Source organism: Lipophrys pholis (assembly GCF_963383615.2).
Source record: "Lipophrys pholis genome assembly, chromosome: 21".
Lineage (NCBI taxonomy): Eukaryota > Metazoa > Chordata > Actinopteri > Blenniiformes > Blenniidae > Lipophrys > Lipophrys pholis.
This window is the reverse complement of record NC_137649.1, coordinates 2,091,141-2,221,916: the sequence shown is the minus strand read 5'-3', so window position 1 is coordinate 2,221,916 and position 130,776 is coordinate 2,091,141. Positions and strand designations below refer to the sequence as shown.

The 130,776-nt window shown below is 43.8% G+C and overlaps 1 protein-coding gene across 1 annotated transcript; it reads left to right on the top strand.

Moving 5' to 3' along the window:
* Positions 1 to 9,973: 9,973 nt before the first annotated feature.
* Positions 9,974 to 117,250, top strand: LOC308126691 (heparan sulfate glucosamine 3-O-sulfotransferase 5). Its single transcript, XM_080491248.1, has 4 exons — positions 9,974 to 10,370; positions 66,816 to 66,891; positions 113,063 to 113,204; positions 114,860 to 117,250. Exons 3-4 carry the CDS (start codon positions 113,098 to 113,100, stop codon positions 115,788 to 115,790), a joined length of 1,038 nt encoding a protein of 345 aa, XP_080347374.1. The 5' UTR covers positions 9,974 to 10,370; positions 66,816 to 66,891; positions 113,063 to 113,097; the 3' UTR covers positions 115,791 to 117,250.
* The last annotated feature ends 13,526 nt before the right edge of the window (positions 117,251 to 130,776 follow it).

Here is a 130,776-nt window from a genome sequence, read left to right as displayed (position 1 = left end):
AACCAGTAACAAGCTTGTATTTGTTTACTAGTATGTTAATAAACTGAGTCCTAATAAGTGCTCTCTGTTCACTGGCTGTTTAAAAATACAATCATGTCATAATTAATAAAATCACTGGGGGCTCTGAGAAAAGGAAAGATTGTAATGTGGTTTTTAAACGTGCTGTATTTAAATGAAGTTAACATTGGTTGAAATTGAATTATTATGAAGCGCCAACCTTAGAAATGTATCAGCAGCTGCACTGTGGCGTCCACAGACAATGGAGCTAAAAACCTTTGAAAAAAGGTTTATTTTTAAGGTTTCTACTCCTTTATACAGTTTCCTAATCTGTGCTTTCCCTGCTTTGTTGTGTAGTTTGTGTTTGGCAATATGTGGATTTCAGAGGCGTTTTCTGAAAAGTTGTTTCGCTCTGCATTGTTATAAAGAGCAGTTAAAAGTTAAGACAAATTTAACTTAGTTGAATCTGTGAAATTAACAATAGAATTCTAGATTTGAAGTCAGAATACAAGGAACAGGATTTTTCCCCCTGGAACATAAATAATTGAAGTAACATGAGCCAATCTTTTTAAATGTATCCACACAACTAAAAAAGGGAAGTCATTGTATTACTGCACTTTAAGATAAACCTACTATGGTCCTACTAAATGAGAAGACACAATAAGATCAAAATCCACTCCCACATTTCTTCATCTTTCTTTCAAAATAAAAGTAGCGTGTTGATAACTACAGATCACATGATACATGCCATTGTTATGTTGTACTTTAAGATAGAAGAAGCTTTGGTGAAGTTTGATGAATTTATGAAAATGATGACAGATGTTAAGTACTATCATAAAATATTTGACTGCGTGCTATTTGTGTATTCACTGAATACTAATAGAGTCATCCTTTGCAAATAAGACATTAAGCCGTTGGTCTTTGGTCGTATTTACCTCTAAATTCTTCAGTTAAATTTAAAACTTAAAGAACTTTAGCTGAGTTTTAAAGTTTAGTGTAAAAGTGTAACTGATCTCGTTTCACCAGTTACCCTCCAGAGAACCCAGCCTCCAGAGGACTTACTATACCAATACTGATAAGGAGGATGCATTATCGGAAAGATACTCCAGTAAATACGACACATCTCTTAAAAAAAACATAGAATCCTGAGGAAAACTGGGATAAAGAATCTGAGAGTTGAACAGAAGACACTGCAGGGACTCGAGGTGTTCCACCCGCTGGAAAGTCTGCTAGTAGTTCACTAATAGTCCCTGGTGCGTTCACACTGGCAGTGAATCGGACCTCAGTTCACTTGTCAGTGAACCGTGGGAGCGTTCACATTTCACTGTTTGATCTGGACCTGAGTTCGGATCAAAACTTGAAAACCTGGTCCCGGTTCTAATGCAAACAGTCTTTCCACCGGGTCAGAGGATGTGACGTAGAACGCAAAGCATTCTGGGTAGTACACAATGCAGAAAGAAAAGAAAAGTATGAAATATCTCGTGGACGGATGTTGAGTAGTGAGGAAGGAGTAGAGAGGAAGACTCATTGATATCTAGGCTGAAGACTATATATCGCGGTTGTTTGTGGCTATCCATTAGCCACAAGCTAATTAGCCTCGCCAGCACAGGCTAAAGCGGCGGGACTTCTGGTTTCAGACCGGACCAATCAATGAGCCGTGTTTCTTCTTTACTTCCTCTCTGGTCAGTGTTTGTTTTGTGCGACAGCGCCCCCAAACCAGCAGCTGGTGTAACTGCGGGACGTTTTCCAGGCGGTTTGATCTGCTGCTGCTTGAACGTCACCGAACCAAATGAAGCTGTCCAAAAGATTTATTTTTTCCAAATTTAAAAGTGAGTGTATCACTGAAACAGTTAATTAAGTCTAAAATGTTGATGATTTCTGTTGTAAAGGAGAGTGTGAGGTTCTGGAAGTTATACGCGTGAGCATCAATACTTCTGTATTTGCGGTTGTAATTCCAAACACAGTTTGACATGAGGACGATTTTGAAAATCATAAAGATGAACGAGTTGTGAAAAGGATCTCTTCCTGTGTGCATTTGACAGAGGAGAAGAACCAGAGGAAGGATCCGCAGGCTCAAACCTCCTGGAGGGCTGGACATCGGGCAGGGTGGAGAAAGGGCAGCACTCCGCCCATGATGGAGGTGAAGTCACTGTCATGTAACAGAGATCAATGGAGTGACGGGAGCCAGCAGAGACGCTCGGCGAGCTGACAGCTCCGCCATGAATATTTACAGCTTCGTCTTTTCTGTGTGTGTGTGTGTGTGTGTGTGTGTGTGTGTGTGTGTGTGTGTGTGTGTGTGTGTGTGTGTGTGTGTGTGTGTGTGTGTGTGTGTGTGTGTGAGACACAGAGAGAGGCCGACTCGCCCTTTGAGGCTGACACTGACAGGCTGTTGTGTTTGCTGGTGTCAATATGTGTGTCTAAACAGGAAACCACAACAATCCCTGTTGTTTTTTGAGGTTTTTTTGCCTTTATTTTTCTAATATTGACCATTCACTGACCAAAGTGACTAGTTTTCCTGATTGTGTTGAGGTTAAACACCAGTAGGACCCTGAGGTTGATTACTTGTTGGCCTTATTATAAGATATGATCTTTGCTATAAATCTCCTGAGGTCTTGAAATCTTTTCTGAATCTCCTCTGTTGCTCTTGTTCATCCCAAAGGTTTGAGTTTGTGATGCATCTGGTCGCATGTTGTGTTTATTTTCTTCTGTTTTGCCAAATAATTTATTTGCTGTCGCTCTCTGACACGTTTGATAACTTCCTGTTCCAGTTCTGTGGCATCACGTCCCATTTTAATTGCATCAAATACCTGGCAAGCCAAACAAGTACAGAAACAAATGTTACAAGATCTTTTCCTCAAAATACATATTATCATTTTTGTCCCCACAACTGTTGGGAATTGGATTTGTTGAGCTCCAAATTCTGCTTATTAATTCTAGTGAGGAGTTAAAGACTGATTCACACGATTGAATCCAACAGATGAATTCCTGCCAGTGAAACTGCTGCTGAAGCGAACGTTGCTATAATGAGACACACTGAACTGCAGCTTGTTGTATGAGGGACTGCTGGTGAGTGGGTACCTGGTACCAGTGAGACGCTGCAGCACATCTTCACAGGTCGAATGGCGTCCATGTTAACAGGTCGGCAAAGACAGAACCTCCACAATCTGAATGTCATGGCCAATAGGCTTCATTTAAAATGATAGAAAGTAACTTCAACCAGATGCTTTACTGATATGATAAGATTGATTTCCTCCGTCAGCTAAAAAGACAAACAAAAACATTTGTCACGAGACATTGAGAAAACAACCTTTTTCCTGTTGACCTGAACTCAACTGAACCGATAAAATGTCTGACGGTCTGGCGTTGTGATCTAAGCTGCTTGTGGTCGGAAGAAATGTCAAACTAATCAAAGGAATCTAAACTGTTCAAGGGGGAAATTAAAAACATGTTGTCACTTTAGTATTAATCAGGACGGTTACAAAAATATCATTAAAACTTTGTTGCTGCTTCCAGATGAAGCCTCGTGTGTTGCTGGAGATACTTTGGGTGAACACGCTGGATTCAACACATACACCGTCTCCAACACACATCAGTCAGAGGCAATTAGCAGACTCTCACAGTAAAGCGCTGGTGGTGCGCAATTAGAGCCAGAGGACCTCAGATTGGTTACAGTCGTCACACAAGTTGTTCCGTGGAGTACACAGCGAGCTGATTTCCCCCGGTGGAGAGGCCCTCCACTCAAATTGGAGCCCTCTGCAAATGATGAGGCTCACAGCTGGAGGACTGGAGGGCTGGAGGGCTGGAGGGCTGGAGGGCTGGAGGGCTGGAGGATTGGAGGGCTAGAGGGCTGGAGGGCTGGAGGGTGGGAAGGCTGGAGGGTGGGAAGGCTGGAAGGCTGGAGGGCTGGAGGGTGGGAAGGCTGGAGGGCTGGAGGGCTGGAGGGTGGGAAGGCTGGAAGGCTGGAGGGCTGGAGGGCTGGAGGGCTGGAGGGCTGGAGGATTGGAGGGCTGGAGGGCTGGAGGGCTGGAGGGTGGGAAGGCTGGAGGGTGGGAAGGCTGGAAGGCTGGAGGGCTGGAGGGTGGGAAGGCTGGAGGGCTGGAGGGCTGGAGGGTGGGAAGGCTGGAAGGCTGGAGGGCTGGAGGGCTGGAGGGTGGGAAGGCTGGACTTTTGACTAGAGATGCTCCATTAACCCATTTCACAATGATGAGGAGGCTCCTTCCTCCTTTTAAGTGATTCTTGGAGGGGGGGGGGGTTCAAGAGCCACTCACCCTGAGATCAAAGCAGCCACACACACACACACACACACACACGCACGCACACACAAACACACACACACACACACACTCCAACTGGATTATGGGGCCCTTCACAGGGCGATTACACTGCTCACTCAGGTAACATGCAGCGACCCTCCATGTGTAGTGGATTTCTTCATCTTGTTTTGAGAGGATTAGCCCAAACACACACACACTCTCACACACACACACACACACACACACACACACACACACACACACACACACACACACAAACACACACAGAGTGTTGTCCGTGTCAGTCGGTTCATTTCGTCTCAACCTTGACAAAGTGAGGCTTGGGGAAGTGAACGAGGGAGGTATGAGGGGAGAAGTGAAATATGGAAGAACACATATCAGCCTTAATGCGTTGATATATTGCGGAGCAGTATTTTGTAATGGCGTGTATTCATAGTGTCAATGGCTCTGTTAAAGTGACAGGAGTTATCAGGCTAAATTATGGCTCTAATCATGATCCCTGCCATCAGTAAAGCTTCACTCTCATATCACTAATGGCCAATATGGTAATTGTAGCACATTAAAGGCTCCACGTGACGTCTTTCTCAATATTTATGACAATGTTTTGGTTTATGTTTTTTTTTTGCACATTCTTGTCCAACTTAAGTCATTTCAATAATTGTGTTTGACACAGTCTGGCTTAATGCGATGCATCAGCGAGTGGCACAAACACACACTGTGTATCTATTAAAACGCTTAACTGCTTGTTTCTAGATGTGCCAGCAGCCGCTGTAAGCTCAGCGATCTCACATAAAAGCTGGATCAGGTGAATAATTTATGATTCTCATCCTTCTCTGTGAAAGCATAACAGTCTGATCTAAGAAGGGAGGGGAGATAAAAAAAAAATAAAAAAAAGTTCTATCACTGCAGTAAATTCTGAGCCAGACTTTAACTGTGCACTGGAGCAATGTGGATTGGGAGTTGTGTAACGCGTCTCTGCAGTGTAGCCGGATCATCCGCCCGGCGTTCCCCGGCTCGGGGAGAAGGCCAGCCAAGTCGTCTTCCACATGACAGCTTCAATCTGCAGCGGGACGGCTGAATAATTCAAAGTTCTAACCCAGGACCATCTGCCCAACTCAAAGCAGACGAGCACGAGCCTTTCCCTCAAACTGCTATTTGTCCAGATGAACCAGCAGGACGGTCCGTCACAGAGACGCTGAGCTGCTTACCGGTAAACCAACACAGGCTGAAGGGATGCAGGCAATCGGAGAGGAAGCTGGAATATTGTCGATGTGACACAATGTGTGTTTTCACATTAGCCGCAGGGTCAGACGTCGCTCAGCGTTCACTCCTGCTCAGGAGTTTTCACTCCATCAGAAACAAAGCAGCAGCTGGATTGTGGCTGTTTGACTTGAAACTGACCGTGCGACAGTGGCCCTGTGCTTTTACTCTGCAGCCTCACAACAGTCCATCAGTCACAGACCGTTGAAACACCCATATGGTGGAAAAGGTGCCGGCTGTCAACCACTGTGCACAAGGTGAGCACCTACAACGCACACAAAACACACGACTGTCAACACTCACACTCATACAGTCACTTCAGAGGCACAATCACCAAAGGCCCCGTTTACACGACAACAAAAATGAGCGTAACCGCGAAACGTTCTTCACGTTTGCAGTGTCCGTTTCTACGGCAGCGGTGCGCAGAGCCTCAGCAACCGTCACTCTTTCAAACGGCTTCCCAGGGTGGAACGTTTCTTTGACTCCCCTTGCAGAGACCGCCGGAGGCTACAGAGCGCCGTTACTGCACATGCACACCACCGCCAGGGTAAATATTTCTTCTGCTCATGCACGAGTAATAAACGTGACGGCCGCCGTAGTGGCGTGACTCCCAGTCCGTGTTCTAGTTTGATCATTGAGATTCTGCTCTGATAGCATCCAGTTCATCATCTGTCCATACTAATGTCCTTTTCTCTCCATCATGTTCACATTTATATTGCTTTGTTCTCAGCACAAATATATGTGTGGTTATATTATGAAAACAATCAACAGCGCCCCCTCGTGGCTTGTCCTACTAACTACATCATCATTAGTATGTCTGCTGCTGCAGTGGAAACGCAACGCTTTTCTTTAACGGTCAAGGTGTTGCCACTTGAAATGTTGTCATGTAAATGGGACTTAATATGCCTGTCTTCAGACAGTGGGAGAAAACCAGCGCTCAGGGAGAACCAGCAAAGAGAGCGAGAGGTGTATCAGTGAAACATGTTGCGTAAGAAAGTAAAGAAGCTCAGTGTCGCTCCTCCGTCACTCTAAACCTCCAGCAGCTTCTCTAGAAAACGCTCCTGAAGCAGTTCTCACTGTAGCTTTAGTAAATAGAAAAGTCTTGAGTTGAACCTTCAAAGTAGAGACTGTGTCTTTAACTGAACCTGGGAACTGTTTCCTCATGGGAGGAGCCTGAGAGCTGAAGGCTCCGCCTCCATTCTACTTTTAGATAACCTCCAGGGGGCAGCATTCTGAGAACCAAGTGTTCTGTGATGATTTGGGACTAATAGTTCTTTTAAATACGATGGAGCTGTTAAGAGCTTTATAGTCTAATATCAGGATTTTATTTATATTCTAATCTATTATTTATATTCTATTATAGATGTAACAGAAAGCCAACGAGAGAAACGACCTTAAAGCCATGTGACTAATGATACTTTGATCTTATTGAATTCAGTGTTTCTCAGTTTTTTTTAGTTTGTTTTAAGAGGGACTCAAATTTTTACCTCAGCGACCCCCGACTCCACCACACCCTGTATCATACAGCAAACGTTGAAGGAACCTCATAACACACTAAATGTGAAATGCAGTTTGTTTATACATTCTGTAACAATGAGTTTCTTTCGCTGGAGAACCTCAGAGAATTCTCCCTGATGGAAGCTGGATTGTTATAAATCAGGTTCTGTTGACTGGAGAAGACGTGGCTGACTTGTGATGACGGTGACAGCCGACATGAGAATAAGTCGTTGGACACTGTGAAGTTGGTGCTCGTGTTGGGATTCCTGTTAATAATGACAAACTGCTTTATACCTTCCATGTATTCAGATCAAAGTGTTTCTGCTGCTTTGCCTTTGAAAATCCCCTCCGGCTCCGCTCTACATTCAGGCTCATTCTCATCATTTCTTTCTCAGTGTCGAGATTTTGATAAATTTTTCTTGACTGTTTTCATTCATGACATTTTCACTTGAAATAAAAAAATGTCACTCTGAATTCCCAACATTTTCACTTCATCTGAAATGTTTGGTCAGTGTTTCACTGTAGTTCTTTACATTTTTTATATTTTATTGGTCATTTTCTTTACCTTATGTGCTAATGTCTTAATGATCTTTATGGAATGTCAACATGAATCTACAGGAATCATTAAATAGCTCATTGATTATTCAGTTATTTGACTCAGAAATTACAAAGACTACCTATTTGTTGGATTAGTCAAAATGGTGCATCTTTACACTGTGCACAAGGGAAAAGCAAATACACATAAACCTTTTATAAATATTCATATTTTAATATTTCGATCTGTTAGGAATGTCATTATTATTTGAACCAACTGGTGAGGAAGGCCAGCTCTGTCCTGGGCTGCCCCCCCTGGACCCTGTGGAGGTGGTGGGAGACAGGAGGATGTTGAAGAAGCTTTCATCCCTGATGGAGACCGTCTCCCACCCCCTACATGGTACCGTCACATCACTGGGCAGCTCCGTCAGTGACAGGCTTCTCCACCCGCGGTGTCTGAAGGAGAGACTCCGCCGGTCCTTCCTCCCTGCTGCAGTCAGACTCTTCAACCAAGCCTGCTCCCAGGAGACCACTGCACACCACCACCGGACAATATCACTCCACTCCAACTGGACAAGAAGTGGTGCTATAACTATAATAATCTATAAGAACGTATTTACTATGTAAAATACATCCACCCCATATTCTGTACATGTCCACACTTATAGGCACCGTGTGCATATTGTTTCTATTATATTGTATTTTTATCTGCTTTTTTAGTTCCTGCTATGTGTGCTTCTTTCTCTTTACTATTCTGTTGTACCACTGCAAATTTCTCCACATGCGAGATAAATAAAGGGATATCTTATCTTATTTCAAAATTAATCATTTTTGACTTGTCCTGTTATCATAGTGTTGCTCCTCACCTTCCCTGCTCTGAAAGGAGCTTTTTACCCTCAAAACTAATAAAAACATGAAGACGAGGTTCACGGCAGCGAGACATTCAAAGGTCAGTTCACATTGAAGACACAATCATGACATTTGAACATCCAAGGCCTGCCAGCACCAGGTGGGGTTTTCTGTGTGCAGGTTATATTTGTGTTAATGTTATCTATTTAGGTTAACCTCAGGAGCAAGTGACAATTGACCATTAACTAAGCCCCGCCCCAAAACACAAACACAAACGAACCAATAGCATTCAACTACCAACTGCCTGGAAAAGCCGACTTGGTTATTCACAGCATGGAGACCCATTAGAGCTGGCAACACTTTTGTAGATTTCTGGGCTCTTTAAGTCATTAAAGACACAAAAATGGTCAACGGATGTGCCTGGGGCCGTGAAACGGCGATACGAGGAGTCCTGAAAGGATAAAGATATTTATTTTATTTTAGCCCATTTCCCAAACAAAACATGAACAAATGTCTCATGTGGATGAAACTGTGAGGCAGAACACACAAGCTGAACGCCACCATAAACGAGGATTTGTTCCAAAGTAAGGCAACACCTTGCATAATCTTACTAATTGAGTTGTATAACATCAATCACAAGATGCGAGCAGGGAGGAGCTTCCTTCAGCCACCGAGCTGACCGGATCAGCGCTAAAGACCCGGGAGTCTCCTCGTCCACAGCCATGTAAAAGTTTACACATATGACTCCATCGCGTAATGCCTTGCTGAACGCTGCTGGTTTGCTTTCTGTACTGGTGGCTGCCATCAGAGCCAGCTGCTGAGGCCCGTCAGGCCTAGCAACAGTAACTAAGGGGGCGGGGCTTAGCTAGAGGCCAATTAACCTCACCACAGTCAATTGCTTCAAACCACATTAAAATAGGAGAGGACCACCACTTTGCTCATTTCACATAAATGATTGTGAGAAATTGACCCAAACTAAAGACAAATGAAGATTTATTAATAGTAATATAAAACATATGGCATATTGCATTATCATTTTTATTTGACCTGTTTTTAAAAAGTCACAACAGTTAGAAATGTTAAGCATGTCCATATTTTTACATACAGTCCATATACACACACTTTAGTCTGATTGAGTGTTTAATGTAAAATCTCTCAATATGGTTCGATACAAAGTGAAGCAACTTAATCAGTAATAAATCCAGATTATTTTGAGGCTTCACTGTTTCCATGAAAATATCTATCTATCTATCTATCTATCTATCTATCTATCTATCTATCTATCTATCTATCTATCTATCTATCTATCTATCTATCTATCTATCTATCTATCTATCATACACTTCTGGAAACTTTTTGTCAACCTGACACCGAACATCTTTGCGCATCCGCCCATTCTCTGTCTGTCTGTCTGTCTGTCTGTCTGTCTGTCTGTCTGTCTGTCTGTCTGTCTGTCTGTCTCTCTCTCTCTCTCTCTCTCTCTCTCTCTCTCTCTCTCTCTCTCTCTCTCTCTCTCTCTCTCCCTTCCTTCAGGAACACGCCCCAGCTCTCCCTGCTCCTCCAGTCAGCAGCAGTCCTCCAGCGGGCTCCACGGGGGGCAGAGGAACCAGGAGAACCAGGAGAACCAGGAGAACCAGGAGAACCAGGAGAACCAGGAGAACCAGGAGAACCAGGAGAACCAGGAGAACCAGGAGGCGGAGTGCGCTCGGAGGACTGTGGAACGGGTCGCTGCTGCGTGTTTGCCCCGCGCGGACGCAGCGCGAGGCGGGTTGGAATGTGACGCGCTCCGGTCGGTTCCTCTGCGCGGAGCGTTGCGCACCAGTCTGCTGGTTTGGGACGCGCACTGAGCGGAACCTCTGAGCCGTGGAGGAGATGCGGAGTGGCTGTCAAACATCCGCCGCGTCCCGCAGCCTGATCGTGGGAGAGTAGCCGCTGCGTCCCAGGGAGGAAGCCGGACAGGTAAAACTAAATCAGTCTCATCTCTGCAGACTTCCTTTCGCCTCCCACATTGTTGGAGTTGTGTGACCGTGTTTCACTCATGTGAATTCATTGTGAATTCAAGCAGATGCTCCACTCAAGATGCGCAATTTGTTCTCTTTTCAAGCTTGGATGAAACTCATCCTTATTTCTTTTTCCACACAAATGATTGTAAACGATCCTCCTCCATCAGGGTGACTTTATATTTATCTCTCCTTGAGCAGAGAGCAGCTTTCAATGGATGTTTTCAAAACTCCACATCAACTCTCTTATATAAACTCCTTCCTCGAAATAAAGCTCATTCTATAAGTTTCTTTTCTTTGAGCCAGTTCTTGATGGAGCTTCTTCTTCTTTTCTGTTTTTTAAACCTTACATTAGAACAGCCTACTTAAAAAGTCTAAAGGGGTTTAATAGAGAAATCATTTATATTTGGTTCTGTTTTTGTGAAACGCGTTGGCTGTTGGTTTATGAGGGTGAATGGATGGTATTCATTGTGTCATCTGCTCCCTCGGTGTTGGACTTCAGCATTCGTGTCCTTCCAAACCTCCTGCTCCTCCCAGGTGTCCCAGCCTGCCATCAGTCTCATCTTGGGCGATTTATTATTGTCTCGGGCGACAGGTGCTATTTCCAGTGCTGCTGCTTGTCATCATTACTCTGTATTAACTCTCTAATTGGGCTTTTGTTAGCAGTTAAGTGCTTAAAGCTTCGTGGCAGCCTGCGAGAATGAAGATGAAAAGGCACTGAGTGGAGTAATGAGCAGTTTCAGCTGATGGCTTTGGTTAAATACCGATAGGAGTGCAGTGCAGCCTTTTTACGCTGTGCAGCAGACTTTCTTTTACTTAGCAGTGTTCATCCTCACACTCCATCCCAGAGAGTCAATAGAGGCTCTGCAGCAATAACAATTTATATTTCATGCTTTGGTCAGAAATCCAAGAACAAGAAGCTGCTTGTCCTTACAGGAGACCTGATTTTGTAATAAAGACAATAGCAGCTGTACAGACAGACATTAATACAGACAAAATAAATGTTGGTAACAACAAAATGTCAAGATTGAAAACTGAATGTTAAGAGGACTGACTTCTGTAGCACATTCATGGACTTTATGCTCAAAGTGCAAAGTTATTATAATTTATTCCTTAAATTTTGTCTTGATGTTCAATGTTTATCATTATCCCTAATATTTCAACTCATTGACATTTAGTTTTTATTGTAACATATAGTTGTAATTAGTTATAATTACCTTCGCCAATGAAGTTGGGCAACCGACGAAGTGTACGGAGTGTGGCTCTAGCTTCACCTCCCCTCAGCGCTCAGCCTGGTTCTGCAGTTTCTTCCTCCGTCTTACAGTCGCTGATGCTTCCTCGTGTGGAACTGTTGGGTTTTTATCAGACAAAGTGCCTTGAAATGACCGTGTTGTATTTGTCCTGATACAAATGAAGTTGAATTGAGTCTAAATATAAATATACAACCAACTCAACCAGACTGTTAGGGGAAACATGATTTTTTCCCCAGTCAAGACAATGTTGGCAGACAATCAATGGCCTCTTTTTTTCTATTCTTTCTTACAAAGACAGTTTTGGATTCCCTAACGTCTGTTTTACCGTCGAAAATCTCAGCAGAAATAGAAAATTGCTTTTTATTCCGCATGTATTATTATTATTATTATTATTATTATTATTATTATTATTATTATTATTATTTGAATTTTGTCTCATGCTGATATTATTTGTTGGAGTTGATCTCGATCATAATCTCTAAATGATCTAAACCCTTTTGGCTCACCCATCCCACATCTCGGGTGTGAAGAGCATCGTATGGAGCCGCTACACGCCCACAGCTCCAAGAACAAAGCTTTCAGCACAATGAATGTGAATCTTTTTCTGTTATGGTCAGACGGCAGCTTGGGATTAAATGATTATAGGAAAACACAATCTTCAGTATGTTCATCATAACAATACCCAACAGCAAACCGCAATCAAACCAAATTACATGATCTGAGTTCTACATGGAGAAATATTCTATATATATATATATACACACATGTGTGAGGTTGAATTTGGTTCATATAAATCAGAGTAATACCTGTTAACAAACGAAGAAAAAGTAAGGAGCTCACCGTCCTGATGTCTGACTCTCTGAAAGTGGACTTTTGGTGGTTGACCAAATCTCAGAGAAACGGATTTGATTTCACTCTAGAAATGTGTGCTGAGTTAAAGTAATGTAATCATGCCACACATTTTCATCTCTTCAGATTAAGTAGTAGATTGAGTCCATGTTAATTATGTTATCTGAAGGACATGAAACATTTCAGAAAGTGAAACTCAATATGTTGATTGAATATGTTAATCAATATATTTCTGATCTGTAAATCAAACACTGCCTTAGTTAAAGTCAAACACTGTCTATGACCCAAAGTCACTGTAGAGAGTCTCAATACGTCAATCGGATGAGGTTGTGAACTTTAAAATACTATAGATGAACATGAATTATTAATTTGAATATTTGTTTCCTTTTGATTAAACAAACATAGTTTCAGTGGAAAATCAGAAATTCTCATTCAGATAATTTCTAAAACTATTGTTTATTTGAGCTGCTGTGGCGTTAGCAACTTAAAATGATTGAATAAGTAGAAGAAACCTTTAACTTGTTTTCTATTTATATTAGGGATGTCCCGATCCGATCGGTAGATATCGGATCGGGGCCGATATTAGTGATTTGTGAGTGATCGGGGATCGGCAAATCCAGCCGATCACCCCGCCGATCTAAAAAAAAAAAAACGCGGTCCACAACATCCCCTAATAACCAGAACTTCACCTAATAACCAGAACAATCAGGGACTAGAAGCTCCGGTAGAGCTGCAGAAGCTAGAAGCAGGCGGAGCGGGGTCATAGACCTATAAAACTAGATTTATATATAGTGGTTTATGTGTTTATGTGTAGAAGTCTACCTCTAAATTTCTATGTGGTCTGTCTTCTTCTGCTTTTGTGTTGTGTTTGGTGAGTCACAGCGCCCCTAAAGGCCTGGCATGTGTACTACATGGCCTGAAGCCTCGTGTTGAGCCGTGTTCATAGTGAGGTGTGGACGGAGGTTTGGGAGAAGGCCAGAGAGAAAAAAGATAATTTTTTCGTTGTGTGGATGTTCTTCAGTTTACAACAACAACTAAAGAGAAAGAAGAATTGTGATTCAATAAGTGAGTTTTACAATAATTTCTAGCTGAACAAAGCTTCTGCCAATAGTGCTTTTAGCTTCAGACATCTTAGTTGCTCCAAAAATAGACTATTGAGTATCTTTGCAATAGTAATGTGAGTATCGGATCGGGAAAGTATCGGTATCGGCCGATACTCAATTCTGAAAAATTGGATCGTTATCGGGGGCAAAAAAGTGTGATCGGGACGTCCCTAATTTGTATATTATTGCACTTTATCCTGGTGCAGTTCGATCTCTAAAACCTTCATATGACATGAAATCAGATTTTTTTGAAGCTTGAAAAACCGGATATGTGTGAGACCTCTGGTGGCTGCTTTGATTATTACAGGAGGAAGATTTGGAGGATGATGAGTAGGTGGGTCGATGGAGGGATCAAACAGAGGAGAACGATGAAGTCGGCATTCGAGAAAATAAAGTGACGTCAGGATTGGCGTTCTGTTAAAGCCAAGCCAGTATCTTCCTCTAGTTTTGGGCTTGAAGCTGGATTTTCTAAATGAATCCATCCAAACAACAAACACAATGAAACATGGACTTTTAGAACCATTAAACCGCTTGCTTTCATTTCAGTGAAATTCAAAGTCCACAGTCTTTTTGTTCTGGAAATAATTGAAAAATCATCAAACGGTTGATTATTGGTAAACAAGTTAATTTTGTAGTGGCCCTCGTGTGCACACCTCAAATAATCTCATGATTAATCTGGATAGGTGATATTCAAGATTTGATATTTAGATATTTAGAAACTTTCGGTGAACTGACTCCAGTCCACAATGGACAAAATATCTTTGTTCTCCTGGAGCTGATTGATCCCAAAATCTAATCCACTGGTCCTTGGATGATGACAAATCATCCCTGAAAATCTCATGTAATTCAGGTCAATAGTTTTCATGAAAAATTGGTACAATACATACAAACCAATAAATAAATAAATTCATACGACCAGATACCTAACCTTTGCCTAACTTTCATGGGTGAAGGTAATTATAACATCCTTTTCCCAAATTTAGTGGAAACTTTCTGGAATTTCACCAAACATTTCCCCCCTTTGGATCCTTGTTAGGATTGTAGTAGAAAGAATTCACTACCCAAAGAAAACCTGGAATTAAGCTGGAGATATTCTGACTGGGAGGTGTATACTGCTCCCTACTTAACAATTTTAATAATGCTATTGATCATATAATCGTTTCTATGTTTGAGGTGGTGTGTTGGTAAAGGGCTGGGGACCTCGAGGACCTCGAGGACCTCGAGGACCTCGAGGACCTCGAGGACCTCCATCATAAACCAGATAGAGTTCAGTTCAATTCATTTGGGCTCAGTGTTGTTTATCCAGCAATGTGAGCTCATTAAATTAAAACTGCTTTAACCGTTAAACTGTGTGTTTCCTAACGTCTTTCTGTCAGAACTAGGATGAACTATTCTGATCTACAGGAGCTCCATTGGGTCAATTTCCACATGTGTGATGAAACCTCGGCCGTCCATGATTCCACATGTTGCCTCTGCACTGCTTCTCCTTCTCTGGTTCTGATGGTTCTTCTTCCTTTCTGATGGATACTGACCCCTGAAGAGCAGGAACCCCTCACAACAGTCCGGATTCAGTCGTCTCACTATTCAGACTGTGTCAAATTCACTACAATCCTCAAGCTTACTCACTGTTGTACTTCGAACACATCAACTTTGTGGATAAAATGTTAAAATACAACGTAATGGCTGAGTCCTCCCACAAACAGTTGGCACGATAAGTGATCCTGATACAATTGATATCCATTCACCATCTATCTTGTATGTTAACTTGTCAGAAAGACTCTAAAATGTGGTGAAATTACAAACATTTTGAAAGCTTATTTGGAAAACATTACAAATGGATTCCAGTTTCTAAATGTTGTTTTTGTTTTTATCAAACTTGAGAAACAACTCAAAGCATATATCCGTGTTGGTCAGTCTGTGTTACACTCATTAGTAGTGTGTCATTGCTCACTGAGGATTTTTAAATGACCAACACTCATAACTGACCTTGAACGCCACATTCTGACAGACTTGGTGAACTCCACAGTGGGAATACTCCAGGTTTGAATGTGGTTTGCATGTTTGCCTCAGCCTTCGGTCAGCTGAGGTCAAATTCAGCTCCTTGTCAAGCAGGATAGCTTTGTGTGGATGGATTCATGGTCATCTCAGCTTGTCCCAGCGTTTGAGAGTCTCTAAAGACAACTCTGATTAAGAAGACCGTTCCTCATAGTTATAAATATTTTGTTTAAAATCCTATTTTTAACATTTTTGCACAAATGATCACCCCTATGACACTTTTTTTCATTCATGAATGTTTGTTTTAAATCATGTTTGTCATGAACAGTAAATTCAGGTCCCATATTATTTAAACTTCACTTTCTAATGGTTTTCTAACAGTAATATGTGTCCTGACACCCTGTGTACGAGGCCCTGGAAGTGAAGGGAGTCTCTTATCGCCTGTGTGCTCATACAGGCGGTTGAAGATTTTCCTTACATGACGTCACAAGGGGAAATAACCACTCCTTCTGGTAGTGGAGTTCTTTCTTACTGATATACTGAATAAACTCAGTATGATATGAACCCGTCAGTTACCCTTACAGTTAGCAGGAGCTAGCGTTAGCTCCTTGGTAGTACCTGTAACAACACGTACAACCAAACTAAATAACATATTCAGACTCAGAATATTTTTAGCTCAGTCATTATGATAAATCTACCTTTAGGGCATGGTACCGGACGGCTCCGGAAAGAGAGAGGACAGAGAGCGGATTGTAGAGAGACAGCCTGTTCTCAGCAGAGCTCACTAGAGGGACTTTTAGACTGCATGAAATTCAGACCCAGGCTGGATTTGGGGAAAGACACTTTGAAAACAATGTTGTTGGACGTCTGACAATTATGTGAAATTGTTGAAAAACTGTTTAATATGGGATCTTTAACAACCCGCAGTGTCAGGGCCCCTGTGAGTGTCTGTTTGAAAAGTACCTGTTTTGTCACTTGCTGTTTTGTTTTGGTCGTCACCTGTCTTGTCCGTGTTGCTGCACAATCGTCCGTCCCGTCAACTTTCCCTCTGTGTGTCTGAGTGTGGCAATGTGTTGCACCCATGTTTTCCTGTCGTTTCCTGTTACTGGGGTCTTGCTTGTGGTTTCAGGCCTTCTCCTTGGAAAACCCCTGGTGGATACCTCTGCCTCCCCAGGTTTCATGATAAACTGTCTTCTTACTGAACCTTTGGGCCGGCGTTTGTTCTCGGGTTCCATCGTTCTTGAGACAGTGTTGACCACCTGTCATTCACTCTGAGGTCTTTTAGTTTAGTGTCTTCCAAATGTTCTGAAGCACATTTTTGAGCAACGATCATTCATATTTAGGAAAGTCTCAGATCCCATCGTACCCTCAATTAAATCATGTATTAATGCTGATTAAAACAGAGTTTGTGCCAAAGAGCTGTCGCTTTCATCTCATGAATATGTGTACTACTAGCAGTGAGATTAGAAGCTTAGAAAATTCCACTTACCCAGTGGCAAGTCAGAAAAACAACATTATGCAACTCTTACAACTTTTAACAGAAGTAATTTTGGTTTTCTACAATATGTTGTGATACAGCAGGATGAGCGGTGATCTGCCTTCTTATTCCAGATTTCCAGTTATCAATTAAAAATACATAACGTGTTTGTGAGGATCAATGCACTGCCATAACATATTAGATTGACAAATTCAGGTGTGTCTTTCGGCTTTATTAGCTGCAGGCGAAGATACGACTTCTCAATCGATTGTCATTTGGAAGAATTCTGTAACCAAATGGTTCTCAAACATTTTTCTGTGAATTCTACCGAGACGGCATGTGAGGTTATAAATTCTCGGTCTGATCTCTGACTCACTGAAAGTGAAGCCAAACACTCTAAGCTATACTCACTTTCAGCAACATTTAAAATACTGAAATCTTTTCCAAGGTCTGAATCTACTAAATATCTAAAGAAAATACAAAATTTAAATAACCTGTGATACCTGACATTCAAAGTGTCCCAGACCTCGAGTTGCAAACCACTGCTGTAACAAGGTCAACAGACCCCAACGTTCACATGAAGTTCTAGAAAAAAGCATCCTGCCTTTGTGGTTCCCAGAAGACGCTGACAAACACCTGCAGGTTGTTCCTACTTCCAGATTCACCTCAACCTGAAGGCGACTCCTGCCCCCCCGCAGGGTGACTCCCTGCATCGTGGAGGTTGAGTGTGGATATCACTGACACAGCCATCGTCTTCCTGAAGGTCTCGTCTGAGCGACTGGAGGTCATGATGGCGTGTTGCTAGCAGCAGTCAGGACAGCATGTTGCCATATTCATCTTAATGACTCCGGTGGGCAGGGCGGCCGCGGACATTGAGGAAGGACCTGGAAAGCTTCTCCTGTGACCTTCTGAGAGTAACAAATGGAAGCGGCTGTTTCCCGGCAGCGGATCCAGCTGGGTCCAGCTCGGCTGCGGTGAAACTGTCTGAAAAGAAAGGAGAGCGGGAGTGTGTCTGATTTTCCCAGCAGCCACTTTGGTGCATCAGGCCAGCCTCTCTCCTCACACCACAAGATGCTCATCTTATTTCTCTCACGTCCGTCAGAACCGCTAATTGAATGCATCCCATATTCAGCCACGGAACCACCTACTGGACCAACTTGACCTTGGCCACTGGACTCCTGGCGCCTCGATGGCAGCGCGGCTCCGCGGCCTGCTGTGTCATCACTCCACCTCCATGATGGTCCACCTGCTACGTCCAATTTAGGAAGACATGTTTGGGTCGCCGCAACATGGATTAATTTCCAGCTTAGCAAGCAATTATAAGAGCCAGAAGCGGGGCGGTGGGGGTGCGGGGGGGGGTGGGGGGGCGTGTGGGTTGGGGGGGAGGTAACAGAGTGCAGGATTGAAATCTGAGGATGGTGCAGAAATTTGTCAGCCCTCGGCGCTGACACCCTTATCCAAGTCATCTTCCTGTGGATGGTGATGTATGACTAAGGTGACCGTAATCATTATTCACAGACTGGATGTCTCCTCTTTCCCCTGGCTTGCCTTCCTTCCTCCCGGCTCTGATCAAGTGTGCTCTATGATCCTGCGGTAATGATTTGTGGAGCTCTGTGTTTCTGTAGCATCTGAAGGACGACGTGTTGCCGTGCCTACCAAAACAATATCATAACACACATCCATTAGCTATATGACTTTCTTTCTCAGTCACTTCATGCGATTTCCACGCGTTCCCACAGCGGAGGCACAGTCCCAAACCTGGGATTCAGTCAATCAGGGGATTTCTTTCTCTTCATCTGACTCACAAATATTTCTTCAAGTTGTAGTTTCACATTTCTCCTTGTTAAAGTGGACAGTTATAGCATTATTACTTATATTCAGATTAATCTAATTGAGGGTCACAGATTGCAGGGTCTGATGAGTGGAAGCAGGGTCAACAGTGCATCACAGCACAGAGACAGAGAAACACAAACACATTCAATCCTACAGTCAGTTCAAATGAATGTTTTTAGATTGTGGAGGGAAACGAGAGTATCCACGACCTCCATCCACTCGACTGCTAACGACACCACAGAAACAAAAGAGTGATGATCAGATTGTAGATGCTGCAAACAAAACAACTGTGATAATCAATGAAACTTCTTCTGAGGGCTCAGGAACTCGGGGGATGGGCTGTGCCCAGGCCATGGGTCTCTGGAGCCTGAAACCTCTCCGGGAAATTTTTAATGTTTTTCATATGCAGATTATTTCAGCAATTTATTTACCAATATTTAGTAAAAATACTTGAATTATATTTTGTACAGAGAAATTACACACACACACACACACACACACACACACACACACACACACACACACACACACACACACACACACACACACACACACACACACACACACACACACACACCTGGATCTGAACTGGCTGTACCAGATGTTGTGAGGTGAGAGTGCTAACCACTACACCACTGTGCTGGAATCAAATCAAAGTCTCTCAAATTGAGTCCATCCATCCATCCATCCATCCATCCATCCATCCATCCATCCATCCATCCATCCATCCATCCATCCATTCACATTCACACTATGACCCCGGTTCTTTAGGCTCCGTTCACTCAGTCTTTGTTTTAATTTTTTCAGCAAATTCTTCATCATTTAGGTTTTGTAGTCAGTCCTGAACAGGTAGCACACGATCAGAGGTGTGTGTGTGTGTGTGTGTGTGTGTGTGTGTGTGTGTGTGTGTGTGTGTGTGGGTGTGTATGTGTGTGTGTGTGTGTGTGTGTGTGTGTGTGTGTGGGCGGGCGGGCGGGCGGGCGTGCGTGCGTGCAGGTGGGTGGGTGGGTGTGTGTGTGTGTGTGTGGACGTTGGAACAATGAGCTGTCAGGCGTCTCTGCAGAGGCTGCATTTTAAAGACTTGTGATTGAAGCTGCGCTGGTGTTTTGCATGAATCCATATTTATTACAGTTGCTGTGTTGGCTGTGTAATTGACTTCCCAACACATAAATACTGATGGCAGTTATGGCTTTTCTTCCCCTTCGATCCCTTCCTCTTGCTGGAGAAGGAACGGGTTCTTTTCACTCTCTCCACTGCTGCTCTGCCCTGTAGGCCTTCGTACCACGGCAGCCCTGCAATGAGCAGCGAGTTTGAAACTCCGAGCAAACAGAGTGTCTGGAAATTACACATTATCTCCCATCCAGCCATGAAGATTGTTTTTGGGCCCGAGTTACTGAGCAGATCGAGGGTGAGGGGTTGAAACTCTCATGGGGGTCAGTCATGCTGAAAATGTAGCACTCAGGGTTTCTCAAGGTCTTTGCTCAGTTAGTTCTTTTCAAACCAGCTGTGACTGGATAGAAGTGGAAACGATACCGGCAGAGTTTTCCTCCTGGAGTTCAAATTTTGGCAAAGACAAATTATATAACATGTATTTAATGCAGTTGACCTTAACACAACACAAACTGGTTCATTGTGTCTTGTTGCTGTTGTGTTGTGTTGTGTCTTGTTGCTGTTGTGTTGTGTTGTGTCTTGTTGCTGTTGTGTTGCGTCTTGTTGCTGTTGCTATTGTGTTGTGTCTTGTTGCTGTTGTGTTGTGGCTTGTTGCTGTTGTGTTGTGTCTTGTTGCTGTTGTGTTGTGGCTTGTTGCTGTTGTGTTGTGTCTTGTTGCTGTTGTGTTGTGTCTCGTTGCTGTTGTGTTGCGTCTTGTTGCTGTTGCTGTTGTGTTGTGTCTTGTTGCTGTTGTGTTGTGGCTTGTTGCTGTTGTGTTGTGTCTTGTTGCTGTTGTGTTGTGTCTCGTTGCTGTTGTGTTGCGTCTTGTTGCTGTTGCTGTTGTGTTGTGTCTTGTTGCTGTTGTGTTGTGGCTTGTTGCTGTTTTGTTGTGTCTTGTTGCTGTTGTGTTGCGTCTTGTTGCTGTTGCTGTTGTGTTGTGTTGTGGCTTTTTGCTGTTGTGTTTTGTCTTGTTGCTGTTGCTGTTGTGTCTTTTTGCTGTTGTGTTGTGGCTTGTTGCTGTTGTGTTGAGTCTTGTTGCTGTTGGCTTGTGGCGTTTTGCTGTTGTGTTGCGTCTTGTTGCTGTTGCTATTGTGTTGTGTCTTGTTGCTGTTGTGTTGTGGCTTGTTGCTGTTGTGTTGTGTCTTGTTGCTGTTGTGTTGTGTCTCGTTGCTGTTGTGTTGCGTCTTGTTGCTGTTGCTGTTGTGTTGTGTCTTGTTGCTGTTGTGTTGTGGCTTGTTGCTGTTTTGTTGTGTCTTGTTGCTGTTGTGTTGCGTCTTGTTGCTGTTGCTGTTGTGTTGTGTTGTGGCTTTTTGCTGTTGTGTTTTGTCTTGTTGCTGTTGCTGTTGTGTCTTTTTGCTGTTGTGTTGAGTCTTGTTGCTGTTGTGTTGAGTCTTGTTGCTGTTGGCTTGTGGCGTTTTGCTGTTGTGTTGTTTCTTGTGTTGTGTTGTGTTTTGTTGCTGTTGTGTCTCAGTGAAGCTTTATGATTAACAAACAAGTTGTTCAGGGTGAAAATGGGCTCATATTTGAGAAAACAGCATCTAGTGTTTCCATCAATACACTGTCGTGGTCGTCAGGATGTCGCTGAAGAATTACCAATGGCGATCTGTTCAATTTAAAATACTAGTACTGACTTTTGAAACATTGCATGTCCAAACACCTTTTTATGTTTCCAACCTCCTTCACCTGTTTGCCCCAAAGAGAGACTGAGATCTGAAGAACCAAAGCTGCTCACGGTTCCACAGACTAAACCCAGAACCCGAGGTGACTGTGGATTTGAAGCTCTTCCTCTTCAGCTGAGATGTGTTGACTCCTGTGGTTCTCATGAAGAACTTCAAAACATTGTTATTCAGGCGGGTCTTTGACTTGGAGCTGCTCAATTTTACTTTTTAGTAGAACTATGTATGTTTTTCTTGCTTCTATATTTTTTACTGACCTTATCTCTGATTTCTTTTTTCAATTTTTAGTGCGTTAAAGCACCTTGTGACTTGTGTGTGAGAGCTTCCTGCTGCAGTATTGAGAGAAAAGCTGAAGTCTATCGGCTCGGGCTGTCTGCAGACAGACACACTGAGAGGCGGCGGCGCCCCTTTTTATTTTTTTCCTCCATAACTTTCGCTCATGTTGCGTCATGGTTCAGTGCTTCTCCCTCAGCCTTCGTCCTGCTTCCGAAAAGCAGCCATAAAAGACTTTGCACTCAAGTTTTATTGGCATGCAGGAACATAACGGCAACACCAAAGGCAAAAATCCTTCCCAATCATGACCCAAGCACAGGCTGGTTCCAGCAGTGTGTTGGTGTCTGTAAACAAAATGAGAGTGAGGTCATCCAATTTTGCGGGCCGAGCTTTTCCTTGAGGAACGGCAAAGAAAGCTGACCAAATACAGCAGGTCTACGTTTTCCTCCTTTGCTTCCACTGGGAGCAATCATGACTTCAAATGTGGGATATTTACAGACGGCCTGAGAGGATTTGTCCGGGCAGAGCACCCGTATGTCTGAAGCTTGGACGTGGAGCTCATTGTCTCGCTGTCAGAGCCTTTTGTCTGCACATGAAGCCCCCGATCGGGGCGTGATGCTTAATCCTCTGCTGCTATCAATTAGAGCTATTTATTGGGAGGTGCTGTCAGAGTTACCATGGCAACCAGTGTAGTTGGCAGGGCATCGCATCCCCTGCAGGGCCGTGCATGGAGTGCTCGCAAGTATCACTACACAAATTTTTAAATATTCAAAATCTTGAGCGCCTGGGGACAGAAAGTGTGTGCATGAAATACTGGCAGACTGTGCTGCGTGGTGGACCCTCTGTCTCTGCTGCCGATCGACTTTTTTGTGCGAGTCGCGAAGGCTGATTGGAATGTTACGTGGAGCCTTTGACAAGTTTAAGGAAGTTGCAAAAGTGTCTCGCAGGCAGAAGTCGTAATTGACTGGAAGTGAGCCCAGAGTTGTCCGTCGTATACTTCTGAATTACCTGCTCACACTTTTACAAGCTGCTGCCGGATTCTGTCAAATGAAAATGTCTCAGTTAACAGCAGTGTATTATTCTTCTGTAACACACTTTATGACCAGCCGCGCACTGATTCTGAAAAATGTTCTGATTTAAAGGAAAACTTTTGCAAAGAAATGTCTGGAAATATTTACTGTCAAACTGTCGTTTAGAAAGCAGAGGCCATGTCCCGAGTACTTTAAAGAAGTAGTGAGGAAGCTTGGTGAGCTGGATTGACTTTTTGCAGGGTTGTTTCTGTATTTCACTTTTCATGTTGTGCTTTTAAAATGTACAGCCTTCGAGCTTCAGTCGGCTCAGAAAGAAAACGGACGTTTCTTGTTCCCTAGCAATATTTGACTGTTTTCAAAGAAATCTGGGTCCCGAGAACGAGCTGCTGCCTGAAACCAAACACCTTCTGAAACAGCTGTGTTGTGTTGTGTGTTGTGTATTGTGTTGTGTTGTGTTGTGTGTTGTGTATTGTGTTGTGTTGTGTGTTGTGTATTGTGTTGCGTTGTGTTGTGTGTTGTGTATTGTGTTGTGTTGTGTTGCATTGCGTTGTGTGTTGTGTTGTGTATTGTGTTGTGTTGTGTTGTGTATTGTGTTGTGTTGTGTTGTGTCATGTTGTGTTGTGTGAGGTTGTGTTGTGATGTGTTGTGTTCCGTTGCGTTGTGTTGTGTTGTGTATTGTGTTGTGTTGTGTTGTGTTGTGTTGTGTGTTCTGCCCTCCTCAGAGTGATATTCTGCCCCTCCTCAGCGTGATGTTCTACCCCTCCTCAGAGTGATGTTCTGCCCCTCGTCAGAGTGTTGTTCTGCCCCTCCTCAGCGTGATGTTCTACCCCTCCTCAGAGTGATGTTCTACCCCTCCTCAAAGTGATATTCTGCCCCTTCTCAGAGTGATGTTCTACCCCTCCTCAGAGTGATGTTCTGCCCCTCCTCAGAGTGATATTCTGCCCCTCCTCAGAGTGATGTTCTACCCCTCCTCAGCGTGATGTTCTACCCCTCTTCAGAGTGATGTTCTACCCCTCCTCAGAGTGATGTTCTGCCCCTCCTCAGTGGGATGTTCTACCCCTCTTCAGAGTGATGTTCTACCCCTCCTCCGCGTGATGTTCTACCCCTCCTCAGAGTGATATTCTGCCCCTCCTCAGAGTGATGTTCTACCCCTCCTCAGCGTGATGTTCTACCCCTCCTCGGAGTGATATTCTGCCCCTCCTCAGAGTGATGTTCTACCCCACCTCAGCGTGATGTTCTACCCCTCTTCAGAGTGATGTTCTGCCCCTCCTCGGAGTGATATTCTGCCCCTCCTCAGAGTGATGTTCTGCCCCTCCTCAGCGTGATGTTCTACCCCTCTTCAGAGTGATGTTCTACCCCTCCTCGGAGTGATATTCTGCCCCTCCTCAGAGTGATGTTCTACCCCACCTCAGCGTGATGTTCTACCCCTCTTCAGAGTGATGTTCTGCCCCTCCTTGGAGTGATATTCTGCCCCTCCTCAGAGTGATGTTCTGCCCCTCCTCAGCGTGATGTTCTACCCCTCTTCAGAGTGATGTTCTACCCCTCCTCAGAGTGATGTTCTGCCCCTCCTCAGCGGGATGTTCTACCCCTCTTCAGAGTGATGTTCTACCCCTCCTCCGCGTGATGTTCTACCCCTCTTCAGAGTGATGTTCTGCCCCTCCTCGGAGTGATATTCTGCCCCTCCTCAGCGTGATGTTCTACCCCTCCTCCGCGTGATGTTCTACCCCTCTTCAGAGTGATGTTCTGCCCCTCCTCGGAGTGATATTCTGCCCCTCCTCAGCGTGATGTTCTACCCCTCCTCCGCGTGATGTTCTGCCCCTCGTCAGAGTGTTGTTCTGCCCCTCCTCAGCGTGATGTTCTACCCCTCCTCAGAGTGATGTTCTACCCCTCCTCAAAGTGATATTCTGCCCCTTCTCAGAGTGATGTTCTGCCCCTCCTCAGAGTGATGTTCTGCCCCTCCTCAGAGTGATATTCTGCCCCTCCTCAGAGTGATGTTCTACCCCTCCTCAGAGTGATGTTCTGCCCCTCCTCAGAGTGATGTTCTACCCCTCCTCAGCGTGATGTTCTGCCCCTCCTCAGTGTGATGGAGGACGTAGTCCAGCCCGGTCTTGTGTTCAAGTATTCTTTTCACTTATGCCCGATCGATCGCCGTCGCCTGGTGTTAATGATGAGTCATACTATTAAAAGCGATGACCTGCGGCCATATTCCATTACCTTGTTTCTTGCGCCGGCGGACTCCTGTAATTAAGGTTCAAGTAGATGCAGCTGCAGTTGCAGGCGGGAGCCGACACACCAGAGTGAAAAGCCTGTGCAGCACACGGTGCGGAGGAGGAGCGGTGAGCCCTGTGTACAAGTCTGAAGGCTTTCCTGCTTTCTGACACCAGTCAGTTGAAACTGATGGTGAGATAAAATACTCACTCCAGCCTATCGAATTCACTTCATTTTAATTTTCTCAGTAATCATTCAGGCAGCCGGAGATCTAATGTGGCTTCTTGCTCGTTAATAAAGTCATGTGACCATGTTGACTAATGGGACTCTAAGCGTGTCAGAAGTGTCGGAGAAAGCAGAAGCACCGTCACAGAGGAGATAAGTGATCTTGTTTGACTTTTATCAGCTTCATGTCGGAGGTCAGTGGCTCCCTCTGGACGGACCCCCGGGGGGATCTTAGCAGCTCAGGCCGGAGGAGACGTGGACGGTCTCAGATGGCGCCTGAGTGACTTTCATTTAAGATGGGACTGAATTATTCAGGCGTCCAGAGCAAATCAAACAGTTCCATTAGGATGAGCCTCGTCTGGCTCTGATCACCGCCGCTGCTCTCCTGATTGAACCATACACATGTTTTATCTTTTGCTTAATTATGTCGATATTTCAGACTTTATGATGTTACAGCGGTGACAGTAAAACTACAAAGGCAGATGAAACATGGCCGCTGTCTGGAGACAAGCCCCTCTCATCAACGCCAACATAGTTTGACAAGACAGAAGACAAAACTAGAATCAATGATGTTTCCATTGCGTGTTAACATGTCAGACCAATGAGGGGGAGTCCTGCTGCAGTAGACAGTGTCGACAACCATCTAAGGAAAGGTACCAAAAACACAAAAATCTAGCAAAAACACTCTCAATATAAATCCAATCCAGTCAATGTCAGCCTTAACAAAATTACAAATGCTAATACTATGCTAATAATAACATGTTGATAGTTGATAAAGTTACACATTAATCAACCAACTGGAATAACGGGCTCAGGATATGAGTTTTACACTGAGTGAGAAGTTTTCTGAAGACAGGAACACTTTACTCTTGAGCATTGCTTGTGGCATCCCACAAGGGTCTGTACTGGGTCCCAGCCTGTTCAGCCTTCACACAAATGACATCTGTAACGTCTCTAACATTTTAAAATGGGTTTTATTTGCAGATGACCTCAGTATTTTTTCCTCTGGGGGATTTATAGGAACTTCTAAGAACAATAGCTGCAGAAATGTGTAAATTAAAGAATAAATTCTCACCGAATCTGAACAAAACCAAACTTATGCATCATGTTTGGGAATTGGTTATTTAAGTTCATGAATATGTGAGTGGTTGAAAAATTAATTTCAGGATGCAAACAGACTGACTGAAAGATTTATTAAGCTTATGCTTAATAAATGTGTTTACGTAGGTTGTCATTAGAAACGTCTGTAGAGCAGCGTTCTATCATTCTACACCTCCGTTCCTCCATGTTGAAGCTTTTGATTCAGACACGTCCAGAAATAAAGTGAAAGGAGCAGAAAGTCACTATGGAATGTTGGAATGGTGAAAAATAAGACCCAAGATCATTTACATTATTATTATTATTTTTCTCTCTGGCCCCTCCGGGGCTCTGGACTAAAACAGGATGACGGGAAAAAACACCAATAGAGCGACGAGGAGACTCAATGTTTTTTTAGGTCTTTGGTCTTCATCCCGGAAGAAACCGATGAATACAGTCCGTCTCCTCGTTCCTGTGTGATGCTACGTATCACGTTCTGGAGTGACGCCATGACGTGGCTCTCACTGGCTCTGCTAATGGTGGGAAAACAACCGGTTCTTTGGCGGTGGTCATTAAAGAACCGGCCCTGAACTAGAACCTGGTTCTTGTTGGTGGAAAAGTCCTAATCGAGATCCAAGAACAGTGAAACATGTTGCGTAAGAAAGTAAAGAAGCTCAGTGTCGGTCCTCCGTCACTCTAAACCTCCAGCAGCTTCTCTAGAAAACGCTCCTGAAGCAGCTCTCACTGTAGCTTTAGTAAATAGAAAAGTCTTGAGCCGAACCTTCAAAGTAGAGACTGTGTCTTTAACTGAACCTGGGAGCTGGTTCCTCATGGGAGGAGCCTGAGAGCTGAAGGCTCCGCCTCCATTCTAGGGAGGTCCGTTTACACGGCACCAGTGTTCTGATCCACTGTGTCCGTGAAGTTTTTAATCCGGCTTCCAAGGTGGAAAGATTCTTTCACGGTCGCAGTTCCCTCCTGCAAAGACTGATGGAGGCTACAGAGCCTGTCACTGCTCATCTCTCCTCCTCTCTTCCCTTCCTTCTGCTCATCCACTTGTAAACAAACATGGCCGACCCGTAGTGGTTTGACTCGCCAGTCATATTCTAGTTTTATGGTCCAGATCAGTAGCTTAATAGTTGAGACTCTCCCTGATAGCATCCGATGTGTCATCAGACCATGTGGATGTTGGTTTCCCTCCATTTTCTTCACGTTTATAGAGTTTTGTTCTCTGCACACACGTCTGTGTTGTTTCTTTGCAAAATCCATCAACAGCGCCCTCCTGTGGCCCGGCAGACTAACTACATCGTTGTCAGTGTGTCTGCTGCTGCAGTGGAAACACGCTCGGTTGTTTTAACTGATTATGTGTTGTCATGTGAAACGTTGTCGTGTAAACGGGGCCTAAGTGTTCTTCTGGGGTGATTTGGGACTAACAGTTCTTTAAGACATGATGGAGGCTGGTAGTTCAGAGATTTATAGGTTAAAAGAAGGATTTTAAATTCCACTCTAGATTTAACAGGAAGCCATTGGAGAGAAGCTCATAATGGAGTGATGTGATCTCTCCTGCTGGTTCCTGTCAGGACTCTCGCTGCAGCAGTTTGAATCAGTTGAAGGCTTTTTAAGCAGGGAGGCAGTCATGGCGCCTTTATTGCAGTCTGGGGTCAGTCCTCCGACTCTGTATTCAGGTCGGCTCTTTAATGCTCAAAGCAATTTAATAAAGGATATGTCAAAGGCCATAAAGGCTGTTGGGGAAAAAAAATGGAAATATTCTGCAGTCGATGTCGGATAATCCCATTAATATTTAATGGGTTCTATTGTGGCAGAACAGGAATGAAACACTTTCTCCTTTTTGTCAATTAGCTACATCATGCGTAGTCTTGAACCAGGCCCACCCGGAGACACAGGGCTGGTGTCGTGGATGAAAACCATAAAGAACAGTGTCAGAATGTGGATCCATATCTGTCTATGTTGAAGACAAATGCAACAAACTTCCTGAACACCTGAGGTCTGCTCAAACTGTCGACTTATTTAAATCAGGTCTGAAAACTTGGTTCAAACAGGATTCCCATGAATTTAAAGGTCCCATAGCATACTTTTTTTTTTTTTTTTTTTTTTAAATGTCACTTTGGTGTTAGAGATCCAACAACATTGTACTCAAAGTGTATTTGTCCAAATCCAGCCTTGGTCCTGAATTTCAGTCTAAAAGTCCCTCTAGTGAGCTCTGCTGAGAACAGGCTGTTTCTGCGTCTGTAACTTTAAATGCTAATGAGCTGTGTCTGTTTTCTGGTGGTGTTGGCAAGGCGAATCCACCACCAGAGGGATTGGGTTTTTCCCCGCATGACATCATGAAGGGAAAGTCTCTGGATGAGAACACGTTCACTAACAAGCAAGTGAAGGAGGCGACAGACTTTCTTCACTTCTAGAGCTTCATACACAGACTCTGGCAGTGGGGCTCGATTATTTTCTGGACATTTTAGATCATCAGAAGTGCAGAAAACTTCCATTTACTTTCCCTGAACATTTTGTTTATCCAGAAGACAATATAAAAATCCTTGGAACCCTGAAACATTTGAAACTATGAGCTATGCCAGTTTAAGCATTTCTTTTTATGAAACACAATTAATGTTCACAATTCCTACAAATGTATTTCATTGCATTTGTCTGATTTTATAAAAATGCATTTTGTTGCACTGAAGCCTGACCAACTGAGCGTCGTGTTTCCGTGACAACCTAGTGCAAATACATAGTTTCTGGTGGTGCTGTTTTTTTTTATGTACTGTGTTTGTGTTGTTGAGGTTTATTAGAACCAGGAACTGGAGATACCCACTAACTAGTATCCAGGAAAACCCTCCTCTTCTCTGCTCTCAGCCAATCACAGGTGAACTCACCTCTGTGTTTAACTGTTGCCGTGGTAACAATGACTGACAGCCACTACTATTAACTGTTGTTGTATCTGATGTCTTCACTGAACCTCGGATGACTGTTGATGAACAGTACTGCACTTTATCCTCTTACAACACCTTCTACTCTCCTGAAGAGGAGTTTCTTGTGACTACAGAAGCCTTTTGGGTCAAACTCGTGTCATACGTGAGCATTTGGTCTCTGATCTGCTCCAACCGGTGTGAATCCACCCTAATACTGAATCCACCCTGAAACTGGGCCTCAACGTGGTTAGAACAGACGCTTTCCGTTCAAAAGTGACAGGATCCTCAACAGGCCTGGTAGCGAGGTGCATGTCGTCGTTGATCCTTCAACATGCACCTCAAGACGTTTCTCAGTGGGCCCAGCTCATCCTCAGGTAGGCCCAGTCACTAGATTATTGTACTCACCCACAACAAGTCGACATCCTCAATGAAACAACACAAGCATCTTGTTAAAATTAGGTCTCCATCAAAGAGATCCTCCTCTGGTCTCTTCTTTTAATGAAACCCGGCTCGGCACAGACACTCTAGCAGCCCGTCCACTCAGCTACACCTACTGCTAGTTATGTAGAGTGAAAGGAAGAGGAGGTGGAGAAGCTGTGATTTAGAGAAAATGTTCTTTCCCATAGGAACTTACTGATCTTTTCTTAATTATTCATACAAATTACACCACCAATTTATTGGAGATTGTGGAGTTCATGTTGTTACCAGAATTACTTATGAATTGGCAATAGCTTGTCTCCTAATTGTAGTTGTTTTTTTTTTAATCTTTGCTATATCCTGATTTTAACTCCTTTCCTTTTAACACACTTCAAATGAAGAAATAAAAATGTGCTTTAATGAAACTGTTCATACATTAGGTTCCTGCTACAGTTCACACTCCACCCTCTGACCTCCAGATGCGTGGTGCGATGGCGGCCCGTTTGAAGCTCTGGGTTGTCCCACATCGAGCACACGACCCACACTTTGATCGTTTGTGAAGAATTGAAAACAACAATCACACTAATGGACCTGGCAGCATTCACTCTGGGCCTCCAGAAACTTTTTGTTTTTCCTGCTTCAGTCCCTCTAAAAAACACTTTTAAAATGAAAATTCCACCTCAAATACTTCAGCAAAACACCAATATCCTGTGATGGTACCAGTCCTGTGCAAATCTGCGTCTCAGTGATTAGGGGGTATTTTTGTTGTTTTGTTATTGTGCGCCTTTTTCTCTCGTTTTCCTGGTCGAATGATGGAGGCTGCGGTGGAAATGATTGACAACATTTTAGGGACAAATGCAGGAGTAGGTTGATAGACAACAGGCCTATGAACCAATCACTGAAACAACAAAATAAAACCAGGATAAAGAGATGGATGACATGTGAACCATCTCTAAAGAAACATCTTTAATCTTAATAAAAACATCCTGACGGCCTGTGATCCCGACAACACTGCTCAGGCTGTGAATGTTGGCTCAGGCTTGACATCATATCAGGGCTGTGATGTCAGTCAATTTGTGTAAAATAGAGACTTTTCTTATCCCATGTCATTGCACTGGAGGAAACACAGACTTGGGGGGGCAATTCGCAAATTACCAGAGATCTCCAGATGAGACCAATCCCGTGGGGTTAATATATATGGTGAATAAAAAACGTCAACATTGTAAGATTCAGTGAAAATCCTGCATATTTGACTTATTGTGTTCAAACTCTGAAGCAGACACTTTGTCACGACATTGTTCAGCCTTGTTTCTGTTCCTGCGGCTCAAATCTTCTCTTTTTCCTCTAAAACAGAAGCGACTTCAGCTGGATTCAACTTTTCTCAACAAGCTGTCACTTCCACCGTGACGCCATGAAACCTTGATAAAGACAAAAAGACAGAATATTATACAACGTGTTGCACTCCACAGCAGGGAAACAGGTGTGAAATGTTTGGGCGTCCCTTCAGGACGCGAGGCTTTCTGCTCACTCTCACGCGCATCAGGAGGCGTTTGTGACGGTGTCGAACGAGGCGGGAACAAAACGTCCTCTGGGATGTAACCTAGATGTTTTCATCTGCGCTGATCCGCCGCCGTTTCTCCGACTCGTCCTTTTCCTCTGTTGACCTTGTGGCGGGGACACAGACGAGGACGGGGTGTGCAGTATTTCAGTATTTTTGGCTGGAAAAGTGTAACGTTGGAACCTCGCAGGTGGGGAGAACATTCACCTGAGCACCTGGACGCTGCACCTCATGGGGAAGCTGCGGTTTTGTGCTCGACTGGGTGAAATCTCTAAGGCTGCAATTATAACGTGTTTCAGAAACACAAGCAGGCTGCGGCTCTCATTCCTCAGCTCGCTTCTGCTGAGTCTTCCCTTTTCACTTTCTTCTTACCTGCACAAAGTACAGCAAGGAGCCTTTGATCGGTTTTTGCTCTTTCAGCACACATATCGCACTGCATCACCTTAGTTTTAATTTGCAACTAAATATACCAAAGATATATGTGCAAACACAGGCTGAGTATATTAAGGTCATTACTCAGTGCCGCAATTTCAGTCTTTCCTAAAAAGCAATTAAAATCTTCTGAATCAATGTGCAAAACAACAATTAAAAACTGAAGAAATGCCTCTCAGAGAGCCTTCAAAACACTGGCTCATTTACACAGATCAGCCTATATAGGTAGTGTATATGTCTTCATATGACAAGATCCAATAAGTGGCATTTGAAATATCACCACAGTGCCGGCATGAGCAACGGGCGGCCCGCATGTGGCTCCGTCTTCATTCTTTGTGGCACACTTCACACACAATAATAAATTATTTCTGTCCATTGATAGTCATTTTATGTCCTGATTTATGTCCCGAGGATCAGTTAAAATGACTCTTATTGCACTCATTTTAAGGTGAAATTGCTCGTTGCAGGTAGTTTGGTTCAGTGAATCAGTTGCTATACTCATACAGTATATACTCACGGTGGATAAGAACGTCTGAGAGTCAGTACTCTACATTGTTGCTCAGTTGCTTGTATGAAATATCTGGACATTATTTCTTGAATAGGTACACAATGGACAGACATAGTGTAGCTGTACATAGTGTACCCCCCCCCCCCCCCCCCCCCCCCCCACACACACACACACTATTGGTGGTTTGATTCCTCATCTCCATGTGTCCATGTACAGGATATTTACAGAAACTAGGACTTTTCCTTGTAACACAGAGACGGAACGTGTTTGGAACTGGATTCGGTCTTCGAGATGTTTTGTAAACGAGCCTCAGATTCGTGTTGTTTGTCTTTTGTTTGTTTAAAAGTGACATTTATTCCAGTGTGAGCAGTGCAGTGATTGGAGAGGCTCTGCCTGATGATAGCAGGAGGCTGGAAACATTTCAAAACAACAGTTTGCTGAAGCGTCTGACCTCGAGGTTAACAAATGCTCTCACAGGTCATGATTGTCCTCCATCGAGCGGAGGACTCGTTGACATTTTCCATGATGAGGTGCCTCGGCAGCACAATGAAGATGAGGGGGGCGGGGGCCGATTGGAGCGGTGGGCAACAGGGCCATTCATTCTGAGGAGGCAGCGCGAGCTCACATCAGTACATCTGAAACGTAGATGAATGTCCCGACCTTCAGTGGTTATCTTTAGTCGAGACCACTGACCCAGCACATCTTCTTTCACGCCCTCTGCATGAATTCACCGAGCTCGGCTGAATATCTCAGCCCCTCCAACAGAACCTGCCCTAATTTCCCAAATGAAGTTTTAGTTGCAGTCACGGCAGAAGTTTCCTGCCCACCAGAAGTGACTCCATCCTGACACAAAGCAGAGTGATGAGTCAGCAAGAGTTTCAGATCAGAGCCTTGTCAGACAGGAAATTTAGTTTTTAACAAGAGTTCCACAGCATCTTTAAAAATAGTTCACCCCGTTGGTTCATTTCCTCCGTTCACTGACTTGATACATGGAAGTTGTGTTCATCTGATTTCCCTTCAAGAAGTTACATCCACTTGTCATTGTTTTTGGATTCTTAGAAGAAACCGGAGTAAAGTCATGCAGAGGTAGAAAGTGAAAACAGCAGACCGCAGTCACACGTTTTTATAATTTGATCAATGAACCGTCAGACAATATCCAGTCAGCATTCCTCCCATGTCTTCAAAATGAATGGTTTTAATGCACAAACAGAAAATACAATGTGATCAAATGTTGAGCTGAATATCGTGTTTTGTTTTGGTGAAACACGACGACCTCCAGCTTCACTGTCTTCTTCATGTCCACAATCTCCTTCAAAATATGAAAGGAAGCTGCTTCTGTCTCTTTTCCAAGACAAACTACATGTGAGCTTATGTTTAGGAGGACTTTTTTATTTCTGTTTTTTAAATCATAGCTTTCTTCATGCAGTCAGACACAATCGTTTGTTGCTGAACTTTTACTATCGACGATACGATCATTCAGGGGATTTTCAGTTTGATGCTTTTAACCATTTTGTCTGACTATAAATCAGAGTGAGGGTGTTTCTCTGTCCAAGGTTCTCTGAAGAGTTGATTCTAGGTTGCATTCGTCCCGTCACCCCGCCTCCTAGTGGCCATGATGTGTTTGTGGGAGGATCCAGGTTTGAATGGATCCGACTTCCTTCTAACTCCCTTCAGCTCAGTTGAGTTAGTCGAACCCGCCTCTGAACAAACCCCTCCAGCAGTGACTTCCACTCACGCTCTCCTTATTGTTTGTGAAAGTCCTGAGACGCTTTGCAATGAAACTACAATCCTGTTTGTTGATGTTTCTGTTTTCCTGATTTTCCTGAAACTGTGATTGTTCATGTTGGTACTCAGATTGTCTTTGCTGCAGCTTGCAGACTCTTGTTTGGCACCAGTAGCAGTTTTAACTCCACAGATTCAGCACACCTGAGGCTGGAACGTTATTCCAGCTTTTCTTGGCAGCGTCCCTCAGGTTTTGTTGGTGTGGATGAAAACAGCCGCTCTGGGTAACCGCGGATCCGATGGCAGATTGTGGATGAATGTTTGACGACTCCAGGACTGTCAGAGACTCGTCATGGAGCTGTGGTCCTCATTGGCACTAGTTTGGTTCACTGTCTGGTGAAAAGTTTTTACTGTTTGTGTGAATCGGTTCTGCTGAAATGTCCAAAGAAATGTCGTCCCTCATGTTCTCAGTGTCCTGTAAATCCATCAAAACCACTCAGGTTGTCATGTGTTTTGCTCCCAGAGCTTCCCAAAGGTTTCCCCTTTGCCACACTCTCCCATCTCAGTCGAGGATTCTCTTCTAGTTCCACACCGTCTAGTTCTGGTCTCCTCTCTGTGCATTCGCTCTTTGTTGTGGTGAAACGTGGACTCAATCACTGTCGCTGTTTTCCCAGAAACATTTCAAGCTGTTTACTTTGTTCGGATTCCTTATGTCACGTGAACTTTGTGATCTCGCTCATATATTTGTAAATTGACTCCAGCCTCACTATATTTTCCGCTCTGCGCGAAGCAGATAATGAACAACCTGTTTCACACGGAGAGGATTTCTGACAGCTTCCATTTATTTGAGGACACTGGTGTTCTCTTGTGTTCAGACACGTGAATTTAATAACAGTTTTCCGTCAGAAAACAGTTAAACAAATATCCCACACAAAGCACTTAAAATGATCATTTAGAATGTTTTGTATAAAACACCACTGTGTAGATTTCCAGGCTTCACAGGTCATATTTCATACGGCATAGCGTTTGTAATTTGACACCAGCCTCACATGACCTTGGCAACTGCTGCACAGACTGATATATTCACCACAGTGAGAATCCTGAGTTTTTCTATTAAAGAATACTTCAGTCTTTTTCTTCTTGTGAACTACGTTCAGTATGTCAGCATGAATTCTATGCAGACACAATACTAAAGATATTCAATGACGTTTAAATAGAGAAACTGTGTCTTTTCATGCACACCAGGCGTCTTTTATGTCCATAGTCAAAGTGGAAAGAGGCGTAGATCAAAACGTTCACAAGTAAATGTGAGGAAAGTGAAATGATCAGATAATTATTGAAATGTGGATTTTAGTAATTATCTGATCATTTCACTTTCCTCACATTTACTTGTGAACGTTTTGATCTACGCCTCTTTCCACTTTGACTATGGACATAAAAGACGCCTGGTGTGCATGAAAAGACACAGTTTCTCTATTTAAACGTCATTGAATATCTTTAGTATTGTGTCTGCATAGAATTCATGCTGACATACTGAACGTAGTTCACAAGAAGAAAAAGACTGAAGAAATCGTTTCTAATGCAATAATTGTTTTCTGATTTAAATTGGAGTTTAGTTTTTTATTGTCGTATTCGTGCCGATTTTCTTGTTGAGCGAATCCTTCCTTCTTGATAAACATGCTGCTCGGTCCCTCCGGTCTGATCGTTTTCCTCTCCACTGATCTGACTTCTGCTTAATGAGGCCGACACCGTCACGCTCCACTTAATCAACCCACCTGTGACTGTCTAACTCATCCTTTACATGTTGGGGGGGGGTGAGGGACACTGAGCTTCACAGCTGATGGATGCTTCACCGCCTCCATGTTGCCTCTCAAGAAAGTATGTGTGTAAAACAACTGTCTGACATCAGGCCATTGAAATGAAAATTTTTTTTTTAAATCATAATGAAATAAGAACATGGTACACGTGAGGTATTTTAATGACCTTTGATAAATGACTTAGCATGGAATGTCAAACGAAGCTGGACACTGATGGTGGATAGAAAAGTGTTTTTTATATTTCAAACAAATGTTTCAACAAAATTGACGTCTGCAGATGTGTTCTAACATCTTCTGCCTCACTAAAGTTAAAAAAACAAAGTAAGAATGTGTTTGTGAATCGAGAACAGTCTTTTCCAAGACTCCATCTGATGCTGGTTGGTGATATGAGCTTAGCATTCAGCGGCTTCATGACTAAAACTCATTCCATGAAGTCTCACTGACATTTATACCAAATTACAATTTGTGTTTCTCAGAGTCAAAGTGTTTTTTTAACCTGGACTTCTATTCTTTTTGAAAGTGACTCAGAGTCTGTCTCCCCAACCCTGCTCGACTTCTAGAGTTCCTCACAGTGTAATCATATAGAGTTCCTCACTGTGTAAACATATAGAGCTCCTCACAGTGTAATCATATAGAGTTCCTCATACTGGAAACTTATAGAGTTCCTCACAGTGGAAACATATAGAGCTCCTCACAGTGGAAACATAAAGAGCTCCTCACAGTGTACACTTAGAGTTCCTCACTGTGTAAACATATAGAGCTCCTCACAGTGTAATCATATAGAGTTCCTCATAGTGGAAACATATAGAGTTCCTCACAGTGGAAACATATAGAGCTCTTCACAGTGTACACTTTGAGTTCCTCACAGTGTAATCATATAGAGTTCCTCATAGTGTAAACATATAGAGTTCCTCACAGTGGAAACATATAGAGCTCCTCACAGTGGAAACATAAAGAGCTCCTCACAGTGTACACTTAGAGTTCCTCACTGTGTAAACATATAGAGCTCCTCACAGTGTAATCATATAGAGTTCCTCATAGTGGGAACATATAGAGCTCCTCACATTTTAAACATATAGAGCTCCTCACAGTGTAAACCTAGAGTTCTTCACAGTGTACATATATAGAGCTCCTCATAGTGTAAACTTAGAGCTCCTCACAGTGTAAACGTAGAGTTCCTCACAGTGTAATCATAAATAGTTCCTCATAGTGGAAACATATAGAGCTCCTCACATTGTAAACTTAGAGCTCCTCACAGTGTAAACTTAGAGTTCTTCACAGTGTAAACTTAGAGTTCTTCACAGTGTACACATATAGAACTCCTCACAGTTTAAACATATAGAGCTCCTCACAGTGTAAACTTAGAGCTCCTCACAGTGTAAACTTAGAGTTCTTCACAGTGTAAACTTAGATTTTTTCACAGTGTACACATATAGAGTTCCTCACAGTGTAAACATATAGAGCTCCTCACAGTGTAAACTTAGAGTTCTTCACAGTGTACACATATAGAGTTCTTCACAGTGCACACATATAGAGTTCCTCACAGTTTAAACATATAGAGCTCCTCACAGTGTAAACTTAGAGCTCCCCACAGTGTAAACTTAGAGTTCTTCACAGTGTACACATATAGAACTCCTCACAGTTTAAACATATAGAGCTCCTCACAGTGTAAACTCAGAGCTCCTCACAGTGTAAACTTAGAGTTCTTCACAGTGTACACATATAGAGCTCCTCACAGTTTAAACATATAGAGCTCCTCACAGTGTAAACTTAGATTTTTTCACAGTGTACACATATAGAGTTCTTCACAGTGTACACATATAGAGTTCCTCACAGTGTAAACATATAGAGCTCCTCACAGTGTAAACTTAGAGTTCTTCACAGTGTACACATATAGAGTTCTTCACAGTGCACACATATAGAGTTCCTCACAGTTTAAACATATAGAGCTCCCCACAGTGTACACATATAGAGTTCCTCACAGTTTAAACATATAGAGCTCCTCACAGTGTAAACATATAGAGCTCCTCACAGTGTAAACTTAGAGTTCTTCACAGTGTAATCATATAGAGTTCTTCACAGTGTACACATATAGAGTTCCCCACAGTTTAAACATATATAGTTCCTCACAGTGTACACATATAGAGTTCCTCACAGTTTAAACATATAGAGCTCCTCACAGTGGAAACTTAGAGTTCCTCACAGTGGAACCATATAGAGCTCCTCACAGTGGAAACTTGTCTCTTTGAGAGCAGCTGCTTAGAATGAAGGAGAGTGGTGTTATCGGAGCGTCGCTGTCCATGGTGCTGAATCAGCCGGCCGCTGGATTACAGTGCACACTGACACAATGAGGAGAAGAGCTGAGGGCAACGTGCTCATCAGCTTTCTGTCGCTATAATGGGTTTTACCATTTAAGAGAATTAATGTGATGGTTCTTATCTCCGTCCACAGAAAAGTATTTAGGCAGACAAGGAAAACTATTTTTTAATACCAAAAAAACTGTGCAGATCCAGTTTGTGTTGTAAAGCTGTAACTGTGTTTTATGAGTGAGAATGATTGGCAGAGGAGCTGTCTTGAGATTGGTCAGATTTGTTCTCCAGTTCAGAATGTTTCTGAGACGTTCTGACCCAGTAAGGATCAGAATGTTTCTGAGACATTTTGACCCAGTAAAGATCAATAATCCATTTCTTCTTCCATATCCAAACGTCGTGGCGACAGTAACTTCCAGCATGCAGCTGCTTATCAGAGCTGCACCTTCTGGAAGAGTTCACACTGAAATCCAGAAACTTCTCTGAGTGGCTCTCTCAGCTCAAATACTTTACTTTGTTGATTTATCTACTTTCTACTCGTCACACAATTATTGCAGATTTCATGTCCCAGGTGCTTTATGACTCCGTGTGGTTTCATGTTCAGCCATCAGATGAGTCCTACAGTGCTACAGTCTGTCGACAGCAGATCATACTTTACTTATTTATTCCTTATTTCATCAAACAACAGGACAGAAATGCACATAAATTAAGAAAAATGTCTAAAAATAACAGAAACTCCACAATCTGCTCCACTTCGGCCGTCGTGCTGCAGGAACCTGCAGACGAACATGTGATGCAAACAAATCAACATCATCATCTCACGAGTCGTATCGCGATCACGATATCACAGGTTTAACTGATAATGTCGAATATTTAGGCCTCTTGAAGAAATGGCTTGTTACTCATTTTAATCACTAGGTTTACTAGTTAGAGACGTAAGAGCAGAGATAAAGTGTGTCTGGCGGGATAAACACCAGCAGTAATAGGAAGGGGAATCCAAAACCAGTTCTTGTTGAGAACTGATTCCCAGTGTTGTTTTCACATTTCCTTATCGATTCCCGTCGGTGCGACTGGCAGCATCAGACACATGGTGTGACTTAAGCAAGCTATGCAATGTGTATGGAGACTTTATTCACCAGTGCAGCCAGCGGGAAACATGGCGCTCAAGCGGCACAAGCGGTAGAACGTTTGGTTCCATTTCAGTAGAAAGGACGACAACAGGGTAACCTAAAAAAACTGGCAAAGGTGAGATTTAATCAAAGGGAGGAAATACGACCAATAGGCAGAAACATTTGTACACAACAGCAACATTAGCAGGTCCTCTGCTGGTAATACTGCGGCTTTCATGTAGCAGTGATTAGCATTAGCAGCATCAGATGAAAGTTTCCTTTGTTGGCAGATTGTCTGAGTTGCTTCTTCTCATTGACGTCAGTTCAGAAATCTTTTTTATTCCACTAATTAGTGTCACATTGAAACTGAGTGAAGTGAGTATCAGAAATTAAATCAGGTTAGAAAACTAATTTGAGTCTAGTTTAACAGACCAACAATGTTCTCAGGTCAAAACAGGAAAAATGTGTTATAGAAAAGTTTTCATTGAATGCAACATCTCAACCAAACATCTAAAACATTAAGAATTTTAATGAAGAATTACAACATTCTTGCATGTTTAAAGCCTTCAACGGTTCGTTTGCAGCATTTTGCAGCCTTCAGCATGTTTGTCTTCAAACTCACAGCGTGGCTTTGATGCTAATGCTAATCACTGCTGCATGCTGATGTGTTGTCTCTGTAACGTCCGACTGAAACGCTTCTTTTCTCAGCAGATAAATCACACACAGCAATCACTTTGACGGTTAGGAGACTGTCTCCTCAGCACTTTTATAAAGTCGTGTGGATTAAAAACCCACTGTGAATGCGAAGACGTGTGTGTGTGTGTGTGTGTGTGTGTGTGTGTGTGTGTGTGTGTGTGTGTGTGTGTGTGTGTGTGTGTGTGTGTGTGTGTGTGTGTGTGTGTGTGTGTGTGTGTGTGTGTGTGTGTGTGTGTAATAGACAGATAGATTGAGTCATACATACACACCAGAGTCGCATGTAAGAACAACACTTGTCTCCAAAGGGCTCAACTCGGGCTTTTAAATATGATATCCATGGTTGTTCAGGAGGTGAAACGATGTCAGAGGAAACTGGGTTCTCCAGCTGCTTGAGACGAACCTTTGGATTCAGAATGTTTGTCAAGGACAGTGACCCTCGAAGAGTTAGAGCACGTCATTTCTCTCTATGTCTTTTATTTATTCTAGGATTTTGTTGCACTTGCATGTATGATATATTGGAGGTGAATCATTATCAACCTGGTGGTCTGAGTCGGCTCTTCAGAGATGCTCCTGGCTTCACTCCAGCTCTGCATGCTCTTCAAACCATCACTTACTTTACTCTGCTTTGGCCTGCACTGTTTGCATTTACAGTAAATGTGCATAACATTAGATCTGTTTACATGAATCACCGCTTAGCACTGTGCTTTAGTGTATGTATATATATTATTCATTTCATTAGCTTTACATAGTCCCTTTCATTTATATTAACAGTGTGTTGTGTTGCTGCTGGCTGAGTTACCACAGAAATTGCATTTTGTACAATCATCCATAATCTTAGTCTTAAAATGTTTAATATTCTCAATAGAAGCAAACTTGTTGTTTCGTGCGTAACAATTCCTGTTTCTGTTGCCAGTGCTTTCACCAGTAACTGGATTGTAATAACTGCTAGACTGGGAAAGAGACTTTGAGGAGCTCCAAGAAATTAATTTATTTAACACATATACATCTCCAAAGAAGCTGAATGATATTTATTCTGTTAAAACTCAAGCTTGTGAAAGTTAAAGTGAAAGTTCACCAAGAGAAACGTTGAAACGGATAAAGTCAGGAGATGAAGTAAGGTTGTCATCATTTCTGCAGCTTTTGATTTTTCTTGTCCAAAGCTTATCAGCCAGATCAGAAAAGACCAGGGTGTATGGGGGTGGGCGGATGGGGGTGTGGGGTGGGGTGTGGGGTGTGGGGGGTGGGGGGTGTGTGTGTGTTCTTCTATATTCACTCATGTCTCAGTTCCATCCCCCCGGTCTCAGCGGGACGATTGTGACAAACTCAGAAGAAGGTTTTAGTTGCTCTCTGGATGGATGACCTGATATGAACTTCTCTCACCCAAACAATCTGGTCCTGGCCGGAGTGTGGACAATGGTCCAACATCTCAACCTGGACGATCAAAGACCAGGATGAAAACAAGCCCACTGGCCCTCCCTGGGGAGATCTGGTCTGCCTCATACAGTAAAGATATTCTCTTTGAAATCCTGCAGATGAAAAGGTGGCGCTGCTTTACGTGGCGTCATTCAGACAGAATATTTAAGCCGATGAAGCAGGTAAATATATGACATATAAGTCTAAATCCCTTCAAGTTTTAACATCCTTCATAGGAATCAATCTTTCATTATGTCTCTGTTCTGCACACGGTCCTGATGAGTACAATTACCCGTTGGTATTCATTCCAAAAATCCAAAGTCAAAATGTCTTTTTACATTTTTTCATCAAACTAGCGAGAAGGTACATTTCTGATTTGCTCAAATATTCCAGACCGGTCCCGTACAAGAAGTGTCTGTTATCAAGGGGTTTATCCAGTGTTTAGGATCTTTATTCAAATCCGTTATGTAGACGACACTCTACTATACACATCTTTAATATCTATTATTTTAAGTCTTGTCTTTCTCTCCTCGATACGATACACTCCATATCGTTCCTCTAATCTTGGGCATCAATCAAACAATATTTCATAGTAATCAAATGTATTTGAATCTTAATCTGAAAAATTCCACATCTTTATCACTGGTAAATACCTTATATAAATGTATTTATGTCTTCATATACACCGCAAAAAGGGTAGCCTAAATGCAAGATATAAACAGTAAATTTAAGAAGGAAATTAATTAAAACTAGTGACGTCATCTGTCCATGTAGCAAATACTGGACATTTTACTGGATGAGAAATCTTTAAATAAATTTTAAATTTAGATTTAATTTAGATTCTGTTGTAAAACCAAGGACTAAAAATAAGTACATAACCTTCAAAACTAAGATTTTAAATCATTTTAAATGCCAAATGATCTGCAGTGTATTTACATCTGGACTACCTGGGGTGCAGTGGCGAGGACGCTCATCTCACAGTGAGAAGATCCTTGGTTCAAATCCAGGCTAAAGGGCCTTTTGTGTGGCGTTTCCATGTTGTACGTTTCCTGACAAGGTGAATTATTTATTTCTATCCAGACACAAGGCAGCTTCAAGATGCTTCATGATGCTTCATGATGCTTCACAGTGTAAAAACATGTGTTTAATGTTAACCGCTGGTGCTGAATTGTCTGTAGGTTCAAAGGTGATTTGGACTGCAAACAATTTTCAGTCTGAATCTGCTAAAAGACTGAGGACAAGACGTCCACTGAATCCCTGACCTCAGTGTGTCCTGATGGGACAGATGCTGCAGACATGTATGTTCTAAAAGTAATATAATTATAATAAGTTTCATCATGATAATATTTTTCATTTGGTTTTGGAAATCTTTCCACTGGTCACGTCTCATTCTAGTTTTTGGGCTGAAATCTACAGAACCACACCCGTTTATTGGGGGGTTTTGTTTTAAAAATGTGTTGTAAAGACAACAAGCCACTGCAGAGTTTCGGCCACATCGTCTCAGAAGATGTGCAGAAAGCCGCTGTCATGGAGGAGATGAAGGCTTCTCATATCAGACTGGCTCTCATGGTGGATCACACCACTTCAACACTTTGGGCGGTTCAGACAAAAACAAGGTTTGACTCATCCGCAGCCACATTCTGCCTCTGAGCCGGCGTTCAACTCGCTCTACCATTACTTGCTTGATGTTTGGCAAGAAAAGTGGGTTAGGAGGAAACTTTGTTAAGTATGTTAATCACAACTTCATTCACGTTTCTTTTGAAGCCTGAATATAATCACTAAAGTAAAAACTGATAAAAATCTGTTTTTACCGGAACCGAGCACCTTGTAGTGACGAAGATGAGACAACAGATTGTGAAAGATTTTGAAGATATCCAGTGAAATTACTACGTTTTTTTTCTTGTTTGTTTTTTTTTACCATAACTAGGAAATACATTATCCTCTTGGTCAGTTTTACACTTTTCAAAGACTTTTATTACACAAAAAAAGAAAGAAAAAAAGAAACTGATTGAACAATGACAAAACAAAAAAACTACATTTTCACAACACTTGAAATTGTCACAAATAATCCACTTATTGCTGTAATGAAGTGAATAAAGTCCATATTCTGCAGAGGACCCACAGGCAGGAGACTAAAGAAGCTCACGAAGAGTTAAAGTTTGACAAATTGAAAGTCAAACTGCAAAATGAAACCAAAAGCCCATAAAAGAAAAACCTCCAGAACCTTCAATCCAGGGAGTACTACAAACCTCCACTGTGTCGTCCTGCAGAGTTCCTCTAAGAGGATCCAGGACTGGCGCTTGACCGCCTCAGATTGAGAGCCGCCTTCACACAGTGGAGTTCATACCTCAGCATACGACTGCGTACTGGGTACTGCGTACTGGGTACTGCGTACTGCGTGCTCTGTACTGCATACTGCGTACTGCATACTGCGTGCTGCGTACTGCATACTGTGTACTGCATACTGCGTGGTGCGTACTGCATACTGTGTACTGCAGACTGCGTACTGCGTGCTGCGTACTGCGTGCTGTGTGCTGCGTGCTGCGTGCTGTGTACTGCATACTGCGTACTGCGTGCTGCGTACTGCGTGCTGCGTGCTGCGTGCTGCGTGCTGCGTACTGCGTACTGCATGCTGCGTACTGCGTGCTGCGTACTGCGTAGCGTTGACTCAGTCCCTTCAGCCTGGAAGTCCTGCGTCGAGGTTGCATGTGTCGCAGAGTAGTTCACTGCCATAACGCTCGGGGCGTAGAAGGATCAGTTGAATCTCTTCATCTTGATCTGTTCACTCTTGAATTCAACAGCTTCTCCATTAAAGTTCACATTTACTAAACCATGATCTGGATTACAGGTGGAGATTCTCAACATGACGTAGCAGAGCGAACCAATCACAGCCCTCCTGGTCTGCGTACTTCCTCTTGTCTTGTGTGTGGGAGATTGGCTGTTTGAGGTGTGCGTAGCTCAGTTGGAGGCCAGGCAGAGCCTCCGTGTGTCATATGAGGTATGAGTGAGGCTTTAGAAACACAGTTGTGTTCCGAAAGACTTCTAGAAATGTTCCCGGAAACATTGAAATGTGCGACTGATGGTTTAATTCTTCACCTGCAAAGCTCAATGACGCAACATTACTCTCTTCATACCTGATCGTAGTAAGTCGGGGCCTTTTCTCTCCTGAAGATTGAGTGGATGTCATTTCACACCACAATGGCCGATGGTCCGCCGCTCTGCCGGGAGCAGAGGACCTGATAAGAAACGAGGGACGAAATGATGTGAAGCTGAATTATAACAAGCCTCGTCATCCAGCTGTTGAAAAGAAGTCTACCTGATAGAAATGGCAGACATTGTGAGAAGACGATAATTAGAGTTTGGATAAATTGATGTTTGCGAGAAGTAAAAACTGAGACGACCGTTTTAGCCTAATGAGAGGTAAACTTTTGTTTTGGGCTTCTGCTCCACTTTTGAACTGACGTGAGTCGAAGTTAAGAGAGAAGCTTGAGTCACCACGCATTCATCTTGTGTGTGTGTGTGTGTGTGTGTGTGTGTGTGTGTGTGTGCAGACACAAAAGGCCCTGCTGGTTTCCTCATTCTAATGAGCCTAAATGGGTCTGAATGTCAGGGAACAAGAGCAGCTGCCGGCCGCCTGGCAGGCCGCTGTCACGCTGGTAATAGTTGACTGGCACATACAGTTTGCCATGAGAGCCGGGCAATTACGTAGGCAGACAAACTCCCTTATCTCTAATGAACACTTGCAGTGGCTTTAAAAGCTTTCACATCTGTCCTGGCAAAGAGGCAGTGAGCTGGGGGAGAAGAGGGAGCTTGAGTCTGCTCTATATACGAACAGTCTCGCCTGAACTGCTCCAGTAATCTGCCTTTTACATGAAACTATTCTCTGGAAGCAGATGATTCTTCTTCTTAAAGGTTTAATTAATAGAAAAAAAACCCAGATGTTTAGTCACCAGGTGCCAATGTGGTCGTTATTCTGAGAGGTGCAATTTTCATCCTTCAACTTATTCTCAGATTTTCTCTTGGTATCACCAATAAATAGTTCAATTAATAATAACAACCCTTTAACACGTAGTCATACTCACATAATTAGATACTTCCATCTTAAATACAACTAAATGTACCAATGTGAAGGGATATTTCTCAAAACACTTTAAAAGTGTTGAATAGAAAAGGTTTATATTGTCACTGTTACAAAACAAATGAAAATCTGCACTTTCCGTATTTGCAGCTTTGAAATATAAATTATATAAAGGAAGATTTAACAAAGATTAATAAAATATATACAACCAAAAGACATTCAAAAAGAGAAACTATAAAGCAAAGCTATGAACATTATATAACCATACATATTGCAGCTGTAGAAATGTGACATTCTCATCATTCGGGGGAAGGAGAAGATATTTGACAGTTTGGGGATAAAGTCAGTTTGTTTGTTTGTCAGTAGTTTTTATCTCCAAGTGTTTTGTATCCACCTGAGGGGAGGGAGGAGGGGTGTCTGGGGTTTGCTTCCGCTGGTTTTTCTCTGAAGTCTCCCAGTGTTGCAGGCGTCCAGCAGACACAGCATCCAGGCAGGAAGCTCAGCTCTGAGCTTCTCCACAACCCGGGTCAAGTCTTCCCTGTTCTGCGCTGTCCAGACCGAGGACGCTCTCCACAGCACTCCTGTAAAGGTTCACCAGGAGCTGGAGGAGAGACCAGCCCACTTCAGTTTCCTGAGGAAGAAGGAGGGGGGGAGGGGGGGGGGGGGGTCCTCCTGGACCTCATGAATCCCACAATCACCTCCTTGGTTTTAGTGGTGTTCAGAAGCAGGTTGTTCTCTGAACACCACCCAGTCCGGTGCTGGGCCTCCTCCCTGTGGTGAGCCTCCTCGTTGTCGCTGATAAGCCTTGAGCAGCGTCCAAACATGGCCGTTCATCCAGGGCTTGTAATTCAGGAACTCCTTGATGGTTTTGATGGTCGACACTGCCTGGCAGCAGAAGTGGATGTAGACCATGTCAGCTGAGGTGTACTCCACCAAATCTGCTCCCTCTGCAAACACCTCCCAGCATGTGTCCTCAAATCAGTCCTGCAGCAGAGAGGGGGCTCCTCCCCTCCAACCTGGACAGGTCTGGTGGTTTGGTCTGGTCCTGCAGATCAGAGGCTTGGAGGACGAGCCAGAAACAGAGAGAGGTGGTCAGATGGGCCCAGATGTGGAGGTGGTACCGCTGTACATGCTCTGGGGATGTTGGTGTGAACCTGATCCAGTATGTTATCTCCTCTGGTGGGAAACTGAATGATCTTCTGCCTTCAGGTCCTTGTTATTGAAGTCGCCTGCATCCGGCGTCTCAGCAGAGGGATGGTGATCAACCCGTCGTGGCTGAGGTTCAGGTAGTTGTGGCGACACCATCGCTGCAGATACTGGGCCTCCTCCCTGTAGGCTGATTCTTCTTGGTCCTATGAGGGTGGAGTCATCAGCCGACTTAACGATGGTGTAGCTGGAGTGGACAAAGTGAACAGAGAGTAGAGGAAGGGGCTGAGGACACAGCCTGAGGAGTGCCGGTGTTCAGGATGAGACTGGAGGGGATGTGGTCTCTGATCTTCATGTGTTGAGGTCTGTTGCTGAGGAAGTCCACCATCCAGGAGCACAGAGAGCTGCTGAGCCCGAGGATGCTCAACTTCATAACCATCTTGTGAGGGAAAACATCTTGAACAGCATCCTTCTCTCCAGGTGTGTGAGGGCTGTGTGGAGAGATGTGATGATGTAATTACATCTGGATTTCAAGTTCATGGCTTGTTTATAACCGATATGTGACTGATATAAAAATAAACATGACATTTATATTGTAGTATGTGTCCTCGCCTCAAGAAACTCAAACTGTAGGTTCACTCAAAAATGCTTCAGGATTTTATGTAAATGATTCCATCTCGGTGTCTGTCTAAAGTTCAACAACAAAATAATATTTCTCTTTAACCTATGACACACTTCCAGATACTTGAGGCTTTGCAAAGATTACTTGTCCTTGTCTATTCACAGTTAGTATGAAAATAACTTTGAAATCTCTCAAATGAATTATTATGAAAATAATATCTACTATATTGCAAAAAGTATTCACTCGCCTGCCTTCACATGCATACAAACTTGAGCGACATTTCATTCTTAAACCATCGGATTTGTTATGACGTTGGTCCACCTTAGGTAGACTTTTAAGTTTAAGAGTGTTTAAGAGTGGGTTTATGGGGTTTCGGACCATTCTTCCAGAAGGACATTGGTGATGTCAGACACTGATGTGGGAGAAGAATCCATGGCTCCAGACTATTTCTAATTCATCCCAAAGGCTTTCTGTCAGGTTGAGGTCAGGAGTGAAGCTCTGCTCTGGTGCAGTCATGTTGCACAGGAAGGTTCTTCTCTAAACTACTAACGGGGGCATGAAAAGTCCAAAATGTCTTGGTATGCCGAAGAATTCCTTTCACTGGAACTAAGAGGGCCGAGCCCAACTCCCCAAGATCAAGCCCACACCATTACCCCCCCTCCACCAAACCTTACACTTGGTACAGTGCGCTCAGACAAATACTGTTCTCCTTGGAACCGCCAAACCCAGACTGTCCATCGGACAGTGTCGTGAACTTTCCACCACTGCATTCAGCATTTTGCATGGTTTGGTGGTAAAAAGCTTGGATGCAGTTGTTCGGCCATGGAAACGGTCCAGAAAGCTCTCCGCACTGTTCTGGAGTGAATCTGAAGATCACATGAAGTCTGGAGGTCTGCAGCTGCTTACTCTGCACAAAGTTGGCGACCTCTGTGCCTCAATATCCACTGCTCCGCTCTGCCATTTCTCACTGCCTACCACTTGGTGGCCAATTGATCAATCGATCAGTCCGTTGGTCCTTCTAGAGCACGTTGGGTAAAGGTTGCTCTTTACTCTCTGGAAGATCAATGATCAGTTACAGAGCTAATTTCCTGTTCAGAGTTCAATGAGGAAACACTTACTCAAAATATTCAGATTGGGAAACATCGAGCATCAACAATTGGAGTTGAATCTCCAATGTGACTAAAATATATATATATACAGTATATATAGTTCAGGCTCAGTCTCATAAGATGTGCGACAGATTATGAAGATATTGATTCCTAATAGCAGCTTCTGTGTCCTACCACGTCCTGATTGAGCCTGTCACTGCTCTCACTGTCTGCACGCTGTCTAGCGCCGTCTTTCCTTTCAAAACCTCCAACTCCATCCACAAACAAGACACTTGAGAAAAGACACTGGAAGAAGAGACAAAGAGAAAAGACATTAGCAAAGCTCTGCAGTGACTCGTTGAATCTACGTGCTTAACAAATTTCATCTGCTAAGATCATTAGCATGAATCAGTGTGGGGGCCTGACACAGCAGAACTAGAGAGGAGCGAGGGAGGAGAGGGAGGAGAGGAGAGGGAGGGAGGAGAGGGAGGGGAGGGGAGGGAGGGAGGAGAGGGAGGAGAGGGATGAGAGGGATGAGAGGGAGAGGAGGGATGCGAGGGGAGGGAGGAGAGGGGAGGGACGAGAGGGAGGAGAGGGAGGAGAGGAGGGAGGAGAGGGATGAGAGGGGAGGGAGGGAGGAGAGGGAGGGGAGGGAGGAGAGGGAGGAGAGGAAGGAGAGGGAGGGGAGGGAGGAGAGGAAGGACAGGGAGGAGAGGGAGGGGAGGGAGGGAGCGGAGGGAGGAGAGGGAGAGGAGGGAGGAGAGGGAGGAGAGGAAGGACAGGGAGGAGAGGGAGGGGAGGGAGGAGAGGGAGGAGAGGAGGGAAGAGAGGGAGGGAGGAGAGGGAGGAGAGGGATGAGAGGGGAGGGAGGGAGGAGAGGGAGGGGAGGGAGGAGAGGGATGAGAGGGGAGGGAGGGAGGAGAGGAAGGACAGGGAGGAGAGGGAGGGGAGGGAGGAGAGGGAGGGATGACAGGAAGCAGAGGAAGCAGAGGGAGGAGAGGGAGGAGAGGGAGGGATGAGAGGAAGCAGAGGGAGGAGAGGGAGGAGAGGGAGGGATGAGAGGAAGCAGAGGGAGGAGAGGGAGGAGAGGGAGGAGAGGAAGCGGCTGAGTGGAGGAGGATTGTTGGGTTTGTCAGCCTATCTCTGGTGCACACATGGTGGCTGCGCTGTCACACAGACCAGCCGTCAGAGGAGCGTGAAGACGGCGAGGAGACAGACGGCGAGGAGACAGACGGCGAGGAGACAGACAGCAGGTGGCGTTAATCCTCTGAAGTTGAGCTGAAGCCTGCCGACAGGGCAGCCTGGCGTGTTCTGCTGCGTCCAGCCACCAGGAAGGAAAACATGTCCCCTGGTCCGAGGAGACTGTCCAGGCACAGAGGCGTCTTAAATAGTGATTTTCCATTGCAGGACTTGTGGACTCAAACTTACCAACTATACAAGTTGTCCTGAGGTTCCAGTGCACAGAGAGCAGAACCACACAGGAGGACGCAGAATCTCTCCCATATCATTTTTCCTGCTCGGAAGAACAAATCAAATTTTAAAACATTTCAAATTGAGCCTATTTTGTAGGTTTCTGGTCCAAAATGATTCGTCTTTATATTGTAATATATGGAGGGACGTGCTCAGTTCTACTTTAAAGCATCAGAAGCAGCCCTGGAAACTCAAACTCAAACTGTTTGCTAGAATAAACCATCTTCTCAACCCTCGGGGAGAATAAGATGGAACAGACCACCTGGACCCGCAGGTTAAATCAAACTCTTCTGCCACCAGTCCTCTCATTCACGTGTTAATAAATCTCCCCCTTCTTTTCGGTTTCGCTGCGGAATACGACGGAGGAGTGAAGATAGAAATATCACTGATCACTGTCTGCAGATGTTGCTTGAAACATGTTCCATGTGTAAAAGGGAACAAACAACATCTCCAGCGTGGACACCTGATGTTCTGCTTTCTGACAGGCGAGGACTCCAGAAGGAAACACCAGCGAAACACTAGTGACATGAACCGGAACCGAATCAAAACCGAGGTTCAGGCTGAACATTGGGCTTCCTCTACCAGTGAACCTCCATCACAATAGTTCCTCCATCACAATAGTACCTCCATCACAATAGTACCTCCATCACAATAGTACCTACAATAATCTCATTGGATGTTTTGAAATAGTGGGAGAAAACCAGAGTACCTAAAGAGTACCCAGGCCGAACAGACAGTCGTCACAAATAATCACAAAGCTTTGAGTCGAACCAGGTCAACAGAACTTCGTTCAGTTTGTACTGAGACGCCTCCTACTTGGACAATTCAGACATTTACTGCTTCAGATTATTTTCTCGGCAGAAAACAGACCTTTCCTCAAGTTGTAGTTTCATTGTGTTTCTGTTACTGTTGTGCCTCTGGTAAATGTTTAAACAAGTAAAACTGATATAAAAAAATAAGAACAAAACAATTATGAGAAGATTTCAAAAGCAAAGCATTTGACAAATTGGTAAATCGTCATCTTTTTTGGAAACTATTCAAAATAAGATGCTGGTTAAATTAAACAAGTTTTATCAAAGATGGTGAGAAAAGACACTTTGATTTGCACTAACTGGCCTCCAGACCCCCCATGAGGCTCTGCATTCATTTCACTTCAGTATCTTTGATAAAGAACTGGGTCACGGACTGAAAATCACTCTTTTTGCAGCTCTGCTCCAGATCTCAGGCCTTTATTCTGTCAACATGTTTGCTTTTCAAAGACCCCCTGCCTTCACATTGATTTTAACATGCAGATGCTGCTAACAGGATCCGGGGTCGATTGCATTGCATTGCACATTCGCTCATTAATAAGTGACTCTTGACCTTCAGCTGGAACATCCTTGAAGTGAGAGGCATGTTTCTACATGTAATACAGAGTCAGTCTTTTGAAACTACCAATGAAAATCCTGGAAGAGCAGCGTTCCTTCTTGTAGAAAACAGCAGCTCATATGTTCTGCTCAGTAAATTCCATTGGACATTCAGGGTAATCTAATCTCCCTGTGGACCGCTGGAGTCGTATATCTGCTGGAAACATGTCCGATGCCTCGCCTCAGTCAATAGAATAAGTCCAGAATAAACCTCTGTGGATCACTGAATGGACATGCAGCCTTTTTTATCAGGACAATTATAATTGCAGGTTCTGTTCAGGTGGATGAAGCAGCACTGATAGAACTGATCTGCTGAAGCAGCAACAAACTTTAAGATTGTGTTCTTTAGAAGTGGATCCTTCACCAGGACTCACAGAGAACTGACTATAACTGATGGTGATGGGAGGAGTTTGTGCTCATAGATTAAGTGAGGTACAGCTGAAACGTTGTCATCTCGTCTGGGTGTTTCCCTCTGAGGTCTCATGTCCTCTGAATCAGTTCTGTTGAAGTTGTTTGTCCCACAGCTTGGACTCGGGGGGACGTTCACACTGCAACACGATTCTGATTTTCTGCTCACAGTGACTCGTATCCCTGTTGTGTGACAGTGTGAACGTAGTAATTCAGATTCTTCACACCAGACCAGATCGGGTGTTTGTCCCCCAAACGTGGAGCCAGTTCCTCTCACCTTTTTACTTAGTTAATTTAGTTGTTTGCTTTTGACGTGTTCTTTATTACACATACAATAGTTTCATGTGTTTAGCAGGATTTCTAAGGAGGTTGAGATTTGGGCGGGATTTTATTGAGGTGGGTTTGAGCTGGAAACGAGTCAGATCTGGCAACCCTTTGCGGTAACCGGTGTAGCGTCCACATTTCCTCCATAAAGAGTGTGCGTGTCACTTTGAGGTTGGATAACAGTCACACTGCAGTGCAGGTCACATGTACAATGCTGCTTGAACCTGCAGTGTGAACCTCTGTGACACATCTTCTCCCTTATTCTTTTCTTCTTTACTTTTCTTTGCTTCAGATTTATTTGCTCACAAAGATTCTCATTAGGACTTCATGACTCATCTCCTCGATGGTGTATTTATTTTTTCTTGTGCTAAACTCAGATTCATTCGTTGTAATGCTCAGGCGTGTTTGACAATTTCCTTCATCAACATACCCAACTCCAGATTTTCTTTCAACGTTGTATTCAGCAGTCCTCAGAGAAAAATACAAAAGCACACGAACCAAAAGCACACTCTATTTGAGCACATGACTGGATGTATTTGTCGGACCTGCTCTGTATATGGGAGAAGCATGTTGTCATCAGTAAACCCTGCATCACCTTTCACAAGAGCCCTAAACTTCAACCTTCAAAGTCTTTATGGAAGCTGCCAAGTAATTGGTTGTCCCCAGTCGTGAGTCTTCTCCGTATGTGCTTGATGACCGTCCACCTTTTACTGATTCAACTTTAAGAGACCAGAGGCTGGGTCACTGGACAGGCTGCAGGAGACGCTGCTCTGTGACGAGGCCTGGGCTGAGGACGGGAAGCTGCCCTGGGCTTCACCAGGAGGCACTCATTTTTATAGCTGACCTTGAGCAGAGATCCCTCCTACAGTAATTTATAGCAAATAATGTTCTGAGGAGTGCCATTTCCAAGATTCACTGTCACTTTGCACTCAACCATCACTCTGCCTCAGAAGACAATCTGCACTCCTGACATGGCAGTCCTATAAAAAAATATTGCCAGGCACCTTGGTGTCCTATCCAATTATGTGAAGAGGGGATTAATACTTTAAAAGCTGCTGGTTTTTAACAGTTATTGTAATATATGCTGGCTGTTTCACAGGCGCATTAAGAGCGACTGACTGCAGACTTGTGTCATGGCGACTTTGCATGTGGCTGAAGCAGTAAATAGTGAATAATTAGATTTTCTGAGTCTGATTACTGATGTAAGAGCCAAACAGTTTGACTGAGGCTTCTGTCTTTCAGGATGACGCCACACAAATAATGGATTGGTGAACGTCAGACGTCAGCAGTGAGCTCGCTGCTCTGCGCATAGTTTATTCAAATTTTCAGATTTATAGACAAATCACACTTTACAGGCTGGGGTTACTTTGCACTTTGGATAAATGTTTCCACGGAATAACTTTATGTGATGAAGCGTAAAGAAAAACCAGGAATAGTGACTTTATTTTATTTGTTTATTCAGCTAAAAGCAGACACACAGTATCCTGCAGCTTTACGTCTCTTACAGCACACTTTAACTTGTGATGATCCCCAATACATCTCCAGACACTCACTAATGCTAATGCACACAGCAGAGCGGCCAAATAACTATTAAACTCTCTGGGTTACGATTCTGGAAGTTGTGAAACAGCTTTTAAAACCCAAATCTCTGGACTGGAAATAACAGCTCATTGGGACATTTTATTGAATTGATGTTTTCTCAAAGCGTAGTTACCCATTATTCAAAAAGGAAAGTTTTTTGGTGTATATAACAACACGTTTTACTACGAGATAACAGTTACAGCATTTAAAAGCACCATTTTATAGGACTGGTGTGGCGGGACAGTAACAAGACCGCACAACAACCTCAAGATAGACATTTTTACTGACGAACAAAAGGGTTGGATTCAATAGAAAAAAGTTAATTTGTTTATAAAACTTAAGTGAGTCCAAACATCCAAACATGCTTCTATTTGAACATGACTTGATGATCCTTCACATTCACTAATGTAGCTTGATTTCATCGCTCGGCTCAGGCCTCAATGTTGAGTCCGCTGCTCTCACTAAAACACAGAGTATTTTCTTTGTCATTCTCCTGTTTTACGGAGTCGCCATGCCGGCTGGTTTCAGCCCCCGGGCTGTTTGTTTGAGCCCCCTGCTGTCGGACCAGGCTGCTTTTAAACCTCTGCCCCGCACTGCACTCGATAGCTTTGTACCGACCCCGTCGAGCCCCAGCGTTTCACTTTACCTTGACTTACTCGACACTGTCGTCTGTCATCTTGTACGGCCCTCCTGACTGCCACCAAGAAGTCGGGCTCCAGCCGGTGGCGCCTCACAGCTCCAGCTTTGATGAAGCCAGCAAGTCTCATCCTATTAATAATTACAATCCGCCACACAAGGACATCTGTTTCCTCAGGCTGGATCAGCACATACACAGTAACTTGATGCAAGAGGTCTAAAAGTGGACCCATGTAGTGACGCTGCAGTTTTTCATCCCAACCTAACCTCTCGCCTCAGCTCGCCGAGCAGCTCGTCTTGGCCTGGTGCCAGGTCATGATATGAATTAATGTATTAGCTGTTGTGGTCTGGCTTCTGTGCCCTGATTTAAAAAACCAGAGAGATTCCCACAGCTGTGGAGGTGGGATAAGAGCTGGTCGACACCAAAGCTATTTGTCATTCTTAATTATTTGACGAGGTCCACATGCGATATCCAAACTAATTAACAAACACAACTAGGAGAGCAGCGGGGGACATTGTGGACGCATTAACAGAGGCCATTGTTTTGGAGGTTCTTGGGAAAACTGAATGACTTTACAAAGTAAACTTGCAAGTCTTCATAGGACAGAATGTGATGATATATGAAGCAGATTTTAGTTTCAGTTTCAGTAGAGAGCATGTTGTGTGAACCGTAACCTTTTAGGGCATTTTCATGTGGTTGGTTCAGATTAATGTTGCTTCATGTGGTTGCTGCAGGTTAAAGTTGCTTCATGTGGTTGGTGCAGGTTAAAGTTGCTTCATGTGGTTGGTGCAGGTTAAAGTTGCTTCATGTGGTTGGTTCAGGTTAAAGTTGTTTGATGTGGTTGGTTCAGGTTAAAGTTGCTTCATGAGGTTGGTGCATGTTAAAGTTGCTTGATGTGGTTGCTGCAGGTTCAAGTTGCTTGATGTGGTTGGTTCAGGTTAAAGTTGCTTGATGTGGTTGGTTCAGGTTAAAGTTGCTTGATGTGGTTGCTGCAGGTTCAAGTTGCTTGATGTGGTTGGTTCTTAAAGTTGCTTCATGCGGTTGCTGCAGGTTAATGTTGCTTGATGTGGTTGCTGCAGGTTAATGTTGCTTGATGTGGTTGCTGCAGGTTAACATTGCTTCATGTGGTTTGTTCTTAAAGTTGCTTCATGCGGTTGCTGCAGGTTAATGTTGCTTCATGTAGTTGACACTCCAGTTTTGCTGCAGGGAGGAGTGCTGGCTGAACCTCTGTAGCTCCCACTAGTGGTGGGATGGAGCATGACAGTTCACTGCCACATGAATAAAACAAAAGTCATCTTTATTTGCCGACTATTGAAGGGTCAAACACTGACCGGTCCAGCCAAATACTCCCTACATGTATTGACTCGGACTTTGGCTGACGGGTGGTGGACGTCACCGAGCACGAGTGTTGTCTCCTCTTCTGTTCATCATCATGGACTGGGTGTAAAAGTGCAGCTGAGGTCAACATGGCATTACGTATGGACGTCAAAAAAACTTTGGACATACTGTTGTCCTTTCAACACACGACTACCCCAACACACACTGGGACAGTTTGATAATATTGTGCACTTTTGTACAGCAGGTCCCCTAAAGTTCAGCAGTGAACAAGTCTGATCCCATAACAGCAAAGGTGGAATAGTTTTGTTTAACCAGTTCTTTGATTCAAAAACTGGTCAACAAAATTAGCATGATGCTAAAACATCTCAGTCCTTGAGAAACACGCCGGATAAGTTCTGGTACGGTGCCTTTGGTAGGCATTGTTTGGTATTCAGTGTCATAGTCATGTAATAATTATAATAATAATAAAACATTGATATTATATAGAGCCTTTCTTGACACTCAGATATGCTTGACATTACATTATTCATTCCCTCCATACTGGATGGTGGTAAACTACGTCTGTAACTACAGCTGCTCTGGAGCAGACTGATGGAGGAGAGGCTGCTAATCTGCACCATCGACCCTCTGACCACCACCAACCACTCACTCTCTCACTCATTCACCCTCTGACCGCCACCAACCACTCACTCTCTCACCCTCTGACCACCACCAACCACTCACTCTCTCACTCATTCACCCTCTGACCGCCACCAACCACTCACTCTCTCACCCTCTGACCACCACCAACCTCTCACTTTCTCACTCATTCACCCTCTGACCACCACCAACCACTCACTCTCTCACTCTCTGACCACTACCAACCACTCACTCTCTCACTCTCTGACCACCAACAACCACTCACTCCCTCACTACATTCAGCCTCTGACCACCACCAACCACTCACTCTCTCACTCTCTGACCACTACCAACCACTCACTCTCTCACTCTCTGACCACTACCAACCACTCACAATCTCACTCTCTGACCACTACCAACCACTCACAATCTCACTCTCTGACCACCAACAACCACTCACTCTCTCACTCTCTCACCCTCTGACCACCACCAACCACTCACAATCTCACTCTCTGACCACTACCAACCACTCACAATCTCACTCTCTGACCACTACCAACCACTCACAATCTCACTCTCTGACCACTACCAACCACTCACAATCTCACTCTCTGACCACCAACAACCACTCACTCTCTCACTCTCTCACCCTCTGACCACCACCAACCACTCACTCTCTCACTACATTCACCATCTGACCACCACAACAACTCACTCTCTCACTACATTCACCCTCTGACCACTACCAACCGCTCACTCTCTCACTCTCTGACCACCAACAACCACTCACTCTCTCACTCTCTCACCTTCTGACCACCACCAACCACTCACTCTCTCACCCTCTGACCACCACCAACCACTCACTCTCTCACCCTCTGACCACCACCACCATGTCACTCTCACCCTCTGACCACCACCAACCTCTCACTTTCTCACTCATTCACCCTCTGACCACCACCAACCACTCACTCTCTCACTCTCTGACCACTACCAACCACTCACTCTCTCACTCTCTGACCACCAACAACCACTCACTCCCTCACTACATTCAGCCTCTGACCACCACCAACCACTCACTCTCTCCCTCTCTGACCACTACCAACCACTCACTCTCTCACTCTCTGACCACTACCAACCACTCACGCTCTCACTCTCTGACCACCAACAACCACTCACTCTCTCACTCTCTCACCCTCTGACCACCACCAACCACTCACTCTCTCACTACATTCACCCTCTGACCACCACAACAACTCACTCTCTCACTACATTCACCCTCTGACCACTACCAACCGCTCACTCTCTCACTCTCTGACCACCAACAACCACTCACTCTCTCACTCTCTCACCCTCTGACCACCACCAACCACTCACTCTCTCACCCTCTGACCACCACCAACCACTCACTCTCTCACTACATTCACCCTCTGACCACTACCAACCACTCACTCTCTCACCCTCTTACCACCACCAACCACTCACTCTCTCACTACATTCACCCTCTGACCACCACCAACCACTCACTCTCTCACTCTCTCACCCTCTGACCACTACCAACTACTCACTCTCTCACTCTATCAGATCAGCAGCCTGAAGAAAGTGGATTACAAAATGAGTGACTGTGCTGGAGTGTTTTTCCCTGCTGGTTTCAGAGAGCGAACAAAAGCAGCATGTAGCCACCTCCCAACCTCAAAACTATGGCCATATGTATAATTGTCTTTGTGCTCCATGAAGCCACTTTGTTTGATTTTGCCCGCTGGAACTATAACAGGAAGTAAATAATTTATAAGCTTTTGTTTTTTTGTTAACTGTGGAGCAATAATTCGGTGAATCACTTTCACAGGATGGCTTTTGCTCCACTTGATGTGATTGCATGTAATAAAGTTTCATATCTTCACCAGTGGGAACCTTTTTTCATAATACAGCATCCCCATCAGCACAAAGGCTTCCATTAAACGGCTCTTTTTGATGAGGAGCCACTGTGCAGCTGGGAAACGTGTTTGTTAGACTAATCTTACTAATGCATGTCTAATACCAGCAGGCATGGTCTTTTTATATGACTTTTGCTGGCTGAAAGTGAGCACATCTTCCTTTGTGGAGCTGTGGCAGGGAGGAGGTACTTCACATCTCTACTCACCACCAACACTTTCATGCACAGTAATTTAACATCAGCTGTAACGAGACGTCTGGGAATTCAACCTAACATGAAAAATCTTTAGTTAGCATGCAAACCACATTAAAGTGGTGATGTACAACTTCTTCTATTTGATTTGGAAGCCTCATACGACTCGATTTGACACTGATTAATCGGACTATATCGGATAATAATCCTGAAATTGTGGTGTTCGCCATGTCGGAGGTTCTCTCAGTCGCAATGCAGCGGGTGTGTTGGTGGCGGGTGAAGGGTTAAAGGAGGAATTTCTCACGGCTTCCCCCTTGGTGACCCTGACATCTGAACATGTGTGTGGAAGTCCGATGGTAGTTGGAGGCTTTACGTATATTAACAATATCACATACCCAGTTTCACACATCCAGGATTTCTCTGCCCGGCTGACGGGAAAAGGATATTTTCCTAGGTGGATTTGGTGAGAGGCTTCACTCAGGTACCCGTCCATCCTCAGGACATGGCTAAGACTGCAGGTTTTACACCATTTGGACTTCTTGAGTTCCTGAGAATGCTGTTTGGCCTTAAAGGTGCAGCGCAGACATTCCAGTGGCTCCTGTTTGTGTGCCTGGAGGACGTCCTGGTGGGCAGCGCCTCTGCTGAGGAGCAGCTGTTCCACCTGCAGCAGCTCTTTGAGAGGCTTCTCCAACACGGCTTGATCATGAACTCAGCTAAATGTCGGTTTGGACAGTTTGGGACTGAATTTCTCGGCCACCATGGCTCATTCTGGGAGTTGTTCATTTACCCAATGAGGTGGAAGTGATTGGTGCTTTTCCACGCCCTCAAACCAAGTCTCTGTAAGAATCGGTTTGTCTCTTCCTGTTTGATTTTGACTCACCTGTTTGGTCCATGTCTCCATTCTCTGTTCGTTCTTCTGTGCGTCTGATTGTGTGATTCGTTCCACCTTTGTCCTCCATCTCCCAGTGTAAAAAAATCCTTTTCCACAGGTGCTGGCGTCAGATTTTCTAAAGCAGGGGTGTCAAACTCAGATCCTGGAGGTGCAGCCCTGCATGTTTTTCACGTCTCCCTGCTTCAAAATGGCTGTTTGCAATGAGCTTCTCTTCACCTGACTCTGTACTGAATGTGGTGTTGACCCATCAGGACACTCAGGTGTTTTAAAGAAGGGAGACGTGGAGAACATGCAGGGCTGCGACACCCCAGGACTGCTTGTTTTCTAATTCTTTTCACCCAAACAACTTCACAAAACGCTGATTTTGTGTTTAATTAATGTACAAATGGGACGTTTGTTGTGGAGAACATGCAGTTACTTTTTCCTCGTATTACTTGGTTATCATGAACAGGAAATTGTCAGCGTCAAACAATAGCGGTGCTCACATCTTTTCATCATGCGTGACCAAGTCAAAAAGATCTACCTACTGCAAAAATGCACAACACATATTAATTTATAAATATATTGAGAATTATTTCTGTGTACAATGTATGTTGCTGTACCTTGCATAAGTGCGTGAGCCCATATTGCACAACCCAACACAATTAACTATGTACATTTTTGCCATTACCTGAGTTTACTCTGATGACTTGCACTGAATAGAATCAGTCAGGGACGTAGTCCAGACAGCAGCTGCTGACATTCAGCCTCAAGCACACTCCCAAATGATCATCAGTCATGGTGGACTTCATGATCTCACATGACTCACATAAATAATAGGAGCCCAATAATGCAGTCAAGGAGGCACATTTCCTCATGTTGTGCTACTTTTCCTCTATGAATAAATTCCAGAAGTGTCCATGAGCTCTGGACTTCAGCTCAATGTTAGCTTGTCGTGTCGAAATCTCCTCTTCCACTCCAGAAGAGTTCAGGTGAAACAGTTTGCAATTTGTGATGCGAGTGAATCAACCTCAGCATCTTCCTGAAAAGGAAAGCACATGAATATAGAAACTGGCTCCAGCAAAGACCAGAGCGTTGTCAAACTCTGACAGACACTTGTCAATCTGCTCTCACCGCGTCCACTGTCAGGCTGCACACAGGCCTTCTCTGGCATCTCCAGCTGACACCAGCTTCTGGATCTTCACCAAATCATGGTGCTGCAGCTTTGGGGAGAGATCTTTGAAAGTATTAACTGAGCTGATCATCTTGATCAGTTTTGTCTTTTCCTTGCAGCTCTAGATGTCGTCCAACATGTTGGTCAGATTGGTTAAAAATGCCAAGTCTAATAGTCACTGACCGTCATTTAGTTGCTGGTATTCTGCATGTCCAGCTCCATGGAGAATCGCCTTAATCTCCGGACAGAGCTCTCAAAATGTTTGAAGGAATTTCCCTGGACTGAGCCACCTCACGGCAGTGTGCAGCAACAACTCAGCGTGGTCACAGTCAGCCTTCTCCAGATGTGCAGGGAATAACCGTCTTTGAAGAGAACAGGCGTGAAGAGAACAGTCGTGAAGAGAACAGTCGTGAAGAGAACAGGCGATCTTCGTTGCCACATCCATGATCTCCTTCATGTTGAGCATTTTAGCGCATAACGCTTGTTGATGGATTATGCAGTGGTATTTCAGGAAGTCCGGGAGAGCATCGTCCTCCCTGCACTTGGCAATAAATCTATTCAATCGGTCAACCATTGCAGTTGCTCCAGCCGTGGTGATGGACACCAGTTGGCACACTGGGAGCTGGGTTTTCTCCATAAAGTTTTTGAACGACAGAAATATGTCCTCTCCTGGCGTCTGTTCTTTCATGAGCAGTACTGGTAACAGCTCCTCTTTAGCAGTCATATCAGTTAACACCAAACCAATGAAAATGCAGATCTGGGCTGTGTCACTCATGTCTGTGGACGCGTCCAACTGAAGTGACAAACACTGGCAATCTGCGATGTCCTTCCAAAGTTGCTGGTCAAATCGTCGACCATGTCTTCACTGCACCGTGTAACTGTACTTCTTGACAGCTGGACCGATTTGAACAAAGATATTCTGCCTTGTTTTTAAAGTCTCTGAACAATGAGTCAGTTGCTTCAACGAATGTCTTGGAAGGACTTCTTAACAATGAGGTGACTCAGCCGGAACAATGCTTCGGTGGCCTTTTGCTTTTGAAGTTGCCTGTGAGAAAAATGACTGCTGTCCAGACAACTGGCCTTATATTTCCTTCACCTTCCTCTTTCTCAGATCGCTTTTCAGTGGAAAGTCGGTGTTGTATTTTCTATGAACAGACCGAAAATGCCGCTCCACATTTCCCTTCTCTGGGTTTGCGATGGTAGTTTGGCAGATGAGGCAGACGCTCTTCGAAAATGTCATCTTGAAAAAAAAGGTTCTGCTCCCAGTCCGTATGAAAGTGATGCGTTTTTGTCTTCTTACTGGGTCCAGCTCCCCCACTCATTTTTATACCCTTTCGTAAGTTTAAGAGAATATAACGAGGGATAAAAATTGGAGGTACCTCACGTCTGAGTTTGAGCCCCTGTTGTTCCGCATGGCAAGTGACTTAAGCGTCAGAAAGAGAGAATGTCCCAAGCTCATAATGAGTGATGGGTGAAGTTTTGGTGAGTACGAGGTAAACAATGGGCCAGGTGATGGAGCAGGTGGGTTCATCTCAGCAGCCGGTAGCTGGGCGACCACTGTGTGCTGAGATGCACTCGCCACCCTCGAGAGTCAAAGACCCTTTTCCACAAACTCCTACTCGCCTCACCTCTACTCTACTCAGACTTGGTCGTTTTCCATTACAATACAGTACGACCATGGCGTGGGCGGAGTCATTGGAGCTTTTCCCGTGCAGTAATCATCCCTGATATGATTGTGGAGTAAACGTGCATTGGATTTCATCTGAAATAATCAATTGAATAGTACAATTTATATATATATTTATTAATAATATTACAAAATGTGGCTCGTTACGATTATTCTTCACTGTCCAGTGTTTCAGTTTCACTGGTGCCCCTGTTAACTAGTGACTTCTGCCACCAGCTGTTTGCAGCAGCTGATGTTAAAATAAGATAAACAAACGGTATGATACTTTAAACTTTAATGGAAACTATGGATTTTAGTGTGGTTCTTAAGGTCTACTGTGTGAAAAGGGGATGTGGGAGGAAGCCGGTCACCAGTTACAGGAAAACCAGTTAACAGGGAAACCAGTTAATCCATAACACTGCAGCTCAGTAATAAATGGCAGGGTGAATGAGCCACCTTTTGACTCATCTGTGTCGTGACGCACCAGCGAATTAGCAGCCTGCCATCTGCAGACGTCACATTTTCTACTCGCCTTAGCTCACTCAGAACCTCGGCTGCACAGGGAACATGAAAGTACCTGGTAGTAGGACTGACACGTAGTGGAAAAGCATCAATAGCAAGTAGAGTCAAGTCGAGTATGGCTGAGGAGGAATTAGTGGAAAAGCACCAATATGGGTCCCAAAATCAGACCAGTTTTCTTTCCAGGAACCAGGTCTGAAAAAGTGAGGTGATCTTAGATACCTGCTCTTCATCCATTTTGTCATACAATTTGCGTTGCACAAAGAAGTAAAAATGTTTCTAAAGCTCCATTCACACTGCAGGGGCTTCATTTATAAAACCTTGCGTAGTATTCCTACTAAAAATGTTTGTGTGCCAAAAGAAATTCGTATCAATAAAATCGTGCGTATGTACATCTGCATGCACTTTCCTTTTATAGATTCAGTCCACCTGGAAGGTACTGTAGACAGTTCAGGCCCCGCCCTCAACACGCCCACGTTTTACCATAAATGGTCAATGCAAAGTTGCTCATCAATATTTTTGCGTCTCAATCAGCCTGTTGATCGCCAGCATTTGACGTTAAATCCTGACAGAAAAGAAGAAGTAAAGGATTTTTACGGAAAGAGAAATAGTGATGGAGGAGGTGGAGGTCAGGAGAATGATATTATCTGGTGTCACAGTAGGGGAATCACTAATAAAAGAAAACATAAGTGATCAGCAGCTCGTCGTCACTGCTGGAAATAGTGTGAGAGTCTGAGAGAGATCAGTGACTGTAGAGGTGGAGGAGAAGAGTCTGATCTGGAGGACAGAGAAGAGTGACATCATGGGGAGAGTGACATCATGGGGCACAGTGGCATCATGAAGGAGAGTGACATCATGGGGAACAGTGACATCATGAAGGAGAGTGACATCATGGGGGAGAGTGACATCATGGAGGAGAGTGACAGCAAACGGGACAGTGACATCATGGGGACAATGACATCATGGGGGAGAGTGACATCATGGAGGAGAGTGACATCATGGGGGAGAGTGACATCATGGGGACAGTGACATCATGGAGAGAGTGACATCATGGGTGCGAGTGACATCATGGAGGAGAATGACATCATGGGGAGAGTGACATCATGGAGGAGAGTGACATCATGGGGAGAGTGACATCATGGGGGAGAGTGACATCAAATAGGTGACTGACATCATGAGGATGAGTGACATCATGGAGGACAGTGACATCATGGAGGAGAATGACATCATGGGGGGGCAGTGACATTATGGAGGAGAGTGACATCATGGGGACAGTGACAACATGGAGGGAAGTGACATCATGGGGAGAGTGACATCATGGGGACAGTGACATCATGGGGGAGAGTGACATCATGGGGACAGTGACATCATGGGGGAGAGTGACATCATGGGGGACAGTGACATCATGGGGGAGAGTCATATCATGGAGGAGAGTGACATCATGGAGGACAGTGACATCATGGGGGACAGTGACATCATGGGGGACAGTGACATCATGGGGGAGAGTGACATCATGGGGGACAGTGATATCATGGGGGACAGTGACATCATGGAGAGAGTGACATCATGGGTGAGATTGGCATCGTGTAAGTCTGATATTTGAAGATTTTAAACGTTATGAGATGAATGTGGCTTCAGTTCTCCACCTCACAATCAGCACCACCAGGTTCCCCGGCTCCAAAATGTGCTGCTCAAGGTTCAAAGTTTACAGACCGGAACGAACATTCTCCCACAAAGTTTATTTTCTTAGCTCACAAACGTTGTGTGGGAAGTGGCGTACGCATCTTCCAGGACCTGTTTTGTGCTTTTGCAGCCTTTATGAATGAGACCCCTGGTCTTGATGCTCAATTCCAATTTCTTTACATGATCGTTCATTTTAATTACGACCTACATCAGACTGAAGTGTGAACATTATCTGACCCCAAAATGACGCAAATGTGCAGAAGGAGGTGTGACGTAGGGAGTAAGTCTGGATGCCACACTGGTCAGCACCAGGGTTGCCAGATCTGACTCATTGTTTCTCATCCAAACAATGTAAAACCACCCACCTCAATAGAAAACAGCCCAAATCTCAGCCTCTGTAGAAATGATGTTAAAACCACAAAACTATTATATGTGTAACAAAGAATAAGCAAACAACAGGTAAACGGCTGAGAGAATGTGGCTCCCTAGTTGGTGGAGACCCACCCAACCTGGCAACCCCAGTCAGCATGTGTAGATCCATTTTGAAGTAGTTGTGTCATAGGAGCCAACAAAATCTAGACAAAATGACGAGGGAAAGAAAAAGGAGATTGAGAAAAAAGAGAGCACAGCTTTTAACATTTAGTCGGAGTCGTTTCTCTTGTGCAGAGTCGTGATCGTCAAGTGTACTTGTGACTTTACCGTTCAGACGGCGGCCATGTTGAAAGACATCAGAGACAGATCAGATTTGGTACCACAAATGATGGAGTCTGCTGTGCAAAAATCTGAACTGCACCGTTCACACTGTCACATCAACATCAGGTTCTATTTGGGTTACTTGTGAATAGAAAATTGGAATTCGGTTGGATTTGCCTGCAGTTTGAACATCGCCTTTCATCCAGATGACAGAAATGAACAAAACTATAGAGTTGCTGTAAGTGAAATAAAATCACAAAGCAGACTTGTATTATACATATGATTTTCATGTTAAGATAAGGTAAAGATAATTTAGTTCTTTTCACAGCTGTGGAACCAGTCTCAGGTTTCGTGTTTCGTTCCCATGGAGCGGCATGCGACGCCTTCAGGCCTACAAACTGTTATTAGCCAACAAGTTAGAGTCTCACTGTGCGTGACTTTTAATTAAAGTGGAACACGGGGTGTTTCAGACGGGGGAGGCAGACCCAGTTATCAAGCCGCCATCAGACAGTGTGAGAAAACATGTTATCTCCTTTGACTGGTGTTGTGTTGCAGGCCAGGGGAATCCTGCTCCGTCCCTCTTCTCCTCTGTTTCATCCGAGTACGCCGCCGCTGTTATTAATTAAACAGGAGGTGTAAGACGCCGTCGACTCACCAGCAGAACAATCTGTTGCACACAGAGCTGCCTCATTTAAATAATTAAAACGAATCCAGTGTTGTGCATATTTGCATAAATTAAATGACTATTTGTTCTGCACGGCTTGGCGAGCACGCCGCCGCCACCGCGATGTGGAGGCGAGCTGGTGATTGGCAGCATGTTGTCCAACAGGAGCGTGTGTGTGTGTGTGTGTGTGTGTGTGTGTGTGTGTGTGTGTGTGTGTGTGTGTGTGTGTGAGAGAGACCCCATCACTGGTCTTCTTCTCCCTGCACAGCTGGATTGACCATATGGGCAACGGGGCAGTTCCCCAGGGGCCCGAGACCTCTCAGGGGCCTCAGGCCAAAGCTTTATTAACCTCCTGTGGTGCCGCTGTAGACCCGCCTGTGAGCATAAACTGAGGGGAAAAAAACAAGCTCAGACCCTCTCCTAATAATGATTGGTCAGTCCAAACGAGGTAGGGCTGCACGATTAAGGCCAAAATGTTAATCACAATTATTTTGATCAATATTGAATATCACAGCTATTAATCATGATTAATCATTATGTTCAGGAAAACATCTTCATTGCACTTTCTGTTTTGCACAAACATGTGAAAATATTTTTCAGTTGAAAATTAAACTTGAAATGATAAATTAATCATAAATAATGAAATAAGATTTACACAAGAATAAGTGCTTATGAAAAATAAATGGGCCATTTCAGAGTGCAATCATGAAGTGCAAACAAATGAAAACCGTAAGCCTGTACAGAAAAGAAACAAGAACATACTACAGATACGTGAGCGTTGGCCTTCATGCCTTCTTCATATTGGTGTTTTTTCAGGTGGATGAATCAGTTAGAAGTGTTGCCCTGCGGTGGAAGACACGACTCTATGCCGCTCTTAGCATATGATTTATTTTGGGTCATATTCTCCAGCTTTTCAACTCTTTCACATGATCTCGTTGCTCCAAAAACCTTTTATTCAAAGTTTATTGGTTCAATCTAGAAAATCACGATACTGTCTAGATAGAGCTGCTCAGGCTGGTTAATCTAGAAAATCATTTTACTGTCTAGATAGAGCTGCTCAGGCTGGTTAATCTAGAAAATCAGACTGACTCCGCCCACACATGCCCATCTTGGGAGGAGGAAGAAGTACTACTTTTACTATTAAAATAGTACAGTAAAAATAGGAGTATTTTTATATCCACTGCACTGCGCTGAAATGAGTGAAAGCCTGTTTTATGACGGTGAATCTTTCTTCTTGTGTTGCAGATGTTGGTTCTGCATGTGTGCATAAAGAGCGATCCAGGTGCCAAACTACACCTCTGGCAGTCATGAGGAATAGAGGGTACGTACTGATCTGTGTCAAAGTGCTTCTACGTGCTGATGTGTGAACAAACTACTCTCCTCAAGAAGTAAAAGTCTATCTGAACGTTGAATACATTGACTGTGTGATGCTCTGGGTGATCAACAGAATGCAGAGTCCCACGTAGCTGCACACGATCCAGAAGTGAGGACTAATATTATTATTATTATTATTATTATTACAGTAAAACTTGTCACGTAGGGACACCGTAAAATCCAAAGGCAAATGTCTTTAGACAGAAGTCCAGTCTTCAGAGGTCATGAGGACAAACTGTATGAGAAGTTCATATTGAATGAACCAAACACCAAATGTGTTTAGTTGTAAACAAAATTTAACTAAATAAATATTTTTATAATAATAATAATAATAATAATAATAATAATAATAGTAATAATAATAATAATAATAATAATAATAATAATAATAATAATAATGATAATAATATTACATACTAATACATACTAATACATACTAATACATAAATACAATATTACATAATAAAGGTAAACATACTTTGATACAAATATTTACACCTGAAAACACGGCAACAGGAAATCTGGAAAAAGAAGTACATGTTGTCTCATTACATAATTATAGAATATTGTACAAATGTAAGCCTGCAAATGAAAGAAACATACAAAACACAAACCTGCAAAAGAAAAAAGAAAAAAAACATGCATAAAAGAGTATCTGGTCCACATTGAGAACCATCGTCTAGATAACGTAACATAGAAGAATGACCACATTGAACACAAGCCCACAACAGTTTTCACAGTAACATATAATACTCTGAGTAAACCTGAAACAAAGAGTAAAGTTGATCAGTCGTACATCCTGACACCGTGTTGCTCCACCGACCAAACAACTCTGTGATCAATAGATTCAGTTTCCTGACGATTTCCAAAGCAGCCATGAGACCAGGCTGCTGCTCCGCCCATGTCCTCAAGTCTTTGTTTTTCCAAGATGGCGGACATCGGGAAGACGGACATTGAAACTTGTAGTATTTTGGTCGTTTCAGTTCACGCTTGGATTGATAGTTTTCGGTAAAACCTGTCCGTTGTCCTGTTGGGCAGGTTGTCGCTCATTAAGGTATGTTAACAGTTAAAACCTGCCGACTCGTCTGCTCAGTACAGAACGTCTGCTGCCGTCAGTCTCCTCACCTGAGGTTCTACTGTGTTACCCACAAACACGTAGAAGCTGATTTACTAGCTGAAGGTTGAGTCTGACAGACGTGCAAAATCACACACACTCTCCATTTGCATTCAGATATATGGTATTGCGTCCATGTCAAACCTTGGCAGGACTTCATACTGATAGATGGTTGTGATTTACCACTACAGTTTCAAACTGTGCTGCTTTCATATCAGATTCATGTGGAAAAACCTTTGGCTTGATTTGATCTGCCAGCACCCTGCCTGCTGGTACCTTATATGAGGCTGTGACGAGTGTCAAACCGTTCCCACGTCTATCAGTGACGCTCAGGGCCGTTCAGCCTACAGGGGGCGCCACCAGGGTCAGAAACTGCAGGTTCAACTGTTCAGATACTTTTTGTGTTTTTAAGAAAATGCTTTCAAAACAAATGATTACCTTGCTCACAGCCACAAAAAAGACCACTGACAAATATGTCTGTGCCTCAGCCCCCATGACAATGTGAATGTGAAGGTCTGTTAGAGTACGAAGAGACACCAGATTAAAGAAACATGGCTCAACTGCATTTGTGCTGTAAATTAAGTTTTACACTTTTGAGTTAAGGATGGGAATTGATATGATTTTTTTCAATTCCGATTCCATTTTCGATTCTATTTAACGGTTCGATTCTTTATCGGTTCTCTTACCAATTTTTCCAAACATGAAACTTGAATTATAATTTTTCCCTTAAAAAAGAACAGTCACATGTGTATTTGCCTTCATTGGATTCCCCCTGGAATTTACACGTTTTTGAATTTCACGCTGTTGACAAGTTAACCCTCTCTGGGAGGTCGGAGTCTGGAGAGGAATAAGGAAGGAGGAACTCGTTCTCTCGGTGTGCAGGGAATGCTGTTTTCATATTGTGTTGGTGCTTTTTGTGAAGGGATTTTCAACACACAATGATCTAATACATAGACATACAGTAGTAGACCTGTACTAGATTGTGTATGTCTACACAGTAGACATACTCTAGTAGATCATTTATTATATGGTGTGAAAACTAGAGGCTCACATATATAGTGGAGATCTACTAGCATATGTCTACGCTGTCGGCTGGTTGGAGCAGACATTCACTACACGGGACAGATTGACAGATTTATTAAAAGTCCCTCATTAGTCCTCCGACAGGACATTTCTTCACCAAACGGACGTCTTCAGCAGCCACGCAGCGCTCTGGGGAGGTGATGGAGGCCGAGGGTGTAGCTCAGGAGATGATGGAGGCAGGGGGTGGAGCTGAGGAGGAGGTGATGGAGGCCGGGGGTGGAGCTCAGGAGGAGGCGATGGAGGCTGGGGGTGTAGCTCAGGAAATGATGGAGGCCGGGGGTGGTGCTCAGGAAATGATGGAGGCCGGGGGTGGTGCTCAGGAAGTGATGGAGGCTGGTGGTGTAGCTCAGGAAGTGATGGAGGCCGGGGGTGTAGCTCAGGGAGCCATGGTGCAGGTTGCTTTGACTATCAGAGTACCGGAGGAGAACCAGCACACAGGGAGAGAGAACATGAAATCTCCACACAGAAAGGCTCCTGATGGGATTTGCACCGAGACCTTTTTTTTTTAACTGGACCTTGTGGCTGTGAGGCGAGAGGCTGTGGATTCAGGACGTGGTGAGAGGAACATGTATTAACGTATCGTATTATTTAGTCATTTATCGTCTCCCACTTTAGATCTTCTTCCTCCATGTGTTCTCCTGGTTGAAGGAGGTTCTGCGTCGCAGAGTGACATCATGCAACGTACCACAACCCGACTTCACGTCGTGCTGGAAATGAATCGTTAAGAAGAATCAAACACATTTAAGGTGTACGATCCTGATGGAATTGATCAATTGGAACCGGTTCTAGGTCAGAACCGGTTTGCGATTCCCATCCCTATTTTAAAGGAGACATATCATGCTTTTAAATCCTTCCTTTTTACATATAAATCATACAGTTGTGGTCTATACAATGCGAAACTGCAATGCTTGGGTCTGAATTCCTCATTATTAGAGCTCCACAGGCCCCTTTTCTACCCCTTTTCTGATGTGCTTCTGAGAGCAACTCGTTTTGGGGCGGTCTCTTCATACCCCGCCTCCTCTCCAGGTTGCAGAGGTGACACTCGGTTCAACTCCACCCTGTTCGGCCATCTTTGTAGTTTGATAGAACAGATACAATTATCTAGCGGCGCAGAAACTTTATATTCACACATTATTTACAAAATGTCAACAACGGAAGATTTGTCCATCCAGCCATACATGTTGGAGCCAGAGTCGGACCCGGCGGAGCCAGATGAAAATGACCATGATGCACCTGCAGAACAACGTCTTCATATGGATGTAACGCAATGGTGTGTTACTATATTTACACTAACTTCTCCATCCATGCCCACTACTACAATACTGCCTGTATTACAACGACTATTTAACACAGAAGTTACATTCTAATCTAAAACGAGCACACAGCGCTAACATATGAAGACGGTGCAACTGCTAATGCTAACAAAACAATGACAGGGACGTCTTATCATCACACTTTTTAGCGTTATATACAGCTTACCGAAGTGCTCTGTTCGTCGTCTCCATAGATAGAAGGAACTGACCGCTCAATCAGACCAAGTCTTTCGGCAAATCCTTCTTTATACTGGCGGAGGTTGCTGAAGCAGTCGTCCTTAAAGTGATTCGCGCACACAAAAATGACCTTACCCACAGATGTGGGTACATTTCTGTGAAAAATAAAACTCAACCAGGCACTTCGAAAAGGTTCTGATGCTGGGAGACGGTGTAACGAAGCTTGTGGGTGACTACATCCAACAACCGAACATTTCCACTTATCCTCTCGTAACTTCGGTTGGACTACAAAATTGCAGCGAGAAACAAAAATGGCGGATTGCTCGAAATGTCGATGTCCTAATTTGGCAGTTCCGCTGAGAATACTGTGACGTCATTGTTCAAAAAACGTAATAGAGAATAGAAAAATCGAAACCGATCGCAAAATATGACCAAAACAGAATATAAAGATATCAACGGAGCACCTGAAGAGACTACTTTGAACTTTTCTGTACTTCTAAACACTCTAAATATACAACAAAATGCATTTAAGGGCTAAAAAAGTGGATTTAGCATGATATGTCCCCTTTAAGTTGAAACATTTCCTTTATTTTGAAACTCAACTCGAAATAAAAAAGTTGCACATTGATGCCACCTAACTTGTCTCTTTAAGCTTTGTTAAGAAATGATTCTTTTATCAAGCCGCAGTAGAAAATACGAGTAGATGTTATGAACTTTTAGCTAAACTTCACACGTATTGTTGAAATATATGTAGTTAGTAACTCGAGGCTCATTTACTGCAACAAAAACACTTTGAGTTGATATTCAATATTCTTCTGTAAAACATTGTTTGAGGACATAAATTTGCTAAATATTTGAAGTTCTGCACTTCCTGTGGCTCAACCCTCAGGAGCCATTGAGAGTGTCTCTGCCAGCCTGGTGTCATCAGAGGTTTGGTTCTGCTTCCTAAAGCGATGTAAAGACGTACGTGTGACGACTGGTTGTATAAGCTGGTTGTTGGGCTGGTGGGGCTCCAGCTCTCCACCACGCTGGTTTGGATGAAGCAGGTGGACTGACCTGCTCACCTGGAGCCCCTCAGTCTGGATGTTTCTCCTTCCACCTCGTGCTTCCTCTCCTGGAGCTCGGTGTGAGTGGAGCAGCCACCTCAGACGGGTGGAGGCGGAGTCACGTGTAGGTAGGCAGGGCAGTAAATCCACTCTAACCCCCCCCCCCCCCCCCCCCCCCCCCCCGCGCCACCGTCCCACCAGCTTAGCTGAGCCACGTCCCTCCTTATACACATTCTGTGGCACATGATTAATCCCGGCGCTCGTATCTCTTCTCATGTGTCAGCACCTCCGCAGCTTTATAGGCTTATTCTGAAATGAAGTGACAGGTCCGCCCTGAAATATCACCAAATTAAGACTGCTGGCATGTGTAAACAACGCAAATGTACACCAAAAGCCACAAATCAAGCCGAGGCCACTGCCTCGCTCTCTTATTAAAACTTTGTCGACCCTGTAATATTTAAAGGTTGTTTTGTGCGGCGGAGCGTTTTGAGGACGATCCTCCACCCTCCGCCCTCCGCCCGCCGCCCTCCGCCCGCCGCTCGCCACTCGCTTTGTGAAGCTGCTGAAAAATTACATTCATGACTCACACCTGCCTCATAGATATAGAAGCGTCCCTGTGTTATCGCAGAATGTCAGTGAAGCCAAACCTTTTGTCATTCCGTGTCTTTGTTCTTTTACTTATTCAATCTTAATTTGTGTTGTTGAACCAAAAGTTTTGCTTATTTAACAAAACATTTGCTTAAATTTAGGCTCTGCCAGAAAAATACACTGTATTGTGATAAAATCAAGCTTTTTTTTTTTATACTGGCGTGAGTGCAAATGTTGCATACGCACACACACACACACACACACACACACACACACACACACACACACACACACACACACACATATATATATATATATATATTAAGAGTTAAAGTTTCTATGATTGTCAGCAGCTGTTACAAAACCATAAATATGAGGATCGTTCTTTATAAAGTAGAAAAAGTAGAGCAGTGTGGGGAATAAACTCTACAAATAAGAGCATTGTGATCACATTTCAACCTGCTAATGCTTATTCCATTATATAATACCCCAAGATAATACATCCAGTGACGACTATAACTATAATCAGGTTCTGTTTCTTTGATTTAAATCAAAGAAGTAAGACTATTTGCTCCATAATGTGTTCTCATTGTCACATAATTTCACAATAATGTAGATTTTACCTCGAGGCAGAGGATTGTGTATCACAGCTTCATCATGGAAAACAATAGTTCATGTACCTGTAACCACTGACATTGACTCCCACCTCATGCAGGACACAATAACCACAGCAGAGCTCCGTCAGTGACAGGCTGCGTCACTCACAATGTCGGACTGTACAATCAGCACTGTCCCTGGCACTACTCTTCATCATCATCCTCACTAGAACTGTGCAATAAACACTCTGTTCTCCTTGAACAATACTTGTGTGCAATAACTCGTAGATTAAAACGAGCCTGAGCATTTATAACATATATTTACTGTTCACATGTGGGTTTTCTTGTCTTGTTTGTCTTGCTGGACTCCACCACTGGGCTCACTCTTCTTACTGGTTTCACTGGTCGTAGTGTTGGAAAACTGCACAGAGCATTGTTTGCACTTTAGAAACTCATTTACTCAATCAGAACAAAAATGAACGTCTGTGTACATCTTTGTGCACTCTCAGATAATTTCTTTGGTGTGTTATTGTGAGGGGTTTGAGATTTCTGTAGACCCGTACAGGATTTCACAAAGTCAACACTGCGTTACCATTGCTACCACAAACAGCCGGTTCTGAAGCTTCCTACACACACCCGTTTACTTCCTGGTTTTTATTCTTATGTCTAGCCACATATTTATTTCTTTAAAGTTTCCTTCTGTATGGATTATGTATGTATTGTCACTATTCCTTTTGATCAACTCATAGTAAATGTATCTAATAGACTTTAAATCAACTTCTCATCATCAGTCACCTGTAGTAAATAGAAATCACTTAGAGAGCGCCTTTCAACTGCATGAGCAGTCCCAAAGCGCTTTACATTTTTAATCACTCGCTCGCTCGCTCGCTCGCACGCACGCACGCACGCACGCACGCACACACACACACACACACATACAGACTAATGGAGGCGGCATTCATTGAGAGCCATACTGTCCATCCCACCATCCACTCACCTCAATAAGGTGCTGTGAGCATCATGATAGAGTAGGCAGGGTCATCATAGGGTAGGCAGGGTCATCATAGGGTAGGCAGGGTCGTCATAGGGTAGGCAAGGTCATCATAGAGTAGGCAAGGTCATCATAGAGTAGGCAGGGTCATCATAGGGTAGGCAGGGTCATCATAGGGTAGGCAAGGTCATCATAGGGTAGGCAAGGTCATCATAGGGTAGGCAAGGTCATCACCATCGACATCTAGGACTGTGTATTACAAATTAAACGGCTTTTCCATTCATACCAACTGCAACCAGCTGAGGCTTTTATTTTGTCACACTAAACAGGAACACCATAGTAGGACCAAATGACACACACGATTATTTACTCTTGGTTCCAAATATTCAACTAAACCAAACTAGATCAACTAGCTACAAGAATTAAGCAACAAAAGCACAACCCAACTCAACCATTACCAACACTAACAAGCCTGATATGACCCAAATAAAGACATTTGAAACTCCACCAACCCAACTCCCATAATGCATTGCAGCGATCAGCTCTGTGACGCTACAACATGTTTCTGCTGGTAAAGTGTTAATCTAACAGAATCAAGATGGTCAAACAGCTTTAAACAAACTTAACCAATGATTCTAGATCTCCAGACTCTCCTAACAAGATCAATCTCATGACCTGGCAGAGCGTCTGTTGTTCATGTTGGAAACACAGAAACAGAGAAAACGAAAACAACTCTGACAGCCTGTGTTGATGAAACCACTCCCGCAGAGCGTCTGTGGTGCTGAAACCATTCCTGCAGAGAGTCTGTGGTGATGAAACCACTCCCGCAGCGCGTCTGTAGAGCGTCTGTGGTGATGAAACCACTCCTGCAGAGCGTCTGCTCCCCAGATTAATATGAAAGTAGGAACAATGTTCTGATAATTCCTTTACTGAAGGTCTGTAGCTCAGGTGTTTGTCTCTCATCTTTTAAAGCTGCTGTTTGTCCTCAAAAGAAAGTAGTGAAAATGTCTTTATCGTCTCTCGTGCTGCCATCCTGCCTGTAAACCTGTCAACCAGCTAGAGAGCGTAGCAGCGCTCTATCAATTCACTAACGCACTGTGAACGTACCTTTAGCATTTAGCATAGCACGGTTACGGCCAAAGGCAGCGTAGTGATCTGACTTTTTACCTAAATGATTTTCATATTGGAGAACTGACTGATCATGAGCAAACATCCAGACACTGGATATGACTGGCAAAGGTAGAGCAGGTATGGACTAGTCCCCCTGAACAGAAAGACCCCCCACAGCCCTTACTGATTTGCTTTGTATTGCTTTTATCTTTTCTCGACGGCTTGACTCGTCCAGTAAATGCAATGACAAAAAGCAAATGGAAAGGACAAAGACAAAACAGGACAAGCATTGACAGAATGGAATAAGCAAAGACGAGATAGAAAAAAAATGTGACTACCTTTGTATATTTTTTGTATTATTGATTCTCTTTATATTTCCACATTTTGGCACTCCTGTGATTCCATAGTATTGGCCCACAGGCCACATGGGGCCAATGGTTTGGCACCGTTGCTATAAGGTTCTAATGATTGTTCCAGTTTAACTAAGAAAGGCTAAAAGCTCAACGTGGTCAGTTTGTCACGTGTGAAATGCTGCAGATTGTTTTGTCCTATGGGGTGAAACAAGTTCAAATTAATTTTTAAGGAAAACAGCCAATTTAAATCAAAACTGAATATTTTCTGAATAAATAGCTGAAAGTGTTTATTGTTCAATCCAGAGGAAACAATTGAATCTTCTTCAACTGGACATCTAAAGGCCTTGTTACAATTAGTCCTCACAAAAAATAACATCGGATCATCGAGCTGTGAAACCATCTTGGTCCTACTGAGAGTGCAGGTGGTGTTTATGATGTGTGGCATTGCATAGTTAGTAAGAGAAGAACAGAGCCCCAACGTTTGCAAGAATATTGATAGAAAAGTACTATTTCACATATTTATGCCAATTTGATGGCAGCTCCCAGGCTGAGTGATTTATGTTAACGTGCAGTCAGGAGTCGTGTTGAAAAGAGAGAAAACCTCGTTAGTTTGAAGCTGCAGAAAGTTTGCAGGTTTATGGAGGAAGCGAGACACTTGAAAAGAGAAGGGAAATATCTTCTGGGCTGTGAAAAGCCTTCAGCGGCTTCTGAGGCTCGCTGGTCTGCATATGCATGAACACTGAGAGCGGAGGGAAGTCACTGAAAGGAAATGTGACAAGCGCCATCGTAGCAGCATGCATGTGTGGGTTTGAGATAATACTGTGCACGCGGCTCTGAAACCAGCTGTTCCACTGCCTTTAAATTATCACCTGTCAGCACAAGTTCAGTCTGATGGAGTAGGAGCTGGAATCTCAACTCTCAGATCAGCCAAAGTGAAGAAACCAGCCTCCTCCTGCTGCCATCCATCATGAAGACCAAGCCCTTCAGGTTCCTCTCTTCCTTTAAGAACAGAGTTCAGTCAAACTCCAGCAGTTTGCTCTCTGACTAAAGCGAGAGCAGGAAATATTTAGCCACCGACATGTACAACATGTTTATTTATCATAGAGCGATACTGATATCGTTTTTCCATAATTGTTCTCAGGATATGTATTTCTTCTGTGAAGTTTTGAACATTGAATTTTACACACAAACACCAGGAATAAATCCTGAATCCAAGCAAGAATGTTTAATTCCTCAACCTAACTTTTGTTTTCCTGTTGATACGTCCAGCCAAGTGCTTTTACTTTACCGGATATTTTTAGTGTTTAACCCGCGTATGATGCTTCATACGTACCGAGTGTGTCTGACATGTCCAGTGTACTCTTATCTCTTTAAGTATTGCATTTCTGTATTTATCCTTAATCTTTAACATGTATATCCTGATATTTACCACTACAAATATATTACTCTATAAACATTATTCCCTTTTATTTCATATTTACAGTAAATAATGACGCTTTGGACCTTTTCCTGATTTTTGTTTGTGATATACATTCTTATCTCTCCCTCCACCACTGCCACAGCCAGGACAGAGCAGAACACACTGCCACGGCCAGGACAGAGCAGAACACACTGCCACGGCCAGGACAGAGCAGAACACACTGCCACGGCCAGGACAGAGCAGAACACACTGCCACATCCAGGACTGAGAGCAGAGCAGAGCACACTGCCTCAGCCAGGACAGAGCAGAATACACTGCCTCAGCCAGGACAGAGAGCAGAACAGATTCTGGACAGACAGTTCAGGTTAGAGTTCAGCACCAGAGTGGCCACATCATGTCGTCTCCTGCTTGAATCAGTTCAGCACCATGGACAGCGGACACTCCGTTTAGAAACAGCTCAACTAATGAGGAGGATTCAGGAAATGATCCCTTCTTCTGAAAATGGCACAGTGATCAATCACTTCAGAAAAAAAATTCTAATTCCATTCGCTGATATTTGAAGGATACTTGAAGGACATTGTGCTCTGTGACTCCTGCATTTTAACAACCCATAATACCTACCACTGTGTCAGAAACCTTTGTGAAGCTTACTACCTGTTTGATTAATATTCATCTTAAAGGACAGTAAAGCTGAACCACTGCATGTTAACACTGTAGCTTAGCATTGGATCAGTATAACTCAAACCAACACAAATTAACACCATAAACTTCACTTTGTCATCAGTGGATTCTGTTGGTATTCCATTCATGTTTTCCTCTAAAACAACAACATATTAACGTGAAGGAAATACTGGAATGCAGGGACAAGTTGTGCTGAGTGTTGAGTTAGGTGTTAATCTTCTAGTATGTTTCATGAATAACCGTAGACAGTAGTATCTGGTTGTTTTGCTTCAGTACTTATTAGAGCATTTATCTTAAAATGATGGAAAAAAAAAAACCTTCAACCTTTGTGCTCCAACCTATGAACTGTACAGACAAAAGTATGTTTAAACATGTAACTGAGTGAGCCTTATTGGATGTATTTTATTTAATTCACACATTATTAACACATTGTATTAGAGGTCAAGTAGCAATATCAAGGATGTATTTTCAATATGGGGCTGACAGCCATGCAGAACAGTTCTGAAAATATTTGGTCAAAGGTGTGGGATTCTGGTCACTTTTGCATTTATTTGTAAGATATTTGATTTTGTAATTTGATGGATGGATGGATGGATGGATGGATGGATGGATGGATGGATGGATGGATGGATGGATGGATGGATGGATGGATGGATGGATGGATGGATGGATGGATGGATGGATGGATGGATGGATGGAGTGGTTTTGACTCCAGCTTGCCGTCTCATGAGACTCAGGTATCAGCGGTATCAGTGCTGTTGGCCTAAATGTTCCAGACTGGCGATAAAAGACTGAACAATATTCCAGCAGATTTCTGTGCATTGGGCTTATTTATGGATTGACGCTGTTCCCTTTTAGCTTGCAGGGCAGAGCTCCGCCATGGTCTAATGAGGCAGAAGACGACCTGAAATCAATAGCTGCTCCCAGCGCAGTGCACTAAGAAAGGACCCAGCAGAGAAGTCCAGTAATTAAATGTGTTTCACTGTGTATAACAGGCAGCCGGTTAAAGGTTGGAGAGCAGGAGAGTTGTTTTTCACAGTTTGTTCAAATGTAGGTTAAGTCCATTTCTTTCTACCTCCAGCTTCAGCCAGCGCGAGGTGCTTGTGCTCTGCACGGCCATGTGTCTTCGGGGCTTGTTAGTGTTAAAGCTGCAGGTTTATTGCGTCGCCCTGCAGCTGGCTGCCTTGGTCCCAGTGTAATGCTTGATCTAGTGCAAATGACTGCAGCAGTGCAGCATTACAATTCCACAGTGGGCATTAACAGGATTTGCTGCTCGGTAATCTGCATAGTGGCCCAAAAGGAGCAATTTTCACTACAGTGAGTATCCTCATTTTGAATGAAAGAAATGAATCAATTACAACTTCATTCCCTCTAATATTTTCAATATTAATATCAGGAGGACCAGCCCTTTACTACACTGGAGACTTTTGACTGGTATCGAGTCACAGTTTAAATCATTTTTGTTTGTTTATTTGCTTTAAACAATTTGCGGTGTCGTGCTGATACACACCTTTTTCTTTATTCCTTTGTTGGACACGAACCCAAAGTCCAGCTGGGATTAGATCCAGAGACCCGAATGAGACAAAGCAGCATCGGAGGTGAACGCATGAATAATGACAACTCCAAAGTACTTTGAAAACATTAAATATGAACATTAGGTTCCCCATCGTGGACCTGGTTCCTTGGTGTTTTAACCTTTTATAAAAGAAAAGACTTCACTGACCTCACGCCTTCCTGCCCCAAAGTGCTTTACATCAGTCATCACATTCACCCTCTCACACACACTGCGGCCATGCAAGCCACCGTCACTTCACTGAGAGCAGTTTGTGGTTCGGTTTCTTGCCCAAGGACACTTCGGCATGTGGACAGGTGGAGATAGGAATCGAACCTGCAACCTTCCAATTGGGAGAGAAATGTAACGTTCTTTGTGTTAAACTATATCCTATTTAAATTTTCAGCCATTATAAACCAAATGTCTTGAACGTGGTCATTTCTTAATAAAAAACATCAGAACTATTGTTTCCTTGCTGTTTTCTCTTTTCTGGAATAAAATAAAAAGTCCCTTTGTAAACAAATACGTCACATATAGTTTTGAGAGATATTTTGCCAATGTCGGTTGATTTAATAAGGTTATTCTTAATTAAAAATAGTGACTCCGGCATTTCCTCGACCAAACAACTTGGAATTCAGCAGCTCTCACAGGTGGCGCTAAAGACCTGGGTAGATTTTACCTCAGCTGCCCCTCGTGTCCCCCCCCCCCCCCCCCCCCCCCCCCGCATGTGGCTCTGGAGGTGATCTGCTAACTATGGGTGAAGATGATCAGGCCCCCTGTCCAAAACAAAGACCGTTATAACACCAAGTAACATTAAACACAGAACACGTCTGTGGATGTGAAGCTGGAGGACCAAGAGAAAAGTCAAACAAGGGAGAGCCTGTGAACTCACGCCGGCCTGGCCTGCTCTCCACCTTCTCATGATGAGGACGCTTGTTAACTACGGCAGCAGTGTGGCTCCGCCACTAAACCCTCTTCTGTTGCTTCCCCAACGATTGCTTCAGCTTCTCAGTGGCTTTCATGATCGTTAGGAAAAGTATTTGGGATGGTAGCCACTTAAAAAGGAAGTTGTTTAATCTTCACATGCTGGTACAAGGGAGGAACCAAATCGTATCTTATGGTTCCACAACGGCACATATCTTGAAACACAGTTCTTGTTATATCACCTGATAACAAGCTGAACTGTGAAGGAAGACGAGAGACAAATCCTGTATAGCTGGAGATGAAGGTTGGATGTAACTTCTCTCCTCTTGCAGCAAGGCTTTTATTTTATTTTGAAACTTTTCACTTGCTTTCAGTCTGATCCCTGAGGTTTGTCTCCTGAGGTTTTACTGGGACTTTTCCTGACGACGTTGATGCTGTTTTACTGTCAGTGCCAGCTTCCATTGCTGTCACACTGATCAGAACAGGAGGAATACCCCAAACCTTCCCTGCAGTCAGACTGGATCCTCTGGTGGGCTGCTGGCGGCTCCCAGACGTATGTTGGATGCTATTGGTCAAGGTCATGCCTCACACCACCTCCTGGATTGGTGGTGTGGAGGTGATCCGCTGGTGGACCTGCTCAGGTGTGATGGAGGCCATGTTGCGTTGATGATGACCTTCAGTTCGATGGATCTGATATCTCTTCTTCTTCTTGCCAGCAGGCCACAGGTTCTCTGCACGGTTCAGGTCCACCTGGCCAATCACAGCTCAGCAATACTGCGCTGTGGTACTGAAGGCTGAAAGAGTGTTGGCACTGTGCTGGAGAACTTTACCAGCAGCTTTTCAGAGTCTGTCAGCAGGTTGTGGAGCATCTCCTCACTGACTGGACTCCTCCGTCTGGACTTGAAGTAGCTTCGACTGGCAGCTTCTCCACTTTTCCTCTGAGCAGTGTTCCGGGTCTTCCTCTCCGGAGCTCAGCTGAAACCAGAGAGTTTGGACTCTGCAGGACTTGTAGTGGATTTCCTCGATGTGTCAGTGTCTGCTGCCTCTTGATGCTCTGACTTTCCTGAACGTTCTTTGCTTGATGATTTTCTCCATGCGGCTCCTCCTCCTCGCGACCTTTCAGTCAACTTTCCATCTGCGTGCTTTGAAGCAGTTCTCTCTAAACAGCAGCTTGTTCATTGGTCAGCTTCTTTGACTTCATGCCGGGGTGTGCGTTTTGCAGTACTGATGAGTCAGCAGTTTTTCTCAGGATGACAGTAATGTGAACTGGACCTGACCACACATTTATGGGATTTACATTACGGCAATAGTCTTTTTCTGAGCCCTGACATTGACCTTTTCATATATAAATATATATATATATATATATATATATATATAAGTTGTCATTTATTGATTTTTCAGCAGTTTACAGTTTTGACTGAAATAACAGAAATTCCCATTGATGTTGCAATTTAATTGTCCTGCATCTGTAATGTTAAACTGTGAGAGCAAACTGTTTCAGGATGTGTCCTCTACAGAATATCTCTGCTATTATTCCTACATTGATGGGTTTCACTAAAAAAGGTCATTTTTTTCGACCTTATCAAAGCTGTAATCTATTACTTCATTTATTTCTTTTCCATTATTCATGTTTGTTTTCACAGGATTATTAAAGCGATGAGTCGCGTCCTGTGTACCTGTGAAATAAATGGCAGAAAGTCGACGATAAAACCCACTTTAATGTGATATTCCTCCACGGAGCCTCGGGCTTTGTGGCCTTTTTTATTGTTGGATACGACCGCCGGCATCTCCGACAAGCTGCTGCTGTTGGGATGTAATTGAAGTTGATATTAAAAGACAGAAGCAACTTGTCGGTGATGGGGGAAACGCAGCAGGGTGACGGAGGCCCGACGACATGCTGAAGTCACCTTCTCTGTATGCTTGACAAACTGCTGCTTCTCGGCTCGAACGGAGGATCAAAACAGACACATAAACCGCCGCCGCCCTTCACACCAGAACCTCCACTTCACCTCTTCAGCTTAATGGCATCGCCTCCACTGAAGATGCTCTCAACAACATCAGGTGAAGGAGCGTGTACAATCTGTTTGTGTGCCACATGGAGGATTTCTGCTGCTTCACCAGGAAACACTGACCAGGATTTTATGCATCGATTTTCCGCCCGATTCATTTTTTGGTTGGAGCTCATGTACAGTGGAGACCCAGCCGATGACGGGAGGGTTCATGTCGTATGTTGAGCTGATTGTAAAAGAAGATGCTTATTTATTGTGAGGGATGTAGTGCTGATTCTGAGAAGTAAATGAAAGAGGAATTTAAAAAGGGGAATCTGTGAGATCTGCTCGCTCGTCTGACTGTGTGTACTTGTTTACTTCAGTTAAACATACTTTGATTGTCATTTCACTTCAGTTGATTTCAGTGTTTGCCAGTTTAAAATGATTCTGATATTCTCATCTTGTTGGGTCACTCTTTGTTAACTCACTTCCTGTTATCTGGAAAACATTGCAGTCACATTGAGCATGAAAGAAACAGACAAACCTGTGGCTGCCCCTCAAGGTGTTGGTTGGAAATAAAAACGGACCAGAGGCTTTGCCTTTCCTGAGATTTGTACATGTCAAAGAAAACATTTAAGTTGGTGAGTGTCATGGTTTTGCAGGGTGGACCCAAATGCAGACTCTCCCAGTTCAGTGAAAACCAGGTTTATTGAGACAAAAAGTCCATGGGACACAGGGGACACAAGGGCAACGATGAGCGGCACCACGAGATGACAAGAGGCGAGACAAGTTAATGAGGAGACGAGACATATTGACGAGACGATCCGACAAGGACAACAGAGGAAGAGGAGTTTAAATACACAAGGAAGGGGTGGACACAGGTGGAACGTTGGTTAATTGGAAAGACGAGGTGAGACACACAGAGGCAGACACAGAGACCTGACAGTGAGGAGTTTGTCCATCACTCTGTGGCTTCACTGGAGTGTCAATATCATTGTGAAGTTGTTGATTCTTAGACAAGATTTACTCTTGTAAATTCAAAAGGTTTTGGTAAAAGTTGACACAAGTGCTTTATTTGGTGCTCTATGATGATTAAACAGCAGGCGAGGCTGCAGCAGGGAGGCTTTGACTGTGTAATCTTCACAAAGAGAACAACCTCCTGGTGCTGCTCTGACTGGTTCTGGTTCTAGGATCATGTGCTCTGAGACAGACGCAGCAGGCTCGCTGGAATCTGTCATGCTGGGCTACTAATGTCACCTGCTGCGGTGGCACAACCCCCCCCCCCCCCCCCCCCCCCCCCCCCCCCCCCCCGCAGTACCAGCACCTGCCTCCACAGTCCACTGTACCGTCGTTTAGGGAGCAAAGCCAATGAAATCACCGCAAAACCCTTAATAGCAGTTTGGTTTTGAATCGATTAATCCAGACAACAGTTTTTGAAAATCGATTAGGGGCTGATTTTATGGTTTTAAAATGTGATTATAGTGACATTTGTAGAGATACAGAGCTGCTCCAATCGAATTTCGTTCTGTGCTTCTTGCCACTTTGCAGCACTTAGAGCACAGCAAGCAGTCATCCAGACATGACGTCAAAACACATATCCCTGATATTGAACTTATCTTAGACTACAAAGGCCCAGATAAGTGCAGCTTTACATTTATATATATGCTTCCCTTTTACATTCCAATGTGCCAACACTTGGAAGTTGATTTTGCTTCACTCCTGAAGTTGGCAGGTATTACCAAACACCAGTGGCGGGTTCCCATCTCTTTGGCTTTGACACATCTCAGAGGATCTCTGTTTGACCTCTGATTGGCTGGTAAACATACTCAGAACCCAGTTTCCTGGAACTGCTGAAGAAATCCCCAAATCTTACACAAGTTCAGGAAATCTTGGATTAAAAAAGATAGTCTTCACACACGTCCGATTAGATCCACCAAAATCCTCTGTTTTATTTAGGCTTCAGGCCAATAATACTTGGTTTGGTTGAAGAACTTTACTCACTGAAAAACTTAAATTCATGTGAAAGAAGGCTGCTGACTTGTGTCCCTTCACTGAGTTACAAGACAGCCACCATCCAGATGCAGCGTCCAGCTTCTCTTAAGCCTCGGTCCCACTGCAGTACGAGCCGGAGCGTGGCGGCCTGGGACGGCACGGCAAAGCACACCCAGACCCAGCTCTGTTGCACGGTCCCACCTCAGAGAGTCTGTTAAGCTGGAGGCGGGTTGTGAGCGACATGACGTCATTACGCAGCAGTGTTCTTGCAAACAGTGCAGAAGCTTCTGCAGCTCAGGTGGTTGGCCGAGTAAAGCCGCCAGCCTCCGTTCTCTGTGACACTGCTTAAACTTCTCATTGAGAACAGCAGCGTCCGGCTCCTGCTGAAGCTCCTCCACCTGTTACTGAGAGGAGCGTCTGAACCTCGTAGGAAAAATTAGTTCACAAAACAACCAGTGAGCAAAGCAGCATATGTAAACAATAATGGGAAGAATTACGGCCGATGAGCTATTTAAATATAGTCCAGGGTCTGTGCATCCTGAAAGTATGTTTTTACAGCACTGAATGCAGCAGTAAATTAAATTACTGTAGTTTCTCCAGGCTGCTGCTCCGACTCCCTTTTTTTTTTACACACACACTGTTTCCACTCTGTAAATGAATCCCACTCGCTTCCACTTTGCAGTTTTCTAGTCTGCTGCTAAGCAATCGTCAACGGACCTCAGCGTTCCCAGCAAAGAGGTTTCACTTTAAAGCCTTCAGTGCACTCGAGGGGCGTAATCCCTCCAGATCCTGGAGGCTTCCAGTTCAAGAGAAAACAGTTTAGAGGTGAAGCAGACTCCAGTCACTGAGGTGGTTTTCTGTGTGTGTGCAGACGTTTCGTATGTTTCTACTGGCTCGTATCATGGAACAAGTTACATGATGAAGGAAGTAAAACCTTCCTGATGATGACAAGACGCATCAGGTCTTTTAATAACTTGAATTAAAACACATTTTTTGATGTAACATATTTTGGTTCATGTCATGATTGGTGGGATTTAATCATTTAACATTCAAAGGTTGAAAATTGTGAAAATGATCACAAGTGACTCATATCCGACCTGTTTTGTGACAGTGTGAACGTTCAGTTCTGATTCCTGCACACCAGACCAGGCCTCCATCATATGTGGTACCAAATCAGATATGTATCTCAATTTAAACAACTAAAGTCACGTAGATGTTATAAACTAGACAAAACTAAGTTTCACACCGTTTACAAAATGTGAATATAAGAGATTCTGTGCTTGTAGAAGAAGGATGGGGTGGACAGATTCTACACAGGAGCTTCACAATAAAGTTCAAAATACATGCTGGTCCTTTTCATAATCATGTGATTATGAGGTGTTTGGGTCTCGCTGCTAAGCTGCTCAGGGCTTTTCTCTGAAGCCACTTTACCACAGGGCGCTGGAATCTACCCGGCAGACGTCACAGGTTTATAACAGACACAGTCTCAGCTCCAACAGAATGTCTTTGGATGGACGTCTTGATAGAGCTCTCTGAAAATACCAAGCAGGGAGAACAAGCAGACTTTAGGAAGACTGACTCAAGCCTGGAATCGAACCGGGGGGTTCTCAGTGTGAGCAGTGCTCACCACTATCCCACATCAGTGTCATAAAAGGTGAGTGAAATGATTTGGTACTCAGAGCAAGAGGACAGCTTGATTCAAGGTCTTCAGTCTCTGATATGAGAAAACAAATCTTTTTCACTTTGAGCTTGAATATTTCTTGTAAGTAAGTAGAGTTTGTGTTTTTTCAGATTCTGGAGCTCACTGTAGAGGTTTAACCCTCGGTAATCCATCTGGTGCTAATTGTATGTGAACAGCATGTCTGCAGATCAAAACATTACTGTGAGTGTGACAGAGTCCAGAGTTCTGCAGTGTGTCCAGCAGACCACCATATCCAGACTGATCACTGACTTACAGCCTCCAGTAGTTTAAAACAACCTGCATGATGCTTCCTTTACTGAAATCTTTCAGACATTTTCTATACCGCAAATAGGTCTGCTTTCAGTCTGTGTGCATTTTGCTGTTTTTCACTTAAGAGTACATTGAAGGTCATCACATGCAAACAAGGGGAATCAAATCCGTTTCCGGGTGGCGGGGTGTCAGTCTGAGCTCTGTCACCCAGATCACATTGCGATTAAGAACCTTTCCTGCGGGTGGGGGGCCCACGGGAAACAAACTACATCAAATGTCTATTAAAAGCAGCGTCTCAGCTCTTAGCGGAGCTGGTTTGCACCTTCGGTTCAAAAGCATTACATATAGATGTAACCATAAGCCATGCAAACAAGATCAGACATGTAAATCCCACACAGCTATGAGTATTTTGTACACTTGCTTTCATGCTGTATCGCCCCCTAATGGTAATGTTTAGACTGCAGGTCATGCAGGATCCTTCAGGTGAGACACACAGCATCACAGCCTGAACATTGACCCACCAAACATCATGTTTAGGGTCTCGAAGGTTCTTTGAAGACAAACTCGATGCACCTTAACCGGGGCCGGTGATCGCCGTGTTCTCAGACGTCCACTCGGCACGTTGCATCTATATTTAATTCCTCCTGCACTCGCTGCAGTGTTCATGGCAGTAACAAGCCCTTTGGTCCTGTCTCCTCACACACACACACACACACACACACACACACACACACACACACACACACACACACACACGCAGACGCCTGCCATGTGAAACTGAGGGTTTTTGCCTACTTAATGCAGCCATATGAATTATTAATTGTAATAAGTGGAGCTCCCGGGCTCTGTGCTTTATTGCGTCCTCCTTCACTGCGCCATGACATTACAGGAATGGTGAACGTGTCCAAGACAGACAGAGTCCATTAATAAGAAGCCCGGGCTTTGTTTCCTGTGAGAGTCCAGACATTTCCTCCAGCCGGCTGAAGCTTCTCCACGTGAGGCTGTTTGAGATCCGCAGCGTTTTAATGGATTGCTTAATCTCATGATGTGTTTATTTAAGGGCAGTGATTCTGCAGCACAGAAGGGATTAGTAGGAGACGTATGGTGCTCTAGTCCAAACCACTCTGTGGGGTTTACATGTTCTTCCTGTGTCTTGTCCTCTTATGATGCATTCTGGTTTATATATTCACTGACTCTTTTTTACTCACAACTATGTGAAGGAAAAACATCTAGACAGACCGTCTCCTGACCCTGACTGTACCTGCTGCTATGGCAGAACGTCCGACTTCTGAATTCATCATTTGAAAAATATCCTTTTTGAAAAACTAAAAAAACTTTATGACAGGTTACAAATTATGAGCAACATGAAACCCTTTTATAAAATAGTGTAAATAATTCCTCAAGTTGCTTTACCTAGTATTGTTTTCCAAAGATTATAAGTAATAATTGTCATCACTTATTAGTCATAATTAATAATCATTCATAATTATTACCATCTGAAAAACATGTGAAAGAACTGTGGCACTTGTGCATGCCACCCTCGGCTCCACCCACAGAGGCACGGAGTCAGAACGTCGATGAACCATTCTTTTATTAAATGAAATGAAAAAGGAAGAGGAAAGCTCCCCCAGAGAGACTCTGCAGCCCCGGGGCTCCGCCCGTCACCCTGGTGTCTGGGCGCCTCCTCCTCTATGGGCGGAGAGGTGATGGGAATCAGGGGCGCTGCCTCACCTCTCTGCCACAAGAACATTCACTGGTTTAAAATGTGTTTAGTTGTAACTCATTTAAACATGTTGGGCTTCAATTAAATTTCAGATAAATGATATTGTTAAAGATTTTTTGTGAAGATACAAAACTGGGTCAACAACTCTTAGAAACTTACATTTTACCTTCAGTGTATAATCTGTAATTTAGCTGAATTTAAAGTGGCCTGTTTTTATAATTTACCATATTATCATGGAAGGTGTGATTTTTTTTTCATGTATTATAAATATTCAATACAATCAATACATCATTTTATTTATGGTGCACTAAAGGAGCTCCGAGTCTGGTTCTGGTTTACTGAGTCGAAGCAGGTTGGAGACGCTGAAACATTATTCATTTGGTTCACACGTGAATTCAGCTCAAGTAGAAGTATTTTTAAAGCCAGATGAAACTCCTTCACAGACACGACGCAGACAGCCAGTAAGTGTGTGGCCCTCAGCGGCTGCACCAGCACACAGGACAAGTAAATATTTCATTCCAGCTTGAGTGGTGTTCCAAGAAAAGCAAAGTGTGCTGTGTCTATATTTGGATGTATTATTAATAGAGAGTCAGGATTTGACATGTACAGTAAACTCAATGCAGCCGGCACACAGGCTGCGGGAGCAGGTTTCAGTTTGAAACTCATTATGAAGTCAAATGAAGGTTGTTCTATGCTGCCCTCTAGTGGGTGTAACAATTATAACAGTGGCAAGGTTGGTTTATGAGGTTATCCCGGTAAAGGAAGCCTGTGGTGGAGAGGATAGTGAGCTCTAAGTCATAGGAGCAGTTTGTTGGAGGACGTTCCCGCCTCTGCTCCATGAATCTTCCTTTTCTGAATCATTCTTATCACCGAGGATAAAACCCTCTTTCCTCTCACGGTGATTAAAGCTGCTTCACCAGGAGACCAGAAATGACCCGTCAAATAAATATCTTCTCAAATCAGCATATAATCTCATACTATTGGATTTTGAAGACTAAACAAATTTAACATAAAAAAAATGTCTTTAACAGCTTTTGGAATCCACGAGCAAAACCAATGTGGAGGTCAGGTCAGCAGGTCACCGACAACCTGCGTCTTTTCCACTGGCAGCTTATAGCTCATTCTATATTTTAATTTGTCTTCCTTACATGGGAATAAGTTCATATGTTTGGTTTCCTTCTAACTATTCCTTTTTACCGACTTACAATTAAACTATGTTACTTCTTTTAGACGAACAGTTTGACAAACATCGACTTTAACGTGATGAACGTAAACGTCACAGTTCCAGTCCACTTGGCTGCTTGCAGATATGAACAATTATTCAGAACTTCCCTTTATAGATAATTTTAGTTGTCTAACAAAGAGTATCAATTAAATGGTAATATGCTGAGATCTCTATTTTTATTTCAGAGTACTGGACTCCAGCCTTTGTATTAAAACTGATAAACGACAGATTCTCAGCTGCCCTGACTGAAACATGAAGTTTTTATACAGATTAAGAAAACAGATTCCTTGAGGAGAGACACTGGGGACGACTCTCCTCGGGGTTGGATCCTGTTGGCTGTTAGTTTACAGTTAAATTATGTGGCTTGAAGGAGAAAAATGGAAAAGAGGAATCTGCCCAACAAGCAGATCTTTACTGAGTGAGATCAGCGGCCTGGATGAGAGGAAGCTCTTTGCTTTTCACATCACTGAGGCGGATTTCTGCTTTGAAAAATGTCTAATTTATTGTTTGACTGCCTTTTAACTTCACCCCTTCAGTCATTCCCAGACATCGCGTGCACTTTTCCACTCAGTGTTTTCCCCAGTGGCTCCCTCCTGCCCCGGCGGGGATTTCAGCCTTTGTTGCCTTTCATGTGATTTATTTTCAGCTCAAACATGCGAACTTACCAAATCCACACCCAGTCAGATTTGAAGCATCGTTCCTCGAAGTGTGTCTGTCTCAGTTGTGTCCTGCATGAAGGGGGGAACGTTCTTCTCTCCATAATCGCTTCTTCAACTGCGTGAGAACCGACTCACAAAAACAACAGTAACACACATTTTTACCTACTGCACACAGTAAAGTTATATTTGGAAAATATAAAAATGACGTCTTACAAAAAGATAATCTGTAATCAAATAAAATGTCACCGGTGACATCATCCAGTGTCTGATCCAGTGTGTCCCAGTACAGCCGCTCTGCTTCAATAATTAATAATGTTCAGTATCACCTGAGGTTTTCTTTTAGCTGTTTCACTTGATGTTCTTTGGTGGGGCGGGGGTTCACAGTGAGGCTGAGCAACATGAGATTAAAGACTCACTGGACACTTGCTGCACCGCCTGAGTGGCAGGTCGGACCATCGATTTGTCTTTCTCAGAACTGCCTCTAATTTGGTGACATGACTTCATCGAGGTGCTGGAATGTTCCTCAGAGGGTTTGTTCTCCATCTTAATCCAGATATGAGAACTGCTCACTGTTGCTGCAGATGTGTCTGAACGTATTTGATAGGAAATGTCCTGTTCCTCTATGTTATCTCTGCCTCCCCTCTTTAGATGCAAACTGAGACACCGAGTTTTCCTAAATCTCCACTGTGGTCGGAGTTTTCAGGAATCATCGTTTGTGGAGACTCGTACCTGTGTTTATGTGTAAATGTCAAACACAGAGAAATATCACCCTCTTCTAAATACCCGAGTATTTGTAGACGAGGTCTCAATGAGTAATCTGTGAAACAAGACCTGTTAAAACTGAGAGAAAAGTGTAGTGGAACATACCGACAGACTTCATTTTTGATTTGCTTCAAGTTTACGCTGATGGAATGATCCAAGCTGGCTGCGCTGAGAGAGAACGCTCACCGCCACGTAGCACACCAGTACCCTGATATTAATGACTGGAAGTACGGCCATCAGAGAGAACGTATCCATCAACAGCTGCGCGTGCCGCCACTGCGTCCTTGAGCAAGATGCTGCCTCCTGGTCGCCTCAGCGTTCGTCCCCATGGACCTCCGTCAGCTGAACGTCACAACAGAACTCATCTGTTTGGCAAGTCAGCAGCTGATGTGCGACCAGGATACGACTCGACAGTCTGGAAACGTAAATCTCATTATCAGCATTATTAACTGCTGCACAGTGTTTCCATCACACAACCTCGGCTGCTGGACTCGGACATGTCAGCTGCTGTCAGAGACTTTTGAGACAATCTGCTTCGACTCGTGATCCTACAGAAGCTGTCGGAACCGAAATGTGTTCGCATGAACGGAGGTTTCCTCATTACATGTATGAAGAATGTTTGTAGTGGTTGTTATGGGGTTGTACTGGTTATTACTCCTGCAGTGGAGGAATAGTTACCATTCCTGCCTCATGGTGAGATAACCAGGTTCCATGGTGGACCAGCACCCTGCTATGGAGGAAATGTTCTTCTGGTGCCAGTGTGACCTCCGCCCACTTTCCCAAACATTCATACAAGATTATTCATTTATTTCAAATTGTTTGAAAGTGTGACTGTGTTTGGTTGTGATTCCTGTGGTTTTTGGTGAAATACTAAATCAAACAGTACAACTATTGAACAGAAAAAGTAAAATCTGTGGAAAAGAAAAACAAGAATAAAACAAAAAAACATTCTTACAGTAAAATTAAAAGATGAAAGTTACTCTCAAAAAAAAAGTTCCCCAAATATAAGATATAAAACCAACTAGAGAAATTGTCTCGCTATGCAGCAATTAAATTTTACTTGACATAAATAAAGTAAATCAAGGACTAAAAATTTGTGAATAACTTTTTAAACAAGCTAAATTATCTATCGTGTCTAAAAAGAAAATATTAAATGTTGGCAGGTAGCAAATAATTAGCAGTTCCTGGTGAGATACTGGGTGAATGCCTCAAAACCCAACAAATTAATAAAGACATAAAGGCCCGTAGACGTTTTTAATGCTGCCAAAGACTTTGCAAGCAACTGTTAGGAACAGTGATTATGATGGTAAATACTCAAGCTCCTGTTTGGATTGTTTAAAAAACTTCCAGTAACTTTGTTTCCTACAAGAAAAACGAAACCATCAGAATTCTGAACTCAGCCGATCACGTTGGATGTTTTTTTTTGTTTTACTCACGTTCAGTAATTCACACAAACCCTGGGAGCAGCTTGGGTTTGTGCTGCTCAACATGGGGACGTGGGGTCAGTCCACTTGCCGACCTTTGGACAGTCACATGACCGAGGGAACAAGAGACTGTTTCACACCCTGACGCCGTCCGTCCTGCGGGAGGAGCTCTGGCGTTTGCCCTCAGCCGGGTGGAGAAATGATCCTGATGGTTCGCCTCTGCTGAGCGAGGCAGATGAAATTTCAAACACCTGCGCTGGCGGCTTTATGCAGAGCGCCTGTCAGGAGGAATCAGGAGACGCTTGATGCCTGGAAACAGTTAAAAGGCTTTTGTTTGAGCATAAGTGCTGCGCGGCTAATTAGCTCCTCACAAGTGTGGACTGGCGCTGCAGGGCTGCCTCCACACCCAGAGCCACCTCCTTCCCCTCACACCCCCACCCTTCCCCGGGACGTTCACACCGGCTGTCAAACCCCCGCCAGCATCCAGGACGCCTCACTTACAGTTCAGTGTGATGGAAGGCGGCTGGGCTCTCGGTGCGGCTTCAGAAGGGCGGGCGTGTAAAGTTTCCATGACGGACTAACAGAGCACACTGATAGAGGAGCTGAGCAGAGGCTGAAGCTGGCGGACACCGAGGTGAATGGGAGGACTGTTTTCATGTCCCAGACGCTCTTCACTTCACATCCGTCTGCTTCTCTGCTGGATGAAGAGCTGCGGCGGTCCCTGGTCCGGCTTCACCAGAGCCACACGATGGGGAAGTATTGAGGGAGGTGTGCTGAACTCTCCAGAACTTCCTGAATGTCTCAGCCTCATGAAGATCTGAATAAGACATGTTTTCAGATACCAGCTCAGTGTATGTGATGTGTCTTCCAACTCAACGCACATGAAGTGAATCCGCAGCGGCAGACTGCAGATCGGCTTCTGGGATCTGTTGTGTCGACATGAGAGGCGCCGCCTGCAGGAACAACAACACAACAACACAACAACCAGCCTCCTGAGTGTCTGCCTGCAGGGCCACAGCCTGGCGCCAACAGCCACGCAGCTTCCTGCCTCTGCCACACCTGGAGCCGGTCCCCGCGAGGACCCGGCGCCTGGAGCCGGTCCCCGCGAGGACCCGGCCTTGGAGGAGCAGGTGGACCAGCAACAGGAATGGGTACAAAATTCAGAACTTTTATAAACACCAACTGAATTCCGTTGGTAATACTGAGTATCGATTCATGGAAAATCAAACGGTACCGTGTTTCGGTCGCTGCAGCAGTGAACGGAGCAACATGACAACATGATAGAAAGTCCTCAGAAGTACGGCTCTACATTTCATAATGTGATGCAGATTCCACTCGCTACAATATATGTGAAATAAAGTGTAGGCCAGCGGCGGGAATACTTCTAATCTGAGGAAGCTCCTGGTTAAGAACAAGATTACTCATTTGTTTTAAACGTATTTTCCCTCCATGGAGCCTCGTTAAGTTTCCAGAGGGAAAAGGAAAGGAATACAAGAGCGTGGTTTTAATTTGTACATTATTAAGAAAGAAGGGTTTTCATGTTGAAGAATTAGTAGAACATCTCCGATGTTACAATCCAAACAGTGGCCTGCTGTTTTGGTGTATTTCTTCAAGTTTATATATTGAAAAATAAATGTTAAAATTAAATATTTGGAGATTTTATTATTTTTATATATTTAATTTTTTACATTTTATTAAACAAATTAACATTTATTACCACAGAAGCACAGGAAATTGGTAGAGTGGAGTAGCGACACCAGGTACCAGGTACCAGCAGGTGAAAGGTACCCTTCCCCACACACGGCTGCTTGGGAAGCCCAAACACGTCCCGGTACAGGCCCCCACAGATCAAACACAACCATATCACACACAGACTTCAGCACTTCCCGTTTCACATGCCCTCCGCTAACAAATCCCATTAGCGCGCTGAGCTGAAGAGCTAAAAACAGACGATATGACTTAATCTGGTTATTTGGCACCGTGTTCAGCGATACAGGCAGAGATGTGACATCAAACACTGTCATGTCAGCCTGACGCCTGCTGGAAAAGCTCATTTCAGCCTGAAATCTGACATGGTTTCTGGGTATTCCCAAAGTCCACTTCTGCCACTTGATTGTCAAGTTTCAGATCACAAACATCGTCATGGCAACATTCCTGTATTTCTCACCCTGCTCGCTGTGCTGCGTTCAACTCAAAATCATGTTACACTATTCAACACTAAAGTACGTTTTAATATAAGAGATTTGCTGTAGAAGATCACAGTGTGTCATATTTTACTCTAAAATGCTGAAGTTCTTTTCCTATTAGGAATTAGCTGTACTACTCAATACTGTAATATACTGTCTCTGAGTTGCAAAAGAAGTCTTTGTGAATCGGATCTCTGCAGAACTGTCAGTGGTGATGCATGGACTCAAAGGCCGGACACAGCAGGCTGTGGGATGGTTTCTCTTTATTACACATTAAGGGAAAGAGGGGAGGTGGAAACCACTGAAGCTGAGCCGAGGTCGTCCAGGCAAGGGTCACAAACCTTGAAGGTCAGAGGAGGATCGGACTGGAATCTTGGTCGGACAGAAAAAGGATCAAAAAACCCCATGAGACTAGAAACAGGGTCACAGACTGGCGCGACTGGTGGAACAGGGTTAGGGGGCAACAAGACACAGAACTGAAGCCCAACTTAAAGAGCCGTCACCAGGTGAAGACGATCACACACTCAGGCACAGGTGAAAGACATCAGGGCAGGGAGCAGCGATCACACACGAGGAGGGGAAGTCAAGGAGCCTGAAATGAGAGACACAATGAACTACAAAATAAAACAGGAAACAGACAAGACAGAAATGTGCGCTGTGACAGGGACAGTCTGATAAAGCCAAAGATGAATACTTTGGAAGTCGCTCACAGAAAGACGCTCGTTGGTGTTGTGATTGAGACGCCTGCTTCACTACGAGAAGGTTGAGGGTTTGAGTCTGAGTTGGGACTTCCTGCTGAGTCTCTGAGTTTCTTCCACTCAGTCCAGAAACATTGATTGTTGAGCAGCGACTGTGAATACTTTCTATTTGCAGTTTCACAACTCCACTGCTAGATTATGTGAGTAATCTTTGTCAGAGTTGTGCTTTCGTTTACACACATTCCTAAGTATCAGTACAAGTTGATGAATTCCAGACGTGTGAATGTTGGTACACACTCACACATGTGGATATACGATAAACGAGGACCTAAAACTTTATATTAAAACTCTTTTCCACCTGTGGGTGTTTCTGCTTTTGTGTTCAGCTGAGATTGGAGACGGTATTATGTTAAACTACCACAAATATAAGCTCCACTGTACTAAATTATATCTTAACCCACAAAATCTATTTCTGTCTACTTGGTGCTGTCTTTGCATGTTCCTGAAACCTGGCATGCTTTTTGTTTTTTTCCTCATTTCAAAAGAGGGAAAAACAGTTTGTACTGACGTGTATAATTACCCTGCATTCAGCTATTTCAAGTGCATTTGTGTTTACTCTTCAGCCTTGGCCTATTTTGGAAGTGTTCTTATTCCCTTTTGGTGTGTGCTCAAAAACAAGGAGTGAAGATGAGAGAAAATCACGATGACACTTGAATGTTTGAAGCGATTTGTACTCAGCTGTGTGCTGTCACACCTCTTGAAAGGATTTATCCTCTCATTCATCTCGTCCTCTCCGAGGACTGCCTCTTTATGTCTGTGTGTACTTTGGTTGTACTTTGTGTTTATGTGAGCGGTTACTTCAAATGGGAGTGAGACAAAACTGAGAAAACCTTGTTAGGATCCTCCGTCTCCTCCTGTCCGTCTCTGAGGCGAATGTTTAGGACCGCTGTGACTGGTTTGGCGTGTGAAGGTCAGGCGGCGGTCCAGTGTGCAGCCACGACACGCTGCCACCGTGTCGCGTTCATGTCAGAACGGTGTGCGGCTTCGGTAACGAGCCACTCGCGTGTGTGTGTGTGTGTGTGTGTGTGTGTGTGTGTGTGTGTGTGTGTGTGTGTGTGTGTGTGTGTGTGTGTGTGTGTGTGTGTGTGTGTGTGTGTGTGGATGGAAATGAGCTGTTTCTCTGTCAGGATTCACAGGCTCCTCTCGACAGACCAACCCAGCTAATCAGCTTTTACATTTCACATTCTTGTCTTTTCCGTGGGAAGAAAATACGACGTGCCAGTTCGTTGTTTTTCTCTTGGGGATGAACTGGGACGGGAAAGCTGCCTGGGAGGGTTTCGCCAATGCAACCAACATACGAGCACAATGCAATCCCTCTTAACTTTTTCTCATTACTCTCATTTCAATGGTACAATAGTGGCAGATGGGATCACAGCAGACTTTCTAATGACATCGTTCTGATGGTGATTTATATGAGCTCGATCTGCTTCTTCTTCTCAGAATGAATGACAAAATTCATCATTGCCTGTAGTTTGATCATCAGCCCATCTGGGCTAAATGACCCATTTATCCTCCCTGAACACGTCCAAATTGTGATCATCAGTAACAGTCACAACTCGACGGAGACTGTTCCTTAATATAGAAGCTGTCTTTTGATATCCCTCCAGACGGTAGACTTGATCCAGAATCACAGTGATCGACTCAGACTGGGAGGAAAGGCCTTGGAACAGAGTCGTGATTTTAGAATTTGCTAGTAGAAAATAAATTTGTTGGACTTCTGGGTATGAACCAGTCCAAGAGGACAGAAAACAAATCTGTTCATCATGAGCAGCAACAAATCCTGCTGAAGTCGCTGATGTATTTCTGTCTGGACTGTAACCATAAAGTACAATGAGCCTGATCCACTAACGTTTGGCACTTTTTAGGGATTTCCCAATTAGATCGCTATATATGGGATCAGAGCTGCTGATTTTTGATTGATCGGGTTTCAGCAAATCCACCAATCGCCTCATATTGTTTGCGACCTGCTGGAGACGGACGTATAGCAAGAACACTGTTCAGCTGAACACAGCTGCTCTGCTGCTCGGCTGCTCAGCGGCTCGGCTGCTCTGCTGTTCGGCTGCTCTGCTCCTCGGCTGCTCTGCTCCTCGGCTGCTCGGCTGTTCGGCTGTCTGCGACTCCTCCCAGTTTCTTTACAGCTTTTGAATGGGAGGAGGTGATGAGTCCTTGATGAGGCTCCATCACCTCCTCCACAGAGAGGAAAGAAGAGGACGGAGACAAAGAGCACCGAGCAAACAGACATGAATCCACTGCATATCGATGGGGGCAGGATGGATGGATGGATGGATGGATGGATGGATGGATGGATGGATGGATGGATGGATGGATGGATGGATGGATGGATGACAAGCTGTATTTTGTCTTGTGTTGACTTCAGTTTCCAGGTTGATAAGAATTCTCTACACTTCAGTTAAATGTTTTATATTTTTAAATCATTCTCTACTTCCAGCTCAGTGTGCTCATTTCTCCCTGAGCACAAACAAAACACAACACAGGCTGAAAGTTTGGACAACATAATGACATAATAGAGCATTTCAACACTATCTCACAACTCGATAATGAGCGACAACAGAGATCTGAAGCTCGATTGAGCTCTGCAAGCATTTATGCCAACATTGCAACCATCAACTTATTAGATAATTTTTTTTTTCTTTTACTTTTGCATTGGAAAACTTGTGGAAATACACCAACATCATTGGAGAAAGGTGTTGTCGGAGTTGTTAATGCTCACTTTCTGGTATGCTTCTCCAGTGTGTCTTGTGGATGAAAGTATTCAGATTCAGATGTAGTCAAGTTGGAACAGTGAGGGTACTGGCTGCAGTACAATAAAATGTCTGATGCTGCTTATAAAACAGAACAATGTCACAGTGAGGGCAAGACACTGGAGACAAAGAGATGTGCAGTGACGGCTGATAAATAATGTAGGACAACATCACAATATGAACGTGTGGTTCTGTGGAATGGAGTGGAGGTCGGAGCAGGGCGGGGCGCCGAGCTGAGAAACACAATCATTCCCTGGTGTATAAGCAAAGATCAATAACAATAATAAAGGACACGGTGGTGAATAATTCATCAATGTTCTAGCCTCTCTCTTCTCCCGCCACAGTCCTCTGCTGACTCGACTCCATCACTGCTGCTGTCTTCAATCTTTCGAGAATTTCTCTTTGCTCATCATCGTCATTGTTTTTTCTCAAATTGAAATAAAGAAATTCCATTTTGATTGTGTCCAGCTTTCCCTTGCTGTGTGTCTCACTCCAAATTCTGTCACGTTTGTCCACAAGCGCAAGAATATGATGATTTCACAAAACGGCTCTGAAGTTGTGACGTGGCTGTTTTTCATCTGCTGAGACGTCAGGTCACATGACCGCCCGGTCTCTCCTCAACACAAAACATGGTGGACATCGCTTCTATTTTCAATAAAACGATTTTAAGATAGTTTGTTTCTTTGACTTTGAAAAGCATTTCCAGTACAAATGTAGGCGTCATTTTCATAGCATCCATCGGTTTATCTTTGCAATCCGTACTGTTTTGTTTCTACATAAATTCATTCAGGTTTCTCAACTACATGGTAGGAACTGTGGAGGGAGGAGTTGAGAAACACCGGGCAGATTGCCCTTCAGCAAGATTGGGATTAGAAGACGTTATAGCAAACAAAGACCCTCGGGGGGGGGGGGGGTCTGACAGCCACTCTTCTGTGTTCAGACGTAAGAGAGTTACACAAATGTTTTGTGTCACTTCCCTTGTTCATTCACTCTCTCACCTCAGCTGAGAGATGATCGCTGGAGCGAAACCTTCAGAAGACCCAGGAAACTGTGGACTTGTTTTGAGACGTTTTACAAAGCTGTACTGTTAAGGACAAGTCCTACTGCTGATATTCAGAACTGTTTTTTACATCCATGTGTATTTATTATATTTGACAACTCAGTCAATCATAAAAACAAGAATTGGTCAGCAAAACCTTTTTTCAAATATTAGCCTTGTAAGAAGTATTTTATTTGAGCCAGTCCGATCACAACACAACTACAACCAGGACAAGTTACAACCTATCACAACAAACACACTCAGAATGGGGACAGTGTGGATGAACGGCCTCCACTGAGTGTTCGAACACACCACCGAGGGCAACCTACACCCGAACCCTCGAACCGTCTTCTTCAAGGACACTTGGACACCTGTAAAGGGCCAGATGAGGCTGTGACCTTGAGTTTAGACGTTTTTTTGCAGTACAGGTGTGAAAGTATTGTGTTTGTCAGGTTGTCAGAGCTCCGGTCTGTCTGCTTCACTCATGGTGCATCTGTTGGTGCTGAAGCAGAGGAGGGCAAACGCCACCGCAGAGCCTCTGAGTGACGTGAAGTGTGAAAAATGGCATCGGCCTGATTTGATATATTTTGGCACAATATGGCACAAGTCCCAATGTCAGCTGATCTGTCACACCAGCCAGCTGTTCCCGGCTCCGCTGGAGGCCTCATGAGTCTGAATGTGACGGAGGCTGCCTGGTGTGTGTGTGTGTGTGTGTGTGTGTGTGTGTGTGTGTGTGTGTGTGTGTGTGTGTGTGTGTGTGTGTGTGTGTGTGTGTGTGTGTGTGTGTGTGTGTGTGTGTGTGTGTGTGTGTGTGAGACCTGGCGTGAGTGTGTGGTTGGACGGGAGCCATACAGGATTTAGCAGCTGGAGGAAAACGTACTGCTCCATGAACCCGGTTAAGTTTAATCAACTGCCAAACCTTTTTAAACCAAAAGCTACTTTGACAGTTGCCAGTCTGTACAAGAGGTACCGGTCCAAATAGGAAGCTGCAGCAGAAGAGGTACTGTTATCCTTCAACTCGGGTCTGACCAAGGCTCTGCACTGGACAGAACCTCGTCCTGGTGACCAGCAAGTTGATCCAGGATAGATTCAGCGAGTTGATCCTGGATAGATTCAGCGAGTTGATCCTGGATAGATTCAGCGAGTTGATCCAGGATAGATTCAGCGAGTTGATCCAGGATAGATTCAGCAAGTTGATCCAGGATAGATTCAGCGAGTTGATCCAGGATAGATTCAGCAAGTTGATCCAGGATAGATTCAGCGAGTTGATCCAGGATAGATTCAGCGAGTTGATCCAGGATAGATTCAGCAAGTTGATCCTGGATAGATTCAGCAAGTTGATCCTGGATAGATTCAGCGAGTTGATCCAGGATAGATTCAGCGAGTTGATCCAGGATAGATTCAGCGAGTTGATCCAGGATAGATTCAGCAAGTTGATCCTGGATAGATTCAGCGAGTTGATCCTGGATAGATTCAGCGAGTTGATCCTGGATAGATTCAGCGAGTTGATCCTGGATAGATTCAGCGAGTTGATCCTGGATAGATTCAGCAAGTTGATCCTGGATAGATTCAGCGAGTTGATCCAGGATAGATTCAGCGAGTTGATCCAGGATAGATTCAGCGAGTTGATCCAGGATAGATTCAGCAAGTTGATCCTGGATAGATTCAGCGAGTTGATCCTGGATAGATTCAGCGAGTTGATCCTGGATAGATTCAGCGAGTTGATCCTGGATAGATTCAGCGAGTTGATCCTGGATAGATTCAGCAAGTTGATCCAGGATAGATTCAGGGAGTTGATCCAGGATAGATTCAGCAAGTTGATCCTGGATAGATTCAGCAAGTTGATCCAGGATAGATTCAGGGAGTTGATCCTGGATAGATTCAGCAAGTTGATCCTGGATAGATTCAGCAAGTTGATCCTGGATAGATTCAGCAAGTTGATCCAGGATAGATTCAGGGAGTTGATCCTGGATAGATTCAGCGAGTTGATCCAGGATAGATTGTGCAGCACAAGCAGTGAAACAGAGAACGGTGGCATTGCACTGGATGATGCTTCACTGACGGTTACATCTCCTGCTGCAGTTTGGACATGTTCCAACTCAGCTCTGCTTGGAGAAATACCAGTAAAGGTAGTAACAGTTACCAGATGGGGTAAAAATGACTTATGTGAAGTGAAAGTTTTATTGTAGTTCCCACGTTTATGTGATTTTACAGCAAACAAAGCCGGTACATAAATAAAGGAGGGCCAAACAGGTACTGCCCTAAAAATGAATAAAAGGACCAATGGCCATGTAGCTCACCGGAATGTTGATAGTTCATATGATAAAGTTTATATGTTGAAGTTTATATAAAAACAGATTTATTTGGCATAAAAAGGTCCACAATTTCCAAATGAACAAATCGACCAATATTAATTTGGACGGTAACAATGTCAAAGACACAAATCATGCATTTGTCAAATAAGAGAAAAAGTTTGACCGTTTGAGATATCATAATAAACGGTAATTGGTAACAACAAGCCTGTGAGCTGAAAAGGGAAAACAATGGACGGTCAGACAAGATGGACGGTCACACAAACTAACCAAAAGGACAAACAAGCAGACCCGGCAGAACCTGGTCAGCAGTGGGTTGGAGCAGTTAACACAGGTGACTAGTTGAACACGCAGTGGGAAAACTGGACCACAAACCAAAAGACTCATTAGAAAGGAGGCAGCTGGGAGCTTCACTCAGCGGCTGGACCAAGTTTAAGTCTCACAAGATTCAACACTTCCAAAGCAGAGCAGAACAGAGGTCAAAAGACAGAGCAGACACATCCCACAACATCTGCCCTGAGGAGGCTGCTGGAGCTGCGTAACGAGAACCAGCTGGTGGACGGAGCCGGGGCAATCGGCTGCTGTCCTGCCATCCCAGGGATCCACGTCAGGAAGCCTGAAAGGGCAACTCCTGTCTTCTTTTCACAGCAAACGCCACACATTAGCACACACAGGGGGGGGGGGGGGGGGGGGGGGGGCAGGACAGCCTGCAGGCTGTAACATTGTAGTGCTGAGAGTCTCAGGATGATGAATGAACAGAATCAGAAAAAGTCTAACAGAAGCTCAGCTGCAGTACTTAATTTTTTATAAATAATCGTATGTGTCCTGTAAGACTGGGAGGAGAGTTTGGATTATCAGCACACCAAGCCTCAATTATGAAACCAGTGTTGTGCAGTGTCACCGTAAAAATGTCCTCCTTTTTTGTTTTTTAAATGAACCTCTTGGATTTCACAATCCAGCATTTAGAAACTAATTATAGTTGGTATCAGGCCTGTAAACAACAAAGCTCTTCAATCTTTTAATTTCACAAAAGGCCAGTCAGCACTTTTCTAATCGCTCAGCGTGTTTTCTCTTTAAATGCTGCGCTGTTCTTTCCGCTCCCATTAGCCCAGAAGGCTGCGAGCTCGTGTGTGATTGATTGCTTTTGACATTTTTCAGTCAAAAAGGGAAAAGAAAGTGTGTTCTGTGATTTTCATTCCATCCTCAGTAAACAGAACAAGTGGTTGTGAAGCACAGAAAAGAGGCAAAAGAAAAGGAACTGACAGAGGTGGTGACCTGGGACAAAATGTCCAGCGTCTCAGTCTGGAGTGGTGCGACTCAAACCTTCAGCGAGTCCTCATTATTTTAATTGCTGCATAAAAATCTGGTTTATGCACTCAGATGTACTGAGTGCCCAAATGGGCTGCGAACAATGTATTGGACTGAGTTACTGGATCACGGTTCTCAAGCCTGACACTGATCGTCACTGTAAGACCTGACATCAGCACTCAAAATGTTCCTGCACTTACATTTCAGTCCGAGAAATAATAAAACGATGTGGAGCAGGTTTGTTTTACGTTGATTCTCTGTGGTCTGCAGAGGATAAATCACTGAAGATATCCTCATTGTTTAAAGACGTTCTGTTCATCCCTTCTTCATTTAGCCCTGCAGTCATGCAACCAGCTCGCATGTACAACAATCAGCCTTAACATCATGATGAGGCCAAAAACACTGATTATCCCATTATCAGAGTACCTGATAGAGGTCGGCTATGATATGACATGATATGATATGATATGATATGATATATTAGGCAGAACACAAACATTTAGACAGTCAAGCATTCAGAACATCTGAAGAAGTGGAGCTCCTGTCGATGGGTCAAGATGGCTGCCGCTGACTGAACGCTCCTCAGAGGCATCAGCATTACTGCTTTAATGTGACCCTCTATGTAGTCTATCTAACAACTCTGACACAGCATAAGACCTTAAGGCTTCCTCTACCAGTTGTGCTGTGACCTGGTCAACTGGACTAACTTACAGCTGCAGGACGAGCCAACGTGAGTTCTCCCTCCAAACAATCTGAGAGGCCTTTCAGCAAAGCAAGACTGACAGGACTGCTCATATTGATACTCAGCTATCATCAATCCAGACAACCCTTAACAATACACAGGGATCACTCTCTACTCTAAATGACCAGATTATTGAGCTGGAGCAACGTGTTGGTGCCAATGAAGACAACGCTGGAGCTCTCAGGAAAAGGGTCGCAGCACTGGAAAAGGAGAAGGCATACCTGAGAGACAAGATGGATGAAGCTGAAAACAGGAGCAGGGCCAACAAGCTTCGCTTTCTCCATGTCCCGGAGTGCAGCGAGGGCACCGACGTGGTGGGTTTCCTCCACCGGCTCATCCGCCACCTCTTCAGCAATACGAGCTGCGCTACACCCCCAGTGATTGAAAGAGCCCATCTCTCCCCTCGATTCAACTCCCAACCCAACTCCAGATCTCCTCGCCCCATCGTAGCAACGTTTTTGCATTTCCAAGACAAAGTTAAGATTAGGGTCTGGCCAGGGAGAAGAAGGAGCTCATCCTCCAGGGCAGTCGCATCATGATTTATCCTGACTTCAGCGCAGATCTCACCAAGAAACGACGTGGTTTCGACGAAGTAAAGAAACGACTGCGTGCAAAGGGGATGAATTACTCGCTTTTGTTTCCGTGCTCATTGAGAGTCACAGTAAACGGTGAAGCAAAAGTTTTCCGAAGCCCGGGGGATTCTCAGCACTGACTTCAGGACGTCACCCCTCCTCCTAGAAACAATGTGTGTAATAAGACTACCATCTCATCTCTGATGCCCTGCTAACGAGGTATTAATCTGACTCAAACAGACTTACACACTGATAAACTAAAATCATTTACTTTCCACTACTGACAATGTTTTTTAGTTTGCTGTAATACGAGCCGGTGTCGCAAAGCAGAGGTTTTAACCCTTAATTAACTTGGGCTTTGAACTGAAGTATTAATTATGTGAATAATCTCTGTCATTTTTGGATTACTACTACCACTACTTTTATGTCTTGATTAATTGATATATGAAGACGAGGGTCATTTTTGTTTATCCCGATGTTGCAAATTAATAGCAGTTATTGCTGAACCTGCAAAAGCAGTGAGCCTTTTTTCTCACGTTAATATCTGTCTGCATGTTTGTCTATGTATGTCTGTCTGTCTGTCTGTAGCTCCACCTCCTCCTCCCCTCTCATTGCCCATACAACTTGATAAAAGTAAAAATAGAATCAGTTAAAGGTTTAAACATTATTCACCGTAACATAATGAGTCTGGCTCCTAAAACTGACCTTCTGAGAGCTTGGGTCACATTACATAAGCCTAGTATTATTACAATTTCTGAAACATGCTGCAAGGCAGAATCTCTGACAATGAGATGATTATAGATGAATATAGAGGAATATAGAGAAATATAGAGGACTTTGTCCTACATAGACCAGATGGAGGTTCTAATCGAGGGGGGGAGGCAACATATGTCTCCAAAAATCTGACTGCTGAACGTGTCTATCAACAGTGGAACCAGTTGACTTTGAATCCCTGTCTGTTAAAATTATATTTCAAAATATAATAATCACTACCATCTCCAGACTTCCGTCTGAGCCTGCAGACTCAATGAAAAATATTATGGCTACAATTTATTCTTTTAAAATTAAAAGTGAAATGGTCATTCTAGGAGATTTCACTAGTAACTGGCTCCACCGCTCCTCCTCCAAAGATAAAAGCCTGGTTGCCATGCCAACCTCACTCCATTATTAACCCAACCCACCAGGGTTAACCAACGTTCCTCTACCCTGATAGACTGGATACTTGTAACTCACCCAGACAGAATACTCTCATCTGGTGTACTACATGACAGCCTCAGTGACCACTCAGTAGTGTACTGTGTATGGAAGATCAAAGTACCTAAACTACCACCTAAATACATTAATGTAAGACAAACCAAAAATATTAATCCTGATCTGTTTTTAAATGACCTTGCTAAAATTAACTGGACTGGATTTCAGCTGATCCCTGATGTTACTGACGCTTGGGACGTTTTTTATTCAGAACTGCTTGAAGTTCTTAACAAACATGTTCCATGTAGAACCGTTGGTGTTAAAGGAAGACATGTCCCATGGATTAGACCTGATTTAATTACTCTCTTTAAACAACCAGACCAAGCTTGGGCAAAATATAGGAAATCTAAAGACCCAGCAGATTGGGATTTATACCGAAAACTTAGAAATGCAAACACAAACTAGAAATGCTAAATCAAAACATTACCAGGAAGCTTTTGCTCAGAACTATAATAATCCTAAACGATTCTGGAATCACCTGGATCAGCTTCTTACTAGATCAAAAGGAAACACAGCTGACCATGTCACAGTTGACAACAAAATAATTTCAGATCCTCATGAGATCTCTGAAGCCTTTAACCAATACTTCTCATCCATTAGCAGTGCACAGCACACTGGTTAGGGTTAGGGTTAGGGTTAGGGTTAGGGTTAGGGTTAGCTCTCTGAAGCCTTTAACCAATACTTCTCATCCATCAGCAGTGCACACTGATGACACAAACTCCCTCAGGCCACCGGATGATGTAATCCCCGATGCATCGTTCTCATTCAATCAAATCTCCCTATCAGATGTAACTCAAGCAATAAGCCAACTTAAAAATCATAGTAGTGCTGGTCCTGGTGGTCTAGACGTTACATTTCTAAAACTCAGAGCTAGTGTATTAATATACCCTCTAACTGACTTATTTAATTTGTCTCTTAACACATGCTCCATCCCAAGCATCTGGAAAACGAGTAACTCCAATTTTGAAAGGAGGTGATCAAACAGATTGTCCAACTACCGCCCTATTTCTATTTTATGTACTATAACCAAAATGTTTGAGAAAATAATTTTTCATCAACTACGAAACTATTTGACATTCTATCTTCTCATCAATCAGGTTTCCGCTCTGGTTACTCCACAACAGCTTTACTTAAATTTACCAATGATGTTTTCTCTTCCTGTGATCAGAATCAATATACAGGTCTTATATTTATTGCTCTTTTATGGTTTAATGCTTATTTTCACAATAGACGTCATCTTGTTGCTTTTAAAGGTACTCAGTCCGGTCACTGCATTGTAGAACAAGGTGTGCCACAGGGCTCTACTCTTGGCCCACTTTTATTTTCCATCTTCATCAACAACCTTCCTCAAATGTGTAAAAACTGTGAGGGCGAAGCACCCAAAAGCAGAGGCGGGTAATCTGAGGTCAAAAAGAACAGTTTATTCTCTCCGCAAAACACAAGGCGAGCCAGAGTACGGCTGAAAACCAAAACAGGACTGCGAGCAACAAGCATCGGAGACGAGGCGGGAGGCGACACCAGGACCACGCAGGACGATCAACAATAATCCGGCAGCGCCCTTCGAACAGCTGCCGGCTTAAGTACCATGCTGATCATGATCAGCCTCAGGTGTGTGTGCAGCACTAAGAGAAGGGGAGAGAGAGAGGAGAGGTGCACCAAACAGGAAACACAGAACATCACAGTACCCCCCCCCTCAATGGACGCCACCTGGCGTCCTACCAGGCTTGTCCGGGTATTTGGTGTAAAAGTCTGTGAGCAATGTGTTGTCCAAGATCAGGGATCGTGAGATCCAGGACCGGTCCTCAGGTCCATATCCCTCCCAGTCCACCAAGAACTGGAAACCACGTCCACGACAACGAACATCCAGGAGGCGACTGACCGTGAATGCGGGGTGGCCATCCACAACCCGGGGGGGAGGAGGGGGATCGGAAGGAGGGCTCAGAGGGCTCGTGGAGACAGGCTTGAGTAGCGACACATGAAATGTAGGGTGTACCTTGAGAGAGGCAGGGATCTTTAGTCTTATTGCACAAGGGTTTATAATTCTCTCAATTACATAGGGCCCTATGAACCTTGGGGCGAGTTTACGTGACTCAACCTGAAGGGGAAGATCCTTGGTGGAAAGCCACACCCTTTGACCCGGTTGGTAATTGGGTGCGTCGGATCTGTGTCTGTCTGCCAACCTCTGATTTCGGGCTGAGGAGCGAAGAAGTGCTGCGCGAGCCTCGCGCCACACTCTGCGAGCACGACCCAGGTGATCTTGGACAGAGGGGACAGCACTTTGTACATCTTGCTCCGGGAAGAGGGGAGGTTGGAAACCATGATCCACCATAAAAGGGGACATCCCTGTGGATGAGCAAACTAAGGAGTTGTGGGCATATTCAACCCAGGGCAGATTTGAGGACCACGAGGCTGGGTGCTGAGCGGTGACACAGCGGAGCCAATGGCGTAGGTGTCCAGACGCTGGGGACAGACTTGTTCCACCCGCGTCGTGAGCCGGTCGACTGAGGACGCCAACTCCCGAACCACATCGGCGACGCCCTGTAGTGCTTGTTCGTGTTGCCCAACTCGTGCGCCCTGGATCTGTAGCGCAGATCGCATCTGCTCAACCTCTGCAGGATCCATTCCTTTCTTTGGCCGGATTATTCTGTGAGGGCGAAGCACCCAAAAGCAGAGGCGGGTAATCTGAGGTCAAAAAGAACAGTTTATTCTCTCCGCAAAACACAAGGCGAGCCAGAGTACGGCTGAAAACCAAAACAGGACTGCGAGCAACAAGCATCGGAGACGAGGCGGGAGGCGACACCAGGACCACGCAGGACGATCAACAATAATCCGGCAGCGCCCTTCGAACAGCTGCCGGCTTAAGTACCATGCTGATCATGATCAGCCTCAGGTGTGTGTGCAGCACTAAGAGAAGGGGAGAGAGAGAGGAGAGGTGCACCAAACAGGAAACACAGAACATCACAAAAACTGCCATACTCATCTGTACGCCGATGACACTGTTGTCTACTTCTCGGGTACAAACTTCTCTCAGCTACAACACCTTTTACAGGAGGACTTTAACTCAGTTCAAAACTGGATCAATCTGGATTTGTTCAAATTGAATTTGAAAGAATCAACCTATATGCTCTTTGGTACACACCATCGCCTTCGCTCTGCCAATTGAAACAATACTTTTGATAAAGGCTCTTTAATGATAAGAGAAACTGCTATCAAATACTTAGGTGTCTGGCTTGATCCAGAACTAAATTTTAAACCACATATTGATTATATAATTAAACGCACATACTCGTGTCTAATGCCTCTTTATAGATCATCTATCTGCTTTACTCAACAAATAAGAAAGAAAATCATTACTCAGTTAATCTTACCTATTATCGACTATGCTGAGATAGTCTACCAACATACATATGATAAATATCTTAAACCACTTAAAGTCCTATTTAATACTCTCTGTAGATTTATATTAAAGTACCCCTATAGAACGCACCACCGTATATTATATGATCAACTGAACTGGTTACGGCCCGATGAAAGACAACAGTGTCACTGGCTGCAATTCATTTTCATATGTGTATACTTTAATGTACCCCCATACTTAAAATGTTTACTAGTTCCATCCACATCAACTTATTCTCTCAGAAGTTCTCAATATTTATCCTTCAATGTTCCTTCGGCTGAAAAGGAGGCCAGTCGGAGGTCTTTCTCTTTCAAGGCCACAAATGACTGGAATCACTGACCTGTTTCCCTGAAGTCTGGAACCTCTAATGGACTCTTTAGGTCTTCCTTATATACTATATACTATATACTATATACGGTCCTCAAGACTGATTGTTTATGCTTGTAACAAAATGTTTTTTGTTTTTTTTTATTGATTCCATGTGATATGCAATTTGGGGGATTTTTATTCTTATTGACTGTATGTAAAGGTTCACTGATATGATTGAGGGAGCGGGTTGTGTGAGCAAGATTGTCCGGTGTTTTATGTCTTATTGTTGTCCAGAGTTACACTTATTATGTATTGTGCTGGTTAGCGAAACTGCATGTCAATTGTTTTATGTTTTGTGTCTTTATGTTCTGTGTTCCTTAGGTCCCCCTTGTAAACGAGATGTTGCATCTCAAGGGGCTTTCCTCTCAATAAATTCAAATTCAGGTGATTTTGCTCTGGAGTGGCCAGTATTTATCAAACATAGTCCAAATAAGGAAAAAGAATCCACTGGTTCCAGGATTCCAGGGTTCCATGGTTCCAGGGTCAAAGAAAGGTAAAGCCTAATTTCCACTGTTAAGTAGCTATTTGCCGATACAGTATGGTACAGTATGATATAGTATGGCACGTTATGAAACAGTATGGTACAGTACAGTATGGTATGGTGTGAAACAGTACGGTACGGTATGAAACAGTATGGTACGGTATGGTATGGTATGGTATGGTATGGTATGATACAGTACGGTATGGTACAGTATGGTATGATATGATATGAAATGGTACGGTATAATACGGTATGGTACAGTATGGTATGATACGGTATGGTACGGTATGGTACAGTATGATATGGTATGGTACGGTAAGGTATGGTATGGTACAAGATGAGGTTTCATGCGTTTCCACTGACAGAAGTTGTGGATAGTATAAAAAGTACCATACCAAACCATGACCATTTGCCCTAACCACCTCCGTTGAGGAACCTAGTACATCGTTACGGTTCTACAAAGACAAACAACAAGGCTGATCTCCGTCCATCTCTGAAAGCACCAACAATGGCGTTGTGACCTTCAGCATTACGTTTGGTCACTTCCTCCAACTCCCTCTTTGTGTGTGCATGAGCAGTTGAAGATACTTTAAAGAGGATGATAGTAAATGAGGCCCGATGACCAATAAACAGAGTGAACTTATCAATTCATGTCTCCGATGTTTAAAGGAATAATGTAGGATTTTCTCTTTCGATTGTGACACAGTCGAGCTTTAAAGGCTTTAATCAAAGGTTCTGTTCACAACATTCACTAGATTTTTACTCATCATTTGATCTCTCGAGTATTTCTACTTTCAGAACCACCTCCAGCTCCTGGTGTGTGAACACCAACTGAATCTCAGTCTGGCTTGTTCCTGAACTCCCTGCTTTAAAGGGTCAATGGATTTTTACTTATATGGCGCTTTTCAACTGCTTGAGCCGCCCCAAAGCGTTTGACATGGTTAATCACCTTCATCCACTCACACACACATTTCATAAAAAAATGTTTTCTAACATGCTCAGTGCATCCACAGGGAGCAGTTTGGGGTTCAGTGTCTTGCTCAAAGACTCTGACATGTGGACAGACAGAGATGGGACCTGCAATCTTCCAATTGAAAGATGACTGCTGTACCCACCGAGCTCCAGCCGGTAGAAGGACATTGCTACTTCTTTCTGGAGTGAAGTGACTTTGTCGTAGAGAAGTGCAGGATTAACCTTATTAAAGTTGAGCCACATTGAAAACAAGCAGTTTGATGTAAAATGACTGGTGTGGATGGATATCATCAGCAGTCCTCATGGTAAAGAACAACACAGTCCAATTCTGACTCTTCTAACATACAAAAAGATCTTTCATGGTCTGCATACAGTCTTCTTACTGTCTTGTACATCACCACGTGTTCTTCAGGTCGTTGTTTGACCTGCTGATCTGGAGCTGGATTTACTGAACCCACTTTTTTCTGTGACTGTTTGATGTCCAACATGAGCAAACCTAAACCTAAATTTCAGTTTGATTTCTTTGCTCAGTCTCATCTCGTTCTGATTGACTTTGCTCTGCAATCTCCAGCATCTGCAGACGGACTGAATTCCCCTCGTTGTGTGTTTGAGCGCTCACCACTTCATGAGTTTCTGAAAGAGACTGTCATCAGGTTGTTGGTTCTCACTCTGTGAAGCTTTCTGGACTCCAGCCATCCGATCCAGACTTTTGTTAGCCTTGTTAGTTTATTTAAGTCACGCAGTAGGAGAGTCTGCTTCATAGTGGAGATAAATAATCCGGTGAGGAGGTGAGAGTCGAGGTGTCATATTGACACTCCTTGAGTGGAGATTTGGAACGTCACTGTCATTTTAGTTTTCAGTCAGCATTCAGGCAGGAAAGTAGACTGATAGAGAATGAATGAGATATGAATGAGATATGAAAGGAGGCTTCAGGACGACTCTGGTCCTCGAGTCGCCCAGCCAAGAAGTCACTGAACATCTTTGGAGCGATCATTTTCAAAAAGACGTCCTGTAATTATTCCTAAAGGGTGTGAACATGTGGTTTATTATGGAGTCTTTTATATTTAATACATTTGTACATTTTTCAAAAGAAAAACAACCTTTTCCTACATTGTCATTATGTGGTATTGTGTGTAGAATTTTGAGAAATAATAAAATTGCTAGATTTCTCTCAGATTTGTACATTCATTTTGAGCTGTAAAAACATCAAAATTAAAATAAACAGGTTTGTACAAGCGTGTTTTTAGAGCCTTTAATTGTGATGGGATGATATCAGAATGTCCAGTTCAATTTAAACAAGATCATACCTGAGTCTGAATTATAATTATGACCCTGGACAATATAGTACACTTCTAACAGAAAGGCGGCAACCAGGTCCTTTTATATTACTAGTTAATGGATTATTGTCTGAATTTAACAGATGTTGCATTTTGTTGTCTTATATTACTATACAATCATTTTCATCTCTTTGCAGTGAATCATATTAACAACCTTCTTCATCAATACTCAGCTCTTTCCTAAAATAAGTGAACGCTCCCATAAACAGGCTGGTCAGACGAGTGACTCACCACAAACAAAAGAAAGGAGTCGGTTGGCTGTATGGTTTCCACTTATTTCACGTTTACACACTGGAATGAAAAACATTTCTTTTCTGAATGGTGTTTTGCAAACCCAGAGCTGGTCTGTGGTATTCTGGCTTTATTCTTCTGCGTTAACCAACTGATGGTATTTCTCTGCTGCTTCCTCTTCAGGAGACACCGGCAGGCAATATGGGTGAAACGTTTCCCCGTCGTAGAGGAATCAAATCTTGCTGTATTTGTTTATGAGGCTCCGCTGTGCAAGTAATGGCAGCCGCCAGTAAAGGCCAGATTAGAGTGCAGTTGGCCCATTTGTAATAAAGGAGACGGGTTCTGTATGGAAGCCTTATTCCATAATGTGATTCAGCCCCAGTGTGCGAAACACACAGAGCAGGAAGGTTCAGGTATTGATCTGACGAAGAAAGTCTTTCCTTTAATTGCAGCCAGGTTGACTTTCCTAATTTCATCATTTTGAAAGGAAGCGATGCCCTCTCTTGGATGACGAGCAGAATTATTTTGTTTTCTGAAGGTCAAAAAACCTGCTGCATTCACCTGTATCAGAGAGGAAATGATGAACCACACAAATGAAAAGCTCATTTCTACCTGGAATTTTCATTAATACAAATTTAATTCAAATATAAGATTCAGCCAATTTTGGGCCAAAGCAGGATCAACCTGTCCATTAGAGGACACACACACACACACACACGCACACACACACACACACACACACACACACACACACACACGGAGAACATTGAGTCCCCATACAGAAAGGCCATAGACATTCCCACTCCATCAGCACAGCACCGACACGTTACTTTATAAAAAAGCATTTCTAACACTCATTACATGATGATCTCATTAATATGTATTTTTAGCTCTCATGTGTTCTGTCAGAACTCTGAACTCCTGATGATAAAGTTACAGGCTTTGTGTGTGTGTGTGTGTGTGTGTGTGTGTGTGTGTGTGTGTGTGTGTGTGTGTGTGTGTGTGTGTGTGTGTGTGTGTGTGTGTGTGTGTGTGTGTGTGTGTGTGTGTGTGTGTGTGTGTGTGTGTGTGTGTGTGTGTGTTTGTGGTTTGTCCACTGGGTGTGGTTGGAACTGTTGTGGGGGGACCTGTAGCGACACCCTGGGGCGCGAGGCCATCGGGCCCATACACTGCACCCCCCGGCGGCCGGCAGCCCCCCAGGCCCGGGGAGGCGCCAGCGAACCACCCCAGAGACCCCCCCCCCCCACTGCCTTTAAGCTGTGAAGCAGTTTGTTTCATCCTCCAGGCTGTTGAAAGAGCTTTACACATACATTTTGATTTGATTTGATTTGATTTTAAAGTCCACACTGTGCTTGAAATGGTTACAAAATTGGTTCTGTTACACATTATTCTGACCTTTTCACCAGGACAATTGTTACCCCGCGTACGGACTTGAAAGAGACTTGACGATCTGTCTTTCCAAAGCTAAACACTGATTTGTAGTCTCTCGCTGCACGTCTTCACATTAGATCAAATCTGCTTCACGACTCGTCTGAAATGTAAAAAGTGAACCAAACAAAGTGGCGGTTAGAGAGAGAGCATTTTCTTTAATGGTTCTGCAGCACTTTGCAGGCGAGTGTGAGTGTGGCCTAATCACTTGTAAGCCTTGATTGAGTGTGTGTTAATAAACATTAGGCTGTCTCCTCTCCCCTGGTGATTAGTGGTTTATGTGCTGGGCTCTCTGCAGGCTGAAGACGCAGTCCTGAAGATTGATGGAGGGCCATGCTATTCAAACAGCAGGCATTGCTGAGACAAAAGCTCTTCGTTCTGGGCAGCCTCGCAATCGGAAGCGTCCTCTACCTCGTGGCCAGGGTTGGGACTCTGGATAGGTAAGTCCTCAGCGTCACATTCTAAGATATGCACAACTTCAATGTGAAATAAATCAACACATGAACAAGCCTGATCTTAGTTTTTCAAATGGAATGACTGACAATCTAAACTTAAACTTAATTTAAAATGGTATCATGAGACGCACAAATACAATAAAGTTTTATTATAGTGCACCAATTACAACAAAGCCACATAGGCAAGCATAAGGAAGAGGAAACGACCTGCAGAACCAGGCTCAGATGTTTAGACTTTCTACTACTAATCCACTGAGATCAGGAAGTTCCAGTTGACATGTTGCAGTAACAGAGAGAAAACAGAAGAGAGACAGAAAGTTAGTGACATATAATGGTGACATAGCAGCTCAGTGCAGCAGAAGGTTACCCAGCAGGATAAACCTAGAGCAGCTTAAATAGAAAGTGACCCTGGGTGTGATGAACAGTGATAAACACAGTTCCACCACAGTGCTTCATTATAAGTAATATCTTAGCAAGACGTCTGGGAAAGTACAGGATGCAATTGACCAGTAGACGACATTCCCATTGAAATAATCAAACTTCATAATGTTCACAGTGCTGCCAGTTGAGAAGTCAGAATGAATGGATCCCTGCAGTAGAACCAATAGAATCACAGAGACGGACACGGTTACTTGCTCATCCTGGATCCCTGCCAATGTCACCACTCACAATCAATCACTGGAAGGTTACAGGTTCAATCCCAGACCGGTCTAATTGTCAAAGTGTTCTTGAGCAAGACACTGAACCCCCGATTGCTCCCAGTGACTGAAGTGAGCGCCTTGCATGGCAGCCGCCTCCAATGTGAACGTGACTGACTGCAAAGTGCTGTTAGTCAGTGGAAAAGCATCATTTAATGGAAATTCACTTCTGGTTTGATTTAAGTGGTATTTTCCAAAGACTACATTTATGTTTCTGGGTGAGTGTTCTGCTTTGTTTGAAGCATTTAAAGTTTAGAATAAAATTATGTGCTGCTGTGATTATTAGGAAATTGCTTATTCAAAGGGTCGAACTGGTGCAGAGGACTCAGCTTCACTCTCAAGAAAATGCCTTCAGTTTCAATAGTTTTGGTTTTGTTCAACAAGTCTAAATGGACTTTTGCTTACACAGTGCTTTATACCTCTTGAGCAATCCAATACACTTTATTTGATCTGTCACATTCACACACACACACTCACCAGCAGTGACACTTGCCATGAAAGATGCTCAGTTACTTTGGAAGAGACTTGCGGTCGAATGCTGGGCCCAACGAAAAGCCTCAATGCGTTGTATTCATTTTCCACTATTGTCTGAAAGACAAGTATGTCATCTCCACTTTCAATCAAACCATCTGCCTGTCGAATGGACAGTTTGTGTGAGCGAGCTTTTAGTTTAGATTCTTGTATGGGTAACCTCTCAGTAGCCATGCCTCTGGCTGCTTTCACAGCATTTATGACCCTTAACACCATTTCTGAATTCAGGCATGGGTCAGAATGGTGACACAGCCCAAGGTGTTGAAATGTCCCCATTGGGACCCTTGTTGACTTTTGCATCGTTCTTCATACAACAGAAGCTGACGTACATAATCATCAGGTTTCTGAGCAGAATTCAGACTTATACGTTTTAACCCTGATCTATGTCTGTTTTCCTGTGGTCTCTTCCAGACTACAGCCCATTTGCCCCATTGAGAGCAGGCTGCCTCTTCCTGAGCCAGAGCAAATCCCTCTCCGGACCCTGCAGTTTAAACGTGGCCTGCTCCATGAACTACGGAAGGGCAATGCCACCAAAGAGCAGATCCGCCTGCACAACCTGGTCCAGCAGCTGCCTCGGGCCATCATCATCGGGGTCCGCAAAGGGGGCACCCGGGCCCTGCTGGAAATGCTCAACCTGCATCCGGCAGTGGTCAAGGCCTCACAGGAGATCCACTTCTTTGACAATGACCAAAACTATGCCCGGGGCATCGACTGGTACCGCGGCAAAATGCCCTTCTCCTTCCCTCACCAGATTACCATTGAAAAGAGCCCCGCCTATTTCATCACTGAGGAGGTCCCTGAACGCATCTTCAAGATGAATTCCTCCATCAAGCTGCTGGTCATCGTTCGTGAGCCCACCACCAGGGCTGTTTCGGACTACACCCAAGTGCTGGAGGGCAAGGAGCGCAAAAACAAGACCTACCACAAGTTTGAGAAGCTGGCGATCGACACGAGCACCTGCGAGGTGAATACAAAGTACAAAGCTGTGCGGACCAGCATCTACACCAAACACCTGGAGCGCTGGCTCAAGTACTTCCCCGTGGAGCAGTTCCACATCGTGGACGGGGATCGGCTCATCTCGGACCCGCTGCCGGAGCTGCAGCTGGTCGAGCGCTTCCTCAACCTCCCGTCCCGGATCAGTCAGTACAACCTGTATTTCAACGCCACCCGGGGATTCTACTGTCTGCGATTCAACATTGTCTTCAACAAGTGCCTGGCAGGCAGCAAAGGCCGCATCCACCCGGACGTGGACCCCTCAGTTGTGACGAAACTGCAGAAGTTCTTTCACCCCTTCAATCAGAAGTTCTACCAGATCACCGGCAGGACATTCAACTGGCCGTGATTCTGAGGACTCTGAACTCCTTTCACCAGATTTCTTGAATTCCCTGAATTAAAAAGAGACTAACACCCTGTTACAAGCTCCTGAGACATTAATAGCACTTTGATTGAATTTAATACAAGTATGACAGTGTGACCAAATATAAAAAGAACTTGATGTAATTCTGTTTTTACGTGTGTGACAATACAACTAAATAGTTTGATGGTTTGACTAAAAGATTTCATTCAAGGTACCTGATCTCACAAAACGACTTCACCTGTCTGTCAATGTTTTATTTTTCTCCCATGAAGGAAAAAAGAGGCAGTGCTGAGCTGTGTGATTAATTAGATTAATTATTTTTAAAAGACTATCAAACACTGACATTCATGCTGTTAAGATAAGCTTTATATGTGATGCTTTTATTCATGATGAAACACAAAAACAACAAAACTCTTCATTTGTTCCCCTTCATGTTGTTTTCTTGACCAAATCTGCATGAGCAAACCTGAAGCCTTTAGAACATCGGAGACTCTTTGTGTTCACTGTCTTTGTTTTGTTTAGTCTTTTCTTCATCTCCAGCTGTGATCAGTCCATTACAAGGTGTCCTCTTTAATTCTCACAGTCTAAACAAAAACAACACACAAGGCTTATCAGAACAGGTCCAGTGTTTGTTTGACCGTCACCGTATCGAAAACCCATTGAAGCATTTAAAGGAGTCATATCATCCAGATGTTCTCCTCCTCCTCCTGTTCTCCTCCTCCTCCTCCTGTTCTCCTCCTCCTCCTGGTCTGGTCGGTCCAGAAACCTTCAGTATTCTAAGTTTCTAGCTCCTCCTTGATTTTCCTCATTTGAATATTGGATCATAGGAGCTACATTCAGAATCTGCTGTGTCTGTGTGAGCTGGACTGGCTCCGCCCCCTCATGCCCATCTTGGGAAGAGGAGGAAGTACTTCCTCTCATGGTGCCATGAGCCAGAGCAGAGCTGCCTAATTGTGGGAGGAGTCAAACCTTGATTGGGATTGGCTAAACCCCCGATGACACTATATAGGGTTTGATTTCTGATTGGCTGGTTGGAGCAACACACTTTTTAAAACCTGAGACAAGCCAGGGAGAGAGAGGACAGACTGTCTTCACTTCTGGGACATCGTTCCAGGCATGGGGACGAGTAGTACTGTTGGAGAACCTTTAGAAAGTCAAGTTTGCATAATATGACCCCTTTAAGACTTGAACTAGTTTTTTAATGTAACCGTGCTGTTTTCATTCCCCCACAGCTTCTCAGTGGTTTGCCAACACGAGGCAAAAAGCCATAATGGAATAAAAGAAAACGTAAAGAAAGAAATAAATAAAAAGTTGTCTTTTGATGACTCTTTGTCAAACTAACTGTTCTATGATAATTAGCAGAAAATGTCTGTTTCTGTGCAAATATCCATTCTGTACCATAAATGTGTTGTTAAAATGGCTCAATTAAAGAACATGTAAACATTTGTCTGTTTTTTTAAATATTCAATATATTAAAGGTAATATGGTTTACATCCACTCTTCTTTTGGTTCAAGCATCACACAAGTGTTTTTATAAAGACTATTAGTATGACAACATGTGACGACATGTTTAATTTACTTATTTGATAAAAAAAAATCTCGGGAATAATTGGTAGTAGTTTAATAAAAAAAAATTTCATATTGATTTTATACTACGATTATCACCAAATGTTCAATATTTTTGTCACTCACTTCAGAAAGTCAAACCCATATATGATATAAGCAGAGTGAAATATTTGATGTTTATGGCTGACAGATAATGAAAACCCAAAATTCAGAGTCTCAGAAAATTTGAATATTGTGGAAAAGTTGAGTTTTGTAAAGTCCTGGTGTCTCACCCTCATCAGCTAATGAACTTAAAACCTCTGCAAAGGTTCCCTGAGCCTTTAAATGGTCTGGGTCAGGAGGGGACACAATCATGGGGAAGACTGCTGACTGGACAGATGTCCAGGAGACAGTCATTGACACCGTCCACTAGAGGTCCTTGCTAAAGAAGCTGCTTGTTCACAGAGTGCTGGATCCATCATGTCCAGAGAAGGTGGAGTGAGAGGAAAAGGTGCAGCAGCAAAAGGGAGGAGCGCAGCCTGGAGAGGATTGTCCAGCAAAATGCTGGACAAGGACGGACTGAGGCTGGAGTCAGAGCATCAAGAGCCACGAGGCACAGACCAATCCTAGACATGGGATCCTAATGTGGCTTCCTGGCGTCAAGACACTCCTGAACAAGAGACCAGGTCAGAAGAGTCTCACCTGGGCTGTGGAGGACAAGAACTGGACTGTTGCTCAGTGGTCCAAAGTCCTTTTGTCACAGGAAAGAACATTTTGATCTCATTTGGAACTCCAGGTCCCAGAGGGTGGAGGGAGAGTGGACTCCAGGTCCCAGAGTGTGGAGGAAGAGTGGACTCCAGGTCCCAGAGTGTGGAGGAAGAGTCAACTCCAGGTCCCAGAGGGTGGAGGAAGAGTGGACTCCAGGTCCCAGAGGGTGGAGGAAGAGTCAACTCCAGGTCCCAGAGGGTGGAGGAAGAGTGAACTCCAGGTCCCAGAGGGTTGAGGAAGAGTGAACTCCAGGTCCCAGAGTGTGGAGGAAGAGTGGAGAGGCTCAGAATCCACCTTGCTTGAAGTCCAGAGTGAAGTGTCCTCAGTCTGTGATGATTTGTGCTGCCATGTCCTCTGCTGCTGTCCCTCCACTAGGTCTTCTGAAGTCCACCGTCAAGGCAGCGTCCAGCAGGAACCTTTAGAGCTCTTCATGCTTCCTCCTGCTGACGAGCTTTATGGAGATGCTGGGTTCATGTTCCAGCAGGACTTGGTACCTGCCCACACTGCCAAAGGTACTAAAGGTACCAAAGGTACCAGAAGCTGCTTCAATGACCCTGGTGTTACTGCGCTGGACTGGCCTGAGCTGAACCCCAGCGACAATCTCTGGCTATTGTCCAGAGGACGGTGAGAGACACCAGATGACCTGAAGGCTGCTATCAAAGCTCCCTGGGCTTCATTCCACCTGAGCAGTACCGCAGGTTGATGGCCTCCAGGCCACGCCCCTAAGACGCAGTACTTCATGGTAAAGGAGCAACCAGGTATTGAGAGCAGAGAAATGAACAGACTTTTCAGAAGCCTTACATTTCTGTTTAAAATATCCTTCTTTTCTTCATCTTATGTAATATTCTAATTTTCTGAGACACAGAATTTTTGGTTTTCATTATCTGTAAGTCATGATCATCAACACTTCAAGAAATAAAGGCTTGAACTATTTCACTGTGTGTCATGAGCTGAGATCGTATCTGGGTTTGACTTTCTGAAATGAGTGACAAACAATATTGAACATTTTCATGATATTCAAAGTGTTTGAGACGTACCTGTACTATAATCAGCATTACCTTCTCAAGTTGTGTGTAGTGTGCAGAAGAGAGATTACCTGTGTTATAATACACATATGTGAGGTTATAATACTATTTTGGTTTAAAGATTATTGTGAATGTGTCATTTGAGACGTACTCCTCAGATAGTGGGTGAGATTGCTTGAGTGCAGTTATCATCTCTTTAATTCACATCTTTTTATGTCCATGGTAAATGAAAAAAGTTCTGTTTCTGACGCAGAAGAAGCAGGAATCATCGAGTCTGTGCCTGTGGTGAGGGTGGAGTTGAGCCAGTGACCATTGGGCGTCCGGAGGATTTGTCTGCTCTGAGATCATCTAAACTAGATTTGGGCACATCAAGGAACCCAATATGAATTCAATTCAATTCAATTCAACTTTATTTATAGAGCACCAAACACAACACAGTCATTTCTAGGAGCTTTTAACAGAGAAAAGAGAAAAACCCAACAAATCCACATGAGCAGCAGATTGATTTGAGACTGTGGAAAGAAAAACTCCTCTAACAGGAAGAACCTTTGTAGAAACCAGAGTCAGAGGTGGAGGCTTTCTGCTGACTGGTTGGGGAGGGTGGAGGAGAGGAAGGGGTAGAATAGACAGAGAGGTAGATTGAGGGGAGATACAAACCTTGGTTTGGGTAGGGGGCAGGAAACAGACCCTGGTTCGGGTAGAGGGAGGTAGAGGGAGGTAGAGGGAAGTAGAGGGAGGTAGAGGGAGGTAGAGAGAGAGGCGGGGGGGGGGGGGGGAGTTGACGCAGCTCTAACTGTAGCTTCAGTAAATAGAAAAGTCTTCAGTCGCATCTTAAAAGTAGAGCCTGTTTCAGCCTCCCTAACTGAAACTGGGATCTGGTTCCACATCAGAGGAACCTGAAAGCTGAAAGCTCTGCCTCCATTCTACTTTTAGAAAAGCTAGGAACCTCCAGTAAGCCAGCACTCTGAGAACCAAGAGTTCTTCTGGGGAGATCTGGGACCAGCAGTTCTTTAAGATCTGATGGAACCTGGTTGTTCAGAGCGTTCTAAGTTAGAAGGAGGATTTTAAATTCTCTTCTAGATTGAACAGGGAGCCAATGAAGCGAGGTTAGTATTGGAGTGAGCTGATCTCTGATGCTGGCTCTTGTCACGACTCTGGCTGCAGCATTTTGAACCAGTTGAAGACTTTTGAAGCAGTTATTGTTTCACCCTGATAATAGGGAGTTACAATAGTTACTCTGGAAGTAACTAATGATGGATTACTTTTTCAGCATCACTCTGAGTCAGCATGTTTCTAATGTTGGGAATATTACGGAGGTGAAAAGAGGCCATCCTGCAGATTTGTTTAATGTGGAGTTGAAGGATAAATCCTGGTCCAAAAGAACTCCCAGGTTCCTCACAGTGGTACTGGAGGACAAAGTAATACCATCTAGTGGTACTAGATCTTTAGATCATTTCTCTCTCACATGTTTTGGGCGAAATATAATCATTTCAGTTTTATCCGAGTTCAGAAGCAGGAAATTACATCTCATCCAACCTTTATGTCTTTTAGACGGCTTCTAGTTTAGAACGTTGGTTATTATCCTCAGGTTCCATAGATCAATAGATTTGTGTGTCATCTGCATAACAATGGAAGTTAATGGAGGGTTTATTAACTATATTCCCTACAGGAAGCATGTATAAAGTAAAAAGTACAGGACCTAAGACAGAACCCTGTGGAACTCCATGTTTAACTTCAGTCTGGACTGAAGAGTTCTCGTGAACATGGACGAAGTGGAACCTGTCTGATTAATATGATCCAAACCAATATAGTGCTGTACCTTTAAGCCCGATGATGAGTTCTAGTCTCTGTAGTAGGATGTTCTGATCAATAGTATCAATGTTCTGATCAATAGTACCAATGTTCTGATCAATAGTATCAATGTTCTGATCCATAGTATCAATGTTCTGATCAATAGTATCAACGTTCTGATCGATAGTATCAACGTTCTGATCAATAGTACCAATGTTCTGATCAATAGTATCAATGTTCTGATCCATAGTATCAACGTTCTGATCAATAGTATCAATGTTCTGATCCATAGTATCAACGTTCTGATCAATAGTATCAATGTTCTGATCCATAGTATCAATGTTCTGATCCATAGTATCAATGTTCTGATCCATAGTATCAACGTTCTGATCAATAGTATCAATGTTCTGATCAATAGTATCAACGTTCTGATCCATAGTATCAATGTTCTGATCCATAGTATCAATGTTCTGATCCATAGTATCAACGTTCTGATCAATAGTATCAATGTTCTGATCCATAGTATCAACGTTCTGATCAATAGTATCAACGTTCTGATCCATAGTATCAATGCAGCACTGAGATCTAACAGGACCAGAACAGAGACCAGTTCTTTGTCTGAGGCCAAGAGACGATGATCAATAACTCTGATCAGAGAGTCTCTGAGCTCTGATGAATCTAAAACCGACTGGAAAGACTCAGATAAGTTATTTTGGATTAAATGGTCACATGACTGACTTGTACCCACTTTTTCTAGGATTTTAGAAATAAAGGAAGGTTGGATGTCAGTCTGTAACTTGCTAAGACATCTAGTCAAGGTGAGTTTTTTAAGAAGAGGTTTAACAACAGCAACAATAAAGGCTTGTGGAACTTAACCTGTTATTAGAGATATGTTGATCTGATCTAGTATTGATGTACTAATCAGGTTGATCTGATCTAGTTTTAATGTACTAATCAGGGGGAAAGTATCTTTAAACAGTTTAGTGGGGATTAGATCTCGTAGGCAAGTTGCTGGTTTAGATCAGGGGACAGGGGGGTCCAAACTCGGTCCTGGAGGTCCAGTGTCCTGCATGTTCTAGTTCCTCCCTGCTTCATCACACCTGAATCTAATGATGATGTCATCACCAAGGTTGTGAAAAAGCCAAATAACGAGCCCTTCAGTAGGTGCTGGTGCTGGTGCTGCCTGAGAAGTCCACGAAGAAGGACACTCGGGGGGGGGGGGGTTTGACGAGGACGAGGTGAGCACTGCCTTATTGCCCCTTGTTGCCTCAGTCAGACCTGAATGCAGATTAACCTGAAGTACAGTAACTGAGCTGATGCTGCCATCTAGTGTTCAGTTGGAGCAGGAACCATCCAGGTTTCAATTCGTTAGGGTTCTTCAGAGGGCAGTAATAAAGGTTCCCCGGGGGGGGTTGTTAGCGAAAGAGACTGTTTTTATTGATCATGTGCACAGTCAAGGTGAATTTCCCTTAATAATGAAACTTTATATTTACTGTCCACAATAAATGCCAAAAATAAAAGGTCTAATATAAAATTAAAGAAAAGAAGAAAAGTTACACAGATTAAGGGCAAAATGTAAAATACATTCAATCAATAAATAAACTACTTAACAACCACCTTTTTTTATCTGAATCTGTTTCTCTCTAAGATCAGCAAAATAATTAAAATATCAATTAATTATTAAACATTTAACATCAGTCTGGGTTTAGTTTGAGTGCAGGTCCACCACTTTGACAATTTTAATATAGTGGCAAAAATATACTGTGACACACACACACACACACACACACACACACACACACACACACACACACACACACACACACACACACACACACACACACACACACACACACACACACACACAGTGTACAGGAGAGCCATGGAAAGAGAGAAAGAGGAGAAATTAATATTTTACCAGTATTTCCTCCAGCTTTAGCAGTTTGGTGGCTCCTGGTCAGCCAACATGGCAACCTACTGTTTTGCTGCAGAATTACTTCTGTGGTCGTTAAATTCGGCTTTTCAAAGTAAAGCTAATGACTTTTACTTTCTCAATCAGCCGTCAGGAAACTTTTTAAAGTGAAACTTTCTGCCTTAATATTATTCCACTCAGTATTGTGCTGCTCTGGAGTCACAGTGCTGCAGCCAGAGACGCTGCTCATGCTGCTGCTCCGGTAAGGGAGTTAAAAAACAAAAACAAAAACAAAAACAAAAAAAACAGAAGTAAACCAAACTGTTAATTACATAGAAAAATGTTTAACGAGTTAAATGTTTCAAATCAATTCATTAAATTAATGCGTCATTTTTGACAGCACTAATTCATATATATATATATATATATATATATATATATATATATATATATATATATATATATATATATAAGGTCTAGTTAAAATATCAACATTTGACCGATTCTGCCCCAAACTTTGCCCGACTTTCTCCAAGAGCCACGAGAATAGTCTGAAATGTTGTGGAACTGATTGTTGATAGTTTTTCCAGTGCGACTCCAGATCAGGAGATCCAGTGTACAAACAGGATGTTGTGACACGAAGCCTCAGGAATCTTCCGGAGTTTCCTTGATGCTAAAATGTCAACAAACGATGATCCGGGAATTTGAAATGTTGTAATGAGAAAGTTCCTTCAGAAAGGTTTGGACAACATATTAGAGGTGTAGGACAACAACTAAAACTGGCTCCTAAGTATTTCATTTTTCCCGTCGGGGTTCTGGTAGAGGAGCTTTTTTGTGTTGCTTATAATCCATTTACATTTAGATAATCCATAACCAGTCTTTCATGATCCCAATTCGGATGCATTACTGGTTCAATCTCAGTTTAATGGTGATGACTCTCGACTGGTGGGTTTGTTCAACAGCATTTCATTTTCATACTTGTTTTCTCTTTAAAAGAAGTTCATTCCAATGTGCTTCCTCCAAAATAGGAAAATATCTTTAATTCTAATTAATAGACTCAAGATGGATCTACAATGAAGTTCTGAAACATACTTTATTTTAGTGTTAGTCAATAAAACATTTCGAGGTTATTTCTGCACCGTTGGAGATTTTTGTAATGGAAGTGTGTGTCCACACGGGGGCGCTCTGAGCCAACGAATAGCTTTACAAGTTGGAATTCAAATCTCACGTATGTATGTATAAATCCTTTATGTATCAGAGGGGTACACATACTTCAAAATTACTGGGATGAAAAAATACAAATAATAAAGATTGTTGAATTAAGATCATTTATCAAGTCTTGTGGAAAATAGTGAATCAAATATAAATAATTTATGAATTTACTTGTAGATCTTTACACTAAAACTGAGGAAAAACTTTCAGTTATTTTAACAGTTTTATCCCAGTTGGGGTCAAAGAGAGTCTCTGGATTAAAATGAGTTTCACGCTTCATATAAATGTAAAACTAAACAAACAAACGTTGTATCCTGGTGGACAGTGGCTTTAGAAATGTCTTTGTTCACGCTTTAATGTTAATAGAAAAGCCACAAAACATTCAAATTGCATTAAAGAACATTGTTATTATTGCATTAGTGACTGAGGGAGCAATGAAGGTGTGAGAGGTGAATTACAATAAGTCCATTAAAAGTTTGCAATATTCAATTTAGGAGATGCGTTTGGAATTTAAAAAAAAAAAAGAATTGTGCAAAAACATTTTATATGGATAAGTCCTCTTTTTGGAAAATCTTTTTTTAATCTCTATTACGACAATGTTTCCTTGAAGTGTGTTTCCCATTGGGCGGTCTGCCACCCAGTGACCTTAAACTACACCCTGGAGTTATATATTGTAGTTAAGTTATTGGACCTTTTCACACTCCTGACCAGTGCTGATAACACAGTGTTGTGTGAGAGGTTGGCTGCCGTTTCACACCATAGAAGAAGAGTTTCTTTACTTATACTCAGGTCTTATAGTCCAGGACGACGATCAGTAAATACTTTACGAATTAACATATAAAATAAATGATAAATAACATTACTATCTACTGAATGTAAACTTTACACACAATATATAAATGGCAGAAAAACAAACAACTGAAATGTACAACATTTTAAATATGATAAAAATCCAACCAAGAAACAAAACATCAAAAGAACAAGGAATTGAAGTGGAAAGTAAAAACTGAGACACCTTGGTCTGATATCTAGAGTTCACTTTAGTGCAGTTTTTATTTTATTTATTTAAAACTGCTGCTTGTGGCCTTGGCTTCTGCAAATGCAGCCGCAATATCTTCCATATCTAAGGAGCTCCGAACATCTCAGTGGAAACCAGTGCTCGTTCTGTTAGCCTCTCCTGTGAGCCTCTCCTGTCAGCCTCTCCTGTGAGCCTCTCCTGTCAGTCTCTCCTGTGAGCCTCTCCTGTCAGCCTCTCCTGTGTGCCTCTCCTCTCCTGTGAGCCTCTCCTGTCAGTCTCTCCTGTCAGTCTCTCCTGTGAGCCTCGCCTGTGAGCCCCTCCTGTGAGCCCCTCCTGTCAGCCTCTCCTGTGAGTCTCTCCTGTCAGCCTCTCCTGTGAGCCCCTCCTGTCAGCCTCTCCTGTGAGCCTCTCCTGTGAGCCCCTCCTGTCAGCCTCTCCTGTGAGCCTCTCCTGTGTGCCTCTCCTCTCCTGTGTGCCTCTCCTGTGAGCCTCTCCTGTCAGCCTCTCCTGGCTCATGGCCTCAAATACATTTTGAATACATTTTCAAAACAGAAAGGCTCCTCTCAGCAGAAGCAACAGAGACCAGAAGAGTCCAGAGGACACAACACAGTGCTAAGACTGCTGTATAGATCCAGAAGGTCCTCACTGTAAATGGAGTTTAAAATGTCCTTTGGTGTGGTCAGGGACGTGGAGACAGCAGAATGGATCTCTGTGGCAGCAGCGCTGGTCACCGCCAGGTTCCCCCACAGAGTCATGGAGTCAGAACTTTAAAGAACCCATCCATCCATCTTCTCCCACTTATCCCTTTCCGGGTCGTGGGCATGTCAGTCTGAGCACCATCACCCAGATCACATTGCACCAGTTAAGAACCTTCCTGCAGGTGGAGAACCCACAGGAAGGTGGAGAGCCCACAGGAAGGTGGAGAACCCACAGGAAGGTTCTGAACCTTCCTGCAGGTGGAGAACCCACAGGAAGGTGGAGAACCCACAGGAAGGTGGAGAGCCCACAGGATGGTGGCGCCCGGCGTGGGACACGAACCCTCTTCCCTGAGATTGTGAGTCTCATGCTCTACCAACTGAGCTAGCCGGGGGATTCTTTCCAGAACCATTATTTTCTATTTAACAGACACACAGCCTGTTCCAGGCTCTCATCCTGTCCCTGTGTGTCTCCCTCCTGTCCCTCTGTGTCTCCCTCCTGTCCCTGTATGTCTCCCTCCTGTCCCTCTGTGTCTCCCTCCTGTCCCTGTGTGTCTCCCTCATGTCCCTGTATGTCTCCCTCCTGTCCCTCTGTGTCTCCCTCCTGTCCCTGTGTGTCTCCCTCCTGTCCCTCTATGTCTCCCTCCTGTCCCTCTGTGTCTCCCTCCTGTCCCTCTGTGTCTCCCTCCTGTCCCTGTATGTCTCCCTCCTGTCCCTCTGTGTCTCCCTCCTGTCCCTGTGTGTCTCCCTCATGTCCTTCTGTGTCTCCCTCCTGTCCCTGTATGTCTCCCTCATGTCCTTCTGTGTCTCCAGGCGGCTCCTCCTTTATGGACAGAGGTGAGGCAGCACACCTGATTCACATCAGGGCTTCATCACCTCACCTGCCACGATCTCCAACTCTAAATCACCAGCATCTAAATGCTCTGCTCGCTCCGAGTTCTTGCAACTTGTACGAAGCCACTTTGTCTCACCTGTTTGATTTTTCTTTGAAAACAGGAAACTGTAGAGGACAGAGACGTCTTCCATTTTTGAGAATCAGTTTTTCTTTTCATGTGTCCTGAGGGATTTGTCTGCTTCATTCTTTGGGTGTGTTTGACAACAAGGACTCCACGTTGACTCAGGGTAGTAGTGGGGCCCCATTAGGGAGGTTCCCGACGTGTCATTGTAACGTGTCCGGGAGGGGGGGGTGGTTTCAAGTTGTGTCGCTGATATCCAACGACAGCGCATCGAAAATCCCCCTCAGGGGGCCCTTTCCTGCCTCCCCTATCATAGCTGCTCCATGAGCCGCTAATGACAGGATGAAGATGTCAAAGTAAGTTACCACAGTCTTTTCTCATCTCGTCCTCTCGGGTCAGGATGAGGCAACATGACGCCAGTTTCAGGTGTTCCCACTTTAATATCCTGGTTTGTTATGTCTTATGGTAGCTTTATAGACCAGATAAACAAACTGGGCTTCCGTCCACCACAGTGTAATTATCAGTAACCTGAAATGTTTAAGATAAAATAGAGAAGAATGTAGAATTGAAAGTGGGCGGAGCAGAATGAGATCAATAGCCTGAACCAGATCATCAGAATCCAGGGACTGTAGCTGATCTGACATGAACCTGGTTGTTCTGAATGCATCCTCAAACAGAATGAGAGTCACAAGAAAACTTCTGATCAATGACTGCACAGACTGCTCTTGCCTCTGTCCCCCGATGATGTCATGCAGGGTCGCCCGGGTTGCTGGGAGGCTTTTCCTGACTGCCCACATTTCATTGTAGCGGCCAGCCCACCCAGTGTTGCTGAGCTTCCTGAGCTCTACGCTTTGCACTGCTGGATCAAGACCTTTTTGTTTTTTCATGATCAGGTTGTGCACCACCGCTCCAGCATTTGTCGTGCCTGAAAGAACTGCTGCAGCGCTGACATTATTCACACAGTCCACTGACACCAGGCTGAGCTTGTGTACTTGGCAGTGGCTGTAAATCGCCTGTGACACCTCCTGCCTGAATTCCTCCTCCTGGACTCCCTTATCATTTAGCTTTCATTTTAGTCTGGAGAACCACATTGAGATTAATAATCTCTTTAACAAGTAGTATTACATCCTCCCCATCATAACTGGCCAATGCAACAGCGTGTATCAACATGACACTGACTGAGGGTGCGCTTGATGCCGGCCCACAGCGACTCTGCGTCCAACACATCTGCTGTGGTGAAGTGAAAAACCTCCTCCTGCACTGACACTGGATGTTAATACCTCACGATCACTGAAACCTGTTCCCTTTTACTGACATCTTTTCTCTCATCCACCAAAACAGCGACGTGCTCTGCATCCCTCACCTCATCACTTCTCTCTTTCCTCTTCATATCAGCCGTCATTTTGAAGGTCATGGTGAAGGTATTTAGTGTTGGATGGATTGCTGGATAACTTCTTATTCACTGTCGCATTAAACAATGTAATGACATCCGGAAGCTCACAACGATTCCCCCCACATGAAACCCAATGCCTCCTTTTGCAAAATGCCAACATGCAAAGCAAAAAGCTGCGTCTTTACGTACGCTGCATTCCAGACGTACGTATTGATCCAACCAGCTTTGGTTGAAACTCCTTTGCTGATTTCCAGATGGTCTTCTGGAGGATTTCTGAAGTCCAAACCGCCTTGAGCCTTCCTGGGATGATTCCTGATGTCTTAGCTTGGATGGCTTCGGTCACCACTGCTGCACCGGCGCTGCATCCAGAGGTGGTGCTGGCCAGGAGCACGTCTGCTTCCTCCTCTCCTCTATCCACTTCCTCCTCTCCTCTATCCGCTTCCTCCTCTCCTCTATCCGCTTCCTCCTCTCCTCTATCCGCTTCCTCCTCTCCTCTATCCGCTTCCTCCTCTCCTCTATCCACTTCCTCCTCTCCTCTATCCACTTCCTCCTCTCCTCTATCCGCTTCCTCCTCTCCTCTATCCACTTCCTCCTCTCCTCTATCCGCTTCCTCCTCTCCTCTATCCACTTCCTCCTCTCCTCTATCCACTTCCTCCTCTCCTCTATCCACTTCTTCTACTCCTCTATCCACTTCTTCTACTCCTCTATCCACTTCTTCCTCTCCTCTATCCACTTCCTCCTCTCCTCTATCCACTTCTTCCTCTCCTCTATCCACTTCCTCCTCTCCTCTATCCACTTCTTCCTCTCCTCTATCCACTTCCTCCTCTCCTCTATCTGCTTCTTCCTCTCCTCTATCCACTTCCTCCTCTCCTCTATCCGCTTCCTCCTCTCCTCTATCCACTTCCTCCTCTCCTCTATCCACTTCCTCCTCTCCTCTATCCACTTCCTCTACTCCTCTATCCACTTCCTCCTCTCCTCTATCCACTTCCTCTACTCCTCTATCCACTTCCTCCTCTCCTCTATCCACTTCCTCCTCTCCTCTATCTGCTTCTTCCTCTCCTCTATCCACTTCCTCCTCTCCTCTATCCACTTCCTCCTCTCCTCTATCCGCTTCCTCCTCTCCTCTATCCACTTCCTCTACTCCTCTATCCACTTCCTCCTCTCCTCTATCCACTTCCTCTACTCCTCTATCCGCTTCCTCCTCTCCTCTATCCACTTCCTCCTCTCCTCTATCTGCTTCTTCCTCTCCTCTATCCACTTCCTCCTCTCCTCTATCCACTTCCTCCTCTCCTCTTTCCACTTCCTCTACTCCTCTATCCACTTCCTCCTCTCCTCTATCCACTTCCTCCTCTCCTCTATCTGCTTCTTCCTCTCCTCTATCCACTTCCTCCTCTCCTCTATCTGCTTCCTCCTCTCCTCTATCCACTTCCTCCTCTCCTCTATCCACTTCTTCCTCTCCTCTATCCACTTCCTCCTCTCCTCTATCTGCTTCTTCCTCTCCTCTATCCACTTCCTCTACTCCTCTATCCACTTCCTCCTCTCCTCTATCCACTTCCTCTACTCCTCTATCCGCTTCCTCCTCTCCTCTTTCTGCATTTCTTCGTGGCCTCCTCAGTCCCAGTCAGGGTCATGTCTCCTTCCCGTTCTCTCTCATATCCACACGGAAATCGCTCCATATTTTATTGCTAATTTACAAGGAACAATGCTCTCAGATTAACAGGAAGTGGTAAGTTCAAAGGTCAATGCATGTGGTTCACCGATTGGCTAAATCAACCCACACTGGTTTTTAGTTAAGAAACGAAAAAGAAATAAATAAATACGTTTATAAATAAGTTTTATTGACGTATTTATTGATTAACCAGACAACAACTTATAATATTCACATACAAAACTAATCTCAGCTTCCCACTTAAAAAAGAAAATCATAATTATTGGGGGTGCTGTGGCTATCCCAGGGGGCGCTACAGCACCCCCAAGCCCCCCACCCCCTGGCCCCACCTATGCTGAAGATCCACATGTTCAGATTCAGCTTCAGATTCAGATTCAGATTCAGATTCAGATTCAGATTCAGATTCAGATTCAGACACCTTTATTTATCCCACAAGGTGACATGGAGCCACATGTCTGGAGCAACATGTGGCTCCAGAGCCGCAGGGTGGATCTCTGGCTCATGTCCTGAGAAGAAATATTTCTGGGAAATTGATCTTCGGCTCATATTTTGATTACATTACAGATTTTATTGTTGGCCAGGCTCTGTGACATTATTGCGTTTGGGAATAGCTGTGTCAGCATTTCCCTCTGGGATCCGAGTTAATTATAAATAAAGCTTAAAGTGTGAAACTCATGCCGTCCTTTTGGTGTCAACTCTGATGAGCATCTTCCTCTCATGATAATGCTCTTCTGATTTATCTCTAATATGGATTCAGTTCATTCTAGTTAAACATGTGACATGTTAATCCCAGGATGTCCTCTTTCAGTTACAGCAGGATTTAAAGAAGACGAGTGTGGGAGTCACGTAGACTGAGGAGCACAAAAGTCAACAGGTCTCAGTTTCCTCCCTCATTTTGTATTGAAGCTGATAAAACATCCAGAGTTTATTCTTCACAGGTCATTATATAACGGTGTTACCGCTCTGGAACCAGAGCGCAGGGTTGGC

What these genes read in the sequence shown, in the direction of transcription:
- LOC308126691 (XM_080491248.1), top strand. Translation starts at nt 113,098, where the DNA reads ATGCTATTCAAACAGCAGGCATTGCTGAGACAAAAGCTCTTCGTTCTG. An exon ending in AGGGTTGGGACTCTGGATAG is followed by an intron (nt 113,205 to 114,859) that starts GTAAGTCCTCAG and finishes GGTCTCTTCCAG; the next exon opens with ACTACAGCCCATTTGCCCCA.